Genomic DNA, 144179 nt, shown 5'->3' with positions numbered 1-144179 from the left:
CTTGTCTTTCTTTCCATCTGCCATGGGAGGCCATTGAGATTTGTGAGAATGGCCTTGCAAAGGTTCGACCAGTTCAAGCCCTAACTCCTTATATCCCGACCTCGTTGGGGACATGCAAAGAAAAACAGAGAAAGAGAAGACCGTTATGATTCCACTGATCCGGATTTAAATAGGAATGCAACAAATTATAGATATAAACATAAATATAGAGATGCAGCAGAAAGAATACTTCATTTCATTAATATAAAATACTGAATATGCTTACAAACAAAAATTGAAATAAACCAGCTAGGGCGATGGTAGCTTATCTCTGAGAAGAGATGTAGCAGCTACATGCCTCTAAATTGTTTTACAATGAGGCTCGAAGGCCTATTTATTGTTGAGAAACAATGGAAAAACCCTAAACATCCACAAACCTAACCCTAGGAAATGAAACGCCAAACTATGGGCCCTGTTTGGGTAAATTGGTACATCAAATTCCCGGGATTGTAACTTTGGCATATGATCTTTGTTTGATGCACACAATACCTTGTTAGAAAGATCTATCCAAGGAATACAACTTTGGGATGTGCAACATCAGTCCATGAACCCATGTTGCTCCTAGTTTTCCTAAAAAAACGTCGTTTAGGGCCTCGAAACGGCTCCGGAAATTCAAGCACCGAAAAACTGCTAAAAATAGTAAATTATGCTACAATTAAGGAAAATGAAAAAATGAAAGAGACAATTGTGGGGGTCCAAGTGGGATAATTGGGTGGCTAACAACATCCACCTCTATCATTTCATTAATGTAAAATACTAAAATATGCTTGAAAACAGAAATGGAAATAAACTAGCTAGGGCGATGGTAGCTTATCTATGAGAAGAGAAGTGTCGGCTACATGCCTCTGAACTGTCTTACAATGAGGCTCGAAGGCCTATTTATTGTTGAGAAACAAAGGAAAACCCTAAACATCCAAAAACCTAACCCTAGGAGATGAAACGCCAAACTATGGGCCCCGTTTTGGGCAAATTGGTACATCAACTTCCTAGGGTCGTAACTTTGGCATACGATCACCGTTTGACGTGCACAATACTTCGTTAGAAACATATATCAGAGGACTACAACTTTGGGATGAATATAGCTCATGGATTTCCCAAAAAACGTCATTTGGGGTCTCAAAACATCTTTGGAGGTTTAGGACCTGGAAAACTGCTAAAAATAGTAAATTGTGCTACAATTAAGGAAACTGAAAAACTAAAAGAGACAGTTGTGGGGGTCCAAGTGGGATAGGTGGGTGGCCACCAACATCCACCTGGATCATTCCTCCCCCCCTTAGGAAGTAATGGTCCCCATTGCATTGAGTTCCTCCATGAGATGAGGAAACTTCCGCTAAACTTGGTCCTTGGTGAGTTGTTCTCGAATCTCTAATGTGTCCAGTAATGGTGGGAAGCTTGGTCAAGGGCAGTCCACATTGAAAACTCAGTGCAAGCGAAGGAATGGGAGAATGTTGTGCTCCCAAGCATTGTTTCCCACAGACTTTGTAATGGTGTAAGGACCATATCGGAGTGGTTTGAGCTTCTGATGGGCTCTTGTAAGGCGTACTTTCTGCAGATGCAATCAGACTTTGTCGCCCACTTGAAACTTGTGTGGTACCTGATGTTAATCATGTTGTTGCTTGTACTTGGAATTTTTTAGAATGGATCGACGATATATCGGCCCGTTGGGTAGAGGTGCTCTAAGAGTCAAATCGAACGAATGCTTGACCTGACAATGCAACGGTACCCCTGTCGGTGAGGAGAAGATGTCCCTATATCCTTTCATGACCATATCCACCTGCTTATGCTACGTGGAGGAACCCTTCCTGGGGGCCATGGATGTGGCTACGATCTTCCCCTTACTTTGAGAGCAAACCAGAAAGAAAATAAATTTCCTAGTATGGGAGATGATCTTGCTGCCTTTCTTAGTAGAGATCAAATAAGTGACGGTAAGTGGGGCTACCTCTGGTATCCTGTATAATGTATTACACAAAGAAATAATAATAGCACGAGGCCTTAACTCATACACAGCATGTCGCTTCCACAAGTATGGTTGGCCTAATAATACATCACAAACATCAAGCGGTGCAACATCACACAATACCTCATCTGTGAAGGCTTGATGCTCTAGGGAAGGTAGCACTGCTGGCGGACTTGGAAATCTTGTCCTTGGTGAAGCCACCCGATGTTGTACGGTTGTGGGTGTGGTATGGTTGGTAGTCCCAGCCGCTTCACGACCTCTACTGAAATGAGGTTCTTTTGGCTGCCACTATCAACAATGAATTGCAGCGGCAAACCCTTCACCCACATATGTGGGTGGAAAAGATGCTCCCCCTCCTCTAGATCTTCGGGATCATTCTTATGGACCTTGGCAGTGGCATCAGTGGTGCTAGGCTCTACATCAATGATTTGCTTCCCTTTTTCCTTCCGCTTGTTGGGTTCTTACTCAGGGTCGAAACATGCATCTGATTCTAAAGCCTTCAACTCGGCCACCAACGACTGCTTAGTTCAACACTCACTTGTGTTATGAGTGGGGATCTTATGGAACTCACACCACTTTCCTATGTCCTTCTTTGACTTCGTGGTGTTGTTATTTTCTTGCAGCTTCAACGGGTTGTCTTGGGTCACCCTGCCTTGGCTTTGTCCTTTGTTCTTCGAATTCGCAGATCCAAAGTCTCACTTCTTTTGTTTAAACTTCTGCTCAATCTTGACAACGTATCTGTATGCCATGCCAAGAGAGGAGATGTTCAGGAACTACATTTCATCCTAGATGTACCTGTGTAGGTAGTTGCGGTATTTGAGTACCAAATGCAGCTCAGAATCCTTGATACCCAACATTGTGCGAAGGGTATGAAAAATATTTGTGAACTCCGGCACATCTTGGTCCCTTCCCTTTTGCAGCGTGGTCCGCTTTATGTATTTATCCTCATAGCTTTTTATAGGGTAGTATTACTCCTTGATGGCATTCAAGAATGAATTCCAAGTGGGTGCAGCTGAAAACAATGAGTTCGCACTTTCATCCTTTTGCTCGCAGTAGGTTTCCCACCAGTCTTTGACGTGGGGGGTTGCTTTGAGAAGTGCAAAAGTGATCTTTTCCCAGCTGGAAAAATCATGAACAGAAAAATAACCTTCTAACAAATTTAACCATTCATCTACGGTATCTGCATCTATCTAACCCTCGAATATGGGGATTTCAAAATTAACTTGTGACTTAAAGGGTGTGGCACTACTAGAGTAGCTGCTGGAAGTAGATGTGTCGCCCCTGGGTAGCCGCTGAAGGATCTGGGCAAAGTTGTCCATCATCGCATTCATTTGTCACTTGAGGGCCTCTTCAAGCAAGATTTTGATAGGATCGCCTACCCCCTCCTCTTTCTTTTCATCCGCCATGGGAGGCCGTCGATATTTGGGAGGTTAGTCTTGCAAGTGTTCGACCAATTCAAGCCCTAACTCCTTATATCCTGACCTCGTTGAGGACATGCAAAGAAAAACAGAGAAAGAGCAGAGAGGCGTCTATCTAATCATCAAATATGGGGATTTCAAAGTTAACTTGTACCTTAAAGGGTGTGGCGTTTCTAGCGTAGCTATTGGAAGCATATGCGTCACCCCTTGGTAGCCGCTGAAGGATCTAGGCAAAGTTTTCCATCATTGCATTCCTTTGTCGCTCAAGGACTTCTTCGAGTAAGATTTTGATAGGATCTCCTACCCCTTCATTTCTCTTTTCATCTGCCATGGGAGGCCGTCGGAATTTGCGAGGCTAGTCTTGCAAAGGTTCGACTAGTTCAAACCCTAACTCCTTATATCCCGACCTTGTTAGAGACATGCAAAGAAAAATAGAGAAAGTGCAGACTACTTTGATACCACTGATCCGGATTTAAACATGAACACAACAAATTACAGATATAACCATAAATATAGAGATGCAGTAGAAATAATACTTCATTTCATTAATGTAAAATACTGAAATATGCTTACAAACAGAAATGGAAATCCATTAGCTATGGCGATGGTACCTTATCTTTGAGAAGAGATGTGGTGTCTACATGCCTCTGAATTATCTTAAAATGAGGCTAGAAGGCCTATTTAATGTTGAGAAACAATGGAAAAACCCTAAACATCCAAAAACCTAACCCTAGGAGATGAAACGCCAAATTGTGGGCCCCATTTGGGTAAATTGGTACATCAACTTCCCCGAGTCGTAACTTTGGAATATGATCTCTATTTGATGCGCACAATACCTCGTTAGAAAGATCTATCTGAGGACCACAACTATGGGATGAGCAAAATCGGTCCATTGAACCATGTTGCTCCTATTTTTCCCCAAAAAAATATCATTTAGGGCCTCAAAACAGCTTCGGAAGTTCAGGACCTGAAAAACTGCTAAAAATAGTAAATTGTGCTACACTTAAGGAAACTAAAAAATTGAAAGAGACAGTTGTGGGGATCCAAGTGGGATAGGTGGGTGGCCACCAACATCCACCTGGATCATTCCTCCCCCTTAGGAAGCAACGGTCCCCATTGCGTTGAGTTCCTCCATGAGATTAGGAAACTTCTGCTGAACTTGGTCCCTAGTGAACTGTTCTGCAACCTCTGATGTGTCCAGTGATGGTGCGAAGCTTGTTCGAGGGCGGTCCACATTGAACAGTCAGTGCAAGCGAAGGAATGGGGGAATGTTGTGCTCCAAAGCATTATTTCCCACAGACTTGGTACTCGTGTAAGGACCATATCGAAGTGTTTTGAGCTTCTGATGGGCTCTTTTAAGGCATTCTTTCTGCAGATGCACCAGACTTTGTCGCCCACTTGAAACTTGTGTGGTACCTGATGCTGATCATGTCATTGCTTGTATTAGACAATTTCCAAAATGGAACGATGATATATCGACCTGTTCGGTATAGGTGCTCTAGGAGTCAGATCGAATGAATGCTTGTCCTAACAGCACAATGGTACCCTTGTGGGTGAGGAGAAGATGTTCTTGTCTTCTTTCATGATCGTATCCCTCTGTTATTGCTGCTGCGTTAAGGAACCCTTCTCGAGGGTCATGGATGTGGCGACGATCTTCCCCTTACTTTGGGAGCGAACCAGACAAAAAATGAATTTCCTAGTCTGGGAGATGAGCTTGTTGCATTTCTTGGCAGTGATCAAAGAGGTGGCTATGGGTGGGGCTACCTCCGGTATCCTATATAATGAATTACCCAAAGAAATAATAACATCGCGAGGCCTTGAGTCATACACAAAATGTCACCTCCATAAGTATGGTTGGCCTAATAGTACATCACAAACATCAAGAGGTGAAACATCACACAATACCTCATCTGTGAAGGGCTTGATGTTGTAGGGAAGGCAACACTGTTGGCGGACTCAGAGATCTCATCCTTGGTGAAGCCACCCGATATTGTACGGTTGCGGGTGTGGTGTAGTCGGTAGGCCCAACCACTTCATGACCTCTACTGAAATTAGGTTCTTTTGGCTACCACTATCGATAATGAATTGTAGTGGCGAACCCTTCACCCACAACTGTGAGTGGAAGAGAAACTCCCCCTCCTCTGGATCTGCGGGTTCATTCTTCTAGACCTTGGTAGTGGCAACAGTGGCACTGGGCGTCACATCAATGATTTGCTTCCCTTTGTCATTCCCCTTGCCGGGTTGTGACTCAGGGTCCGAACATGCATCTGATTTTGAAGCCTTCACTCGGCCACCAACGACTGCTTGGTCCGACACTCACTTGTGTTGTGAGTGGGGCTCTTATAGAACTAACACCACTTTCCTATGTCCTTCTTTAACTTCGTGGTGTTGTTCTTTTCTTGCGACTTCGACGGGTTGTCTTGGGTCACCCCGCCTTGGCTTTGTCCTTTGTTCTTCGGATTCGCACATCCAAAGTCTCACTTCTTTTGTTTAAACTTCTGCTCGATCTTGACAACATATCTATATGTTGTGCCAAGCGAGGAGATGTTAAGGGACTCCATCTCATCCTGGATGTATCTATGTAGGAAGTCGTAGTATTTGAGTACCAAATGCAGCTCAGAATCCTTGATACCCAACTTTATGCGAAGGGTATGAAAAATATTTGTGAACTGCGGCACATCTTGGTCCCTTCCCTGCCACAGCGTGGTCCACTTTATGTATTTATCCTGATAACTTTTGACAGGGTAGTACTGCTCCTTGATGGCATCCCAGAATGAATTCCAAGTGGGTGTGGCTAAAAACAGTGAGTTCGTACTTTCATCCTTTTGCTCGCAGTAGGTTTCCCACCAATCCTTGACATGGGGGCTGCTTTGAGAAGTGAAAAAGTGATATTTTCCCGACTGGAAAAAACTTGAACAGAAAAATAACCTTCTAGCAGATTTAACCATTTATCTACAGTATCTGCGTCTATCTGACCCTCGAATATGGGGATTTCAAAATTAACTTGTACCTTAAAGGGTGTGGTGCTTCCAGATTATCTATTGGAAGTAGATGTGTCGCCCTTGGGTCTTGAACTTCCGGAGCCGTTTTGAGGCCCTAAACGATGTTTTTAGGGAAAACTGGGCTCAACAAGGGCACATCGTCAAATGTTTTACACCCCAAAGTTGTAGTCCTTGGATAGATCTTTCTAACGAGGTATTGTGCGTGTCAAACAAAGATCGTATGCCAAAGTTACGACCCCGGGAAGTTGATGTACCACCCAAAATGGGGCCCATAGTTTGGTGCTTCATCTCCTAGGGTTAGGTTTGTGGATGTTTAGGGTTTTCCATTGTTTCTCAACAATAAATAGGCCTTCGAGCCACATTGTAAGATAGTTCAAAGGCATGTAGCCACCACATCTCTTCTCAGAGATAAGCTACCATCGCCCTAGCTGGTTTATTTCCATTTATGTTTGTAAGCATATTTCAGTATTTTACATTAATGAAATGAAGTATTCATTCCATTGCATGTATTTATGGTTATATCTGTAATTTGTTGTGTTCTTGTTTAAATCTGGATCAGTGGGATCAATAGTATCAAAGTGGTATGCTCTTTCTCTGTTTTTCTTTGCATGTCCCCAACGAGGTCAAGATATAAGGAGTTAGGGCTTGAACTGGTCGAACCTTTGAAAGACCAGCCTCACAAATTCCAACGGCCTCCCATGGCGGATGAAAAGAAAGACGAGGGGGTAGGAGATCATATCAAAATTTTGCTCGAAGAAGCCCTTGAGCGATAAAGGAACGCGATGATGGACAACTTTTCCTAGATCCTTCAGCGACTACGCAGGGGTGACATAGCTACTTCCAGTAGCTACTTTGGAAATGCCACACCCTTTAAGGTACAAGTTAACTTTGAAATCCCCATATTCGAGGGTAAAATAGATGTAGATTCCATAGATAAATGGTTAAATCTGTTAGATGGTTATTTTTCTGTTCATGATTTTTCCAGTCGGGAAAATATCACTTTTGCACTTCTCAAAGTAGCCCCCCACATCAAAGACTGGTGGGAAACCTACTGGCAGTAGAAGGATGAAAGTACGGGCTCACTAGTTTTATCCGCACCCACTTGGAATGCATTCCGGGATGCCATAAAGGAGCAGTGCTACCCTGTCAAGAGCTATGAGGACAAATACATCAAGTGGACCACACTGCGGTAGGGAAGGGACCATGATGTGTTGAAGTTCACAAATATTTTTTATACCCTTCGCACAAAGTTGAGTATCAAGGATTCTGAGCTGCATTTGGTACTCAAATACCGCAGGTGCCTACATAGGTACATCCAGGACGAGATGGAGTTCCTGAACATCTCCTCGCTTGGCACGACATACCGATACATTGTCAAAATCGAGTAGAAGTTTAAACAAAAGAAGTGAGAATTTGGATTTGCGAATTCGAAGAACAAAGGACAAAGCCAAGGCACGGTGACCCAAGACAAATCGTCGAAGCCATAAGAAAAGAACAACACCACGAATTCAAAGAAGGACACAGGAAAGTGGTGTGAACCCCACTCATAACACAAGTGAGTGTCGAACCAAGCAGTCTATAATGGCCAAGTTGAAGGCTTCAGAATCAGATGCATGTTCCGACCCTGAGTCAGAACCTGACAAGAGGAATGATAAAGGGAAGTAGATCATTGATGCGGAGCCCAGTGCCATTGTTTCCACTGCCAAGATCCAGAAGAATGAGCTCGAAAGTTGAGAGGAGGGGGAGCATCTTTTCCACTCACAGATGTGGGTGAAGGGTTCGCCACTACAATTCATTGTCGATAGTGGGAGCCAAAAGAACCTCATTTCAGTAGTGGTCGTGAAGCAACTGGGACTACCAGCCATACCACACCCACAACCGTACAACAGTGGGTGGCTTCATCGAGGATGAGATCTCCGAGTCTGCCAATAATGTCGCCTTCCCTACAGCATCAAACCCTTCACAGATGAGGTATTGTGTGATTTTGCACCACTTGATGTTTGTGATGTATTATTAGGCCAACCATACTTTTGGAAGCGACATGTTGTGATGTTTGTGATGTATTATTAGGCCAACCATACTTGTGGAAGCGACATGTTGTGTATGAGTCAAGGCCTCGCGCTGTTATTATTTCTTTGTGTAATACATTATAGAGGATATCGGAGGTAGCCCACTTACCACCACTTCTTTGATCTTTGCTAAGAAAGGTAGTAAGATCATCTCCCAAACTAGGGAATTTATTTTCTATCCGGTTTGCTCTCAAAGTAAGGGGAAGATCGTAGCCACATCCATGGTCCTTGGGGAGGGTTCCTCCACACAACAGAAGCAAGTGGATATGATCATGAAAGAAGATAGGGACATCTTCTCCTCACCCACAGGGGTATTGTTGCACTGTCAGGTCAAGCATTCATCCGATATGACTTCCGAAGCACCTCTACCCAACAGGCTAATCTATCTCCACTCGAGTCTGGATAATGCCAAGTACAAGCAGCGACATGATCAACATCAAGTACCACACAAGTTTCAGGTGGGAAATAAAGTCTAGTTGCATTTGAAAAAGGAACGCCTTAGCGGAGCCTATCGGAAACTCATACCACTCTAATATGGTCCTTACACCATTACCAAGGTCATGGGAGACAATGCATTTCAGCTTATCATTCCCCCATTCCCTGTCCTACACCCAGTGTTTAATGTTGATTTGATAATGAGATCTTAGACAGTTATTTAGGTATTACATACTCATGTGCATGGATTTGCCTATGTTACTTTGTGCAATGGATCGATAAGATTGCGAAATACATAGACAATGAAGAAGTTAAAGAACATAATAGACAAACACACATAAACACAACAAGTTTAATAAGGAGTTCACCCAAAACTCCTAGGCTACATCTCCTGGTCCATCCTTCAGTGGTGACCTCTCTATTATGTCTTTAAGAGAAGAGTTTTATGGAGTGTGAGCTCAATTTGAGCCTCACACAACAGATATAAAACAACAAGGTTGTACTTAGATCCCCCAAGTCTTTCTAAGTACACAGACTCTCCTCACTGACTCTCTGTCTCTGTTTGCTCTTTGTCTCAGCACTACTTGTCTCTGTTTCTATCAGTTTATGGCTTTAAAGCCAATCGGCACTATCTGTTCATTTCTTCTTCTCGGGCTCTCTGGCTTCCCAGCCTCTGTCTGCTCAGATCCCCCTCTTAGCGTTAGCAATCATTGCTAAACGCCTTCAGGGATGGTGGCCAATCCCCGAAATAGAATTTCTTTATTTACACAGAGAAATACATTCAAACATGGGAAAAATCTGCCAAAACATTGTTCATCGGACTTCAAATATCCATAAATCCGCCCTATACTTCTATCGGGTCTACCTTTTAATTGCCTATCGCATCTCCACCGTTGATCTGAGAGATCTTGATCCAACGACTAAGGTTCATTTCTGGCTGCTCATCTGTATGGGGGTTAACCACCCGAAAAGGGTGGTTTTTTCTCTTTGGGGCCTGGACACATGGCAACCAATGTATGGGCTTGGGAGGAGCCCGGCCAAAACCACTTACTGCCTTCGGACCGCCCGAAATCCTGCTTGTTTCGTGATTTCCATTTGTATTTGAAAAATACATTAAAACATTGAAAAACCCCATAAAATGGCTTTAGATGAACTTGAAATATTATATATTTGCATTCATAAACCCTTTCGGGTCCGGTTTCATCACATCGGCACATTTCCTTTGTATTTTGTTTATTTAACGAAAAATACAAATACAAAGGAAAATGTCATTTTCCAGATCTCAAAATATATGAAATATCACCTATATCTCCATCGGGTCCAGCTATTGCAAGTTATGTTTATATCGGCCCCGCTCCATTGTAATGCTTTGATGCGATGTTGCGATGCAATTGATCGCAATCGCATATCGCACATACCCCCGGGCCGTTTGTAAGCGCTCCTCTGTGGTTTGCCGACACGATATTGTGATTCAACTTGGGCCGTCGATCTGTGCGCTTGATCGACGGTCCTCGTTGACCTCGCTGATCGCTGTCGCATATTCCATGTGGTCTCCGTAGATAGCCTTTGCTCGCCACTGCCGATTGTGATTTACCGATCGGATTTGGACCATTGATCAGCCAGATCCGACGGCTCCTGTGCATTGCTCCGTTGACCTCCGATAGGCTTCATTTCACTATTTTCTTTATGTTTTTTCCTCCTGATAGTGTTATCCAACTTTTCTAAAGGTTTATTTATGCGATAGTTTTTAACTATGTGAAGACTTAGAGGTTTTTTAGGATCCATTTGGATCACGCCTTCCCACTGAAAATGATTTTGGACCACCAAAAGTTGGTTTTTAAGCAACAATCAAGTGAGAATACATCTTCCTCACTTGTCCAATCTCTATCCATCTTGCACTGCTTGGTTTTGAACCTTTGATTCTGATTCTGAGGTACTCAACATCCCCTCTGCACATATTTCTCACCTTCTTGTCCAAAACTGTATCTTCCTGCAACTCATTGAGATATTTAGGTAACAGATCATCAATAGAAGGCAACTGACTTTGCTCTTCGGGATCTTCAATCAATGAAGGTTCAAATAGTCTCAAGTTCTCTGCATTAATTACTGAATAGATGTGCATGTAAGCTGGCAAATCAAGGCAAAAAGCGTTCTCACCAATTTTCTCAAGTATCTTGAAAGGCCCATACCTTATTGGCTTCAGCTTCTTACCTTCACCTTGCATTCTGTCTTTGCTGATGTACAACCAGACTTGATCACCAACTTGGAAGCTATGCTCAATTCGATGCTTATCATGCCTTGCCTTGTACTTGGAATGGCTTCTTTCCAGCTGTTCCTATGGCCTTTCTATCATACATACAAAATCTGTTTGTGCGCAGCTAATTGGTTATAAAGTTAACTAATAGTCTAATTCCAGACTACCACCCCATTTTCGTCAACCTCCTACATCATTTTGGTATCAAAGCACAGAGATTAAGTTTTACTATAGTAAACATGCCATTGAGAAGAGAAGGAGGCATAGGTTGGGGAAGACCTGTAGCGAATGTAGTCCTGTTGGATGAGATATGAAATCTGCGTACAAGGATGCAGACAATGGGGACTGCTCAGAGGAAAGCACCTGATGAAGGAGATGCTAGTGCTGCAGAAGAGTCTCCTGAGGAAGAAGAAGAGGATGAAATTGACGCTGCCAAATTTCTCAAGATATTGGCCAAAGCAAGTGGAAGACCAAAGGTGGAAATACGTTTGTATGACAAGAATCTCAATGTAGAAGAATTGATGGACTGGATCAGTTCATTAGACAAGTATTTTGACTATGAGGATGTTGATGGTAAAAATAAGGTGAAATTTGCAGTTACCAGATTGAAGGGTCATGCAGCTATCTGGTGGGATGAATTACAAACATCCAGAGAAAGAAAGGGCAAGACCAAGATCAAACAATGGGATAAAATGGTGAGTAGATTGAAAGCTAAATTTATGCCAAAAGATTATCAGTTAAATCTTTTTAGACAATTACAAAACTTGAGGCAAAAAGGGATGATTGTCAAAGAATATAGAGAAGAGTTTTACAAGCTGAGCATTAGAGCAGGACATGCATAGGATGATGTAGAAAAGGTAGCTAGATACATAGATGGGTTGAGATATGACATACAGGATGAAATCATCTTGCTAAGTCTGAAGACAATTGAATATGCCCATCAAGCATCTTTGAAGGCAAAAGAGAAGATGTTGAGGAATCAAAATAAGAGGAATAAAGGAAAAAGTTCAGCAAGAGGTAGAGGAACTACCAGATCAAGATTTCAACACCCTTAGGGTGAAGTAGGAGGTTCAACTAGTAGACCACCACAGAGAGGAGAATTTAGTAGAGGAAGATTTGCACCTAGAGGAAGAGGCCAAGGAAGAGAAATTTGGTGTTACACATGTGGAGAATGGGGAGATGGATCATGGGATTGTCCTCATAATAAAGTAACAAATTAGATGAATGTGAATGTGGCTGAGGCAAGGGAAGAAAAATCTCAAATTGCAAACAAGGAAGAATCACCTGAAGTATGAGAATCCTTGTTTTTGAAAAGGGTATTGCTTAAGGCAAAGAAAGAGACAAAAGAACCAGCTCAGAGAAAGAGTTTATTTAGAACTACATGCAAGTCCAAAGGAAAATGTTGTAAAGTGATAATTGATAGTGGAAGCACTGATAACCTTGTTTCTACAGAAATGGTGGACAAGTTAGGACTAGTGAAAACAGTACACCCTACTCCTTACAAAGTATCATGGCTGCAAAAAGGACATCAACTTATTGTGACAGAACAATGCAAGGTAGAGATATATATTGGTACTTATAAGGATGTGATATTTTGTGATGTAATGCCAATGGATGTATGCCATGTGTTGTTGGGAAGACCTTGGCAGTTTGATTGGAAAGCTATTCATGATGGGAGAAGAAATACTTACACTCTGGAGAAGGATGGAAATAAACACACACTGCTACCCTTGAAGGATGAAGCATGCAATGAAGCGCCTGGGAATAGTGTTATGATAATGAGTGGGAAATAATTGTTGCAATAAGTCAAGAAGGATGAACAGATGCATTTTGTTGTCATAAGGAGACCTAAGGTAATTTTAACTTCCACAAACTTAGATGATTTATATGAAGAAATCAAAACTCTGTTGAATGATTTTGCTGATATTATTGTGGATGAGTTTCCAAATGCATTACCACCCATCAAGAGTATTAGTCATCATATTGATCTAATACCTGGAGCAAGTTTTCCAAACAAAGCAGCATATAGGTTAACTCCTCAAGAAAATGTAGAAGTTGGAAGACAAGTACATGAACTGATGGATAAGGGATTAATCAGAGAGAGTATTAGTCCATGTGTTGTACCAACACTACTCAGTGCAAAGAAAGGTGGTGAATGGCGTATGTGTATAGATTCCATAGCCATAAACAAGATTACTATCAGGTGTAGATTTCCTTTACCACGCATGGATGATTTGATGGATTGTTTAAGTGGGTCAAAGTATTTTTCTAAAATATATCTGAAGAGTGGATATCATCAAATAAGGATTAGAGAAGGAGATGAATGGAAGACTGCATTTAAAACAAATAGTGGGTTGTATGAATGGTTAGTGATGCCTTTTGGACTCACTAAAGCACCTAGCACATTCATGAGATTAATGAATTAATTCTTGAAGGAATATGCATGAAAGTCTGTCATTGTTTATCTTGATGATATTCTAGTTTTCAGTAGAAGCAAAGAAGAACATCTGGAGCGATGGTTTTAAGAACTCTGCAGAAAGAGAAACTGTTGATAAATCTGAAGAAATGTAGTTTCATGAAAGAAGAATTAATCTATTTGGGATTTGTAGTTTCTAAAGAAGGTTTGAACATGGACTCAAAGAAAGTCCAAGCAATTTGGAACTGGCCTACTCCAAGAAATATATTTGAGGTAAGAAGCTTTCATGGTCTTGCAAGTTTTTATAGAAAATTTATCAAAAGTTTTAGTCAGATTTGTGCACCAATTATTGAAACAATCAAAGAGACTAATCATCCATTCAAGTGTACAGAAGCAGCAGACCGAAATTTCATGTTGCTGAAGAAGAAAATTACAGAGAAACCAGTTTTAGCTTTACCTGATTTTGGGAAAGTTTTCCAAGTTGAAACTGATGCTAGTGGAGTTGCAATTGGAGTAGTTTTGAGTCAGGAACAGAGACCAATAGCCTACTTTAGTGAGAAATTAAATGAAGCTAAGAAGAAGTATTCTTCCTATGATAAAGAATTTTATGCTATTATGCAAACGTTAAAAAAATGGAGACATTATTTGCTACCAAAGGAGTTTGTATTATATTCTGACAATCATGCATTACAGTTCATAAACAACCAGCCAAAATTGAACCAGAAACATGCCAAGTGGGTAGATTTTTTACAGAGTTTTACTTTTGTGATAAAACACACAAGTGGTAAGTTGAACAAAGTCTCTGATGCTTTGAGCAAGGTAAATTTCATTGTACAAGAATTAAGAGTTGGTGTTGTAGGATTTGAAGAAATGGTTGATATGTATAAAGATGATGCAAAATTCAAAGATATTTATGCAGTTGTACAAAATCCAATAGTTCATAATAGAAGTCAGTGGTTAGATTATTTTATCCAAGGAGGTTTACTGTTTAAAGGTAACAAATTGTGCATTCCAAATGTTCTATGAGGGAAAACATAATCAAGGAGAAACACAGTGGAGGATTATTTGGTCACTTTGGACAAGGCAAAACCTTTGCTTAGGTAAATGCTTTTTACTATTGTCCAAAGATGCAAACTGATGTTAAGAAATTTGTTGAGAAGTGTAGAATATGTCAGCATGCTAAAGGGAGAAGCCAAAATACATGATTGTACCAACCATTGCCAGTACCAGACCAGCCATGGGATGCAGTTAGTATGGATTTTGTTTTGGGGTTACCTAGAACTCAAAGAGGGAATGATTCCATTTATGTTGTGGTAGATAGATTTTCCAAAATGGCACATTTCATTGCATGTAAAAATACTAGTGATGCAACACATATTGTTAATTTATTTTTTTTCAGAGGTTGTAAGGTTACATGGATTGCCTGTAAGTATTGTGTCTGATAGGGATACAAATTTTGTTGGGAATTTCTGGAGAAATCTTTGGAAGAAACTAGGTACCAAACTTAGTTTTAGTTATGCATATCACCCTCAAATAGATGGACAGACTGAAGTGGTAAACAAAAGCTTGGGAAACATATTGAGAAGTTTAGTGTATGACAATCCTAAGTAGCGGGATTTAGCACTTGCTCAAGCTGAGTTTGCTTATAATAACACTCCAAACCAAAGTATTGGGATGATTCCATTACAAATTGTTTTTGGAATGTGTATGAACTCAGAAATTTGGGTAAACAGGAGGCAAGAAGTGAAAAAGCTGAAGAGTTTTCAAAGCAGATGCAGAGACTACAAGAACATGTCAAAGACAAATTGCAGAAAAGCAGTGGCAAATACAAACAGAGAGCTAATATGAAGTGGAAGGAAAAAGAATTCCAAGTGGGAGATCTAGTGATGGTATACTTGAGAAAAGAAAGATTTGATGTTGGGAATTACAATAAACTAAAGAGGAAAAAGATAGGGCCATGTAGAATTGTGAGGAAGTTTTCAACTAACGCTTATGAAATTGAATGGCCATAAGGAATTGGAATATCACCTATCTTCAATGTTGCAGATTTGTATACATACAAGGAGACTGAGACTGAGATACATAAGGAACCTACAGAAGATGAAGTTCAAACTTTAAAATGGGAAGAACAAATGCCAAAGATAGTCAAGAAAGAAGTGGAAGTTATTTTGGAGAAAAGAGTATCCAAAAGAACCAAAGGACAGGTTTATTTTCAATATTTAGTCAAATGGAGGGGACAACCAATGAAGGATGCCAATTGGATAACAACGACAGAATTACAAAAGTATGGAGTCAATCCTGAAAGTTTAGCGAAGGATTCTTTTCTTCCTCGGGAGTCTGATGCAGGAGCATCTAGACTTAGCCAACAATGTGATTGTATGTTCACATGTTGTGGCTAAAAAGAGATGAATTTCATTGACCTGAGTGGTCAAAATCAATTCTTAGTAGAGAGGGTTGGATCTCTCAAAAATTATCTTTACTCCAATTATTGTAATAATTAGAATATTGTATTATTTTTAGAATAGGAGATAAGTTGTTAGTATAGGTGTGTATCAGAGCTTGAGAATAGGGATTTAATGGTTGAGCTGATAAAAATAGAGATTGAGTTGTCAATGCAGTTAGGATAGGATTTGATTCATTAAAGAGGAAAGAATGTAACGACAGAGAGATTAGATGATCAAGAACAGAGTGAGTAAGAGAGATTTTGAGTGAGAGATAGGGTTTGAGATTAAACAAAGGTTAGACAAACTGTTGTAATCGAGCCGGGAGGACCAAGACTTTGTAATCTCCATTTTGTTGAATAATTGATTGAAGCGTGGTGTGGACGCATTGTTTTGGTGCAAAATTCATTTGTAGCTGTGTATCAACTTTCTGGACCCTAATCAGGTATTTTTCTTTGTTCATACATTTTATTGAATATCACAGTCGATTAATATTAATGATTAATATTGAGCTTAAGCGTTAAACTTTCCTTAAGCGCCTTTATTAAAATTGTGAATTAAGCACATGGTAGTATTCGATAAGTGGGAAGTGGTATCTTGCGCGCCCTAAAGGTGGTAAGCGGTATTCCTAAATTTCACGTGATTAGCCTAAGTGGGTGACATTTAGCACGAGAAAACTACTTTTTTTTCACACTCCCAACCTGATATCGGTCGTGCAAGAATCTGCGTGAGATTGCGTGATAACCGTTCGATTGGATGGGTCACATCGACGATGGAGATCGTCCGGGTTAGTTGGTGAGTGGACGACGTGATATCCGTTGGATCAGGAGAAGTGAGATCAATGGCGTGGATTGAAGCGCCTGACAAAAGGGAAAGTCAAAGAAAGCATCGACAGTGATTGGTCAGGTAAGTGGGACCTCAAGGGGAAAATCCACGTATAGAATTTGTTTGTGCACAGCTGATTGGTTATAGAGTTAACCAGTAGTCTAATTCCATACCACCATCCCATTTTCATCAACCTCCTACATCATATAAGCTACCATCGCCCTAGTTGGTTTATTTCAATTTCTGTTTGTGAGCATATTTCAATATTTTACATTAATGAAATGAAGTATTTTTTCTGTTGTATCTCTATATTTATGGTTATATTTGTAGTTTGTTGTGTTCCTGTTTAAATCTGGATCAACCCGCTTCGTCGCTTCCTCCATGGTCGAATGAGGTCAGGATTAATGTAATCGTGGTGGGTGGAATTTACAAGAGAGCCCCTCTTTTCACTTCGGCTAGGGCACAACACTATAGGTGGGGAGGTCAAGGGTTCCAACCCCGTTGAACCCCCAACTTGGTAAATATTTTGAATGGTTATATTTGTGTATTCTTTAAGGTATTACAATGTGTGGAGGTGTCTGGGAGGCGGGTTGATTGAACCGGCCAGGCGGGTTCGAGCCCCACCACCTCTGTTGGTTTTATGACACATGGCACTAGGAGGAGGGGTGTGCGCGAACCGCCTGTTGGGGAAATTACATGTGTTATAATTCCAACATTAAATTATCAATCCGGGACTCGTAAGCTTCGAGGCGCAAGCGCAGGTAATGCAAGATCAGAGCATCTAATCTAAACTAGAAATGGAATTAATTTAATGTTTAAGTACATATTTGCTATTTCTAATTGAAACTAATCAATTAAGGAAAACACGCTCAAACAATACAAATAAGAAATTCTAATTAATGTCCAAACGAAACTAACCTAATTAATCATAAACCAAGCAATACAAATTATCATTCGAACGATTTCAATCTTAATCTAAGTAATGGAAATCTTAAATCAAACACTAATATCTATTTAATATAAATGCAAGAATCTTAAATCAAGCGAGGCTAACTCAAAAAGGCATCAAGATTATGCTAATTTCAATTCAAACAAAACTAATTATAATCCAAATTATTTAAGCTAAGGAAATAAACAATACAAACAATACTGCGACTAATCTAATTCCAAGGATCACACAAATATCTACTACTTTACTTAATCATCAAAAGACTAAATTACTGCAATGACCATTTCAATACTAAATTACTTCAATTGCAATGCCAATTCAAACCTAGACTACTCCTAATTGAAATCAAAATACTTTAGCTACAAGATTCAGATTGCATTTAATGGAAAACAAAATCATTCAAATCAAAATCAAAATGTTGAATTATAAGATTCAATTTGCATCTAATGGAAAACAAAATTACTCTAATCGAAATCGAAATACTAAACTATAAGATTCAGATCAAACTCATGAAAACATTCGTTAATGAAAATCACTCTGCAAATCTAATCCCTATGATTGGAATGAACTACAGAACTTGCTTCCAGGTGGTGGTGGGCCCTTTCCACTCCTGGAGCAAGTTAGATTAACTCAATGGAAATAAAATTCAAAACACAGTCATAATACTTACAAAGGATTTAGAGATGAAGCAAAATTCAATTAAGATGTAATTATTATTACAAAAGAGCTTCAATCCATCCTTTATTCCTTCCATGCTTCTCTTCCTTTTACAAAATTCAAAAGCTTCCAATACAAACCATGGCTGAGCCATTTATAAGATTTACAAGGTGAATTAGTCATTTTCCTCAATTATGGAAAATTGAACAATTTTAACAAACTGACCCCAAAGATATTGGCATATCTTCCTAACCATGGCGAATTTTGGAAAACAATTTGGAGGGAACATAAATTGTTATATTTTCAACAAAAAACTCTCTTGGATTTGTCTCATTCAAATCCAGATCCTCATAAATCGTGCCCAAAGTTGGTTGTCTGGCTCTTTTTGCAAGATTCTAGAACTCTGGAAAAACAATCATTTTTTATAAAACTGCCTCCAAGACCCACTTATAACTTTTAGAAAAAATCGAATCTGGAGAAACGGTTTTGGATATAGATAATTGGTTATATGGTTAAAAAACACATTTTCTCATATTTTTTGCAGATTCACCTCCAGCTACACGGAAATCGAGGTCAAACTTGGTCGTTTGGAATTTGTGCACATTTTGAGCAGATTTGTTAATTAGCTCCTAGGGACCCACATGTGCTACTTGGTTGCAAACAAACACATGGAAATGTATTAAAACATTATTTTGGACAATAACCTCTATCAGTTTTCCCCTGAAGCGTGCCGAAATGTAAAAACCCCAAATTGGATATTCTCATACTCTACTTGTACCGACTAGTTCAACTGACTTGTGAAGAATTTTGGCGATGGAACCCTGTGACAAATGAACTTAGAAAAACTGCCATTAGTAAATCATGACAAAATCATCTTTAATCATAGAAAATATAAGAAAACTAATGATAATCAACCATGAGGCGTAAGACATGAATTAGCGATAAGTGATGGAATTATGGTGTGAAATGAGTGTAATAGTACATGAAAATAGGTTATGAATGGTGGTATTGAATGATGAAAACATGGGCATATTTGAGGCCCAACATCCCCCTCATGCCTGAGGATTTGCATGTCCTCATGCAAACAAGTACTTTTCTCATTTATAGCTTTTATGGCATCATGGCTTTGGGCAGGGTTGATTCTTGTGGAGCAACACTACGTGAAGATTTGAGAGTGTTGCTTCTTGTGGAGCAACACCATTCTTATTTGACTGCAATATATTTGATTTTGAGAGCAATACAAATTGAGGATAAACAATAGATATGGTAGGAGGAAATGATAAATGAGATGATAAGTGGCAATGGAAATGGTGGATGAGATGAAATGGTGATGGAGATGGTAAAATAGGTACTTGCATACTCGGTTATGTGAGGCCAATGCTTATGGATGGTTCCTTTATGAAAGGCAACAATTACTTCATCCTCTATTGGATACATTCAACTTACAATATATGTGAATGTAGGAGGGGAAGCTACTATAGTTACTTCTTTGTTTACATGAACCAATATTCATGATTATGACCTTATTAGAGTAGCATGCATTCCACTATGTGTTATCTCAAAATCAGGCCCTGGAAGGCTGCAGACCAGGAAGACTTCAAGAAACTGTTTCAAACCAATCTTTTAACTAAGGCTTAGCCTCCTTAGTTTGAGAGGGCTCTCTCAAAGGATTAAAGTTTTTTGATTATGATCAAGATGGCTAACTCCTGTGAAACAAAGAAAAATGAAATGGTGGAAACACAACTAACATGTATCCATTGGGCTTATGGAGTCATATATGATTCAATATTAACAGTAGGGTTGGCTTTGCATAAAAGTCAAGGCATTTAGATTTCATATGTAGAACACACCAAACACAAAGAAGGCAGTTTATGAGTATATGAAGGAAATTAGAATATTGTAAGTGATTTCTAAGTAATCAAATACTCATAACACTGTAGATAACATGAAAAGACAGCAAAGAAACTCATACATTGAACTCTCTATGATTCTTGAGAAGCATAAGCCAGTACTGTATCACCAAAAAAAAGAGTCTTTACATAAGCCAAATATCAGAGCTTTTTTCATAAATTTCCAACCCTTATTACATTTCCCTTTCTCCTATACATAGAGTTCTTCTACCTGACTGAGATTCCTCCTTAAACGCTAGGGGAACTTGAAATCTACTTCTAATGACACTTGTTTAACTTTTAACTGCCTATTAAATGTAACAAACTGCAACTAGACTTTCTAGAGATCTAAATCAAGTAGGAGTCTAACTCCATATTATGCTAATAATAGCCTTGATTACAATCATTCTCGTTCTTTGACATCTGGTCCCTTTTTAGTTTGGTTGTGGTGGATGTTCAAAGCTCCATGCTGGTCTTCAATGTCACATCTTCTCCATTGCCCTGAAACATAGGAAACTACCCCTGTTTATCGGTCTTTGGTTTGCCTCAAAATGTTTGAATCCAAAGAACCATGCCCTTTATCTTTGATTATCCAAAATATAATAGATTGCCACGTCTTTGATGTGTTGTCAACCTCTTTTATGTGTGAAGGAAAAAGATCTTCCATGCTGTCTGACATATCTTGGACTGTAGTAAATATGCTCACTTTATGACAAAAAGTTTGGATTTGGATTCGAATACATGTTTCCTCCATCTGTCTTGATCTTGTTGAAAGTTGATAGCTTTAGTTGATCCCCTGAAGATATTCCCTTTTCAAAATTTCCTCTTGTATTTCAAAATCGGTTGACTAAGATTAGATTGTGTAGCTTCAGCAGTTTTGTAGCGCGCTACGAAACTGCTGTGTTATTCCAAAAAACACAGTTGCAACCAAAATTTTTCCATTTTGAGCCTTTTGTTATTTAAACATTCTTTCAACTGCTCCAAGGCCTTTCAAAATTGAATGGAAATGTATGATTCTTCAAGAAAGATTATACCAAGCAAAACCATCAAAATTTGAAACATAGCCTTACTTGAAGTGAGATTTCTTTAAGGAGATTCTTTCAGCTGGCTTAACTATATCTTTAAGTCTTCAATTTGTTTCTTCATGACCTTGATCCCAGATCTAAGGTTTGTATTGAATTTTCTGATAAATTGAGCTTCCTTTATTGCAGGAACAGTCTGGCTACGGAATTGAACACTAAAATCAACCACCTCGGGAATTTGAAATGTTTGGTCCTCCCACCGAGCTTGCATTTGGTTAAAATAAGCCTCCTTAACTGCAAATTTCCTGGCAGCTTTCTTCAATCTAGTAATTTCAAAGTTGGCAGATTCCAATCTCCTTTTCAAGTCTTCCACACTATCTTCTTCTTGAATGGCAACTGCTTTGCCTTTATCCTTTCTTTCATGATGTCGTGTCACCTCCCCTGTTTCATCTGCTCTTGGCAGTACCTCATGTACTTGTTTAAATGCATGCTCGACTTCTCTGTTCTTCAAGGTTATGTCTAAACCTTCAGGCTCGTTTCTCAAACATTTGCCTGATCTGTGGTCTTTCCTTTTTGCCGATCCCTCCATGAAGGTTTGAAACACTTTCGCTGCTCAAATTTTAGTCTCTGCCTTGTTTGAATGGCTGCCTCACTTGATAACAATGTATTCAAATTGAAAACTTGCAGACTTGTTCCTCATGCAACAAATACAATCATCATTAAGACTGTGAATACCTGTCTTTTATTGGAACTTGTAATCCGTGTGTACCAACATACTAGTGGTTGTAATTATGGAGATAAGTGGTTGGACATGATATGTGGAGTGCATAAACTGACAATGAATGACACAACCATAGATTAACTTGACAGGTTTGATAGTTGGGAAAGATTCGCTGCAGAATGCACGAATCTCCGATTTCGCAGCGCGGTCAGTGTAAATTTTGAATTATGCGCTACGAAATCACCTAAGACGTGTCGCGCTGCGAAATCACCTAAAACACATCGCGCTGTGAAATCACCTAAAGGACTTTTGCACTGCGATAACACTTCAAAATGGTTACATGCGCTACGAAATCACCTAAAAGGCTTTGTGGCACATAGTAATTTTTAAACCAAACTGACACATGGCTATGAGACCGATGATGAATGAGAATGACCAGTGATGAATGAGAATGCATATTTGACTCAAGACCCCCTAAGACTCAGACTCTAAGGAAAAACAAAATCAAACTTAGACTAGCACCGACCTTTATCATCAAACTAGTATGAGAAATTTTGGCATTAGAATTCTTAAGTGATAACAGTGGCTCCACTTGGGATAGTGTGCTCCTGTAGTACACTAAGAACTCGCAGGTCCAGTGCTTTGTCCATTTTATGAAAAACATAGATTTTCTTGACGAGCATTTCTTTCCAGCTTCTTGGGCCTTCACCTCGGGCTTGAGCTTTCTGTTCAGCTTGTCATTATTTGCAACAAAAGAAAAACTGATAAAACAGGTATATACAATGTTGTGAGAAACTGGCAGAATTTTGATCAATAATAATGCTTTAGGAACCTGCCATTGACAGGTCCTCCAGCATATGGTTTTCCATCAATCTCTTGCAGAATGTAAGTATTATTTCCATGAAAAGCAGAAATTTGATATGGCCCTTTCCACAAATTTTCAAATTTACCATGCTTACCTTTTTCTTCAATTCTAGCTTCCCATTTCAACACTCTATCATGGATCTGAAAGGTAACTTCTTTGATCTTTTTATCAAATGTTCTCTTGATTCTGTTCTGACTTTGTTGATGACTGTCAAACACCTCATTTCTTTTCTCCTGCAAGGCTATCAGCTGATTGATTCTTCTTTGTACAGCATTTGGTTCCTCCTCTAATCCTTGAATCAGCTTCATCACAAGCACTCCAAGAGATGTTGGAAATATGGCTTCAGCACCGTATACTAACTCATATGGCGATGTTCCAATGGATCTCTTTGTACAAATCCGGTCAACCCACAAAGCATACTTCAATTTCAAATGCCAAGCTTTCTTATTTTCCTGCAGCAGCTTCTTGATGATTCTTACAATGCTCTTGTTTGATGATTCAGCAAGGCCATTTCCTTGCGAATAATAAGCAGTAGTGTGTCCAAGAGAAATGCGATACTGATGGCAAAAATTAATCATCTTCTTGGACTTAAAAGCTTGAGCATTGTCAGTTATAATCTTCATTGGGCAACCAAATCTTGATAATATATTATTTTCTAAGAAAGTGATAATCATTGAATCATTTGCTTGCCTTGTTGGGATTGTTTCTATCCATTTGGAAAAGTAATCAGTGGATGTGAGAATCTAGCGATGCTGACCTGATGAAGGAGGATGGATTTCCCCTATAAAATCTAATCCCCATTGCTGGAAAGGCGCTTCAACATATATAGGAACCAAAGGCAATGGCACAAGCTTCCTCTTTCCTTCAAACACCTGACATTCATGACATGTAGCTATCCTTTTATAGATATCTCTGGACATAGTTGGCTAAAAATATCCAGCCCTCAAGATCTTGTTTGTAGTAGCTTTCCAATAGTGATGTCCTCCACAATCTCCTTATGGAATTCATCAATAACTTTATCAGTGTCTTCTTCAATAAGACAATTTAACAATATTCCTCCTGCATCCTTCCAAAACAAATTTTGGTCATACACAAAATATCTTAGAGATTTCAGCTTGACAAACCGGGCTTTGGATTTTGAAAGATTAGCAGGGGCTTTATTATGCTGCAAAACAAACGCTACATCCTTGTACCATTCTGAAACCAAGAATTTTTCATTTATTTGGACCAATTCCTCTTCATTTTCAGCAATTTCTGAGATCTCTGTACTCAAGTTAATATCAAGTCAGTCCAAATTTGATTGTGTCAGCAGCTTGGCTAAGCCAACTTAGTGAGTTTAATCTCAATGTCATACTCTAACAATTTTTCTATCCACTTGCCCCTTTTTCCATCTGGATCAGCCTGTGTTAGAATATCCTTTATAACAGCATTTGGAACATAGGCAACAATGTAAGAATGCAAAACATAGATCCTGAAATCCTTTATTGCTTTCACCAATGCATATGCTTGTTTCTCTAGGATATTATACTTCAGTTTAGCATTTTAAATAGGTTGCTCAGTACCTTGGCTTCCCTTTTGCAGTAGAACTCCAGCAATTGTATCTTCAGAATCAAATGCAAAAATAAGGAATTCTTTGGTAAAATCAGGGCTGATAAGTACAGGTGCTTGTGTGAGTGTCTTCTTTATCTCCTCAAATGATTTCTTTGCTTCAGCTGTCCACTTCAAGTCCACTCCCTTTTTCAACATCTTTGTTATGCCCTTTACAACTTCAACAAAGTTAGGAATGAATCGTCTAACAAAGTTAACTTTTCCAAGGAAGGATTGAATTTCTTTCCTACTTCTTAGCAAATCTAATTTTTGAATTGCACTAACTCTATTAGGATCAGTCCTAATTCCTTCTTCAGAAATAATACGACCAAGAAGTTTACCAGAGGTTAAAGCAAAAATACTTTTGGTTGGATTAAGAGAAATACCAAACCTTCTACATTTCAGCAGAACCCTTTCAAGGTGCTTCAAATGATCTTCTTCTCTCTTTGAAAAAACTGTGATGTCATCAAGATAAACCACCACTGATTTGTCCTTTTCTTTAGCAAAAGCAATATCCATTGCTCTCTGGAAAGTGGCTCCTGCATTCATGAGACCAAAAGGCATCTTCGCGTACATAAATGTTCCCCATGGCGTTGTGAAGGTTGTTTTCTCTTGATCATCTCGATGAACAAGAATCTGATTGTACCTTGAGAAACCATCAACAATAGACATCCTTTGTGAACCAACAATATTTTGTAGAATCAAATCCATCTTGGGAAGAGGATAATTATCTTTCAATGAAGCTTTATTCAGATTTATGAAGTCTATACAAATCTTGATCTCTCCATTCTTTTTCCTGACTGGGACCAAATTAGCAAGCCAATTTGAGAATCTGATTGGAACAATAATCTTAGCATCAAAAAGTTTTTTCACTTCCTTTTCAATCAATGGCATAAGAAGAGGATTAATTCTTCTTAACTTCTGCTTGAAAGGCTTTTCATTCTCCTTAATAGGAATGGTATGCTGTATAATTGAGGAATCATATTGTTTCAAGTCAGCATAGCTCCATGCAAAAACATCAATGAACCTTTTCATCATCTCAACATATTTAGTCTTCATATCAGCTAAAAGAAATTTTGAAATCTTGACCATCTTAGGCACAACTGAGTCTCCTAAATTGCAACTTTCCACCTCTTCTTCATCAGCTTGTAATTTTGGTGCTTTGAATACATCGTTTTGATCAAACAATTTCTCAAGGGGAATGAGACCTTTTGGAATCAAGTTGTTTTTTAATTGTAAGACTTCAGGCTTTTCCTTTGATTCCACAAACATATTTTGCTGATCCATTTGAGTGCTCTGAAATTCTTCCTTTAACTCAATGAAATTCCTCACCTGTTGATCATCCTCAAAGACCTGCCAATTAATGATGTTATCTGGTATAACTGGTCTGTGACGAACCTCCACCTCATATTTTTCAAAAGAGTGTGTAGGAATAATAAAAAGGTTGGCAGAAACAGCAAGAGAGTCTGCAATAGAGTTTTGGTCTCTGGTTTTGATACTAAAAGTATGAGCCTGAAACTTTTCCAACATATCCAACACTAAGTTTCTATATGCCCTCATCCTTACATCCTTGGTTTGGTAAGCACCTTCCACTTGTTTTATTACCAATTCAGAATCTCCACAAACAACAATGTTTCTAGCTTTCAATTTTAACAAAGCTTCTAAACCCAAAATCAGAGATTCATACTCGGCCATATTATTAGTGCAATCAAAATTCAACTTGTAGGAGAGAAACTTACTTTCTTTATCAGGACTTGTAATCCAAATCCCAGCTCCTGCCCCCTCTCTTCCTGCTGATCCATCAAAATATAATGACCACCAACCTGTTGTCTCATTTTCATCTCTTTGCTGATCTCCTTGGCACTGGTTTCCTGAAATTTTATCCTCTGATTCTTCTCCAACTGACTCATTGAAAAGGATGGCTGATCCAAGACCAGTGTCAAATGAATAAATGGGAAAGTTCTGAGGTTTATCTTTGCTGCTTACCATATAAGCCATTCTGGTCTCCCGATACAACCTCCTTTGCTCACCAAAAACAGGGATAGTAGCATAGGTAAGGTCCATCTGCATTGTGCCCTTGATTTTTGCTGCCCACGATCTTGAAAGAAGCATCCCAAACTTAGGTGGAATGTCAGCCACAACAATGTCCATGACAATTGTTTTTGCTGGAATTTGTGTGAGACCCACAACAACATCTTTAATCAAACCAATGCATTGAACTCTTTTTGAATCAAAGGAAAATAAATCCTTATATGGTCTAGTTACCTCTAATCCCAGTCTTTCCATGATCACCTTGGGCATAAGATTATGAGATGCCCCTGAATCTAACATAGCGTTATGTAAAGTCATGTCATAAATGCTAATGCTTATGTAGAAAGGAGGAAACTCTTCATTCTGTTCATCTTCAAGTCTTGGACCCAAGTAAATAATAGGATTATCTTCTTGTACATTTAGGATATCAGCTACTCCTGGTTGTGAATTGAGCATTTCAACAATCTTACTTCTGTATTTGTCTACCTTGAGGAGTTCACTAAAGGGGACTGATATCTTGATTTTTGCAATCTCATTCTCAAGGTTAAAAACAGAAACAATCTTCTCAATTTCTTTAGTAGGTGATGGAGCTTGAATATCCTTTTTGTCAGGTGGAGAATCATTCTTACCTTCAGCAACCTTTGAGTTGTCCTTCTTATCTTCAACTGCCTTTGAGGCATCCTTCTTGGGTTGTGCTTTGCTTGCTGTAATGGGCACGTTTCTATTCCTGAGATTGTACTGCTTTTGCATCTCAAAGATAGCATGCTGATAGCCCTTTAAATAGTCTGAAGGTTCTTCTCCTGATTTGGTCATACTGGACTCATCATGTTCTTCCTTAGTCAAGAAAATCCCTGACACTTCTTCATCAAGACAATGGATGGACTCCTCAGGAATTTCAGGTTCATCTTCTTCATCCACCAAATTTTGCTGGAAAGGAGGTCTTACTAGAGGATCTGGCTGTTGATTTCTGTTCTCTCTTGGCCTTTGTTGATTTTGAGGTCTTCTGAACTGAGGATTCCTAAATTGAGGTTCTTGCTGTGCTTGGGGAGCAGAGGTATTCCCAAGAGCCAACCGATCCATTAATTTTTCCATGGTCTTCATCATTGTTTCAAACTTATCTTCTGGAGCTGAAGTGGAAGGTTTCTCTTCTTCTTTCAGTTTAGCCTTTGCCATCTTTGATTTCTTAGCAGCAATCATGTTCACCTCCACTTTAATTGCATCGTTTTGCATGTCAGCAAGGGTAGCAGAATCCCTTTCTCTGAGTAACAGAGAGAAGTCAGAATCAAATGCTTTGGCATATCTCAGCTGTGCCAAGGCCCCAGGAGGTTTCAAATGGGCTGGAATAGAATTGTATATTTTATTAAACCTCTTTGAGAAGTTTTGGACAGTTTCATCAGGAGATCTTCTAAGATTGTTGTATTCAGTAAGAGCTTGGATAGGGTTAGTTCTATTTCCCCAGTTCCTTAGAAAACTATCTTCAAACTCTGCCCAACTGTGAATGCTTCCAGCTGTAAGAGCCTTAAACCATTTTCTAACCTCTCCAATGAAGGTTTGTGCAAACAATCTAAGCTTCACATCCTCATCATCAACTTCCTCTCTGTCCGCAAAATCATTGAATCTGTCTACATGTTCTTCTGCTGTGATATTTTCATCCCCACCCCATGTTGGAATTCTAGCAGCATATTTGCTGGGAAGGTCATGTAAAACAACAGGGAGGGCTAATGGAGCATACCTAGCAGGTACAACCATAATGAATGGAGGAGCAGTGATGACAGGTACTGTAGGGACAGTGGAACCAGAACTGGTATGAGGTGGATTTCCTAGTGTCTGAGAACTACTAGGACTAGCAGAGGCAGAGGATAAAGTGCTGATACGAAAAGGACTATTTGGACTTTGCAAACCACTGACAAATGTACTCCAATTTGGAAGGGGTAGACCAGTTTTAGATTTGAGTAAGACTTCAAAAGGATCAAGCTCTTTGAGTTTATTTAAATCTTCCTCTTCTAACAATAATTCTGAAGTAACAACCTCCCAAAATTCCTCCTTATCTTTTTGTGACACTAAGGACGAAGTATCAATACCTCTTTTTTGTAAATCTAAAATAATTCCAATAATTTCTTCTTCGTTTTCAGACCTCAACAACACCTCATGAATCTTATCATCAACAATTTTTTCCTCAGGACTTCTTGAAAATTCAGAGAGCAAAGATTTTGAAAAAGATGGAGTACCTGGTGTTTCAGTAAATCTTTGTCTGCTCCTTGAAATGGTGTTTGGATTGTCCACAGGAGTAGGTGGATCTGGGTCAGGATTTCTCTGTGTATATCTCCCTCTCGAAGCCACCTTTTAAACTTTGAAATTGTATGGAGTCACCAAGGTAGAATGCAGCCTCGAAAAGTCTTTTGAGCTCCTGCTACCTTCAGAAGTTCAGTCTCTTGTTTTCAGGAATGAATAATCTTCAGGCTCCCGGCAGACGCACCAAAATGTTATCTCAAAATCAGGCCCTGGAACGCTGCAGACCAAGAAGACTTCAAGTAACTGTTTCAAACCAATCTTTTAACTAAGGCTTAGCTTCCTAAGTTTGAGAGGGCTCTCTCAAAGGATTAAAGTTTTTTGATTATGATCAAGATGGCTAACTCTTGTGAAACAAAGAAAAATGAAAATGGTGGAAACACAACTAACAAGTATCCATTGGGCTTATGGAGTCATATATGATTCAGTATTAACAGTAGGGTTGGATTTGCATAAAAGTCAAGGCATTCATATTTCAACATATGTAGAACACACCAAACACATAGAAGGCAATTTATGAGTATATGAAGGAAATTAGAACATTGTAAGCGATTTCTAAGTAATAAAATACTCATAACACTGTAGATAACATGAAAAGATAGCAAAAGAAACTCATACATTGAACTCTCTATGATTCTTAAGAAGCATAAGCCAGTACTGTATTACCAAAAAAAACAGAGTCTTTACATAAGCCAAATATCAGGGATTTTTTCATAAATTTCCAACCCTTATTACATTTCCCTTTCTCCTATATATAGAGTTCTTCTACCTGACTGAGATTCCTCCTTAAACATTAGGGGAACTCAAAATCTACTTCTAATGACACCTGTTTAACTTTTAACTACCTATTAAATGTAACAAACTGCAACTAGACTTTCTAGAGATCTAAATCAAGTAGGATTCTAACTCCATATTATGCTAATAATAGCCTTGATTACAATCATTCTCATTCTTTGACATCTGGTCCCTTTTTAGTTTGGCTGTGGTGGATGTTCAAAGCTCCATGCTGGTCTTCAATGTCACATCTTCTCCATTGCCCTGAAACATAGGAAACTACCCCTGTTTATCGGCCTTTGGTTTGCCTCAAAATGTTTGAATCCAAAGAACCATGCCCTTTATCTTTGATTATCCAAAATATAACAGATTGCCACGTCTTTGATGTGCTGTCAACCTCTTTTATGTGTGAAGGAAAAAGCTCTTCCATGCTGTCTAACATATCTTGGACTGTAGTAAAGATGCTCACTTTATGACAAAAAGTTTGGATTTGGATTCAAATACATGTTTCCTCTAACTGTCTTGACCTTGTTGAAAGTTGATAGCTTTAGTTGATCCCTTGAAGATATTCCCTTTTCAAAATTTCTGCTTGTATTTCAAAATTGGTTGACTGAGATTAGATTGTGTAGCTTCAGCAGTTTCGTAGCGCGCTACGAAACTGCTGTGTTATTCCAAAAAACACAGTTTCAACCAAAATTTTGCCATTTTTAGCCTTTTGTTATTTAAACATTCTTTCAACTGCTCCAAGGCCTTTCAAAACTGAATGGAAATGTATGATTCTTCAAGAAAGATTATACCAAGCAAAACCATCAAAATTTGAAACATAGCCTTACTTGAAGTGAGATTTCTTTAAGGAGATTCTTTCAGCTGGCTTAACTGTATCTTTAAGTCTTCAATTTGTTTCTTCATGACCTTGATCCCAGATCTGAGGTTTGTATTGACTTTTCTGATAAATTGAGCTTCCTTTATTGCAGGAACAGTCCAGCTACGGAATTGAACACTAAAATCAACCACCTCGGGAATTTGAAATGTTTGGTCCTCCCACCGAGCTTGCATTTGGTTAAAATAAGCCTCCTTAACTACAAATTTCCTGGCAGCTTTCTTCAATCTAGTAATTTCAAAGTTGGCAGATTCCAATCTCCTTTTCAAGTCTTCCACACTATCTTCTTCTTGAATGGCAACTGCTTTGCCTTTATCCTTTCTTTCATGATTCCGTGTCACCTCCCCTGTTTCATTTGCTCTTGGCAGTACCTCATGTACTTGTTTAAATGCATGCTCGACTTCTCTGTTCTTCAAGGTTATGTCTAAACCTTCAGGCTCGTTTCTCAAACATTTGCTTGATCTGTGGTCTTTCCTTTCTATCGATCCCTCCATGAAGGTTTGAAACACTGTCACTGCTCAAATTTTAGTCTCTGCCTTGTTTGAATGGCTGCCTCGCTTGATAACAATGTATTCAAATTGAAAACTTGCAGACTTGTTCCTCATGCAACGAATACAATCATCATTAAGACTGTGAATACCTGGCTTTTCTTGGAACTTGTAATCCGTGTGTACCAACATACCTAATGGTTGTAATTATGGAGATAAGCGGTTGGACATGATATGTGGAGTGCATAAACTGACAATGAATGACGCAACCATAGATTAACTTGACAGATTTGACAGTTGGGAAAGATTCATTGCGGAATGCATGAATCTCTGATTTTGCAGCGCGGTCAGTGTAAATTTTGAATTATGCGCTACGAAATCACCTAAGACGTGTCGCGCTGTGAAATCACCTAAAACACATTGCGCTGCGAAATCACCTAAAGGAATTTTGCGCTGCGAAAACACTTCAAAATGGTTACATGCGCTACGAAATCACCTAAAAGGCTTTGTGGCACATAGTAATTTTTAAACCAAACTGACACATGGCTATTAGACCGGTGATGAATGAGAATGACCAGTGATGAATGAGAATGCATATTTGACTCAAGACCCCCTAAGACTCAGACTCTAAGTAAAAACAAAATCAAACTTAGACTAGCACCGACCGTTATCATCAAACTAGTATGAGAAGTTTTGGCATTAGAATTCTTAAGTGATAACACTATGAATGAGGATTTTGCAAATGGAGGGTATATGGAAAACACAATATATGGAATATGTGGTGGTTAATCATCAAAGCTTTCTTAAATCTCTAATGAATTAAAGAATCTTAAGCCAACTTTACCTCAAGTTTTACCTTTACTGTGATGATAGTTGTAGGCTGAAGTAGAGGATGGAATGGTTGGAGTTGATGTGACTGCTGATCTGACCTACTGAAGAAGGCAAAAGGCTGAACTAAAGAGCAGAAGGATGAATTGAAGGTCCCCTTCTTCCCCATGCTTGAGGAGTTGTATATCCCCAAACACTAAGGAAAGGTGACTGTTGTTGCAAATGACAACGGAAATGCTGATACAAAGAACCAAACTACTGCAAATATGTGTTGAGATCACAAAACCGTATAGTCTTCAACCACTACACACCCGTCTACAATCTTGCATATGTGAATAAATGGTGTCAATGTCGAACATAAGCAATAATCATTGGATTACCAACCATTGAGGAAGTTGTTAACCAATGCGAGATATCCCACCTTTGATGTCAATGGGAATCAAGGCACTAGATACATTCTACTAGCCATGAATAGATTTGTCGAAGTCGAATGGAATGCAGAATTCATCCACCAAGAAACAGTGATGAATTTCCTTAGTAGATGACAAGGATTCCTTCCATGAAGGCATGTAGCCTCCTAGGTACCTTATCTAACCCTAACCTTGATCCCAGATAGTTTACTGATGTCGATGGGACAAGGCTTGTTGGCAGGTGGGCCTTAAGGGATCTCACATCAACCAACTTGAGTACAAACATAATGACTTGAAAGATACATGATTTGAAGAACTCATACAAATTTACAAGATCTATTGGGAACTTTTCCCACCAGTATCCTGGTTTTCAAGCAAAGTCCTTGTCCAATTTGGCCAACCAAGCTGGTTTTCACAAAAGGACTTATTTTTCTCTTTACTATTTTCATTTATTTATTACAATACTTTCCTACTATATTGAAGAAAAGACGTCCTCCTTCAAGTGAAAGAGAACTTCCAATGAAGCCATGTGTGGATTAGGTACAAGGATATATTCATGCTTATATTTAACATATAAGAGTTAGAATGTGCAAGAGCATGAGAAATCAGCAGCTTTGAAAGACGTGATATAAAGAGTATTTGAAGATGAGAGTGGTACTTTGACTGGATTATCATTCAAATCGAAATCAAAATGTTGAACTATAAGATTCAAATTGCATCTAATGGAAAACAAAATTACTCTAATCAAAATCGAAATCCTGAACTATAAGATTCAGATTGAACTCATGAAAACATTCGTTAATGAAAATCACTCTGCAAATCTAATCCCTATGATTGGAATGAACTACAGAACTTGCTTCCAGGTGGTGGTGGGCCCTTTCCACTCCTAGAGCAAGTTAGATTAACTCAATGATAATAAATTCAAAACACAGTGATAATACTTGCAAAGGATTTAGAGATGAAGCAAAATTCAATTACAATGCAATTATTATTACAAAAGAGCTTCAATCCATCCTTTATTCCTTCCATGCTTCTCTTCCTTTTACAAACCTCAAAAGATTCCGATGCAAACCATGGCTGAGCCATTTATAAGATTTACAAGGCGAATTAGTCATTTTCCTAAATTATGGAAAATTGAACAATTTTAACAAATTGACCCCAAAGATATTGGCATATCTTCATAACCATGGCGCATTTTGGAAAACTGTTTGGAGGGAACCTAAATTGTTATATTTTAAACAAAAACCTCTCTTGGATTTGTCTCATTAAAATACAGCTTCTCGTAAATCATGCCCAAAGTTGGATGTTTGTCTCTTTTTGCAAAATTCTAGAACTCTGGAAAAACAACCTTTTTTTATAAAACTGCCTCCAAGACTCGCTTATAACTTTTATAAAAATTTGAAACTGGAGAAACAGTTTTGGATATATATAATTGGTTATATGGTTAAAAAACCCTTTTTCTCATATTTTCCATATTCACCTCCAACAGCACGGAAATCGAGGTCAAACTTGGCAGTTTGGAAACTATGCACATTTTGAGCAGATTTGTTAATTAGCTCCTAGGGACCCACATGTGCTACCTGGTTGCAATCCAACACATGGAAATGCATTAAAACATTATTTCAGACAATAACTTCCCTTGGTTTTCCCCGGAAGCGTGTCGAAATGTCGAAACCCCAAATTGGATATTCTCGTACTCTACTTGTACCAACTAGTTCAACTCACTTGTGAAGAATTTCAGCAATGGAACCCTGTGACAAATGAAGTTAGAAAAACCTCATTAGTAAATCATGACAAAATCATCTTTAATCATAGAAAATATAAGAAAACTAATGATAATCAACCATGAAGCGTAAGACATGAATTGGCGATAAGTGATGGAATTATGGTGTGAAATGAGTGTAATAGTACGTGAATATAGGTTAGAAATGGTGGTACTGAATGATGAAAACATGGGCATATTTGAGGCCCAACACCTGTTTTAAACATTTTGTTATATAGTCGTTGGGGGTGGCGGGGTTGGTGGCCCGCCACCCATTTTAATATATTTTTTTGTTTTACCATAACAACATGGTAATTTTTATTGATATTAGGGATATTAGACAAATTAATCATTCCACAAATTAGACCACTTGAGATTCGGATTCCAGGCGCTGTTCCAGTCCAATTTGTTGCCTCCTTAGTTTGCCACTTGTCCAAGTCAACCTTGAACTTTGACATGCTCTAACTTCTTCATACGAGCTTAGATTTGAGTGTCGTTCAAACCGTTGGAATCAGGGAAACGAGCACTTTGATTTGGTTCTAGTTTAATAGCAATTTGACCACTTTGAATTTTGACCATTTCTAAGACCTCTTGGACTTTTGCATGTGTCTGGAGCCACCGAGATCATCTTTGCTCTTGATTTTCTCTTAAATGTGTGTACTGGATGTTATTGATGTTGTTAATGTAGTGTCTAAATGTTTGTAGAGGTGCAACATCCCACCATTGTGCCTTCAATTCAAGCACATAAACAAATGTACCATCGATGAAGCTATCATACCATTCAAGGTGAATTGGATGGGATTCCTAATTCATGTAGTCCATATTATGATGTGTGTATTACTTTACATGTCATTATTTTCTTTGATGAAAATTGCATTGCTGTCTTACAGATGCAAGAGCTCCTCCTATGGATCATCTTCCATTGGAGCATGTTTCGTTGGTTGACAATGATCCAATTAGCGATTTGTCAGGTTTGTTGCTATATATTTTCTCTTAGATGTGTGTATTTGATATTATTGATGTTGTTAATGTAGTGTCTGAATGTTTTCAAGGGTGCGACATCCCACTAGTGTGCCTTCAATTCAAGCACATAGACAGATGCACCATCAATCTAGTTATCATATCATTCAAGGTGAATTTGATGGGATTCCTAATTCATGTAGTCAATCTTTTGATGGGTGTATTACTTCACATGTCATTATTTTCTCTAATGAAAATTGCATTGTTATCTTATAGATGCAAGAGCTTCTCCTATGGATCATCCTCCATTGGAACATGCTTGGCTATTTAACAACTCTCAAATTGGTGATTTTCTAGGTTTATTGTTATATCTTTCCTCTTAGTTTGCTCTTAATCTCACTAGCAATCAATTATGGAGATTTATCTCCCTCTCTTAATGAAGTAAAGCACAAGGGGTGTATGAGTAAAGAACAAGGGGTGTTAGCTAGTTATAATGGTTGGTTTCCGAAATTACAGTCAACACAACAGAATGGATGTCACTTGTTTATTTTGTTCATCAATTTTGGTTCATTGAAGCTCTAATCTAGCTATCAAGCCGACAATAGGTTTATGTTTCATGTGATTCCAAATTCTCATATTGGGAGCATTGTTTCTAGTATAATATTGACATGCATATATTGAAAACTTATGACGTGTCTCAAGACTTGGTTATGTTGTGTAGGTCATTTTCTCGACAGATAAACAACATGCCAAAAAGAAAAGTTTAGAAATCCAAAAAAATGACTTGGAGAAAACTTGTAAAAAAAACATTCATTTATTCTGATTCCCAGATCGAGAGCTTCACATGGAATACACATAATTTTATCAATAGGGATAGACTTTGTTTAATACATTTAATAACAAAAATATTGTAATATTTTATGGTTTCTTTCCCAGATATTACGGGTCTTAAAGTTTTGTACATTTTGCTATATAATCTATGAGAAAGGAAGACAAAGGTTCAAAACTTTTTGGGAAAAACTTGTGTGTATTGTATACTTTTCAAGATCAATATAGTTTGCTCTCTACAAAATTTTGAAAGGTTTCAGAGATTCATGTGTTACTAGTTTATTGTCAATCCTCCTTCTACGTGCTTATTCTCCTGTCTGCTACTCATATGTTCATATCTTCACTATTTGAATATAGTTGTAATGAACTAGAATTCATGTTTGATTGCTCAGTCTCATAATATTAAAATGATCTAAGCATTTTTTCCATCTAAAGGTTACAAAAATCATTGTGTGGTGCTCTGTTTTTTTTAGATCAATATGTTATTCTTCTATTACATCCTGATTTTTACAATTTGAACAAAAAATCCAATACTTATCTTTCCTCTGCTAGAGTTTTGAAGGATTTGCAGCTCTTACTCATTTTTGTAAGCATAAGCACACTAATGAGTATGGACATGTTATTGGAGAGGCTTAAACTCTAGTTGAAGGAAGCCCTCATTAAAATGTTTTTTATTTTAAACTTATATTTTAATTGAAGCCACCTTTTCCCATTAAAACAACTTACCATCCCAAAACCCTTAAAGCATGGTAACAAAAGTCATAACATTTAATGGAGTGCCTTATAATTGACCCCTCAATCATCTCGTGCCCTTTTTCCCTTGAAACTTTGTTGAATAAAGGCATGAGGAAGCATACAGTCCCATTTTTTTGGTTGATGTTTGATTAGAAATTGTGATACAATCAGTTCTGTTTGGGGGTGGCAGCAAGAATTCCCTGTGTGTCTAAATATATAATGTTAATAAATAAATAATTATGTAAATTCTTAAGTATGGTTCTAGATTTATTATGATATAGAGGGATCAAACAAGACCAGGTGCTTAATATAGTTGGGGGTCAAGATAGGTCTATACTAATGTGATTCCAATAACATTTTGATTTAATTCTCTCTGATGTGTAGAAATTGAGTGACTTGTTTTTGGGAGAAGCAGATATAACAGGGGTTTATTTGGTTGAAGCTTATGGTCGATTAAATTTTGTGCAGTACTATCAACTAGATTAATTGAGCCATAAGTTGCGACTTAAAGAGTTTGATTAATCTAGACCCAAAAACATAACAATTTTTAGGACCTTTTATGCCATTGCTAAAGTCTTGGAGAGATTAGTCAAACTTTGCATAAACCATTTAGAAGAAGCAATGAAGCTTCCATTATGGAACAAACCCATTAAAACAAGAGATAAAAATGTTTTAAGCCATCTTGCTTGCAATTTGAAAACGCCAAGGAAACAATGGAGTTTCCATTATGGAACAAACCCATTAAAAAGGAGATAAAAACATTTTAAGCCATCATGCCTAAAATTTGCAAATGCCAAGGAAACAAAACACACTACAATGTGCAAATTGAGAATAAACCTGGATTGTGAGGCTCAATATGTACTTCATAGATAAATTTCTAGATTGAAAACTTGAAGGTAAGGCTAACCCTATACTCTATGGATAAAATTATGGATTGTCAACTTGAAGGTGAGTATAAGCCTGTATTTCATAGATAAAATTATGGTTTGCAGAATGAAAATTTTGTGCACAATTTAAATAGAAGGTTGAAATGTATAACGTAATCCCCACATTCTGTTCATTTTTTATTTATCTAAAATTCATTGGATTTAATGTTTTTAATATTGTTTTCTTGCTTATAATTTAAGCATAATTTTCTAATTCGAATAAAAAACCTGACATAAGGCAATAGAGGCTGCCAATTAAAGATTTTATGTTGTGTTTTAACTCACAAAAATAGAACACCATGAGTATAACAAAAATCAAGGACTTTCTGTAATATGTAATAATTGTTGGGTTGTGTCATGTTCTTTCCACGACTAGCCCCATGCGTGAAGCTGGGGGCTTAGAGGGGGGGCGACCAGCGCCCCCTTCGTTGTGCCAGGGGGGGGGGTAGCCCCCCTCTACGTGGTCCGGGTTAGCGCCCCGAGAATTGTTTTTTTTGGACCCTATATTAGGTGGGTAGACCTACCTATGGTTTTGGGCATGGGTTTTGCACATGGTTTTGGGCATGATGCTTTTTTGCCCATGGTATCTTATAGATCCTATCAAGGGAACTACGATTATGTTCTAATCTAGGGTTAATGGATTGGGGTTTATGGATGCTTCGACATGTATATATATGTATTGTAACATTAAAAGGAATATAATGAAAAATCAATCTGGTAGTCCTAGTTTTGGGATCTAGGGGAAAACCTTTGTGTATATTTGTTTTATGTTTTATGCTCTCACCATTGTTTATTTTCGTTTGCAGGTAATTTTTGTACAGGGTTAAAACCTACAATAATAAGTGTCACCATCACCAACATATCTATCATAAGGTGATAATTTTGGCGAAAATTCATTATATTCCTATGTGAGAGTGACTCCTTTATTTTTAATGGTTGGAGGATTTGATATTGCCTTTAATTTATATTAACCTTTATGCCCACCTAGTATCATTATATATGCCAAAATAGGATGATAAGGTAGATGCTAATTAAAGATTTGGTAACAATCATATCTTGAAGAAATACCAAACAAGCTTATCATTGTTGTTATTGTTCCTTCGCAAGTATAAGATAACTTTATGCTGCAAATTTAGATATTTATGCTATATGCATAGCTTTTGTAATAGATTATTTTGAAGTTTCTGTGAATAACATGTATTTTGATGGGTTTGGAAATAAAATCTCACTATTAACCAACCTTTTTCAACGTTAATTTTTTTTGTTTTTTTAACCAATTAGAGGAACTAAACAAGCTTTGACCTATATATAAAGAATTCCATCTTATCCAACTAACTTCGTTAATAATGAAAGAAATTTTAGATTAGCCGGAGATATTAATACAAAATAAACTGGATGATTATACAATAAGGGAGGTGTTAGCATTCATTTCTATATTTTCAAAGGTAATGGAGAAACTCATGAACATTGCACATTTCCCACATCAAGAGATCTGAGAAGGCTTTGGCGATCTGAGAAGGCTTTGGGTAAAGTGATATGTTTTTACACTCTAATTATGCTTTGTATCAAGCAATTCCCTCCAAAGTATAACGCCAGTTTCACTTGTTGAATCATACAATTTCTTTGAAGGTCTTAAGGTATTGTACTGTGTTTGGGTTATCAATTGTAAATTTTCAAGGGTTAGGTCATATCCTACATTTCATGTTATTCAATCATCCATTTAATTGGTAATGTTAACCCAATCACAAATTTCTTTTCCAAATCTCCTTGAGAAAAGCGTTGGAATTTCATTTTCCACCGCCTGCATGAGCGTTGGAAAATAATTTTCTAGTGCCCACAGGAGCCTTGGAAAATGTGTTGGAAAGTGATTTTCCAATGCCTATAGGAGTGATGGTAAATGATGAAACCGAAGTATTTATCCTTGTACTTTTTTTCTCCACTACTAATTCATATATTAACAACTATTTTAGTGCAATGTTGTTGTATTGATTCAACTTTTTACATAATAGCTTGAGTTTCAAGACATTTTTCACTTTTGTAACATCATGCCTTCATGGATTTGTGCAAGTTATATTTGTGGTCTCTAGAAAGTTGTGATTATGGAATATCCAAGCCACTAAGTAGATAACTCTGCTCTTTTTCCTGTCTACTTGTGCACTGAGGCAAATATTTTTGTTTTATGAGGAAATTAAAAAAGTAACTCTCCATATATATCTACTTGATAAAGACTATTTACTAATGATTTTCAACTTGTCACATAACGCACACTCATTTTTATGCCATCACTAAGAATGGAGGGTACGCTCTTGCATCAAAGTTAGACCTGGATGGAAGGAGTTTGATTATATATTGTGCTTCTAGCTGTCTACTAATACGGCCTACTTTGACCTTCAATGATGCAAGTTTTGGTTTCTTGAGTTTTTGATAAAGGCACCGTTGAATTAAGATTTTCAGCTTTTTCTGATCTTGAGTAGAGTTTAGAGGACTTTGCCTTCATTAGCAGTACATGTATGGATCCATCCCATAACACAACTAAATTAACCTGAATGGATTTTTCTCTAATATTGTTGTCTTCCAAGGCATTACGTTTCCCAGTTAGCTCAAGTCATCTACAAACGTAGCAAGGGATTTTCAAATCCTATCAGCAATTTGAAAGGATATATGGTACGACCCTATATTGTCATTATGAATGCAATGCCCATGATGGCATAAAAAATAACGAGCAACTCTTGAAATTGACAACAAGCAATGATAAATTATTTGATCTAAATAGGATCATATAGGATGAAAATAGGCGATTATATTTGTATATAATAGGCCTTTTCACATTAATGATGTTAACTTTTTAGGCCCCTTGACAATTTAAACTTTAAATTTGGATGTAATTACCTCAATGGATTAGAAAAATCGAATCACTAACATGGTAAAATAACATAAAAGAAAATATGTATAACCTCAACAACATTCAATTATTTATTCACAAACCATGCAAATATTACTTTTCTCCATATACATGGAATATATCACATTTGTCCATATACTTATCACCCATACAACAAACCCTAATCATTGCAAGTTGGGGAAAAATAGTACATTAATGGGTTCTTCTTTAGTGAAAGAACCATGCCATGAGAGCCCCCACAAAAATGACAACAAAAACGCATTCCCATAATGGGAACCTATCTTGTTGCTGATCAATGACTTCTGGTGTAATAGATGATGATCCTATGTCATCATTGACAACTCCAGACACTAGATGAGTCGACATTCTTTGAATTTCTGCATGGTAATCTATGTTAAAATATTGAAATTGATAACTCCAGATTTTGGATTCTTTGTAAAGGGGTTTGATATTGTCCTTTCGAACATGATATATGCCTTTCATTTGGTTGCAAATTAACTCTGAATTTGTAAATACGGTAATATCATTGACTCCAATATTTTTTGCCCCTTTCAACCCTTCAACAAGGACAATATAATGTGCCTCGTTATTTGTAGTCCTTCCATGCACTTCTTTCTTTCTATGGAGCACATGATTTGTTGCACTATTATGAAAGACAAATTGAACAATTGATCATCCCTGAGTAGAATAACAGGACACTTCAATGCACAAAGTCCACTTTTGCACCATTCTTATGCTTACAAGAGCTGGAAAATAAGATAACAATAAAATCATATTAGAAATTGGGCATTTAAATTTTAACATTAAACAACCTATAGTGCCAATAATAAATGAGGATACAATGCATTTAAGCATATGCCTTGGCAAAAACCAAGAAATGCTCTATATTTCATAGTTTGCTTTTCCATTTTCAGAATTTTATTTGTATAGTCATATATGTTTATTGTAAGAGTTAATGAAGAACCTTACCCCACAAACAAATCTTGTGGAAAATTTCTAAATTGTTAAAGCTAAGAACACACTCCAAGAACACAACAAAAGGGTTAAAAAATAGAAATTGATGGATAATATAAAACCAAGAAATGCATATTACCAAAAAACACATGGGAGCATTACAAAAGCATAACTCCTTCAACCATTCACAGAGGACAATTTTCCAAATATTCATAAGCAAAAGCCAAAATCGTCTCAAATCAAATCATAAAGCTCTAGAAAATTTCATTAATGGTATTATGTGTAACTATCCTGCACTGAACTGATACGACTTTAAGCATGATTAGGCTTGATAGATTGTCACGATGAATCAAATTATATATTAAAGTCATGGAAATCTAACAAAGTTAGAAGACTATTTAAGTAGGATTAGTGGAATACTCCCTTCAAAATGAGGCAGACAACACAGTTTGATGAGCTCTAATGAAGACACAAGCCCAGAGAAGAAGAGAAACTAAAGAGAATTGGCTAGCACTATGATCTAGGTGTCTCACTAGATGGTGGTTTAATAAGATGTAATCTTCACATAAATAACTTTTGGTAGTCTTTTGATTCTTGTTTGTAACAATCTTGAGATGAAAAATTTTGAACTTTTGCATTGAGAAGGGTTTAAGGGGGGCGAAGGACCTGAGCAGGAATGAGCACACTCTTCTATAAAAAAAACCATCCTCATCAAAGTTAACAACTAGAATTTTTGCTGTGAACAGACAATACTGACATTTGACTATTGATCTTTACTCAGTTATTCATCGATAGACATTAGTAGGAATCATGGAAACAATGAAGAGATTAATGGAGGGCGAATTTCAAACCCTAAAACATATTCCTATATATGTTTTACAAGTCTTCCTATGACATGCTAGGAACAAACATTCATGTCTGTACTTGAAAGAGATGACTAACAAACATATAGTACTGCACTGCTACTACATATAACTAAGAGTGAAAATGGGCAAAGAAACATCCTTAGAAAAAATTGATGTTTGTAAATAGCAGAATTGACCATAGTAAAACACATTCATACATCAAAATCTATTCAACATTATTGTATTTTCCAAGCCCTAACTCTTTATTCACAGATATTTTTCAGCTCACCGAAATCCTCTACCAAAATACAGATTTATAATATATCTTTGACCGGTCACAATGCAAAGAGCCATTTCAAAATCATTAGGTCATACACTCTCAGAACTATACATGTTCCCAAATAGAGTTGTGGGTTAAAATATACTTTGTACATAAAGCCAAATCCCCCTGCCCCAATCTTGTTGCCTGGATGTAAATCCCTTGTTGCCAATTTCAGCTCCTTATAGGTGAAACGTTTAACACCTTGAATGATTGAGAAATCTTCTCCCAAACAGAATGATAAAGGGCACAATTATCAGTACGTACTTGGATGCATGGGTTTAGTAACATAGGAAAATTTGTGATAGGAATGTCCGCATTACAGAAATAAAAGTCTAGATAAATATTGGAATAGCAATGCTTTAATATGTAGCTACATTCAGTGGCAATAGAAAGTGAAACACTATGCCATTAATCGTGAATGCGAATGCAACAAAACATGTACCTTCTCCAGATTTTTAAACATGAATGTGAATGCTCTGCGCATTCAACTGTGGAACTCTCCGCAGCAACTATGGAACTCTTCGTAGCAACTATGGCATTCAACTTTGGTCGCAAGCTGGTGGATTGGTTTTGGAGTAAGGGGAGCAATTTTGAATGGAGTTTGAACCCGACTTGCTGTAATTAATGTAGGGTGGCAGAGGGTGTTAATGCGTGAGACAGGAGGAGGAGGGGCCACAATGCAGAGAGGCATTGGAGGAGACGAGGATCCTGACGGGAGGAGGAGAGGCCACAGATAGCCGGGGACAAAGTCGATCACCGAAGGCGAAGTCAAACGCTGGAGGGTGGGTCACATCAGCGAGTAAAGGCCAACCACCACTCCATTTTTTTTTGCAGATATAGACTACTCCCTACTCTATTGATAACTATTTATGCACACACCCTAATCCCCGAAGGATAACTTGATGAACGAAAAAGGATATTCGATGCTGGAAAAACACATCGTAGACCAAACAAAAAAAACAATATAGCTTGTCTTCCCAAGATATACTAACTACTTAAACATTATTATCCCTGCCGCCAAGCCAGGGATAACATATTGGTTTTCATGACTAGCCATTAATTCAGTCAAACAACTAAAATTATTTTGATTTTTTTTTGGTTGATAAGTGGGTGAATCCTGAAAATCACTCTTACCCTGTGGTTGAGAGGTCACGACTCAGGGGTGTCTAAGCCGTCAAAGTCACCCAAGGATCGCACCCGACTTGAGCCGCACCAGCGGAAACCATGCTAGATTTTTTGGTATCGGCAAGACCAGAACCAGTGACTTTTGCTTACAGAGCGCCTTAACAACACGCTCCTTCACCGACTGTTCTAAATCTCTTTGATAAAATTATTTTAAATTTAATAAAGTATAACTTTAAACATTATTTTTCTATTTTCTAGAAATTATCTTATTAATATTTATCTTTAATTCTATTGGCTTGCAAATTAAAGATGCTATTGCCCAGGTCTTTGTAACTCGTGACAACATTACTCGTACATGACCTCGCCTCCCTTAAAATATTTCGCACAGATTGTTAGGGGACTCTTTTACTTCTGACTCAATTGAACGTTATTGTTTACAATTATATCAACTTTATACGATCCTCGATCCCCACTCATTCAACAACCCTTATCCACCTAATTTATAAAAATATTATATTTTTTATTTATTTATTTTTATTTTTATTTTTTTATGAAGTCTCCATCCTAGTTGATCAATGGATAAATTATTTTATCAACCCTAAATATATCAATGGTGGAAAGCACTTCATATATATTCTTGAACTCAGGTTTTAGACAAGCCACACCCTTCTTTATATATATCCCCGAACTAAAACTTATAAGCGATGCTCAAAATCCTGCCATACATATATTTTTATAAGAAAGGAAAAGATTATATTATGTATTTTATTCGTGGTCAATTTAAAAACACAGAACTCCTCTTGATTGGAGACACAGATCATGTTCTCTATAACAATTTAAGTTAACCTATTACTAATATATTAATGCGAGTTATGACGTGTAAGTATACCTAGTATAAATATATTAATAATAAGCTATGACGTGTAGGTATAAATTTTTTAATTTTAAAATAAACTTTTGTTGGACAAATTTAATTTAAATTCCATAAAAAAAATTGTCATTCAATATAAAACTACCAACAAAAAAAATATAATTTATATTTAAAAAAATAAAAATTATTATTATTTTTTTATTTTTTAAATAATTTATTTTTTCAAAACTTTGATAAATTTAATAAAATATGTTTACGAATTTCAAAACCAATTAAACTAAAAAAATAAATAAATAATAAATATATATATATTTTTTTAACACAGGGTGAATCGGCAACTATCAAGTTTAATCCACGGGAGACCCAGGATCAAACCTCATAGCTGCCACTATAACACCAAGAGCATAACCAACCACCTGCAAGTCGGGTATACTAATAACCTATGATTTTAGCAAGAGCAGACCCGCTGGGGAGGGGGTCCCGCTCCTCTAGCCGCCACCACAGCAGGTCAATGTACTCAATGAGATTTGAACTTCGGTCTCCCCGGACTTCGCCCATGTGACTTACCGTCAAACCACACATCAAATCAAGTCCATAAAGTAGTTTCAAAGGCCATTTATCGATTTGGGATGGATAATTACCAATTTTAAAATGGTAAGGACAAGACTGCACTAGAACACAAACCCAGAGAGATAAAAAGTTTCCCTTCGTGAGATAATTGCAAATATCCCAGAATGAAACGATGGGCGCCCTTCCCTGTACCACATTTCAAAGTGTATCTGGCAACATAATCATTGATGGGTCTGAAAAAACGCAGGGCTTTCGCCATTTTTTCCTAGGGGGGCTTCGCTGCAATGACTTCTACAAATCGTCAAGCTGCGAGGTTAATTTTGCTCATCTATAACCGAAGTTTTTTTTGTGTTTTCTCAATATTTTGAAGCATATATTTTAGATTGAGCCGAGGTACTCTGCACAGTCTTGTCTCTGTGATTTTTTTTAATGTGAATCAATACTAATAACCCAAACCATAGAAAATAATGAGTTGGGCAACATCGCAGAATACTTTGATGAGGAGCACAGTAGTGAATTTTAGCTGTATTCCATGAAAGGAGTGAATATAAGCTCACACTAAAAGACCAACGCAGGTTTTGGCAAGGTAATCACATTCCAATCGACATTGGCATGTGTTCCAGTGGGGTTGCCAGCATTTTGGGCGCAAACGTGCCACATCAGGAGTTTGAACCTAGGTTTTTATAATTGTGAATATTACCTAAGACACCGCTGATTATATAGTGCATAGCAACAGCAGAAGTTCAAACTTGTAAGCGCATGAGAAATCAGAATGAACTGGAAATATGCCAGCGGATTACCAAGTACCTCAATTCATAGATTGGCTTTAACAGTGCATTAGATACTCATTAGCAACACTAGAAGTTGAATCTATAGAAATAGCAATCAGCCTATCACTCAAAGTACAAGGCTTAAAAATAGTGCGCCAATCCTTCAATAGAGAAAGAAATCCTAACAGTAGAGTCACAACTTTTCAACACAAACCTGCCCTTTAGAGAACTCTACTTTCCAAAATAAATAACAGTAATTAAAATTGAAAAAACAACATTGAGTAATTCTGCTTTTCTTTTGTTCTTTGAATAAAAATCCTCGGTAGGTCTTGAACTACCTGTATCTCAACATGTTTGTTCAAGGTAAGGGTGTAATCTTCACTTTTAACCATGATCGACCTTATATTGTATCATTATTATATTTGTAGGTTTGATCAAGGCTGACCTTGTACATGTAGGCTCAAAACCCTAGTGGGGAAGTGCCCTACCTCTGAGCTTGGTATTTATTTAAAAACCTTTGTGGGGGAACTCTTGGGCACTTCCCCACATTCGCAGATTCTACCTAATGCAAACTCATTAAATTTGATTATGGCCAGGCATAGAGATATCTAGTGAGATACAACAGAGACAACCAGCTTGAGGAATCGACTTCAAGACCTCTTGCATGAAGCTTAAAGTACTCAACCACTTGAGATAACTCATTGGCCTTTTTGAGTTGGGTATTTATACATCCACTCTTATTTGTGAGTTGGCATTTATACATCCACACTCATTTGCAGTTTTCATTTAAGTGATTCATTCATTCATTTGTTAAACTGTTACACTCTCTCTTGTATATGGGAACTTATCAAGTGTTGCACTCACTCTTGTGTTTATGATTCTTTCTCAATCTTGTGCACTTGTTCTTGGTTTTTCTTTCTTTGTAGGGTTACACTTCGTTTGTGTAATATTGCTCTAGGTGTTGTATTGCCTTAGTGGTTGTTACTTCTCACCTTTTTGTAGAATCAGGGTTTGTGTTGGTTTTATTTGATTCTTATTTTGTCTTGTGAAATTCAACATGGTATTAGATCGGGTGTGAATCTCACTTGCTCAATTTGGCAATTGATCCAAAAGATTTCTGGCTATTGGCATTGCTGAAGGTTTCTTTGTGACTCTGAAGTTTGTTTGCCTAGTTAAATATGGCTAATTATCATATTTGGGAAGATCAAATGCTTTCCCTTCTTAAGAGCAAGGGTTTGTTGTTATACTTGGGGAAACCCCTTCCTCTTGACACTACTGCCAACAATAACCTCAAAAACTGAATGAGGATGAAGCTCTTGAGCTAATCACTCTATATGTCAAGCCATAGTTGATTCATCTCATTAAGAACATTAAAAGTGCAAAGGAAATCCAGAATACCTTCAAGACACTCTTTGGAACAATAGATACCACTTTGGTAAACAAACTCGAACCTGAGATTTCTAATCTCAAAATGGGTGGCTTTGATATCATTGAGTATATTGTGAGGTTTAAGAACTTGAAGGTTGACATCATTACATCAAGAGGAAAGGCAAAATTAGATTCATAATATGTAACTATTGTTCTGAATAATCTTTCTCTAGTATTCAAATCCTTTGCCACCATTTCTTATAACATTTCCTTATTTATAAAGAATTTTAAGACTCCTCTTGGGTAGGTTTTCTTTAATCTTTTCCTACATTAATTCACATTGAGGAATATATTGCCCCCACCCCCAAGATCAAGCCCATCCAAAGTCTATCTTGACACCTTTTAAGCATCAACTAGTGTAGGTTAAGGGGGAAATTTGAAAATCCTCCAAGAAAAAGAAACTCATCTATGATTGTTGTCATAAGGAGGGACATGGCTTCAAATTTTGCATCTCTTGCTTTTAAAATATTGAAGAATTTGCAAAACAAACTAGTTGCCATAAGGGGACAGGGCTTTCTTGAAGATGATATTGCAAGATCCTCTCATAGCTCACATTTCATTGTGCACTTTGTGTATTGGTCCTCTTCTTCATAGAAATGGATTCTTAGTTTTGGAGCTCTTAGGCATATGATTAGGCATTAACACCTCCTCTTTGATTATTGACATCAACATAGTGAAGAGGAAGTGGTCTTTGGTAATAACTTAGCCTTACGGGTGTGAGGATGTTGTAATGTCATCATTGAGATTGCCAACTTTAGAGATGTTCTTCATGTTCTATGAATTGGATTGAATATTCTTTCTATTTACCGCATCACACACACCAACAAAAGGTGGAATTTTGGTGAGATTGATGGGTTGTAAAGGACATGAATGATGGTTTCAAATTGGTTGCCTCATAATGGAGAGCTATTTGGATTACAACATCACGCGACTAGGGTTTCCGTACCTGCCGAAGGTTTTTCTTGCAGAAGCCGATGAAGCACGAGCCTGTTTGGACGATTTAGACGCGTGGATTGCTGAGCTGGACGTGTCTTCAAACTTGTAGCTTCACTCGTTTTCATTGTCGTTCGTGTCTGCTCTTTTCTAGAGCGTTCTGTTCATAATGACAGGGAGGTGGAGGTAGCATTCAGAGCCCTGGTGTAGGCTCAAAAACCTCGGGGGACTTCTTCTCCCCCCCAAAAAATTTGTGAAGAAATTAGCTGAGATCCTTGCGGTGGATCTCTCTCCTTCAGATTCGTGCAAGAGAGCCTTAGCTCTCTTAAAAAAAGCATTGGTCGGCAAGTTTATGGGCTTGTGGTTGAATCCAAAAGTTGTTGAAACCTGGATCGCAGAACAATGGGCCCCAAGCTTCAAGGACAGGTAACTTTCTTTGCAGTTGGAAGGGGTTTCTATGTCTTTTTGTTTCTCAATAAAATGGAAAGAGATTTGATTTTTAGATTAGGTTCGTATTTCATGGGGTCTAAAGGCCTCTTTATCACTCCATGGACTCTTGATTTCAATCCAAATTCTGAGATCATTGTCATGCCAATGTGGGTTTGGCTGCCACACCTCCCTCTTCATCTTTGGGGGCTTGATGCACTAAAAGACATTGGAAACAAGTTGGGCCGTTATCTGGATAAAGCAGAACCAAAAGGAGGTCAATTTTCTTGTGCTTGCATCTGTGTTGAGGTAAACCTCAATGAAGGTTTACTAGAGGCCCTAAAGATAAATCTTGGAGAATGGAGCCATATCCAAGAATTGGACTATGAGCATATTCCTTTTAAATGCATTGTTTTTCATTCTCATGGGCACTTTGCCAAAAAATGCCCCTAGCGAAAAAAAAATGAGCAGACCCAAGCCCTGTTTCCAAAGAGATGAGCTTCCAGCTAGCACAAAAGCGGAGAAGGAATCAACAAAACAAGGTTATTGGCACAAAGAAATCTGCTGAAGTAGATCCAATCCTAGAACCTTTCTTCTGTAGAAATTTCTGTTTTGCCACCCTGGTTTTCAGTTTCTCCTTATTTCTCCCATATAGTTAAATGCCCTTTCCCATAACCATACATTTAACAAGCTGAAAAAAATAAATTTGCTGAAAACACAAATTCTGGAAATTTTACAGAATGCTGGAAATTGCAGAAATAAAAATCAGCAGTAATAAACAGCCATTAAAACACATTTAAACACTGAGATTTTTGGTCAATGTGACCCTGGAAAAACCCCTACAACTCTTGGGGAAAACCAGTTTGAGAGCTCTTCTTTATTTCTGAAAATTGCCTTTTACAGTGAGAAATTTTCAGCAAAAAATCAGCAAGCAAATTTACAACTTATCTCTTTTCCCATGCTTCACAGCAAACTGGAAATTACAGCAAACAGGACAGCAATAAATGTTGTACGGTCTCCTCGATTTTCGTGCCCACTTTCAGCATTAAATGCTGCTGTATGGCCCTCGTTTTGCGTGCAGAAAAACCAGCAAACTGCTCCTCGATTTTTGTGCAAACCTCTCCTTGAAAATCGTGCCAAAATCTGCCTTTCACTGTGTGCTGAATCAGCTGTACAAATCTGCTCAACTGCTGCCTTGGAATGTGTGCCAAGCTGCTGTCTCCTTCTCCTCCCTGCTCAGAAATCTCTCTTGCTCTCCTTCTCCCAATCTGCTCATGAAAGAATTGAATCGAATGTGATCTTTTCCTCCTTTTCCTCCCTTAATATAACTCCAAATGACTTTTGGGTGACCCAAGTGACTTTTGGGTGATCTCTAAATCCAATGGCTGAAATAGATTTAGATCAATGGCTGAGATTAAATGCTCAATTAAATCTCACTTTTTATTTTTTAATTCACCCCACTTTAATAAAGACCCACTTAGTCATTTATTTCCAAAGTCTCTTTTCCTTTCTAATTTTTCATTGACTTTATAAAAGTCACTTTAAAATTAGACTTAGTAACTTTATCACTTAAAGTCACTTTTAAATTAGATTTAACTTTATAAAATTATAAAGTCACTTTAGGAGAAAAATTAAATTCTTTTGGACACTTTTCCCTAGGCCAAAGATCAAAGCCTAAGGGAACCACCTGTCCTCCGGTACCAAATTTCAACACTCCCTCTTACCGAGGAAGGTGTTCCTCACCACACCCATCTTGTCTCTGAAGTAGACATGCTTGCCCTGTGGTAAGGCTTTGGTAAGGATATCTGCAACCTGCTTATCAGTGGAAATATACTCAAGCTTCACAACTCCCTTCTGAACATAGTCTCTGATGAAATGATATCTGATCCCGATATGCTTTGACCTGTCATGAAATACTGGATTCTCCGTGAGTTTAATGCAACTCTGATTATCACAGTAAATCACTGAAGGTCTCAACGGCTGACCAAATAAGCCAAACAACATCTTGCGAAGCCAGATAGCCTCACAACTAGCTAGACTGGCTGCCATATACTCTGCTTCTGCTGAACTCAGTGCTACTGAGTGTTGCTTCCTGCTGAACCATGACACTACTGCTGAACCCAACCCAAAACAGCGCCCTGAAGTGCTCTTCTTATCAGAAGCACAACCTGCCCAATCAGAATCAGTGTATCCTGCCAATCTCACTCCATCTCCCTGCCTGTAGTCCAGACCATAATCCACTGTCCCCTGCAAGTATCGCAAAATGTGTTTTGCAGCCACCCAGTGAACCTTCCTAGGCTCACACATAAACTGACTCATCGTGTTGACTGCAAAACAGAATATCTGGTCTAGTGTTGACCAAATACATCAAGGAACCAATTAGCTGCTTGTACAATGTGGGATCCACCAACTCGGAGTCCGAAGCATGAAGCTTCTTCCAGTTGGTGATCATTGGTGTCGACATGGGTCTACAATCCTCCATGTGGAATCTGCTAAGGATGTCCACAATATACTTCCCCTGCCCCAGGAAGAAATGCCCCTCCTCCTGCCACACCTCCAAACCCAAAAAGTAATGCATCAAGCCGATGTCCTTCATCTCAAACTCCGTCGCAAGATCTCTCTTGCAGTGCTCTATGAGTCTCTCTGCACCTGTAATGATCAAGTCATCCACATACAACACCAGAATGAGAGGCTCCTCACCAATCACAATAAAGTAAAGGTTCGGATCTGCCTCACTCTTTGTGAAACCCATCCCCTGCAAATATGTATCTATCCTGGAGTACCAAGCTCTGGGAGCTTGCTTCAGGCCATAAAGGGCCTTCTTCAGTCTGCACACATGGGACTCCTTCCCATGCACCTCAAAGCCCTGTGGCTGCTCAATGTACACCTCCTCCTGTATGAAGCCATTGAGAAATGCGGTCTTCACATCCATCTGGTGGATCTTCCAACCCATCTCTGCTGCTATCGATATAATGGAGCGGATCGAAGTATATCGAGCCACGGGAGCGAAGGTCTCCTCATAATCAACTCCCTCTACCTGGGAGAACCCTCTAGCCACAAACCTCGCTTTGAATTTCTCAATGCTGCCATCTGCAGCATGCTTTACCTTGTAAAGCCATCTGGAAGTAACCACGGATTTGCCCTCAGGCCTTGGCACCACATCCCAAACATCATTCTTCATGATAGAAGAATACTCCTCCTGCATGGCCTCTCTCCAGACCTGCTGGCTAGCTGCCTCCTCATAGCTAGAAGGCTCAGAGTCAAGGATGCTGGTAACCATCGCCATATAGCTACAAAACCTCTCAGGTGGTCTACTCTCTCTGACCGGCCTCTTCGGCTCAGCAACAGATGTGGCATCTCTCAAGGTGTCCTGAAGCCACTTGGGCTTTCTCTTCCCTGAGCATGCTTCTCCCATAGGAGAATGAAACTCCTCCTCATCACCATCAGTAGCCTGAACTCCTGACTGTCTGTCTGCTGTCCTCCTGCCTGCACCTGAACCTGTAGAAGCTGAGGCACCGTGTGAACTGTCCATCAATGGACTCCCTAGTGAACTGCTCTGCATGCTGCCCGGAGCACCACCCCTCTAGCTTGGCGAGCCACTGCTCACTGACGGACCCGACATCCTCATAGATGTACCTCCGGATCCTCCTGATCCCTGCCCACTAGATCCCTGCGACTGACTCAACTGCTGCTGAGGGTCTGGCTGATCCAGATACTCTAACTCCTGTGACCTCCTAAAGGCCCTGTCCTCCTCGAACTTCACATCCCGTCTGACAACAACTCTCCTCTGTGCAGGAATGTAAATCCGAAAGGCCTTTGAGGTCTCACTGTAGCCCACAAAGATACCCTTCTCTGCGGTGGGCTCTAGTTTGGTCCTCTTCTCCTTGGGTATATAGGAGTATGTAATGCATCCAAAGATATGAAGATGACCAATATCAGGCTTCTTCCCAGAGAAAGCCTCCTCCGGAGTCATGTGCCCCAAGGCACGATGCGGACTCCTGTTCTGCAAGTAAACAGCTGTGTTGCAGGCCTCTGCCCACAAGAACAATGGCAACCCCTGATCATGTAACATGGCTTTGGCAGCCCCTATGATGGATCTGTTCTTCCTCTCCGCAACCCCGTTCTGCTGGGGGTTGTAAGGAATAGTGAACTCCCTCCTAATGCCTGCCTCCGCACAATAGTCAACAAACTCTCCAAGGGTGTACTCTCCTCCATTGTCCGACCTCAAGGACTTGATCTTTCGACCTGTCTGAGTCTCCACAAGAGCTCTGAACTCCTGAAACCGCTTGAAGACCTCACTCTTGGTCTTCAAAAAATAAATCCAGGTCCTCCTGGAGTGATCATCAATGAATAAAACATAGTACTCATATCCACTCAAGGAAACATGAGACATCCGACCGCTCACATCGGAATGAATCAAATCAAGTATCCCCGTCGCTCTGCTGTCACTGCTGGGAAAAGGGGATTTGGCAAATTTGCCCATCGCGCAACCTCTGCAAGTATCAAAGTGATCAGTACTGAAATCTGGCACACCTGTAGTGATCTCCCGCAATGTCCTCAAGGCTCCATGATACATATGTCCCATCCTGCGGTGCGAAATCTCACACAGCTCAGAACTGCTAGCTCTGCTGTCGGTACTACTGCTCAATGCCAAAAGGGGCTGGAATGCAAACTTGTACACCTTTGCATGGCGTACACCTATCACTCTAGCTGAATCAGCTGGAGTGCCCCTGGGATACATCAACACCTGTTCTCCCCTGAACAGTACCTCATATCCTCTGTCCTCCAAAGCTGAGATGGATATGAGGTTCTTCCTCATCCCTGGCACATAAAGAACCTCTGACACCTTCAAGGGAGGTTTGGACTCCCTCTGAAATGTCAGTGTCCCCACCCCGACTGCTCTAACAACTCTGTCATCACCGAGTACTACCTCAATATCAGTACCACTCTCTGAAAGCTCTGAGAAGTACTCACGGACTCCTGTCATATGACGTGAAGCCCCACTGTCCACATACCAGATACCTGAAGATGCTCCGCTAATCGAGGGAAAAGCATGCTCCCTCTGAACCTGTGTGGCAGGTGATCCTGCACTAGAGGACTCACACGTAGTGAACGCAAACTCTCGGTCAAAACGACCAGCAAAGTCCTCAATCTCTGCTGAAGCTGCCACGTCTTGGTTCTTCCCCTTCTTCTTCTTCTTCTTCGGACACACAACTTCATAGTGTCCCATCTTTTGACAATTCCCACACTTCACCTTGGAATAGTCCTTCTATGTGTTCCCCTGTTTACCTTTACCTTTGCCTTTGCCCCCACCACTGCTTGTGGAAGCCTGCTTCTTCCCTTTGCCTTTCTTGCCTCCTGCCACTAGTGCTACATCCTCATCCTGCTCAACTGGCTTGGCTGCCCCAAGCTGACCTTTCCTGATCTCTGTCTGAATGCAATCATCCCAAAACCTCTCCCATGTGGGAAGGGTCTCACGTGCACAAACCCCATCAGCAAAGTTCAACCATGAACGGGGGAGGCCATTCACTGCAATCCGCACCAACTCAGTGGGTGGAATGGCCTCTCCAATCGCTGCCAACTCATCTCTCACATTAGTAATCTTTGTGAGATATCCAGCTGCACTATCATTACCCATCTTAATGTTCTTTAGCTTCTCCTTCAGGACCATCTTCCGGTTCTCATTGGTACTCTGGTAGAGATTGGACAATGCTGTCCACATCTCATGGGCATTGCTCTTTCCTCTCACATGAGGAATGCAATGGTCTTTGATTCCGTCTAGAATCAGCCTCTTACCCTTGTTGTTCTTTTTATTATAAGCTGTCAACTGAGTAGCATCAGTAGGCACAACAACAGGGTTCTGTGTGGTATGCACCATGATATCCTAGACTTCTGCCTCCTCAAAGATACTATGCATTCTCTCCTTCCAAACGCTGTAATTTATATGCCCATCCAACCTATCCTCCACCCTCAATCCCAATGACATCCTGCTGTCCTAAAACTGAAAAATAGCACTGCTGTAGTAAAGATAAAACTGCTGTTTATGAAAAAATCAGCTTCCTGGAATTTTCTGAGTGAAAAATCAGCAACTGTAATTTTTCCTTTTGCTGTCCCAAACTGCCCTTCAGCACTCAAGCTCTGATACCATGTGGAAATTTCTGTTTTCCCACCCCGGTTTTCAGTTTCTCCTTATTTCTCCCATATAGTTAAATGCCCTTTCCCATAACCATACATTTAACAAGCTGAAAAAAATAAATTTGCTGAAAACACAAGTTCTGGAAATTTTACAGAATGCTGGAAATTGCAGAAATAAAAATCAGCAGTAATAAACAGCCATTAAAACACATTTAAACACTGAGATTTTTGGTCAATGTGACCCTGGAAAAACCCCTACAACTCTTGGGGAAAACCAGTTTGAGAGCTCTTCTTTATTTCTGAAAATTGCCTTTTACAGTGAGAAATTTTCAGCAAAAAATCAGCAATCAAATTTACAACTTATCTATTTTCCCATGCTTCACAGCAAACTGGAACTTACAGCAAACAGGACAGCAATAAATGCTGTACGGTCTCCTCGATTTTCGTGCCCACTTTCAGCATTAAATGCTGTTGTATGGCCCTCGTTTTGCGTGCAGAAAAACCAGCAAACTGCTCCTCGATTGTTGTGCAAACCTCCTCGAAAATCGTGCCAAAATCTGCCTTTCACTGTGTGCTGAATCAGCTGTACAAATCTGCTCAACTGCTGCCTTGGAATGTGTGCCAAGCTGCTGTCTCCTTCTCCTCCCTGCTCAGAAATCTCTCTTGCTCTCTTGCTCTCCTTCTCCCAATCTGCTCATGAAAGAATTGAATCGAATGTGATCTTTTCCTCCTTTTCCTCCCTTAATATAACTCCAAATGACTTTTGGGTGACCCAAGTGACTTTTGGGTGATCTCTAAATCCAATGGCTGAAATAGATTTAGATCAATGGCTGAGATTAAATGCTCATTTAAATCTCACTTTTTATTTTTTAATTCACTCCACTTTAATAAAGACCCACTTAGTCATTTATTTCCAAAGTCTCTTTTCCTTTCTAATTTTTCATTGACTTTATAAAAGCCACTTTAAAATTAGACTTAGTAACTTTATCACTTAAAGTCACTTTTAAATTAGATTTAACTTTATAAAATTATAAAGTCACTTTAGGAGAAAAATTAAATTCTTTTGGACACTTTTCCCTAGGCCAAAGATCAAAGCCTAAGGGAACCACCTGTCCTCCAGTACCAAATTTCAACACTCTCTTTTACCGAGGAAGGTGTTCCTCACCACACCCATCTTGTCTCTGAAGTAGACATGCTTGCCCCGTGGTAAGGCTTTGGTAAGGATATCTGCAACCTGCTCATCAGTGGAAATATACTCAAGCTTCACAACTCCCTTCTGAACATAGTCTCTGATGAAATGATATCTGATCCCGATATGCTTTGACCTGTCATGAAATACTGGATTCTCCGTGAGTTTAATGCAACTCTGATTATCACAGTAAATCACTGAAGGTCTCAACGGCTGACCAAATAAGCCAAACAACATCTTGCGAAGCCAGATAGCCTCACAACTAGCTAGACTGGCTGCCATATACTCTGCTTCCGCTGAACTCAGTGCTACTGACTGCTGCTTCCGGCTGAACCATGACACTACTGCTGAACCCAACCCAAAACAGCGCCCTGAAGTGCTCTTCTTATCAGAAGCACAACCTGCCCAATCAGAATCAGTGTATCCTGCCAATCTCACTCCATCTCCCTGCCTGTAGTCCAGACCATAATCCACTGTCCCCTGCAAGTAGCGCAAAATGTGTTTTGCAGCCACCCAGTGAACCTTCCTAGGCTCACACATAAACTGACTCATCGTGTTGATTGCAAAACAGATATCTGGTCTAGTGTTGACCAAATACATCAAGGAACCAATCAGCTGCCTGTACAATGTGGGATCCACCAACTCGGAGTCCGAAGCATGAAGCTTCTTCCAGTTGGTGATCATTGGTGTCGACATGGGTCTACAATCCTCCATGTGGAATCTGCTAAGGATGTCCACAATATACTTCCCCTGCCCCAGGAAGAAATGCCCCTCCTCCTGCCACACCTCCAAACCCAAAAAGTAATGCATCAAGCCGATGTCCTTCATCTCAAACTCCGTCGCAAGATCTCTCTTGCAGTGCTCTATGAGTCTCTCTGCACCTGTAATGATCAAGTCATCCACATACAGCACCAGAATGAGAGGCTCCTCACCAATCACAATAAAGTAAAGGTTCGGATCTGCCTCACTCTTTGTGAAACCCATCCCCTGCAAATATGTATCTATCTTGGAGTACCAAGCTCTGGGAGCTTGCTTCAGGCCATAAAGGGCCTTCTTCAGTCTGCACACATGGGACTCCTTCCCATGCACCTCAAAGCCCTGTGGTTGCTCAATGTACACCTCCTCCTGTATGAAGCCATTGAGAAATGCGGTCTTCACATCCATCTGGTGGATCTTCCAACCCATCTCTGCTGCTATCGATATAATGGAGCGGATCGAAGTATATCGAGCCACGGGAGCGAAGGTCTCCTCATAATCAACTCCCTCTACCTGGGAGAACCCTCTAGCCACAAACCTCGCTTCGAATTTCTCAATGTTGCCATCTGCAGCATGCTTTACCTTGTAAAGCCATCTGGAAGTAACCACGGATTTGCCCTCAGGCCTCGGCACCACCTCCCAAACATCATTCTTCATGATAGAAGAATACTCCTCCTGCATGGCCTCTCTCCAGACCTGCTGGCTAGCTGCCTCCTCATAGCTAGAAGGCTCAGAGTCAAGGATGCTGGTAACCATCGCCATATAGCTACAAAACCTCTCAGGTGGTCTACTCTCTCTGACGGGCCTCTTCGGCTCAGCAACAGATGTGGCATCTCTCAAGGTGTCCTGAAGCCACTTGGGCTTTCTCTTCCCTGAGCATGCTTCTCCCATAGGAGAATGAAACTCCTCCTCATCACCATCAGTAGCCTGAACTCCTGACTGTCTGTCTGCTGTCCTCTTGCCTGCACCTGAACCTGTAGAAGCTGAGGCACCGTGTGAACTGTCCATCAATGGACTCCCTAGTGAACTGCTCTGCATGCTGCCCGGAGCACCACCCCTCTGGCTTGGCGAGCCACTGCTCACTGACGGACCTGGCATCCTCATAGATGTACCTCCGGATCCTCCTGATCCCTGCCCACTGGATCCCTGCGACTGACTCAACTGCTGCTGAGGGTCTGGCTGATCCAGATACTCTAACTCCCGTGACCTCCTAAAGGCCCTGTCCTCCTCGAACTTCACATCCCGTCTGACAACAACTCTCCTCTGTGCAGGAATGTAAATCCGAAAGGCCTTTGAGGTCTCACTGTAGCCCACAAAGATACCCTTCTCTGCGGTGGGCTCTAGTTTGGTCCTCTTCTCCTTGGGTATATAGGAGTATGTAATGCATCCAAAGATATGAAGATGACCAATATCAGGCTTCTTCCCAGAGAAAGCCTCCTCCGGAGTCATGTGCCCCAAGGCACGATGCGGACTCCTGTTCTGCAAGTAAACAGCTGTGTTGCAGGCCTCTGCCCACAAGAACAATGGCAACCCCTGATCATGTAGCATGGCTTTGGCAGCCCCTATGATGGATCTGTTCTTCCTCTCGGCAACCCCGTTCTGCTGGGGGTTGTAAGGAATAGTGAACTCCCTCCTAATGCCTGTCTCCGCACAATAGTCAACAAACTCTCCAAGGGTGTACTCTCCTCCATTGTCCGACCTTAAGGACTTGATCTTTCGACCTGTCTGAGTCTCCACAAGAGCTCTGAACTCCTGAAACCGCTTGAAGACCTCACTCTTGGTCTTCAAAAAATAAATCCAGGTCCTTCTGGAGTGATCATCAATGAATAAAACATAGTACTCATATCCACTCAAGGAAACATGAGACATCCGACCGCTCACATCGGAATGAATCAAATCAAGTATCCCCGTCGCTCTGCTGTCACTGCTGGGAAAAGGGGATTTGGCAAATTTGCCCATCGCGCAACCTCTTTAAGTATCAAAGTGATCAGTACTGAAATCTGGCACACCTGTAGTGATCTCCCGCAATGTCCTCAAGGCTCCATGATACATATGTCCCATCCTGCGGTGCGAAATCTCACACAGCTCAGAACTGCTAGCTCTGCTGTCGGTACTACTGCTCAATGCCAAAAGGGGCTGGAATGCAAACTTGTACACCTTTGCATGGCGTACACCTATCACTCTAGCTGAATCAGCTGGAGTGCCCCTGGGATACATCAACACCTGTTCTCCCCTGAACAGTACCTCATATCCTCTGTCTTCCAAAGCTGAGACGGATATGAGGTTCTTCCTCATCCCTGGCACATAAAGAACCTCTGACACCTTCAAGGGAGGTTTGGACTCCCTCTGAAATGTCAGTGTCCCCACCCCGACTGCTCTAACAACTCTGTCATCACCGAGTACTACCTCAATATCAGTACCACTCTCTGAAAGCTCTGAGAAGTACTCACGGACTCCTGTCATATGACGTGAAGCCCCACTGTCCACATACCAGATACCTGAAGATGCTCCGCTAATCGAGGGAAAAGCATGCTCCCTCTGAACCTGTGTGGCAGGTGATCCTGCACTAGAGGACTCACACGTAGTGAACGCAAACTCTCGGTCAAAACGACCAGCAAAGTCCTCAATCTCTGCTGAAGATGCCACGTCCTGGTTCTTTCCCTTCTTCTTCTTCTTCTCCGGACACACAATTGCATAGTGTCCCATCTTTTGACAATTCCCACACTTCACCTTGGAATAGTCCTTCTGTGTGTTCCCCTGTTTACCTTTACCTTTGCCTTTGCCCCCACCACTGCTTGTGGAAGCCTGCTTCTTCCCTTTGCCTTTCTTGCCTCCTGCCACCAGTGCTACATCCTCATCCTGCTCAACTGGCTTGGCTGCCCCAAGCTGACCTTTCCTGATCTCTGTCTGAACGCAATCATCCCAAAACCTCTCCCATGTGGGAAGGGTCTCACGTGCACAAACCCCATCAGCAAAGTTCAACCATGAACGGGGGAGGCCATTCACTGCAATCCGCACCAACTCAGTGGGTGGAATGGCCTCTCCAATCGCTGCCAACTCATCTCTCACATTAGTAATCTTTGTGAGATATCCAGCTGCACTATCATTACCCATCTTAATGTTCTTCAGCTTCTCCTTCAGGACCATCTTCCGGTTCTCATTGGTACTCTGGTAGAGATTGGACAATGCTGTCCACATCTCATGGGCATTGCTCTTTCCTCTCACATGAGGAATGCAATGGTCTTTGATTCCGTCTAGAATCAGCCTCTTACCCTTGTTGTTCTTTTTATTATAAGCTGTCAACTGAGTAGCATCAGTAGGCACAACAAAGGGTTCTGTGTGGTATGCACCATGATATCCCAGACTTCTGCCTCCTAAAGATACTTTGCATTCTCTCCTTCCAAACCCTGTAATTTATATGCCTATCCAGCCTATCCTCCACCCTCAATCCCAATGACATCCTGCTGTCCTAAAACTGAAAAATAGCACTGCTGTAGTAAAGATAAAACTGCTGTTTATGAAAAAATCAGTTTGCTGGAATTTTCTGAGTGAAAAATCAGCAACTGTAATTTTTCCTTTTACTGTCCCAAACTGCCCTTCAGCACTCAAGCTCTGATACCATGTAGAAATTTCTGTTTTCCCACCCCGGTTTCCAGTTTCTCCTTATTTCTCCCATATAGTTAAATGCCCTTTCCCATAACCATACATTTAACAAGCTGAAAAAAATAAATTTGCTGAAAACACAAGTTCTGGAAATTTTACAGAATGCTGGAAATTGCAGAAATAAAAATCAGCAGTAATAAACAGCCATTAAAACACATTTAAACACTGAGATTTTTGGTCAATGTGACCCTGGAAAAACCCCCTACAACTCTTGGGGAAAACCAGTTTGAGAGCTCTTCTTTATTTCTGAAAATTGCCTTTTACAGTGAGAAATTTTCAGCAAAAAATCAGCAAGCAAATTTACAACTTATCTCTTTTCCCATGCTTCACAGCAAACTGGAAATTACAGCAAACAGGACAGCAATAAATGTTGTACGGTCTTCCGATTTTCGTGCCCACTTTCAGCATTAAATGCTGTTGTATGGCCCTCGTTTTGCGTGCAGAAAAACCAGCAAACTGCTCCTCGATTTTTGTGCAAACCTTTCCTCGAAAATCGTGCCAAAATCTGCCTTTCACTGTGTGCTGAATCAGCTGTACAAATCTGCTCAACTGCTGCCTTGGAATGTGTGCCAAGCTGCTGTCTCCTTCTCCTCCCTGCTCAGAAATCTCTCTTGCTCTCTTGCTCTCCTTCTCCCAATCTGCTCATGAAAGAATTGAATCGAATGTGATCTTTTCCTCCTTTTCCTCCCTTAATATAACTCCAAATGACTTTTGGGTGACCCAAGTGACTTTTGGGTGATCTCTAAATCCAATGACTGAAATAGATTTAGATCAATGGCTGAGATTAAATGCTCATTTAAATCTCACTTTTTATTTTTTAATGCACCCCACTTTAATAAAGACCCACTTAGTCATTTATTTCCAAAGTCACTTTTCCTTTCTAATTTTTCATTGACTTTATAAAAGTCACTTTAAAATTAGACTTAGTAACTTTATCACTTAAAGTCACTTTTAAATTAGATTTAACTTTATAAAATTATAAAGTCACTTTAGGAGAAAAATTAAATTCTTTTGGACACTTTTCCCTAGGGCAAAGATCAAAGCCTAAGGGAACCACCTGTCCTCCGGTACCAAATTTCAACACCTTCAGCAAAAACTCTTTTGAGGCTCTTAAACATCTAGAACAAGAAGAAGATATCCCTATGGAGGAATCTCCAAATGAAGAGCAGGGATATACAAAAGTGTCAGTGGAAAATGAAGAGCAAGCCACTTCACAGGTCAACCCCCCTGTTCTAGACCCATATTTTGAGAGAAGAGCATTGGAATTGACACCCTTTGTTCTTGCGGCAGTGAAGCAGTCTACCCCAAAGTTCTACAAGGAAGCTATGTGTAACAACCCCTGGTTGATTTTCCATGTAAATAAAATAAGACCAAGGTCATGGGACACATATTCCAAGTTGAATGTTGGGCAAAACACTATAGTGGGCATCACTTGTGGATTAATAATGACTATGGAAATTGGCAAAGGCAAAGAGGCAATAATTGACATTTTAATTATGAAAATAAAGGAAAATAGGAGAAAAGGAAGGTGAAGCGACACAACTTTGCATGTAAGGGAAATTAGAGGAAAAATGAAGGAAAACGAAGAAAAAATGAGACTTCAATAATAAAAAGGCATCAGAGGATTAATTCATAGCTTTTGTTTGTTGAGCTTTTGCCAGTTCAGTTTTCGGCTTTCTTATTTCATTCTCTCATTCTCTGATACTCTTGAACACTTAGAGCATTTTTGGAGCACTCTAGTATCCACTTGGATTGGAGGAAGAAAGCAAAGGAAAGCAGGGAAGTGCAAGGAGATTGTTGGATCAACGGCTACAACTGGATTGCTTTGCAGGTAACAAGTTGCATGTGTGATTTCCTTGCTGATTTTTGGATGCATGGTATATGCATGTGATTCCTTGGTTATGTGATGTCATTGGCATAGAGATTTGCTAGGACTGATAGTGGTTTTACCCTTGCCTTGCCATTTCTTGGATAGCCATGGTGTTGTGGGTTTCCCACTTGTTTTTTGATTGGTGCTCAGGTTCCCTATGGCTATAGGTTGGAACAACTTGGGTTGAGTTACTATTTCTTGGAGCCGTAGGTTGGGACAAATGCTTTGGAGTCCTTGGTGGGTTGAGTTACTAGTTCCCGGAGCCACGGTTGGAACAAACACTTTAGAGCCCTGGAAGGCTGTGGGTTGAGTTACTAGTTCCTGGAGCCCTGGACAACTTGGGTAGAGATCGATCTGGTTGATGTTAGTGATTTCCAGACCGTAGAGGTGGAATCACTATGGTTGAGGGTTGAGGTGGTTTGGCCTCTGGAAGCCCTGTTTTGGTTTATCCCATGAGATCCCACATTCATGTTTGGAATATGGCGCAGGGGTGATTGGCTGAAAGAGAGATTTGGTTCAGCCCAATCTATGGTTAGGTGGTACATGGAAGTCCCTGACTTGGTTGGCATTTTCATATGTTAATAAGAGTTATTTTCCTATTGGTTATCATGATTGACATTATGGCTGATTTGCCATGGTTTCTATTCTAGTTAATTGTTGTTTACATGATGTATTCTATCTATGGCTCTTGACATGTTTTGATAAGTTATTGAATGGTTGATGAATGCAAGGGCTAACAAGTGTTATTGTAGCTTGATAGAGAGGGCATAGAGCCTTCTTGGTGATTCTTAGATGAAGTTCAGATCCCTATGATCAGATATGCGTTCATGACCTATACCTTACATGTTTGTCATATGTTTTATGAAATGTCTATCATGGATTAGGCATGTCTAAGTCAAGTTGTTCAAGTTTTGATGGTTAGCATTGTTAGCATCTTGTTTATGCTTCTGGAAAGTAACAAGCAGTTTTGGCCAGTGGCCTAGAGGCTAGCTTGAAAAAGTGGCTTAGATATTAGAACCACATGCACAAAACTGAAGGATTTGGGTCATAACCACATGGAGGCAAGCTTGCGAGTGTGGTTATAGGCTTCCAACCGCATGGATGTAGTGTCAAGGGTCCGGTTATGGAGCTAGGTTAGAGAAAAAGGGTTCTAGCTCAGTGATTGATCATCTGGGGTGGCGTTGAAGCCTCGAAATTCGCTGCGACAACATGGGGGATAACCACCCGGTCCGGACCTTAAAAGCAACTCCTTTTTCGTTTGGTGTAGTGGCTCCGACTGGGGATAATGGGACCAGTTTCCCAGTGAGGATTGATTTGATAATGTTGTTGGGATGATATAAGATATAACGAAGAATGATTCAACTAATAATGATCTAATCTAAACAATAAACATATGCATCTATTTTATTCTAACATTACCTTACTATAGATATACCTAGGAATAAACTAAGATATGCGATCTACAGAGATGTCTCAAAGCAACTGGTAATGAAGATTATTCAACTGCTAAAAGAAATGAAATCGTGAATGATAATTGTTTTGGCTAAATAGTTAGACAAAACAATTGAGAAAACTTTATCGCATATAGTAATTGTTCATGTATTCAATAAGGAATCAGAGCTGAAACATCATACCATACACAAGGCAATCAAAGAAAGAGTATTGCTAATTCATAAATAAAACACGATCATAAGATAAAAGTACCATATATGAAAGGTCTTGCTCATGGGCTCAACAATATTGATCTACTTTCATCCAATCAAATATACTCTAAGAGTACAAAAGTGCAATTTTAGTAGAGTATGCTTCGATATTAAAAAAAAATAGATCATGTTCCAATAATTTCATCAAAACCTTCACAAAAATACAAAAGTGTAATGTCTTGTAAAGTGTTTTTGATAAAATCTTGGACCCCTCTCTAAATGCATGAGAGGGGTTTAAATACTATAATACATGCCTCAAAAATAGATTATTACATAAAAAGCTGAGGAGGTTTCAAACAACCTTCCTCAGAATAAGTGAAACAAAAACTAAAAATAAAAATAAATGATGACAAGCTTTTGCAAATTGAATGGTCCTATTTGGCCATTCAGTCCTTGAGCTCGCAAATGTCTATCATTGGCTTAACCTGGGGAGGTTGGCCAATTTTGGATCTCAGTTGCCCCGTGAATACAACATCAGTGAGAGGTGGCACCATCTTTTGAGCAGAATTAGTTAAACAGCGTAAAGTCATCCAATGACTATGTGGTTTTACCAGAAACCGCCAATATGTTTCCCAATCAAGCTTAGATAGTTGCTTGATTGCTTCTGCATTTGTTTGGGCAGTTTCTTTCCACCGTTCTTCCAACTATTTAACATCCAGGAGAGCTTCTGGACTGCATTCTCTGATAAGATTGGCAGTGTGGAGATTTTCATTGACAACCTCAATGATGTTGTTTGTAGTACTGGCTGCTCTTGCTGTTGCCCTCTCTGTTTGTTTTAACTGTACATCCCAATCAATAAATAAGATGTCTTTGTGGGACTCCTTGATCTTTGGTAGATCGACCTTCCTACCTTCTTCAGATTCTTGCCAAGAAATGAATTATGTTATTCTTTTGTTTAGCTCTTCATATTCTAATCTTTGATCAATCACTTGATTGTTTAATTTGTCACTTGATTCACAATAAGGTTTGATCATTGAAATTCTTTGACAGAATACTTCCTGCTGTTGTACCAAAAGAGAATTTAACTCAAGTGCCTCTTTGATAAATTCATCTACTTGAGGACTGCCTTTGAATTTGTCCAATATAGCTTGCATTTGGTGAATTTGTGTGTTCTTCACTGCCATGTCTGTCTAATGTTGTATTGTCATTTGCTCAAAATTTTGTTGAAGCTGTGCCAGTTGTATTTCCGCTTGCTTATGTTGGAAATACTGAGAGGGGGGGTGAATCAGTATTTCTTATTATTATTTTTAATTGTTCTAGTGATTGCCAAAAACATATATAGATATGTATATGTATACACAGAACACATAAATCAACAGCTGGAATTAATGTGTTTATTAAAACTCAAGACAGTGCAATGAAATAAATACAATATAAGTATAAATCTGATTGTGAATAGTTGCCAAGCTCCAACTTGGACTTCAGTGAGGCTCCAACCTCCAGAGCACCAACTCTGTTTTGCAGTGGTTCTGCACTTAGGAGCACCTACCCCCAATGACTTCAGTCTTGTTCAGTTCTGAGGCTCCAACCTCTTGGGCTCCAACCCAATCTTGGTATACACTAGTATGCTGCTGCACTCTATTCAGCTGAGGTTCTCTCACTCCTACTCTCCTGCCTCTACTGCTTCTGCTGCCTCTACAGCCTCCGTTGCTTCTGCTGCCTCTACAGCCTCCGCTGCTTTTGCTGCCTCTTTTGCCTCTGCTACTTCTACTACCTCACCCTCTGGGTTTTCACCACAACAACCGCTGCATAAAGACAATTCTCTGTTATATAAGCCTGATATGCCGACCTTTGGCTTCCTCCTTGCTCGCTTGAGCTTCGGCTTCCTCAACACTCGCTCGACCTTCTGGCTTCCCTCCTCCATTCGCTTTAGCTTCCTCTGCGCTCGAATTAACCAATGCTTCACGGGACACGTTCAAGAGGAAGAGGGGCCGAATTACAATAGAAATGATGCTTATTAAAAATATTAGAGAGGTCCCTTTTTTTTCTTTCCAAGTTCACGAGTCGTGAACTGTTATTTGTTCGTAATATAGATGCCCGAGATCAATTCCAGAAATGAAGCGTTTCAACATATATATATATATATATATATATATATATATATGACTTCTTCCTATCACCAAGGGACATGTTCATAGGGAGGAGAGGCTGACTTGTATATGAAAAATATATATGTTGGAGAATATTTTATTCACAGACTTATTACTTCACGGAAACCATATAAACGAGGCTATAGCCATATAGAGGTCCCACATGCCACGTCATCCTTTTATCGCAATCGCCGCTTCCAGAGGTTCGCACATAACATAGTCGATTGCTGATGGCCGATTCCCCTGCTGGACGCGATATTATATAAACTGTTTTTGATGAGTCCATCGGGTCCATACCTCTATCGCAATCGGCAGATTATAGTGCCATCCCTTTAGGACTTGCGATCGCTGCGGATGCGATATGATATTAAGCAGTAGTTGATATACCCTTCGGGTCTATGTGTATATATCGCAATCAGCGCTCGGGAGAGTGTAATTCCTTTGTGTATTGTTGCGATGGGCGGATGCGATAAAGCATTCAACCATAACACAATTCCGCAGCGGATCCGCACTTGCAATTGCAATCGACGTTCGCAAAGGGGCCACTTACCACTGTATGACTTCGCTCCGAATACCCGATGCGATAATCGCTATCGGTGATCGCAACATATCGGCAGTGGCAGTCGCAGCATATCGGCAGTCGCAGTTTCGCGTCCACTCTTGCAATCGCAATCAGAGGTTTCGGGTGTGACACTTAATAGAACCCGCCGATATAATATACTGCTCTGCCTCCGATAGTGTATTTGTAATATGTACTCAGTCTTTCTGCCTTTTGCGCTTCCCGATAGTGTAAAAGCATGCATATATATGATTTTGTCGCCAATACATAAGGTTGTGGCATATGTATGATATGTGCTCCCGATAGTGTATTCCTTTAGCATATATGACCCCCGAATGATAGTGTTTAAATGCATGCATATATATATATATCTCCGAGTTCAGCTCCCGATGGTGTAGTCCACCTGCTACATATATATAATTATGCTTTGATACCATATACACTATAATCCTCCCGATGGCTCTGTTTGCTCTGTTAGTTCCTTTCGCTCCGTTCCCTCTGCTCCTCTTGGCTCCTCTTGGCTCCGTTCTGTCTGCTCCTCTTGGCTCCTCTTGGCTTCGTCTGCTCCTCTTGGCTCCGTTTGCTCCTCGAATATTGCCATATTGACATCAATGACAATCTGTGTCCAACAATCTCCCCCTTTGTTATTGATGGCAATATTCTTCTGCTCTCTCCCCCTTTGACATCAATGGCAAAGGAATGCATACAGACTCCCCTTGTCAAACTGCTCCCCCTGTCCTGCTACATCTTTATGAATGAACTTGAGTGATGATAAAGAAATAAATCCCATCTTTTGACGCAAATGTTCGAATGCTTCTCGAGGAAGAGGTTTTGTGAAAATATCAGCTATCTGCTCCTTAGTACTGATATATTTCAGGACGATGTTTCGTTCAGCTACTTGCTCACGGAGGAAATGATACTTGATTGGTATGTGTTTGGTTCTTGAGTGCATCACAGGATTTTTGCTGAGACTGATAGCACTTGTGTTGTCACAATAGACGGAAATTGGTTGATCTGTACATATGTCGAGATCTTTTAGAGCTTCCTTCATCCATAGTATCTGAGAACAATAGTCTGTTGCAGCAATATACTCGGCTTCGGCTGTGGATAATGATATGGATGACTGTTTTTTGCTGAGCCAGGATACCAAACAGTCTCCTAGGAAGAATGCATTTCCACTAGTACTTTTCCGATCATCTATACTTCCAACCCAATCAGCATCAGTGTATGCAGTTACAGTCAGTGTTGAGTTCTTTGGGTACCAAAGACCGAAATCAGAAGTTCCCTTCAGATATCTGAGAATTCTTTTTACAGCTAATAAATGGGATTGTTTGGGAGCAGATTGAAATCTTCCCACCATTCCTACTGCCTGCATTATGTCTGGTCTTGTAGCTGTTAAGTATAGAAGGGCTCCAATCATTGACCTGTAATGAGTTGCATCTACTAGAGGGGAGTCATCATCTTTGCTCAGTTTGCAGTTTGTGGTCATAGGTGTGCTCATGGGTGCACAGTCCTCCATTCCATATTTTTTGAGCATGTCTTTTAGATATTTGGTTTGAGATATACACAATCCTGCTCTGGTTTGAGATACTTGAAGTCCAAGGAAGTGGGATAGCTCTCCTATCATTGACATCTCAAACTCTTTTGACATGCTTTGAGAAAATTCATGGCTCATTTCATCATTATTACTAGCAAAAATCAGATCATCGACATAAACAAGAGCAACTAGTAACTTACCTTCATCTGTCTTTATGTATAGATTACTTCCAGCCACTCCCTTTTTGAAGCCTTGTTGTTGTAGGTAGTGATCCAATCTTGCATACCAAGCTCTAGGAGCTTGTTTCAACCCATATAAAGCCTTTTTCAACTTACAGACTAAGTCCTTTCCTGCTGTTAGATCAAAACCTTCTGGCTGCTCCATGTAGACTTCCTCCTTGAGTTCCCCATTTAGAAATGCTGATTTCACGTCCATTTGATAGATTTTGAATCCTTTTGAGCAAGCAAATGCCAAGAACATCCTGATAGCTTCCATACGGGCCACTGGTGCAAATGTCTCTTCAAAGTCAATTCCTTCAATTTGTGAATAGCCTTTGCAGACAAGTCTTGCCTTGTTTCTGATAACCTGTCCTTCCTCATTCATTTTATTTTTGAACACCCATTTGGTTCCTATTATGTTTTTGTCCTTTGGACGAGGTACCAGCTCCCATGTCTTGTTCTTCTCAATTTGGGTCATTTCTTCTTCCATGGCTTTTACCCAATGAGGATCCTTACTTGCTTCTGCAAATGTTTCTGGTTCTATCATAGATAGGAGGGCAATGACTTTTCTCTTGGGTGTGATTGTTATCCTTCTTCGGGTCTGCACACCTTCATCTTTATCGCCAATGATCTGCTCTTCTGGATGATGTCTTTGGACATACTTCATCTTTGAAGGGGTATTAGGTGGTTCTCTTTCCTCTTCTTCTTCTTCATCTATTACTTCTTCTTTAGGTTCTTCTTCTTCAATGAGAGAGTCATCTTCTTGTTTTTCAATTTCCCTTTTTGGAAGATCTTCATCAACCTTTACATCAATGCTTTCCACTATTTTCTTCAGTCGATAATTGTAGCACTTGTAAGCCTTGCTCCGTGTAGAGTATCCAAGAAATATCCCTTCATCAACCCGAGAATCAAACTTTCTGGGTGAGCCATCATTTATTTTTATGAAGCACTTGCTTCCAAAGATCTTGAAGTACTTCACCGAAGCAGGTCTTCCTTTCCATAGCTCATAAGGAGTTTTTTCACAATTTGGTCTTAATTGAGTTTGATTCAGTGTATAGACAGCTGTCCCTACTGCTTCTCTCCAGAATTTAGGTTGTAAGTCTGCTGCTAATAGCATAGTTCTTGCCATTTCTTGGACTGTTCGGTTTCTTCTTTCAACTACCCCATTTTGCTGAGGTGTTCTGGCAGCCGAGAATTCCCTTTTAATTCCATGAATATTACAGAACTCACTAAACTCGTTTGATGTGAATTCTCCTCCTCTGTCTGTTCTGAGGCACTTAATTTTTGAATCTTTTTCATTTTCTACAAGGGCTTTTAGATTCTTAAAACACTCAAAAGTTTCAGATTTATACTTTATGAAATATATCCACATCATTCTAGTATAATCATCAACAAATAACACAAAGTACCTTTCTCCTTGGAGTGCTTGATTTCTAGTTGGCCCACACACATCAGCATGGATGATCTCCAAGGGCTTCGATGTAGAGAGCTCCTTTGTCTTGTGGTTGGTTCTGGTCTGCTTTCCATGTTGACATGGACCACATACTGCTTGATTTGGTTTGAACAGCCTTGGGATGTCTCGTACAACTTTGATCTTGCTGATATTGATCAGATTTTCGAAGCTTGTATGTCCAAGTCGCTTGTGCCATAGCCAACTCTCATCTGTCTGACTCAAGTAGCATTTATTTTCTTGAATCTTGTTCAGAATGTAAATGTTGTCTGATGTTCTCACCCCTTTTGCCACAAGTTTCCCTGAGGCAGAGTTCCTTATTTCACAGTCTTTGGTGCTGAAAACAACTTTATGTCCTTGATCACAGATTTGGCTGACACTCAGGAGGTTGTGTTTGAGTCTGTCAACCAGCAGAGCATCTTGAGCTTTTCCTTTTCCATTGATTAGAGTAACTGTTCCTTTTCCTGCAATTCTGCCAGATCCGCTTCCAAAGGACACATTCCCTTCCTTTTTGCTCAGTGAGACAAACTTCCTTCTGTCTCCTGTCATGTGTCTAGAGCACCCACTATCTACAAACCACTGGTTTCCATTATTTTGAGCATATAGAGCCAGGCCGCATTTGTCCATGCTGGAGTTCTTGCTACTCGTCTTTCTTCCTTTGAGTGGGTAGTCTTGTTCATAGTGTCCATTATTGTAGTAGAAAGAGCAAATCAGATCAAATTTGGTCAAGGGATCAAATGAATTGAAGGTTTTGATTTGTCCCTGCCTTTTGGGGGCATATGAGTTGATTATTCGGTCCTTTAGCTTTGTCTTTTCACTTCTGCGAGCCATACAATATCTAGCTTGATGACCGAAGTTTTTACAGTGAAAGCAATGTCCAAGAAAGATGGTTTTGTACTTGTTGAAGCAACCACGGTTTGAGTCGATTTCCATCCTAGGAATTACTCCTCCCTCGTTCTTTGGATTTGCGATGGGCCCTTGGTGGAGTACAGGTTTGTATTTGCTGTAGTGTCCATGATTCGACTCCACATTCTTCTTTGGAGTAATTCTCTCTTCATTCTTGGGATCTGGGATGCACTTTTGATAACATACTTTTTCATCTTTTGGATTGCAGGAAAGTGCATCGGCATAGCTTTTCGCACTATTCTTAGTGCTTGAGGATTCTCCTTTGAAACCTATTCTAGACTTGTCATGTTGAGGTTTTTGATTTTTCAGAATAGTCTCAAGTATTTGAGAGCTTTTACAGCCCTTTTTAATTTGCTCCAACTCCTTTCTCAGAGACACTATTTCGGCCTCACGTTCTTCACAAGTCTCTTCTTTTTCTTTAAGCTTTGCTTCCAAGAGATCTTCTCTCCTTCTTGTTTCCTCGTTTTCCACCTTGCGAGAAATGATTTTGTTCCGTAGTTTCTCATTTTCTTCAATGGCGCTTATTAACAGTTCATCTACATTTCCTTCCAGCCCCGAGTCATCATCATCTGCGAGTGCCGTGAATAATGTTTCTTGGCTTTCATCATGATCACTTTCCTCATCTTATTTCTTTTTGATGACCATAAACTCATCCTCATCAGACTCATCTTGCTTGGAGAAGAAGTTTTTCTTATTGAACCCTTTCTTTTTGTGTGCCATTCTTTTAGAATTTCCTTCATCATCACTGTCATGTTTATGAGGACATTTTGCTGCATAATGACCTATTTTACCACATTTAAAACAGATAAGAGGATACTTGCCTTTAAGCTTAGATCCTCTCTTCAGCTTTCGTACAAATTGAGCCAATTCGGGTTCCACATCTAACTCATCACTACAGTCATTCCTTTCTTTCCCCTTCCTTGACTTTGAGGCCTTGAATGCTGCATCTTTGGAGCTTGGGCCACCTTTTCTCATTTCATAAGCAGTGAGAATTCCATGGAGTTCATCCATTTTGAGGGTATCTAGATCCTTTGCTTCTTCTATAACGCTTATTTTGGAATCAAATCTGTCTGGAAGAGACCTTAATACCTTTTGAACAATGGTACTTTCTTCAACTTTTTCGTCCAATCCTTTCAGGGAATTTACCACTTCAGCTACTCGGAGGAGGTATGCTGCAATATCTTCTTCATCTTCCATCCTCAAACTTTCAAATTGTCTTCTGTGAGTTTGAAGCTTTGCCTTTTTTACTTTTGAGTCTCCATCATACAAGCCAACTAGCTTCTCCCACATTTCTTTGGCAGAGGTACAGTGCATGATTTTTGTAAACTCGGAATCAATGATTCCACTAGTGATGGAGTTCATGGCCTTTGCATTTGCGATGTAGGCTTTCCTCTCGTCTGGGTCTGTTGGAAGAGTGGAAGTCGTTTTGTATTCATTTTGAACAAAATGCCAGACTTCAGGTCCAAGGGACATTAAGTAGTAGGTCATTCTTTTCTTCCAGAAACCAAAGTTAGTGCCATCGAACAAAGGAGGTCTTCCTGATGCTTTGTGATTTCTCATCATGGCTGCGGATCCTTCTTCAAGCTGTTAGGCTAGTATGAAGAAGCCTGCTCTGATACCAATTGTTGGAAATACTGAGGGGGGGGGTGAATCAATATTTCTTATTTTTTTTTTTAATTGTTCTAGTGATTGCCAAAAACATATATAGATATGTATATGTATACACAGAACACAGAAATCAACAACTGGAATTAATGCTTTTATTAAAACTCAAGACAGTGCAACGAAATAAATACAATATAAGTATAAATCTGATTGTGAATAGTTGCCAGGCTCCAACTTGGACTTCAATGAGGCTCCAACCTCCAGAGCACCAACTCTGTTTTGCAGTGTTTCTGCACTTAGGAGCACCTACCCCCAATGACTTCAGTCCTATTCAGTTCTGAGGCTCCAACCTCTTGGGCTCCAACCCAATCTTGGTATACACTAGTATGCTGCTGCACTCTATTCAGCTGAGGTTCTCTCACTCCTACTCTCCTGCCTCTACTGCTTCTGCTGCCTCTACAACCTCCGCTGCTTTTGTTGCCTCTTTTGCCTCTGTTGCTTCTACTACCTCACCCTCTGGTTTTTCACCACAACAACCGCTGCATAAAGACAATTCTCTGTTATATAAGCCTGAACAAAATGCCAGACTTCAGGTCCAAGGGACATTAAGTAGTAGGTCATTCTTTTCTTCCAGAAACCAAAGTTAGTGCCATCGAACAAAGGAGGTCTTCCTGATGCTTCGTGATTTCTCATCATGGCTGCGGATCCTTCTTCAAGCTGTTAGGCTAGTATGAAGAAGCCTGCTCTGATACCAATTGTTGGAAATACTGAGGGGGGGGGGGTGAATCAGTATTTCTTATTATTTTTTTTAATTGTTCTAGTGATTGCCAAAAACATATATAGATATGTATATGTATACACAGAACACAGAAATCAACAACTGGAATTAATGCTTTTATTAAAACTCAAGACAATGCAATGAAATAAATACAATATAAGTATAAATCTGATTGTGAATAGTTGCCAAGCTCCAACTTGGACTTCAATGAGGCTCCAACCTCCAGAGCACCAACTCTGTTTTGCAGTGGTTCTGCACTTAGGAGCACCTACCCCCAATGACTTCAGTCCTATTCAGTTCTGAGGCTCCAACCTCTTGGGCTCCAACCCAATCTTGGTATACACTAGTATGCTGCTGCACTCTATTCAGCTGAGGTTCTCTCACTCCTACTCTCCTGCCTCTACTGCTTCTGCTGCCTCTACAGCCTCCGCTGCTTTTGTTGCCTCTTTTGCCTCTGCTGCTTCTACTACCTCACCCTCTGGTTCTTCACCACAACAACCGCTGCATAAAGACAATTCTCTGTTATATAAGCCTGATATGCTGACCTTTGGCTTCCTCCTTGCTCGCTTGAGCTTCGGCTTCCTCAACACTCGCTCGACCTTCTGGCTTCCCTCCTCCATTCGCTTTAGCTTCCTCTGCGCTCGAATTAACCAATGCTTCACGGGACACGTTCAAGAGGAAGAGGGGCCGAATTACAATAGAAATGATGCTTATTAAAAATATCAGAGAGGTCCCTTTTTTTCTTTTCTTTTCAAGTTCACGAGTCGTGAACTGTTATTTGTTCGTAATATAGATGCCCGAGATCAATTCCAAAAATGAAGCGTTTCAACATATATATATATATATATATAATATATATATATATATATATATATATATATATATATATGACTTCTTCCTATCACCAAGGGACATGTTCATAGGGAGGAGAGGCCGACTTGTATATGAAAAATATATATGTCGGAGAATCTTTTATTCACAGACTTATTACTTCACGGAAACCATATAAACGAGGCTATAGCCATATAGAGGTCCCACATGCCACGTCATCCTTTTATCGCAATCGCCGCTTCCGGAGGTTCGCACATAACATAGTCGATTGCCGATGGCTAATTCCCCTGCTGGACGCGATATTATATAAACTGTTTTTGATGAGTCCATTGGGTCCATACCTCTATCGCAATCGGTAGATTATAGCGCCATCCCTTTAGGACTTGCGATCGCTGCGGATGCGATATGATATTAAGCAGTAGTTGATATACCCTTCGGGTCCATGTGTATATATCGCAATCGGCGCTCGGGAGAGTGTAATTCCTTTGTGTATTGTTGCGATGGGCGGATGCGATAAGGCATTCAACCATAACACAATTCCGCAGCGGGTCCACACTTGCAATCGCAATCGGCGTTCACAAAGGGGCCGCTTACCACTGTATGACTTCGCTCCGAATACCCGATGCGATAATCGCTATCGGCGATCGCAACATATCGGCAGTCGCAACATATCGACAGTCACAGTTTCGGGTCCACTCTTGCAATCGCAATCGGAGGTTTCGGGTGTGACACTTAATAGAACCCGCCGATATAATATACTGCTCCACCTCCGATAGTGTATTTGTAATATGTACTCAGTGTTTCTGCCTTTTGCGCTTCCCGATAGTGTAAAAGCATGCATATATATGATTTTGTCGCCGATACATAAGGTTGTGGCATATGTATGATATGTGCTCCCGATAGTGTATTCCTTTAGCATATATGACCCCCGAATGATAGTGTTTAAATGCATATATATATATATATATATATATATATATATATATATATATATATATATATATTTGAGTTCAGCTCCTAATGGTGTATTCCGCCTGCTACATATATATAATTATGCTTTGATACCATATACATTATAATCCTCTCGATGGCTCTGTTTGCTCTGTTAGTTCCTTTGGCTCCGTTCCGTCTGCTCCTCTTGGCTTTGTTTGCTCCTCTTGGCTCCGTCTACTCCTCGAATATTGCTATATTGACATCAATGACAATCTGTGTCCAACAAATTATTGGTGCTTTGTCTTTCTTGCTCGAGTTGCTGTTCAAGTAATTGAACTCTTTCTTCCTTTTCCTTCAGTAACAGTTGAACCTCTGTTGCCTTATCAATTGTTGCAGTTGCATAAGCTCCTGCATACTGTGATAGCTTTGTAAGGTTGTCTGATGGATCCATGGGGGTGTCTCTCCACACTATCTCCATTGGCTCACTTTCAAGACTTGCTGTTGCCGATACATCTAATTTTCTTTTCTTTCTCTGCCTTTTTACTACAGCCTTATGTGTAGGATTGTAGAATATATCTAAGGGCAGTATTTCTTCAATTTTCAAAACAATTTCAGAAGTTGGATGTGCCGGGATGACTTCAATGTCTTGAGTGGTTACAATTTCTTGTATTGTGGCTTCTGGATTTACAACTTGTTGAGTGTGTTGTGGAGTCTGGAATCTAGACGTTCCTTCAAGAACAATCTCTGTTTGGAGCTTTTTATTAAATTGCTCCCACTCCTGTTCTAGATTGATGACTGGGGTCTTTTCTGTTTCAACTTGCAGGGGACTAGTCTCCATGTCTTGTTTAGTTGAGACCTTCTCGGTCATTTCTTCACGATTTTCTTCTGTATCTTGTTTCAGGTCTGCCTCGGGGCTTCCTTCTTTATTCTCAGATTCATGTTCAGAGTCTTCAGAACCTTGAGCTGACTTCTCTTGTGATTCTTCATCAGAATTGTGCTTGGAACTCTCCTCTAGGCTTACGCTGGGAGTAGGTTCTCTTATTTCTTCAATTTGTAATAGGTTCGAGCCTTTTATTTCTGTACATGTGGAATTCTTTAAGGTCTTCTAGGTCTAGCTTTAGTGACGCTAAGTGCAAAACTTGTGAAAATCTCTCGGCTTGTTCAAATAAATCATCAAACGGATCTTCCTCATGACTGAATTGCCTGACTTTGACCATGGCAGTAAAATTCTTAGCAACCTGGTTGGGGTCATATTGTCTACCTGGCACGGTAGCTAGGTTTAGGGCCGTGATGTTCTGTATTTCTTTAGATGCATGCCCGAGATCATGCAACGCAAAAGCACCACATTGTAATGGGAAGGTTGGCCAAATGGCTTTCTTCTGCTCCTTAAGGGTTTTGGTGATTCCATCACCCACTGTCTGATAAGCTATTTCTCGTGCCAATAGTTTATCCGGAACATAGTATGGGAGAACATGGGGAGTAGTAATACTCCCGAAAACTCTGATATAAGTAAACCATTCCTCACCAAACCATCTCGCCATCGACAAGATGTCAATCTTTGCTTCCTTTGAAAGCCTGGGGGCTTTCTTATAAAAAATGGTCTGATAAATAGGTAACATGACGCCATGACAAATCTTATAAAAATGGGAGCCAAACTGTGATTCCCACCTTGTAGGATCTTTTAAAGTCCATTTCCAGCCCATGTTTGGAAAATGCGAGCAAAAACATATAGCATCCATGACATAAGCACTCATGAAAAAGGGAGGGATAACCCGAGTGGAGACAATTCTATGATGCCTGTATTCTCTAATGGCCATGGCTAGGTTATCCGACAAAATAGCACTCCAGTTCAAAATGGTAGCATTTACAATTGCATCAATCAAGGGAACCCATTCAATGGAAAATTTGGTGGTATCAGCTTTTCCGAATAGCCTACACAACATTGCAGCTGCAAAATTGTATGGGGCTGACAGAGGTGCGATGGGGTACATACCAGTTTTCTCCCGTCTAAACTTGTTGGAGCTAGACCTCCAAGCTTGCATAACGTCCATTGGATCTTCATTCTCTTTGGCAAAATGCTTGATAAAAGCTTTGTCATAGATCTTTTGTGGCTGTGGCAGATGGTACATTTGGCTCAAATTGTCTAATTTGAATGATCCCATAACGTCTTGCCTGGAGTTTCTAAACGTTCTATCCGAAACATCTACTTCATCAATAATCCATCTTACCATATCTGTGTATGGTAAGATTTTTGGTCTTGCAATGATCCTGTGTAGAAAAGAGCATGCTGCTTCAAAGTAAGAAGCATCGGATGAAGTCGTGGCATCTGTTGTTGCCTTAATTTCTAGGGGCCTTGGGTTTTCTCCCTCTAGTAAATTGTACATCGCCTCCCAAGTCATAGTTCCGCCATCTTTGTTACAAGTGGTATCAGAGAATAGCAGTAGCATTTCTGACTGCTCAGGGGCAGTATCCTCTGTGGTCTTTTTCCCTTTCTTAACCATCTCTGTAAGTGATGTGTTCTTTGAAAACTTCCTGTAATTCAGGCAAATGGAGAAAACAGGATAAAAACGCAGAGCGGTAAATGCAAGCGAAAGCACGATTAGCATAGTAAATTCTGAAAGCATGTAAGGATGGAGCTTTTATTTCAAACACGAATAAGAAAGATATCTATCATCTCGAGCCATTAAACGAATAAATGCCTTTAAATCTCATTAACTATACATTAAGGCTCACACAAGATTTTCTTTATGTCTTATCAAAATGCCACATCGCATATTTCAAATTGATATTTCCGATTGGTTTGAATGTTCGTGTAATACTGATTTTGCGATTGTGATGAATCGCAATTCTCACAAATCGCAAATCGCAATTCTTGCAAATCGCAAATTGCAATTTTGAGTTTATGAATAGAGCAATTCAAAGTTGCTTTAATATTTTGCGATATGCGATGAGCAGCATTACGATATGTTGGACTCGAATGTAGTTCTATAATAGTTTTAATATTCCGTCAGGTCCAGATTACATCGCATTTCGCGTTTTCTTGTGGTTTGTATGTTTGCGTTCTTTTAAGAAATGCGATGTGATTGCAATAAAGACCTTTGAAGAATAGTTCAAGCCTTAAGTATTATATAAGCTAAGTGCTATTTATGGGTTTTTTACGGGGATTTCGCTTATCGCATCTCACGGATTCTGCCTCATGACTAACCCTTGTTATTATCAGATCCTGCGATTTGCGATAAAGCGGGAATGTGTTATTATGAAACGACTTGGTTTGATATCTTAGTTTATCCAAAGTTTTATTCCAAATGCTTTACAAAAGGCAAGCTCTTATTCGCTAAATTTTTTTTTTTGGAGAATTTTTAAAAGGGTCCCCATTTATTAATATAATATTAATTATTAAATCAATAAATGGGGGGGTTGTTGAACAGTACAACAGGTGGTTGTCCAACTCCTGAGTGATCTGTAGCCCCCGTGGAATGTCAATAAGTGTCCAGTTTGTAGGCTCCACTTCCTTAATTGGAACTTGGAGGTTGGGTCATGTCATAGTGACACTTATCTCATGTTTACCCTGGCGAACTTGTGAATTTGGGTAAATGTGGGAGGAAGCGTTACACTACAGCAATTAGAGCCTCATGCAAATCATGCATGGGAGACAACGTTGAAAAATCCTTCTCCTCGAATGCAGTGGAACCACCTCTCACAAGAGGCAGGAAATCCAATAAAGAAAAGCAAGAACACGAAACAGATTCTAACTTGGCTTCAGGTTCCCAACTCCGTGTGGATTCTTTGCTCCAAAAGCCTCCCAAATAGCTCAATGTATTGTTTTTGCATTCTCTTATGCTCACAATATGTAAGAATCTACTCTTGTAAACATGTAGAAGGACTCAGTTGTAGTACCTATGGAAAATATTGGGATTTGTCTCCCATGAATTTAGTCATTATCTCAATGGAAGATCCCATAGAAAAATGGCAATGTATTGAATTCCCCAGGTATTTGCTGTGATTGGGCGCAAATTTAATAAAATCACTACTCATTTGTGTAAAAAAAAAGGAAAAGAAAAAGTGGTTGCCTCATGACATGTGATGAATCCAATCATATGTACAAGCCAGGGAAGACTCGTTCATCCTCATAATGGAAATGATTTGTTGCTATGGTAGCCAATGCCAATTACACCAACATGTTATGGTGTCAACATTTGGGACATATAAACTTTGGGTTTTTGCGACATATAAGTTTGCACATGGATGATGATCTTTGGCAAATTGAACCACCTAGTGGTGTTTATGAAGGGTGTGTGTTGTGGAAACACCACCAAGAGCCCTTCCTTTACGATAAAGTGAGGCGAGCTTCTCAATGCTTGTTTGTTTACAACTGTATAGTGGTATTTGTGGGCTTGTAGCCACTCATTCTCTTGGGGGAGCTAAATTCTTCCTCCTTGGATGATTTTTCTCTCTTCTGTTGGATATACACCATTCAATCCAAGGATAAAGTTTTTGGGAAATTTAAAGAATCTAAAACATTAGTGGAAAATCAAAGCAAGAAAATGATTAATTATATCGAAACGTCGGATGAACCACATTAGTTGGTTTGAAACATCGACCAAATCCTAACTATGTGATTAATCCGAAAGACTTTCTTCTACATTATGGATCACAAAAGTCTTAGATCTAAGATTAATTATATCGTTATCATAACAAAGACGAATACACTAAGTGATGGTTTGAAACATTTCCTTTTTATCACAGCGTTTCTTGGTAGAGGATTGCTCCCTACGCTCCAAAACATAATGTAGTAGTTGAATGGAAGAATAGAGTCATTATGGAGATATGCTTCTCTCCGAACAAATGGAACTTAATTACCAGAGAACTAGGTGTTTGTGTAGCCTGAATCATCAATTGGACACCTACTTATGTTGCTCAAGGTATGATCTCTTATCTGTTGAAAATAATAGCGAGAAAGGGTTCCTTGATTTGTGCCTTAATCAAAGGAACCACATTGAGTTTCTCCTTGAGAATGCATGAGTTCCAAAAATTTAGGAAGTATTCATGAAGTAGTTTACTAATGTGTCAAAGTGGAAGGCCGAGTTATCAGTGTTCTAGTGTGAGTTAATTGAGGAAAATAACTTGTGGTTGAGTCTTAAGAGATAGGATGAGTTGCATGAGCAGTTAACTCATGCTAATTCAATCAATCATAAAAATCATTCCTTAATTAGAAACTCACTAAACTTAGCCATTTGAATTACCCTTAAAAGGAGGAGTGAAGGCACATTGTTACTCATTGTTTTGTGAGCACGGGCTGGTGAGACAAAGCAATAGGAGTATGCACAAGGTTGTGTGTGAGCTTGTGAGGAAGAGTGTGCAAGAGAAACTTGTGCACAAAATTATTGTGAGGAAGAGTTCCCTTGGGTAGTGTGCATAGAAATAGGAGGAAACTCCTATTTAATAGGAGCACCTATTGCGTAGGGATTTAGGGAGCATATCAGGCTACGACAAGCGTGTTTTTCAAGCCTAGGCAAGGCAGGGAAAAGGGTGTATTCTCTATTGAAAATAAAGTTGTATTATAAGAGATCATTCCTCAATTTCTGTCAATAATATTCTCAACAAGTAGAGGGTTTTCCCAGTTGGGTTCCCTAGAAAAAATATTGTCTTTAATTGTGTGTGAATGTGTCTTTAATTCTATTCTATTCCGTTGCAAATTTGAAGTAGAGAAATTCTGTGTTTCAGTGAAAAGAAACCAGTTTTCAGTTTTTAGATTGATCACTATAGCAGTTGCAAAATTTCAAGGAAATTCTACATGGTATTGGAGCTCTTGGTACAAATTTAAGAACAACACCAGTTCAAATTTCCAAGAAGAAGGACGTCTGAGTTAGGAAAGCCACAACCTCTATAGGAATCTATCCAAAGGGAGAAAGACAAGTTTTCTTGAGGGTTCTTTCTGTGTTGGAGTAGGCCTAGTTAGAGTCACTCGTTGGCAGATTTAATGGCAGTTCTGTGCATGTTCTAAGAGTGGTAATTCTTTGTGGAAGAGGCCACAGTATCTTTGTTTTGTACAGAAAGGGCCAAGCCCTTTTAGGAGTAGAACTGTGCATGGTTTTTGTCTTGGAGCATATCTAAGTCAAGGGAAAAAACACCTAAAGGAATAGCACAAGAGGCAGGGTCTCTAAGAAGGGAATTGCGCAGGGATAGAAGGGAAATTCGGCCAAGTAGGAGCATGCTTGTAGTGCCACAAGGTGCCCTAACCTGAGGACCAAAATTCATAAGGAAGTGCACAGACCGAAGAGGTTTAGACAATAGAAAGAAGGATGCTTTCTGAGGTATGTGTGTCCTTATGTAGTTGATGACTTTGCTAGGTGTTTGAGTCCGGATTTGGGGCAGTTTTGGTGGCATCTTAAGTACAGGTGGAGGGCTATTAGTAGGTGCTTAATTGTGGCTAGAGAGCAGACCTTGTGAAGGACATCAAGAGTGCTAGCAATGGCAGAAATATTAAAGCCCAAAAGTTTGCAGACTTTGAAGCACTAAAGGAGCAATGAAGTGGGCAACCTCCAAGAACTAAGCACAATCTTTTGTGAAGGATTACAGGCTGTTAGTGGGCAAGTTTTAGAAAGCTCTCAGAGGAAGCAGGATGGCTTACCAAGGGTTGAGAGCAGATCGCTGTTTAGAGGGAGCATCGAACTTTGTTCCATGGAAAGGGAGGATCATGATAGTGCTAGAAGATAGTGGGGTAGTAGAGTACATCAAGCAGGCGATAACACCACCTCAAGACCCCCAACAATTGGCACAACACAATAAGAATGATATTAAGGCAAGGAGGATCATTCTAGAAGGGGTCAAAGATCATATAGTGCCTCATATCCATGAGAAGAAGCCAACTTTTGAGATGTACGATACAATCTTGAAGTTGTATCAGAGTACCAGTGATACCAGGAAGCTTGCTCTTAAGGAGAAGTTGAGGAGTATCCAGATGAGCCCATCGTCTCATATTTGACAAGGTTCACTCAAGCACGAGATGAACTAGGTGGGGTGGGTGTGGTTGTATCTGGTCATGATCTTGTGAGTTTTGCCTTACTTGGACTACACAAGTCGTGGAAAGGATTCCAGGATGCTGTTAGCGAGAGAGAGAACTTCCCAAATTGCGAAAGGTTTTGGACTGACTGCATATAAGAAGAGATCCAAAGAGGAACCTGTTGGAAAATTCAAAGTGGCAACTTATTAAATCCGTTTTTCTTTCACTTAATATTTGCTTGTGAACTTAGTTAGTCTTCTTGTGTTCTTTATTTAGATCTTTTCATCATACAAATATCAAGAACAAAAATAACAACAATGGAGGACACAGAAATTAGGCTCTTAGCCGGGGCAAAACCCCTCCAAGGGGAAAACCCAATAAACTCCTCTTCTTATAGAATATGCTTCCAATTAGACAACAAAGACCCAATTCTATACCAAGTCCTTCTCCAAGTACCAAGTCAACCCTTCCAACAAGTCATTTCTTGATCTAGCATCAACCAACTTCAAACTGCAACTTCTACTTCCCAACTTCAATATTGCACTTTGACCCTACAGCAGCTATAGAAACCGTAATCCGACTTCCTCTTGAGACCTTCCTTGAGCAAGACAACTCCTCCCAAGGTCAACGAGGTCAAGACAGAGTATTCGTTTTTCTTGCAACCTGATGCTACACGTGCAACTGGGATCTGAAATTTCGGTCCTTCTTAGTAGCTGCAAAAGCCCTTGACCTTCGCACATGTGAGAGAGATAGCCCAAAAACAATTCTTCTTCTTCTAGACCTTCGCTCTTCTTGTCTTCTTCTTGCTCTTCTTGTCTTCTTGCTTTCCATCTATAGGTCGAACTTTTTCCTTGAGATTGAACTTCTTGGTGAGTAGATACGAAATGAGGTCGAATTGCTCCTTTATATAGCCTTTCCAAGGGGTCAAATTCCCTCCTTTAGGCCGACTTGAAGCTGCTAGGGCCAACTTGTACTTTTGGAGTTTCCAGGACTTTCTAGACTAAAAAATAATTCTTTTTCCAATTACATTTTGCCTGGAAGGGTCTTATAAACATGATGTTGACTCCTTTGACTCATGACAATAAATCCTAAGACCTAACAAACCCTAGAAGCATGAAGAACATGCTTTTACCTAGAATACCATCAATAAGAAGCATGAAACCCATGCTTTAATAATAATAACTTTTTCTTTTCTTCTTTTGTTTGTTACATAGGATACATATTGAAATGAGTACAACAATTATAAAGACCGAAACTAGTTACTTTTTCAACACTCCCTCTTAACTAGGGATGTATTCATAATTGTACAACCAATACAACATCATTCTCAAATGGAAGAGTTAGTTTGATAAGCCAACTATAAGCATCAACAATATAACCAACATTATCAATGAGGCCTAACTTGACAAGGTTAACTTTATTCGAGAGCATTATGCTGGGAGGCTTTATGCGTGATACTGCACTACCTCTACAAGGCACATACTCCATCTGGATGTTCACATGGTATATCCTTTTAGGACTATTCTTATCTTGGATCTCCAATCTTGAGTCCTCAAAGAATATTGGTCCTCTTCGACCACTCTTCTCTTAAATACCTGTCCTATCCTCAAAGAGTGTCAGTACCTTTCCTTTCTTGGATTCTATATCCTCAAGGAAACCACAAATGCTTATCCAATCCTTCATCATTCTCTTTTCATCACCTGAAGAAGAGAATGCACATGTGATGTCCAACATCACTCCCTCTCAACTAGAGAGGATATCCCTATTCTTTTTTTAATTAGAGAATAGATCCTTGCTCCTATTCAAGGAGACTTCTTTATTCCCTCTCAAATCTAGAGGAGATTCTTGACTTCCTTTCTAATTGGGAAGTCATACCCACAAGCTTTCTATCTTGTCTTCATAAGAGTATCAACTACCAGTTCTTCATAGCTGCCTAACTCCCTCTTTTCTCCGCATCTCATCGTATCGAGCCTGCTTCCTTTCGAGGTATCATGGAGCCATCTTCACTCTTCAATATTGTGACAGGATCTAGGTCATTATTCTTGCTCATCACTTTTATCTTTGACATCATAAATGAAGGCATTGCATTGAGCCTTTCCAAATATCAAGCTAATCATAACTTCCTCATGAAAGTGATTTCCTTTGAACTTCAAGTTATCTTCTCGCATTGCTTCCTTTCAATTCCAAGATAGGTATATATTGACTTCACAGTTGCCAGATATTGAGCTTCCCTCAATATTCATCATACATTTCTACCCATACAGTTGAACTTTGCCTCAACTGTCATTATGTATTCTTGCAACATTCTTCCAGGGAGCAAAGTAATATGTTAACTAGATAACCAACAAAAAATCAGGCTTACCTCATCCAGATGACCACATCATCCAATCAACATCCTCATGGTCCATCTCCATGTGAATCTTCCTTTATGCATTAGAGTGCCCTAGGATTGAACTTGATTACCAAGTTACAACTTTTTCTCCAGGAGATTATACTGGATGTTAATCATTATTTTACATATACTCTAGAGAAAGTCCTAATCCTTGAGTAAGCCAAATTCTTTTCTTTAAAACATCACATAATCATACAAAGCATGTTACAAGATTCTTTCCACATGAATCTTATCCAAGAGTCACTTTCAATGTGTATTCCTATGCTTCTTCATCATCTAACTATATATATATATATATATATATATATATATATATATCTCACAATGAGCTTGCAACCTAACCCATTGCATTCCTTCATCCCTTCAAAAGTATTGTTTCCACATTACATGGAATGTATACTAACCTTGTCATAATGCTTCTCTCAAGAACCTCCAAAATGATGGTTCTTACAAGATCATAATGATCCACCTTAGCAAGGTGACTATCTCTATCATAATGTTAGATAATGCTTGGATAAACAATATGCAAAACGATCTATTTTTCTATTCTTAAAGACTAGATGATTTTACAAAGCAACTTAACCAAGTAGACTCTAAGTATGCTACTACCTCATGCTTCTCTCTATGAGGTCATGCAAAATCAAGATTCCTTTTAAAAATAAACAACAATGCATGTTATCCTAAAGGAAAGTTTATTCCTCATAAAGAACCTGACAAACAATGTGCCTTCTTCAATAGTAAAGATTTTTCACTTCTTTCTTCGTCTTCTTTTCAGGTTCTTCGTTTCTTTCTCTTGTTGTTCTGTAAGCTAGGACAATCCCTCTTATAATGTCCATACTCATTGCACTTAAAGAATTGAACCTTGGACATATCTTTCTTCTTGGACTTTCCAAACCTTCCCTTCTTCAACTTCTTGACTCTAGCTAGAAAGGCTTGAGACTGCTCATCTGATCCAATGTCATCTTTTACCTTGATCCTTGATTCTTCCAAAATGCATTGTGCCCACAACTCATCAAAGGGAGTTGAATCTTTCTTAGAGTAGATGCTTGTTGCAAAGTTGCTCCATTCTGGTGGTAATGCATTTAATACACAAATGGTCATTTCCGAATAAGAAATTGTCTCTCCAAGTCCCTGCAAGTGATCTCTTAATTGAGAGATCTTCATCAGAAAGGATGCCATGTCCTCATCCTTTGATTTCTTCATCTTATATAGCTTATTCTGCAAAGACATCTTTTGTCCTGATGTACTCACAGAGTACAAATTCACTAGCTTGTCATACATAGCCTTAGAAGTTTTCAAATTTGCAACAAATGGAACAAGAGGATCCTTAATGGATTCAACTATGATCCTTTGTGCCCTTACTTCTCCTTTCTTGTATTTTGCTTGATCTTGAATCCTTTCTTTGCTAGGTTCAATGATTTCACTAGTAACATACTCCATTACTATTGTTTTTCCACGATACTGGTGTCTAGGATAGAATCTTAAATCACTGACGCTACCAAACCAAGTATCACAACATATTATAGTGGAATATAAACAACAGTAAATCACACGTGCACAAATATAGACAACTTTTTACAAATTTTCAACCCAACTTCGTTATATTAATCCAACTGAATAATACAATAGTCTAGGGCTCCCGTACCAGGGATAATGACCCTCATACATCCACTAGTACAAGATACAGTGACTAGGGGCTCGGTGTCAGTCCATCGACAACCAATTTGCCCATACAAGATACACTGACCATTTGGCTAGTGTCGGGCACTCTCTTAGTGCCTCTTGGTCATATCCTATACCTGCCCGGTCCTTCGACTCCAGATCTGTAGCTCCTGCTTCTACCAATGATCCAAGTCCATTTGGCCATTGAACCTCGGCTATCCAATCTTCTCACTAGTTGTGCCTTAGTCCATCAAGGGCACAACACATCGAGATTGTTAAAATTGGCAACTAGGGCCAAAATCCATGTGGATCACCTTATTTATGGCGTCTAATATTTTTCCTAGATTCCTCTCCTCGAGAGGTGTAGGATTGATCTAAATATCATCCAATTCCGATATATATTATGGATATATGAATTTATTTTGATTATGGACAAATTGTCAAGGTCGACCAACAAACTTATGTAGGCTCAGAAGCCCAACAATCACGTTATTCACACTCAAACGTTTGCATATAAATACAAGGAGCCTCCTCCTCATTTGGACAATTCATTCACTCATCTTCTCTCTCTCCTATGCATAAAAGGAGCCTCTCTCTCTCTCACACGTCTCGCTGAAAGGAAGACATCCTAGGGCAAGGAAGACGCAGAAAGGAGGACGCTAGGACAGCAGGTCATCTCTTTGACCAGTGTTGACCAAGCGTTGACCATCCAGAAGTGCGGATTGGGTGTGGTTTCCTCTCCTAGGCAGGTCACAATCTTTGGCACTAAAATCGAGGTGATCTGACCTCTGGTTTGACTGCCCTAGTTTAGGGCTGCAAGTTGACTTCAGAAATCTACAAATTGACTGAACTTTTGGGGCTGTTCAAGGGCTGTTTCTTCAGGTTGTTCGAGGACAAGTTGACCGGAAATTGACCAAGTATTTTAGAGGTCAATTTCAACTAGTTTGACCAAGTTTGACTTTGCTGATCTAGGGTTTGCTGTTGCTGATATAAAATTACAGAATTTAGATTTTGTACTATTTCTCTCTGCTGAACTATTGAAGATAAAATAAGATTTGATCAAAGGGTTTCCCCGCATTGGGGTTTGTCCCTAGCTAGCTGCCACATCTTGTGTCTCTTGTCTTGGCTTGTTTTTTGTTGATCATTTAATGTTCTATCTGCACTTTACTTAATGTATATGTGATTGCTAATCTGTGGATACTAAGAAGAAAAATAAGTAAACTGCTCTAAGCATAGAACATACCATAATTTAACAAAGACTCATGTTGAGTTCACAACTCTGTTTGTCAACAACTCACAACTGCCCATTGCTGCTCCTCAACTACTTAGGGACTTCAACCCACTATAGTCTTCCTGCACTGCTCTAATGAAGACTAACATAGGGCATAAAGGGCTGCCAGCTATCACTGCAAGATGTCCATCTCCCACAATGAACATGAGCTAGGAGGATTGCCCATCTTTTGCTGATGTCTAGGGCTGCTCAAACTGCTCCTGGTTGATTAGACCCTTGAGCCTCTCATTTTCCACTCTAGAAACCACCTAAGTCCATGAAGATGGTGCACATCGGGCTCCAACTTGGGCACTTTCACCCTGTCCTCCCACAGACCATAAATGTCCAATCCACTGTCCACACTTGGTTCACTCACGCGCTACCCTCCAACAGAGCACGAGTGACCAATCCTTGCTGTAGCATCTGCACTTGGGTTAGGGCATCCAACCACCTAGGAAACCCTTCCTCTTGGCTGCCCACAAACTTCACCAACTATCCTCTCCTAGGACACTACATCACCTAGCATCCATCCATCACCAAGAGACATCTGCAACTCCCTGCTGCTGCTTGTGCTTCTAGAAGACAGGTTAGGGCACACCACTAGCCCTAACCCACTGCTCCAACTCATTGTATTTCTTGTCCCACTAGGCTGCTCCCTTCGCTACTACTTCAACCTTCTTCTTCATGCACTGTTTTAGGCCTTGGGGACCTCCACAAAGCTTTCTACAACCCACGGTCTGCTACAACAAGGAGAGACCTGCCAAAAACACAAGTAAATACCCTTGGGTTGTATCCTTGATCTCCCGTGTTGGCTTCTTAGAGAATGCGGCTGGGTGAGAGAGCCCTCACTAGGCCTCTCGACCCTCACAACAGTCCCCAAATATGCTGTTGTAGCAACACTTCCCTGTGGCCGACTGAACAAAGATAACAATCCACAAAACAAGCACAAAAATACATCCAAACTCACCTCTGCTCCTGCGCCCTGATCTGGCTAGAAGTCCACTGCCCTAAATGGTCTTCAATCAACCCCAAAACACCTTTTGCTAGTTGCTTCTAGCTTAGACATCTACGACCTCTCTCTGCAAGATATCCACACCTTAGAAGGAGACAACCTTCTCCCCAAACTCGTGCTAGATTCCTTCTTACCCTAGCCTCATATCCACTTCTTCATTTCAGAGGGATTCTATTTAGATGCCCATTGGATGATTAATGAACTCACACAAGCCCTCTATTTATATCTTCTTCTAGGGCAACGTCTAGCCCAACAAAGGGTCACCTCATGTCAAGGCTGACTTGACTTCTTTAGACAATTTGCCCACACTTAACTTCAAAAATTAATATCTTGACTTCTACACCTCAGATTTGGATGATTTTTGTTGCGTTCGGTTTGTCTTGGCGTCCTCTATCATCTCCATCCATCACATGTAGAAATATCCTCATGGATTCACATTTGGGTTTCACGCCCACAGGCCACATTTGTGTGCCAACTCCTCCACAACGCTCAAGCCTAGGATTTGGAGTACCTCCCAAACTACACATCTCAACAATTATCTTAGGTTCTGTAAGTGCCAGGTCAATCCTTTTCTTTCAAGCTCGGTAATTTGATGCTTCAACGAGCTTATTGCTCTCCTTGCAAAAGGAACCCATATGACCTGCAAATTCAGAGATAGAGTAATAATATGATACTTACTCTTACTTGATAACAAATATTCTTCTCTTCCTTGATGATGTCTTCAAGACCTTTGAAGAAACTTCAATAATGTCCTTGAAAGGTGTTTCCTAGGATTCCTCCAACAACAACTTCCAAGATTCTTTGATGCTTTCTTCAAAGATGCCTTCCAAATAGATCTCCTTTCAAGAGAGATCAACAATCTTCTTGTAATCTTTCTTTCAAGCCTTCCTTTGATGACACCTTGATGTAGTCTTGATCTTCTACAATGTAGAAACCCTCCTTCTAGATCAATAGGTTTTCTACTTTCTTTCTTTCACATATGATTCCCCTTGACAAACAAACCCTTCTTTGTGTCCACAAGATAATCCTTTTAGCTGCCTTTTTGTTCACCTTAGCTCTGAAACCATGTTGGAAAATTTAAAGTGGTAGCTTATTAAATCAATTTTCCTTTCACTTAATATTTACTTGTAAACTTAGTCTTCTTGTATTCTTTATTTAGATCTTTTCATCAAACAAATATCAAGTACAAAAATAGAAACAACAGAGGACACATAAATTAGGCTCTCAGCCAGGGCAAAACCCTTCCAAGGGGAAAACCCTGTAAACTCTTCTCTTCTTATAGAATCTGCTTCCAATGAGACAACAAAGGCCTAATCTTATACCAAGTCCTTTTGCAAGTACCAAGTTAGCCCTTCCAACAAATCTTTTCTTGATCTAGCATCAACCAACTTCAAACTGCAACTTCTACTTCCAAGCTTCAATACTGCAACTTCTACTTCCAAGCTTCAATACTGCAACTCTTCAGCAACTTCGACCCTAAGCAGTTGCAAAAACCCTAATCCAACGTCCTCTTGAGACCTTCCTTGAGCAAGGCAACTCCTCCCAAGGTCAATGAGGTCAAGACAGAGTATTCGCTTTTCTTGCAACCTGATGTTGCACTTGCAAATCGAATTTGCAATTTCGGTCCTTCTTAGTAGTTGCAGAAACCCTAGACTTTCGCACATGTAAGAGAGATAGCCCAAAAACAAATCTTCTTCTTCTTCTAAACCTTCGCTCTTCTTGTCTTTTGCTTTCCAGCTATAAGTTGAACTTTTTCCTTGAGATCAAATTTCTTGGTTAGTGGATACCAAATGAGGTCGAATTGCTCCTTTATATAGACTTTCCAAGGGGTCGAATTCCCTCCTTTAGGCCGACTTGAAGCTACCAGGGCTGACTTGTACTTTTGGAGTTTCCAAAACTTTCTAGACTAAAAAATAATTCTTTTTCCAATTACATTTTTGCCCATAATGGTCTTATAAACATGATGTTGACTCCTTTGACTCATGACAATAAATCCTAAGACCTAACAAACCCTAGAAGCATGAAGAACTTGCTTTTACTTAGAAGACCATCAATAAGAAGCATGAAACCCATGCTTTAATAATAATAAAATGTTCTTTTCTTCTTTTGTTTGTTACGTAGGATACATATTGAAATGAGTACAACAATTATGAAGACTTAAACTAGTTATATTTTCAACATAACCATAGAAGGGAGATTAGTTATGATAGAGGACGAGGAGAACTGTGCCCTGGCAGGCAAGAGTAGCAAGGTTAATGGCAAGAAGGGCCAAGGAGAGGCTGAGTATAGTTAGAAGGGCAAGAAGAAGATCTAAGTAAGTTCAAGTGCTTCCATTGCCACGTTTTTGGACATTATGCTTCTAAGTGTTCTAATCAGAAGAATAAGGGGTTGAATAAGGATCATGTTGCTGCATCAGCAAAGCTAGATCCCTTTTTTGCTCAATTCGAGAAAGATTTCTCATTGATTACTTGCATGGCAAGCTCAACAAATAGTAGTATAGCATCCTTCCACATGACCGGGAACAAGAAGAGTTTCAACCACCTAAAGGAGAAGGACATGTAGTTTCAGATCGAGCTAGGAGATGATGGCATGTATGCAGCTAGAGGAGTTGGTACTGTCAGTTTTTAGAGGGATTAAGGTAATCCTCTTCATCTCAGAGATGTTCTCTATGTTCCAAGATTGAGGTAGAATCTTGTTTCGATAGCTACCCTTGAGGACAAGGGATATGATATCATCTTCAGTAGAGGTAAGGTGTACCTCCAACACTTAGCTTCTGGATGTAAGAAGCAGATAGGTGTGAGGGTGAAGAATCTCTACAAGTTGTAGGTAGAGACAGGTGCAACCTTGAGCAATAGGGCAGGGAATGCACAAAGTAGAGAAGCGGTAGTTGAGTGAGAGCAGGATAGAGCTCTCAAGATGGAGACTCAACCAATATCTCAGTTTCAGTCTAAGCTAGTTGGTAGTTGGGCTGACCAACAGGATTATGGTGAGGACCATAGCCCAGGGCGAGTGGAGGCAGCCACTCAGTCAAAGACTCCCAGTATAGGGAGAGTTCGAGCCAAGTGGGTAGAGGATTTGGTTAAAGGAGATCAAAAGAGATTCCAGTCTCTCGACATCAAGAAGCAGACACACAGGTACACAGGGTACATGGCACTTATGACTAAAGAGGTCGACTTGCAGAGTATTGTGGGAAAGAACAGGTCTTCAAAGCAGGTTCCGTAGAAGAGAACAGAGAAGCCTTCTAGTTCAGAGGGAGCAGTTGCAACAATGAAGAACATGGTAGTGTTGGAGACAGGTCCAAGTGGACAAGGTTCTTCTAGGGACATCTTCCTCACTAAGAGGGAGCATTGAAAATAATAGTGAGAAAGGGTTCCTAGATTGTGCCTTAATCAAAGGAACCACAACAAGTTTCTCCTTAAGCATGCACGAGTTCCTATGAGTTAGGAGCTAATTCCTAAAAAGTAGAACGTGTTCCTAAAATTTATGGCGAATTACTGAAATTTAGGAAGTGTTCATGAAGTAGTTAATTGATGTGTCAAAGTGGAAGGCCGAGTTATTAGTCTTCTAGTGTGAGTCAACTGTCGAAAAGAACTTGTGATCGAGTGTTAAGAGATAGGACGAGTTGCATGAGCGATTAACTCATGCTAACTCAATCAATCACAAAAATCATTCCTTAATTAGAAACTCACTAAACTTAGCCATTCAAATTGCCTTTAAAAGGAGGAGCGAAGGCACATTGTTACTCATTGATTTGGTGAGACAAAGCAATAGTAGTACACACAAGGTTGTTTGTGAGTTTGTGAGGAAGAGTGTGCAAGAGAAACTTGTGCACAAAATTATTGCGAGGAACAGTGCCCTTGGGTAGTGCGCGTAGAAATAAGAGGAAACTCCTATTTACTAGGAGCACCTATTGCGTAGGGATTTAGGTGTTGAGAAATCTAGGGCAACTAGATTAGGTGATTTCTCTTACTTTGATAACTGCTTGTGATGTCTTTTTACTTGATTAGCTTCTTCTTTAACTTGATTATTATTGTGTTTTCTATCATCAAACAACTACCAAACAATGAAGATCAAAGAGACAAGAGGACACAAAATGTAGGCTGCTAGCCAGGGCCAAAACCTCTCCTCTTGAGAGGAAAACCCACAAGAATTCTTCTCTTCTTATAGAATCTTCAAATGACGAATTCCAAGACCTAAGACCCTTGACAAAGACCCCTCCAAGACCAAGTCAACCTTCCTTCTTGATGAGATTCTTTACACAACTTACAACAACAACCTTCTAGCAAAAATTTCAACCCCAACAACTTTTCCAGCAACTTTGACCCCAACAACTTTCCAACAAGTTCAACCTCCAACAACTTTCCGACAACTTTTGCAATTTCGACTTTCCCAACAACTCTTTTTGCAATTTCGACTTGCCCAACAACTTCTGCAATTTAGACTCCCCCCCATTAATTTCTTCTATAGTTTTGACTTGCCCAACAACTTTAGAAGCCCTAACACAAGAGAGAGAGAGAGGTCCAAAACTTTGATCTTGCTCTTCTTCTTCTTATCCTTGATTTTCATCCTTTTTTCCAACTTTCTTGAGGATATCAAACTTGCTTGTCTTGTGTCCAAATGAGGTCGAGTTCCTTCTTATATATAGGCTTTCTAGGGGTACGAATTGCCTCCATGAGGCCGACTTGATCTTTCATGTAGGCCAACTTGTTGCAACTCGTTGACAAGGTCTTGGAGGGTCTTTTATGACTCAAATAAATTTCTTTTACATAATACAAAATGCCCAAAGTGGTCTTACATGTATGACAATGACTCTTTTGACTTCATAATTCTATGACAAACCTAGAAGCACTCAATGGGTGCTTGACCTACAAATAAATTTATCTTAAGCATGAAACCCATGCATCAATAATGACAATAATAAATTTCTTTTCTCTTTAATATCATATATCTAAAATCATGATTACAATAGACATTATGAGGAGCGAACCTAGTTACACATTTCAACATTGGGGAGCAGATCAAGCTACAACAAGCGTGTTTTCCAAGCCTAGACAAGGCAGGGAGAAGGGTGTATTCTCTATTGAAAACAAAGTTGTATTGGAAGAGATCATTCCTCAGTTTCTATCAATAATATTCTCAACAAGCAGAGGGTTTTCCCAGTTAGGTTCCATAGAAAAAATATTGTGTTTAATTGTGTGTGAATGTCTTTAATTATGTTCTATTCCGCTGCAAATTTGAAGTAGAGAAACTTGATGTTTTAGTGAAAAGAAATTAGTTTTCAATTCTCAGATTGTTCACTATAGCAGGTTGCAGAATTTCAAGAAAATTCTACACTATCAAAAATTAATTTTTAGATCTAATGCATGGGCCCTTATTCCTATAGAAAAACGAAACAAATCGGAACCAAAAAAGCGCTACTACATTTTGGTGGGCTACAATGAAGTTCCCTAACCATATCATCTATATTATTGTTCCACTCACAAGGTGATTGATCATAGAGATGTTATCTCTAATGAAGTTCCTACTCATGATTTTGAGGATCTTTCTCATTGCTTCTTATAGATGTTTCTCGCCATGTTTCAATGTATCTTTGTCATTCACATTATGGTGTTGGTCCTCTACGTAACCCTATGAGAGTTTCCTTAAGAACTCTTCCTATGTTGTTTTGGTCAAGGCTGCTTGGGAGCGGGAGCGGGGAGCGACATTTTCAAAAGCTCCTGGGTCGGGAGCGAATTGAGAGCAAATTTTTATATAATATATATTTTTATATATTTTGATGCATATATGTCAACAAAAGCATGTAGAATGATGAATTAGATATAAAAAGCATAAAAACATGGATTGAACCATATAACATCAATCATCTAGAAGTTATAATCTTCATCAACCATGTCCACAAGTTAGTAACATACAACATATCGAGTCTCATGATTCATCAATCTTAAAGTTTCAAGCTTTCAAAATTCAATATATAACATTTATCATCATTGATCACTAAAGTTGTACTTTTAACCATTACCATTACCATTACCATTACCAAGTAAGCAAAATATAACAAAGAATATTTAACATGAAATGAAATGTTTCAACTTTCAACTTTCAACTTTCACGAAGCATCATATTCATAATTCATTACCAATGAGTTATAATTGCCAACTTCAAACTTCAAACTTAAATTGTCATATATTGTTTACAAAAAATATCATAATAAATATGAAAGAGTCAACAATTATAAAAACTACTAGAAACTAGAAAAGACAAGTAAATCTATTATCTACTGCTTCCTTTGGCCCTTGCCACGAGAAATGTCTAATTTCTGAGAAGCTCGTGGTGGTCTATTGGGAGTCTCCTCCTGCATAGTCGGACGACCATGTCCAAAACCAGAATTAGAAAGCACATGACCTCCACGTGAGGATGTAGATGGAGGTGGCGACAACAAAGGCAAAGCTTGTGGAACTTTAGCACTGCTACTGGATGATGGGAGTGGCATGGCTACTGCTGTTGCTTCATCATCATCTTTCAAAAGTTCTGTTTCCAATTCTTCTAAATGTAGAGCTCCATCCTCCAAATTATCTTCCTTTTGGTTGTTGTCCCAAGTCATATATGATGTATCATCACGAGCCTAGTCACAATAATGTGTCAACAACCTCAATTTGTAGTGCACAAAAACCAATATTTTTGCTCGGTTTTCATTGACGCTGTTTCTTCTCACGTTATGGATGAAAGCTAGGACAACACCTCTCTGTAGAAGAAGTATTTACAACTTGTGAACGCATTTTCTTTTGCCAATTTCGCCAAAAGTCCCTGACCGCCATACATGTCCCATCATGTGACAACATCCAATCTGTCCTTATCTTCCATTGCATGCAAAGAACCAAACACTCCAGTGCTAGTGAAGTGTTTCCTAATTCAAGATGCAATCTAGCACACTCCTCCTTATCAAGGACCAACTTGTCTGATGTTGTCATATACCCATTTTGTACCTTTGGATCTGTATTAGGTTTGGTCCTAACCCCACCTCGGGGGTAGGTTTGCCCAACCAAGATGGAGAGTAGTATTTGGGCATAAGGATATACACTAAGACATGTAATGGAACATTAAGTTTATCCCACCGTGCACACAAAATTGTAAATAATATCATACATGTTGGGATCTTTTCACTGTTTAATATCTTTTGTTTTCCCAACATGTTATCCATCTGCTCATACACCTCTCCAATCATTAGTGCATCTGTATCTACAAAACAAATCATGTTATAAATGGGCTTGGTGTATTGCAAAACATCCCTCACACGTGCCCAAAATAGACCATCAAGAGTGGTCTCCTCCACCTCTTGAAAACCTTCCCTTTCAAGTGTGGTTGGAGCCCTGGTCCTTTGTTACCTGCCAGTGTTAACTTGATACCATGCAAGCCAATGACTATATTACCTTCAAAAGACGCTTGAAGGTGAGGTAATACCTAGCAAATCTATTCTTCGCAATCTTCAACAACTCCAACTTTGAGTGATTGCTATGATTGGTAATAAATTTTATCATTCTCTTGCCTCTCTTGTACAAATCACCAATCCATCTGTATTGAGGTTGTTTGTTCTTAATAATATCATGCATCAAAAGGTTCATTGTGTGAACCGAACACCCAAACCAAAATATGTTGGGGTATTTATCCTCAATGATTGCTCCTACTACCTTACAATTAGAAGCATTATCAGTGATGACTTGGATGACATTGTATGGCCCAATACTTTCAATTGTTTGAAGTAATGGTTTTGCAATGTTGATGGTGGTATTGAACTTTTCTAAGTAATCATATGCTGAAAGGAAGACTGCACCACTAGTAGACACACTAAGGACACTTATCAATGGCTTGCCATTTACATTTGTCCGAACATCAGATACAATGCATACCCCATAGTCATTCAAAAAATTTGTCAATTGACCCAAAGCATGTGTTATTTTGGCTTTTTCATGATCAAGTCCCATGGTTCTAGCCCTGTCATACCCAGGGCTCTTGTATCCTTTAGGGGCATCATTGATGGCGCCAACCATTTCATGCCAATAAGGTGAGCGAAGAACATTGAATGGTATCCCACATGCATAGAGAAACCGGAATTTGCATCCACATCATCCCTACACCCTTGATCAAGGAAATCTAATATGGTTCTACGCCTTAAAGGGATGTCTGTGACTCTGTGCCTGCGACTCCATATCCACTACCATGGGTGGGATGTTGATGGAGTTCTTAGTCTATGTGATTGTGGGCTAGTGGTGTCATGTTCAAAATCACCCTTTGATATTTTAGATTTGTATTGGGCTTCCTCCTCTTCCCTTACGTATTTGGCTCTTTTTTGTTGTGACACACTTCCACAAGTTTTGAATCCTATTTGTTTCTTTCCATCCCATGCCATTTTCTGGCATGGTTATGAACCTATGTAAGTGATTGTACAATCGGGGCATGTAAATTTAGTGGTTCCACCCCCTTTCCCTCCTGAAGGCCTAGTAACATATTTCCATAAAGGTGGTTTGCTCTACTTTGGTTTTTTTGCCCCCATCATCTCCACTCTCATTTTCATCCTCCTCCTCTCTAGGGTTTTTGTTAAAATTGGCAACTAGGGCCAAACTCCACATGGGTCATCTTATTTATGACAACTGATATTTTTCTTGGATTCCTCTCTCTGAGAGGTGTAGGATTGATCTAAATATCATCCGATTCTGACATGTACAAATGAAGTTATGAATTTATTTTGATTATGGTCAAATTGTCAAGGTCGACCAACAAACTTATGTAGGCTTAGAAGCCCAACAGTCACGTCTATTCATCCTCAACGTTGCATATAAATAGAAGGTGACTTAGCCTCATTTGGACACACTCATCTTCACACTTCTCTCTCTCTCTCTCCTCATTGATTGGGTACGAATTTCTGGGCCTCTCTCTCTCCACACGTCTGAAATTTCAGGAGAGCGAAATTTCAGGAGGCCGAAATTCTGGACAGTTTGACCATGCGTTGACCTCCTTTGACTGTGTTTTTGTGAGGGCTATCTTTGTTTGGGCAGGCCACATTTCTGGGCACAGAAATCGAGGCTAAACGTTGACTGTTGACCAACGTTGATTGCAGCTAGGGCTGACCGTAGGTGGGCTATTTGACCAGACTTTGACTGGGTTGAATTTGACTGTTTTGAGGGTTGTTTTATCTTGCTGTTTGGAGGTCGAAGTTGACCGATTCGCTGAGGGTCAAATCTGCCCTGTTGACCAACGTTGACTTTTCTGGTTAGGGCTCTTTTGCTGCTGCCATAAATAATCATATTTGTAAATTGAACTATCTCTCTCTGCGGAACTATTGAAGACTATAAGAAGATTTGATCAAGGGTTTCTCCACATTGGGGTTTGTCCCTGGCTAGTGCCACATCTTGTGTCCTCTTGTCTTGGTTTGTCTTCTACTGTTTATGTTTATGTTCTATTTGCATTTTACTATCATGTTGATGTGATTGCTAAACTGGATATTGATATTGGGCTAATTAAGAAATTGAAGTAAAATTGCTCTAAAGCATAGAACATACCATTGTTGCCTAAAATTAACATGGTATCAGAGTTGAGGTGAAGACAAAGCCCAAGCAAGAGTGAAAGAGCAATCACCAAAGATAGTTGGACAAAGACAAAAGGCTCAATGGGTTCCTCATCCTACTTCCCAGCTGAAGACAAGCTCCATGATAAATTTGACTATCATGGATGGAAGATGTCTCTTGATTTGACCTTGGAAGAAAAAGAAGTGATGGATTATGTGCAGGGTAAAATCCCCGAGCCTCCTTCAAATGCACCGGTTGCTGCGAAGACCAAGTACAATAGGGTTGAAGTGAAAGCGAAGAAGATTATCAGGGATTCCATTGACAAGCATCTGGTGGCCTATATCTCCGAATTGAAGACCTCCAAGGTGATCTACGACAGGGTCGTCGGCATGTTCAAGGTTAGTAATGCTAACCAAATTCTATTTCTCAAGAATAAGTTGAAGGATATTAAGAAGGACAAGGACAAGGACATTCAATCCTATTTTTTGAGGATTACTGAGATCAAGAATGATCTACTCTCGATTGGAGAATTCATTCCTGACAGGGAACTTACTCTCACCACCCTTGGAGGACTCCCCCCTGAGTGGTATGTATTTAGAACCACTATACTCAACAATGATCGAATTCCAGAGTTTGAAGAATTGATGTCGAGATGAATTCCAGAAGAAACAAGAATGGTGGAGCAAGAAATGCCTTCTAATAGAAGCAACCCCACTGCGTTCTCCGCTCATGCCACGAGGAAGAACAATGCAAGTTCAAAGAAGCAAAGTCAAGGAAGACGAGATTCAAAAATGGAAGGAAGGGAAGATGCTTTGTTTTCAATAAGTTTGGTCACTATGCAAGGGAGTGTCCAAATAGAAGGGACACATCGCATGATGATGATGATCACAATCATTCCAGGGGCAACCTCAACAACAACGATCAAAGGAATGGCAGGTCCAATGGCAAAGGAAAAAGGAATGCGGGACATCAAGGAAATGGTTGACCCTCCAAAAAATCAAGGAACTCTAGGTATGAAGAATCCAATGTTGTTAACAATAAGAAAAAAGAGTACTATCTTATATCGACCCTCTCCATTGTCTTTCCTCCGAACACTTTGGGAAATTGGATGATTGATAGTGGTGCCTCAAGGCACTTCACTGGATACAAGGAAGCCCTCTCTAATCTGATAGAAAAGGATACAAACTTGGAGATCATCCTTGGATATGATGCCACCTATCTTGTGAAGGGAGTAGGGAATGCTACCCTTCAATTGAATCAAGGTAACGCTATTCATTTGCAAGAAGTACTATATGTACCTGATCTCAAGAAGAACCTGGTGTCCATTTTAGCCATGGAGGACAAAGGATTCAATGTGTCATTCATTGATGGAAAGGTACATGTTTGGAAATTTTTTTTTAAACATGCTTTTACTCTTGGGTTTAGGGTTGACACTTTGTATCAAGTTGGAGGAAGTCCATTGGGAGCCATGTCTTATGACACATCTCTACAATTTGAACTATGGCACTAGAGGTTTGCCTATCTTCATTACAAGGCCCTATCCGATGTGAGATAGATGGTCACAGGTATTCTCGAGTTCAAAGTAGAGCATGGAGGTGTATGTCCGGGATGTGCCGAAGGAAAACTTACAAGGGGACCATTCCCCTCAAGTAATAGCAAGACCACAAATATATTGCAATTGATCCACTCCAACATATCTGGTATGATGCCTGTAAACTCTTTGGGAGGATACTTATATTATCTCACCTTTACAAATGATTATTCTCGCAAGACCTGGATCTACTTCTTGAAGAAGAAGGATGAAGTGTTCACCTGGTTCTGACATTTCAAAGCCTTGATCGAAAACCAATTCGAGAAGAAAATCAAGATATTGAGGACTGATAATGGGACCGAGTATGAATCCAATGAATTCCAAGATTATTGCAGAGAAGCTGGCATTAAGAGGGAGACTACAACACCATACACCCTCGAGCAGAATGGTGTGGCTGAAAGGAAGAATCGCTCTATTGTAGAAGCTGTTCGTGCCATGCTTCATGATCAAGGCCTTCCGAAGTTTCTATGGGCTGAAGCTGCAAATATTGCTATGTATGTTCAAAACCGATGCCCTCATCAAGCATTGGACTCCAAGACTCCCGAAGAAATGTTCACTGGTAAGAAACCTGATGTCTCTCATTTTAGAATTTTTGGAAGTCCCGTATATTTTCATGTGCCGAAAGAGAAAAGAAGCAAATTGGGTGCATTTGGGAAGAAAGGAATCTTTGTGGGCTATAGTGAAAATTCCAAGGGATATAGAATTTATGTGGCTGGTCAAAAAGAAGTTGAGATAAGTCATGATGTCACCTTTGATGAAGATATGGCCCTCAGGAAGATCAACAACCTTCCTATCCTAAGGAAGGACAAAGAAGCTGACACCAGAAATCAGGGTGAAAAAGAGGATGAAACAATGCCTGATGTTGATGAACCTATGGATCCTATAGATCCTCCTCCTCATGAGCCTTCCTCCTCCAAAAGGAGACCCTCATGGCTTAGGGAGACTCTCAAAGATGCCGAGAGATACATTGCACCAAGGGGGACTTTCCGTGAAAGCAATAAGTCGAACAGGTATCAAGGATATTTGATTGCCATGAGCACTATCATTCAAAATGAGCCTTCATCATTCGAAGAAGCCGTGAAGCATCAAGTATGGAAGGATGCTATGAATGAAGAATACGAGTCAATTATGAAGAATGATGTCTGGGATGTGGTCCCTAGACCCTAGGACAAATCGGTTGTCACCTCTAAGTGGCTCTACAAAATCAAGCATGGAGCTGATGGAAGTGCAGACCCTCTCATTCACAAATGTAAGAGGGAGTTGGCTTCTGAATTTGAGATGAAGGACCTAGGACCGATGCACTATTTCCTAGGGTTGGAGGTCTAGCAAAAGCCAGGTGAAATTTTCCTCTCAAGGAAAATATGTTGTGAAGATATTGGAAAGATTTGGGATGGTGGACTGCAAGCCTGTGACTACTTCGATGGAACTTAACTTTAAGAAGTTATGTGGTAGTGCTGCTGGACCTGAATTGGGAAATGCTTCTGAGTATCGTCAACTCATAGGAGCACTGATGTTCTTGGTGAACTCCCGTCTGGACATATGTTTTTCAGTTAACACATTGATCCAATATATGGTTGAGCCTCATCATATACATTGGATTGGTGCCAAAAATCTTTTGAGATATCCTTGGGGCACAATCACTCATGGACTGAGATACACTGCCGGAGATGTGAGGCTGCATGGTTATTTTGATGCTGATTGGGTTGGCAGTGTGGTGGATTGCAAGAGCACTCTCAGATGTTGTTTTTCTTTGGGTTCTGCTTCGATATCCTGGATGAGCAGGAAGCAAAAATCGGTTGCCTTGAGCACTATCGAGGCCTAATACATAGCTGCTAGTATGGCCTCCTGTGAAGCTATTTGGTTGAGGATGCTCTTCAGTGAGTTGTTTGGACATGTGCTGGATACCACCGTGATCCTCTGCGACAACCATAGTGGGATTTGATTATCAGAGAATCTCGTGTTTCATGATCGTTCCAAGCATATAGATGTCGTGTACCACTTTATCCAGGATATGGTACAACGAGGAGCAATAAGGCTCCATCACATTGGGATTGATGAGCAGGTCGCCGATATTCTGACAAAGCCCCTGGGGAAGGTCAAGTTCTTGGCCTTTCGTGAACGACTTAGAGTCATGGAGAGACCCTCTTATAAGGGTCCTGAATGAGATGGACATTGAGCTCGAGGAGCTCTGGGGGGCTTGGGGTACTTCTTGGAGTGATGAGCAGCCATAGGGTGAGTGGTTCAACTTTCCCCTGCGATACCCCTTGGCGACATGTAGGCAGGATGAGTGGTTCATCCTTCTCCTGCTGAGACATCCTACCTATGCAGTGTGGGACTCATGGGAAGTACCTCTCATTTGGCCAATGAGTAGGGAAATGAGGATAGGGACCATAGTACTACCAATGAACGCATCATGTATTACCATACTCCCTATGCTAGGATGACCGATATTGATCTGGGATCAATGGGAACTGACTTTGGGCCAGTTAGAGTGGTATGAGACACTCTCTTTTGATTGGAATTGACTTCGGGTCAGTAAGAGTGGTATGAGACACTCTCTTTTGATTGGAACTGACTTCGAGTCAGTGAGAGTGGTACGAGACACTCTCTTTTATTTGGGACTGACTTCGGGTCAGTAGAGAATGGTATGATTCATTCTCGATCACTTCTTCTTCTTCATAGTCATACCACTCTCTTTTATTTGGGACTGACTTCGGGTCAGTAGAGAATGGTATGATTCATTCTCGATCACTTCTTCTTCTTCGTAGTTCAGCAAAGGAGAGCAGTGCATTGATGGCAGAGATAGTACAAATTAGCAAATGGATTAGTAGATGGAGTTCTCCCTAGTTGAGAGGGAGTGTTAAAATTGGCAACTAGGGCTCCACATGGGTAATCTTATTTATGACAATTGATATCTTTCTTGGATTCCTCTCTCCGAGAGGTGTAGAATTGATCTAGAGATCATACGATTTTGACATGTACAAATGAAGTTATGAATTTATTTTGATTATAGTCAAATTGTCAAGGTTGACCAGCAAACTTATGTTGGCTCAGAAGCCCAATAGTCATGTCTATTCATCCTCAACGTTGCATATAAATAGAAGGTGACTTAGCCTCATTTGGACACACTCATCTTCACACTTCTCTCTCTCTCTTCTCATTGATTGGGTACGGATTTTTGGGCCTCTCTCTCTCCACACGTCTGAAATTTCAGGAGAGCGAAATTTCAGGAGACCGAATTTCTGGATAGTTTGACCATGCGTTGACCTCCTTTGATTGTGTTTTTGTGAGGGCTATCTTTGTTTGGGCAGGTTGCATTTCTGGGCACAAAAATCGAGGCTAAATGTTGATTGTTGACCAACGTTGACTGCAGCTAGGGCTGACCGCAGGTGGGCTATTTGACCAGACTTTGATTGGGCTGAATTTCACTGTTTTGAGGGCTGTTTTATCTTGCTGTTTGGAGGTCGCAGTTGACTGATTTGCTAAGGGTCAAATCTGCCTTGTTGACCAGCGTTGACTTTTCTGGTTAGGGCTTTTTTGCTGCTGTCATAAATTATCAGATTTGTAAATTGTACTATCTCTCTCTGCTGAACTATTGAAGACTATAAGAAGAATTGATCAAGGGTTTCCCCACATTAGGGTTTGTCCCTGGCTGGTGCCACATCTTGTGTCCTCTTGTCTTGGCTTGTCTTCCACTGTTTATGTTTATGTTCTATCTGCATTTTACTATCATGTTGATGTGATTGCTAAATTGGATATTGATATTGGGCTAATTAAGAAATTGAAGTAAAATTGCTCTAAAGCATAGAACATACCATTGTTGCCTAAAATTAACAGTTTTCAAATCCACCACTACCCACTTCTTCATCCTCTTCATCACTCCTTTTTCTGCTCCCCAACACCATAATAACAAAAAAAGGAACCAACATCAAGAGAATGCCAAGCCATATAGCCATGATGTTTGAAGTTTTGAACTTTGGTGGAGTTATAGTTTCTTGCCTGCAATAAAATGGAGGAATGGGAATGGGAAAGAGAGAAGAGAACATCTTTCATTTAACAATGAACATATAAAAAACACAAATGCTAGATTAGAGTCTAGACCCTACCTCTTTGGCTCTCCAATGGTGCCTTCAATCCCAAGCTCCAATCTCCCTTGCAAGCTCCTCAAGCTCCAATTCCAAAAGCCCTCTCTTGCACTCTCAATATGCAAATGGTGCATTGTGGGAGGGGAGGAGGCATTTTATTTTTTTGGCCCCTCCCCCCCCCTCCATAAACTGGTCGTGTGATTTTCGCCAACAAGGAGCAATTTTTTTAAGTTGGGAGTGGTAGGGAGCGATCATTCCCGACTTAAAAAAATTGCTCTGGGCATTTGCTCCCGAAAAACCAGGGAGCATACATTTTCTTAGGGAGCGAATTCTGGGAGCGCACTCTCGAGGTCGCTCCCGAGTGGAGCACGCTTAGAGAGCAAATTTAGGGGGGGCGCTCCCCCACAACCCTTGTTTTGGACCTTGGTAGATGATGATGATGATTATAAGGATCTTATTTGTGACTTTTTCGACTCTAATATTGTGGAAGTATCTTCTATACTTTGCTCCTTCCAATACTCTTGTACCTAAACAATTTAGTGATGAGGAAGAGAGCTTCTTGACTGATATATTTGATCTAGCTCCTCTTCCTTTGGCTAGTCAAGACTTATGTGCAAGTGGGCCATATCCACAATTGTGGAAGTTGATTTTTGATGATGTTTGTAGCTTGGGTAGGTACTTCTGCACAAGCCTAAGTGTCTGGGCATGTAGAAGTTGCCTAATGGACCCTTGAACCTTAGTAATTACTTTAATAATTAAAGTAATTTCTTTTATAAAGAAAAAGTGAGTTTAATCTAATTTAATGCAAAGGTTATTTGCATTAGTGAATTAGATGAATCTCAACCATTGATCTCAAGTGAGGCAAGATCTAATCTCAACCATCAATCACTTTGGAGATTAGGGTTGTGGATTTGGTCATAACTCAAGCTTATAAAAGAAGGGCTAGGCCAAGGGAGAAGACACAACAACACACAGGGGCATAAGGCATTGAGAGAGGCATCTTAGTGGTGGGTGGAGAAGGAATTATACTCAAGTGTGTTGGGTCTAAGGAAGGTGCAAAGGGGGCAACAAGGAGATCCAGATCAACCAAGTCTAGGGCTTGATCAATTGGATCAGATCTAGATTGTTGTATGTATTTTCTTCAGTTTGGGCCATTTTCCTAATAAGGGAGCCCAAGTAAGTTCTGATTAATAAAATGAAGAGCTGTGATTGGGCAGAAATTTGTATGTGTGTGTGTCTATGTGAGATTGGTTAATTTAATGTGCTTCTGTTGAATAATTGTTATTACTTGTTTATGTTAAGAACTCAATTGTGCTTTTATTCAATAGACATATATCTGCTAGGAATTAATTGCCAAGTGTTGGGTTTATAAATTAACATGGTACTTGATCCATCCTTCTTTCCCTTCTAACCCTTCCCATGTCTTCCTTTCTTACCTTCTTTTCTCGCCTTCCTCATGAGGGATAGGTTTGGAATCCCCTTCATTGTTGCTGCCACTATCTCTCCCCTTGTCTCCTCTTGGATGAAATCATCCCAAAGCTTCTCCAAGATGGGTAGCTTCTCACAAGCATAGACACTTGCACAAAGGATTCTGAATGTATTAAGAACCTATTTAGTGCTATGGACACTAGCTCCACATTCTCGATCTTTTCTCTGATAGCTAAAAGTTGATCTCAAAGCTGGGAGATTTGCATCAAATAGCTAGCCACCTTCACTATGTCAGTGATGTGGGTACTGCTTGTTACCCCTCTTTTCGCAGGGGTACTCTAGAACTTTTCGCTGTGCCATATAAGTCCAAAGGATGTGCCTTATAGCCTTGTAAAGCCATGTGGATTTGTGTTATTTTTTGAAAGTGACTCTTAGATTCCTGTTAGTGTGGACAACTATGGCTACTCCCAGTCTTTTTTATTTCATGGTATGTTTGCCTTTGTGGCATTCTTGACTTCCCCCTGTTGGGCCATAACTCCTTGCTTTGATGGGTATCCTTATACCTTGGGATGGTGTTGCGGGTATCATGGATTAGGCATTACTAGGACTCATGGTTTAAGGGAGCACTTCTGTCAATAAAGCCTTGTAAGGGTGATCACCATATGTACTTTTCCCTAACGTTATCCTTTCTGATCCCGGTGCATCCCCTAACCGCACATGTGCCATGTGTCTTATGTATTTTGCACTTTCCTTTGGCCTTGGTTATGTATCCTAATAGTTTCACAGTGCCTAATGTATTTGCGTCTCTTGAGGCATCATGCTACATCTTTTGAGGCAAAGAGGGTGTCCATTTGATTTTCTATGCCAAGATGAAACACTTGTCTTTCGAAGTAGTCATAATGCCCTCACAGATCTCTAGTTACAACAGTGGACCCACTTTTTGGGCAAGAGGGCTTTCCATGTGGCATTAAAAGCAACAAGATTTGAGGGCAAATAATGAAGTGAACGAAAAAGATAGGACATCCAACAAACAAGTATCATCTACAAGCCAAATCAGCTCAATGCTCAAGCAAAGTGACATCAAGCCAAGCTCTTCAAGCATTTATTCCACACGTGGGGCATGACGTCATCATCTTTGGGGCTATTGGATGGAGTAAAGATGAAAGATAAGGGCTAATATTGGAACATTGAAGCCTATTTGTGGATTTTGGAGCCCATGAGGTCTAATTATCCAAGTATGAACTTCAAATTACTTGAAGAAAAGGTGAAAGAGCTCCAAATTAGCCTAGCCTATAGCATTCCAAGGAAGAAAGGGAGGCTGAGTCCTCCAAGCAAGCAAAAGAAGCATCTCCAAGTAAGATATAGAAGGAAGAAGTCAAGAAGTTAGCCTCCACAGGCTAAATTAAGCAAAGAAATGTCAATTTAAAGTCAAAGCCAGACATTTTCTCTCAAATAAGGTAGTTTTTGGGAAGATTGAGGACCAAGAAAGGAGAATGAGCCCTCATTGAGCAAGATTAAGCCTCTCTCAAGCAAACTTAAGGAGACTTATTGATGAAGGAGAGCCCCCAAGGGCTATTTCAAGTATTTTTAATACAAATCAAGAGAGAATCCAAGGGAATGTTGCATCCTCAAGGAAAATTTATTTCTTCGATGTTTGACGTCACTTTATTTATTGAGGGTTTTATGACCAATTTTTGAGCTTGGAAAGTCATTCCCATGCCTCATGGAAGTACCTTGACTTATAGTATAGGCATGGGCCTTCATTTAAGGCATATCTTGAAGGATAATAAGCATTATTTGAGCCTTTATTGGGGCTATTTTTTGAGGAGTCGTCCACCTTCCTCCTAGTCGTTTGAGCCTTCTACATGGTCAAATCAAGTTGTTGGAGCACCAAATGATGGAGAAAAATTCAAGGAACATTGCATGCAATCACAAATGGAACATTTTGTCATATAGGGTCAAGTGGCCCCTTGTGGCCACATCAATATAGCATTTTTGCTTCTATTGGGGTTTTACCCGATGTAATTTTGAAAATTATATTATTCTTAACTTAGCCTTGAAGCATTTTCTGAATGGCAAGTCCTATTTTTTGGGAGACCAAGGAAATAACTTTTGAAGAGCCTTATCTATAAATATAGGCCTTCTCCTCTTTGGCAAATCATTGTGAACTTGTTGAACTATCTAATACAATGTGATTTTTTTCATGAAACGAAAGGGTTTACACATGAATTTTCTTCTCTTGTTTGGTTGATCAAATTTATTTCAAAAGCTATTTTTGGAGCAGCACAAAGTTACTACAAGACGAAGGAAATTGATCCAAGAAGGTGATCCAGGCGGATATTGGTGGCCACCCACCTATTCCACGTGGACCCCCACCATTGTTTCTTTCAGTTTCCTTAATTGTAACACAATTTACTATTTTTAACAGTTTTTCGGGTCTTGAACTTCCGGCGCTGTTTTGAGGCCCTAAATGATGTTTTTTTGCAAAACAGGAAACTTGAAGCCTACAATAAGGGTTTGCAGTCGAAAGTTATAGTCCTTGGATAGATCTTTCTAATGATGTATCGTACATGTCAAACGAAGATCGTATGCCAAAGTTATGACCTCGGGAAGTTGATGTACCAATTTATCCCAACGGGGCCCACAAGCTTTTGGTGCTTCATCTCCTAGGGTTAGGTTTTTGAATGTTTAGGGTTTTCCATTATTTCTCAATAATAAAAAGGACTTCGAGCCTCATTGTAACGTAGTCCAGAGGCATTTAGCCGCCACATTTCTTCTCAAAGATAAGCTATCATCACCTGAGCTAGTTTATTTCCATTTTGCATGTAAATAGTTTCCAATATTTTGTTATCAATGAATTGAAGTTCAGTTTTTGTTGTAGCTCCATGTTTCTGTTTAAATCTGTATTTCATTTCGTTCCTGCGTAAATCTGGATCAGTGGTATCAGAGCGGTTTTCTCTTTCTTTGTTTTTCTGTGCATGTCCCCAACGAGGTCGGGGTATAAGGAATTAGGGCTTGAATTGGTTGAACCTTTGCAAGACAGGCCTCGCAGACCCTGACGACCTCCCATGGCGGAAGAAAAGAAAGACGAGGGAGCATGAGATCCTTTCAAAATATTGCTCGAAGAAGCCCTCGAGCAGCAAAAGAACGAGATGATGGACAACTTTGCCTAGACTCTTCGATGGATGCTCACAAGCGACGCATCTTCATCTAACAACCACTCTGGAGGCGCCAGTCTCTTTAAGGTACAAGTCAACTTGGACATTCCCATATTTGAAGGCTAAATAGATGCAAATGTTGTAGATAAATGGTTAAATCTGTTGGAAATATATTTTTCGGTGCATGATTTTTCTAATAGGGAAAATATTACTTTTGCACTCCTCAAAGTCACCCCCATCAAGGACTAGTGGGAAACCTACAGTGTACAGAGGGATGAGAGGGAACCCTCACTATTTTCAGCTACACCCACTTGGAATTCTTTCCGAGACGCCATCAAGGAACAATATTACCCTGTTGGGAGCTATGAAGATAATAACATAAAGTGGACCACACTGCATCAGGGAAGGGACCAAGACGTGCAGAAGTTCACAAATATTTTTCATACCCTTGCACGAAGTTGGGTATCAAGGACTTTGAGTGGCATCTGGTACTCAAGTATGCGACTGTCTACACAAATACATTCAGGACAAGATGGAGTTCCTGAACATCTCCTCTCTTGGTGCTGCCTATCGATACACTGCGAAGATTGAGTAGAAATTTAAATAGAAGAAACGAGACTTTGGATCTGCGAATTCGAAGCAAGGGAAAGATGCCCCCAAACTGCAAAACAAAGGACAACCAAGGTGGGGTGACCCATTACAACCCATCGAAGCCACATGCAAAGAACACCACGAAGTCAAAGGACACAGGAAAGTGGTGCGAGTTCCATAAGAGCCCCATTCACAACACAATTGAGTGTTGAGGAGCCAAGCAATCACTGGTGGCCAAGCTGAAGGCTTCAGAGTCAGATGCATGTTCTGACTCTAAGCCAGAACCCGACGAGGGGAACGACAAAAGGAAGCAGATTATTGGTGCAGAACCCAACGCCGCTATTGCCACCACCAAGATCCAGAAGATTGAGCCCGAAGATCAAAGCGTCTCTTCCACTCACAGATGTGTGTGAAGGGGTCTCCGCTACAGTTCATTGTCGACAACGGGAGTCAAAAGAACCTCATCTCAACAGAGGTCATTAAGCAGCCTGGGCCTACCAACCACACCACACCCACAACCATACACCATCGGGTGGCTCCAACAAGGACAAGATCTTCGCGTCAGCCAATAGTGCCATCTTCCCTACAACATCAAACCCTTCATGGATGAAGTACTGTGTGACGTTGCTCCTCTTGAAGTTTGTGATGTATTATTAGGTCAACCATACTTGTGGAAGCGTCATGATGTGTATGAGTCGACATCTCGCACTATTATTATTACTTTGGGTAGTAAGTTATACAAAATATTGGAGTAGCCTTGCCTATTGCCATCTCTTTGATATCTGTTAAGCAATGCCGTAAGATCATCTCCCAGACCGGGAAATTTGTTTTCTGTTTGATTTGTTCCCAAAGCAAGAGAAAGATTGTGGCCACATCCATGGCCCCCGCGAAGAGTTCCATCGCGCAACAGAAGCAAGTGGATAAGGTTGTGGAAGAATACAGGGACATTCTCCTCGCCCACAGGGGTACCTTTGCACTGTCAGGTCAAGCATTCAATCAATCTAATGCCCAGAGCACCTCTACCCAATGGGCCGATATACCGCCCCTCTATTATGGAAAATGAAGAAATCAAGCGACAGATCTAGGATTTGTTACAAAAAGGGTACATTCGACCAAGTTCTTCACCTTGTGTGAGTCAGATTGTACTTGTACAAAAGAAAGATGGGACCTGGAGACTCTGCATTGATTATCGAGCACTAAATAAAATCACTATCAGGAACAGGTATCCAATCCCACAGATTGATGACCTTCTTGACCAACTCAAAGGGGCCAAGTATTTCAGCAAGATCGATTTAAAGTCTGGTTATCACCAGGTTCCAATAGAATCCACAAATGTATGGAAGACCGCCTTCAAATCTAAGGAGGGCCTTTTTGAGTGGTTGGTCATGCCTTTCGGGTTGACAAATGCCCCTACAACTTTTATGAGGTTGATGGATGACATCTTGTGACCCTTTACCAACTCATTCGTGGTTGTATATCTGGATGACATCCTCATCTTCAACAAGAGTTGGGAAGAGCACTTGCAACACATTCAGTAGGTCCTTCAAACCTTGCGGCAACACAAACTATGTGCCAACTTGGAGAAATGCACCTTTGGCATGAATCAGGTCCAATATTTGGGTTACATCATTGATGAGCAAGGCGTGCATGTGGATCTAGCTAAGATCTAAGTCATTTGGGATTTGTCCAGCCTCGACCACTCTAACAGAGATTCACAGCTTTTTGGGCCTTGCCAATTTTTATCGGAGGTTCATGTTGGGATTCTCTCATATCACTTGGCCTTTGAGTCAAGTTACCAAGGGCGGAGCAAAAACAAATTTTTTCTGGTCCGAGTCCCAACATAAGGCGTTTGTTGAGCTGAAGCACCGCCTCTGCTCTGCACCAGTGCTCACATTGCCAAACCTGCAATAACCATTTGAAATTGAGACATACGCCTCTGACTATGCTATTGGTGCAGTTCTCACCTAGCAAGGGCATCCGGTGGCCTATCACAGTGAGACACTTTCCGACATAATTTGGAAATACCCCACCTATGATAAGGAGATGTATTCCATTGTGCAAGCTTGTCGACAATGGAAACATTACATTCTGGGGAAGGAGAGTCATCCACACAGATCATTGACCCCTGTAATTTATATAGACCCAAGGGAAGTTGCAGAACGATTGCCATTAGAAGTGGTCCACATATCTGCAACAATTTCATTTGAATATCAAATACAAGAAGGGCAACACCAATCATGTTGCAGATTGCCTCAATCGGTCACCGGTTGCAGCATTGACCACTGTTCTCAACTCTTGTGGCCACAAGACCTCTGGATGGCCGCAACTATATAAAAATGATCCAGAGTTCGCCGCCACATATTAGATGCTAGTTGATGGCAAGCAAGCTCCAGATTCCCACCTCCAGGATGCATGATTATGCTACCCGGGCCACCTTTGTGTTCCTTCAAGCGAGCGTGCCAAGCTGATTTGGGAGGCGCACTACAGTCGGGTCGGAAGACACTTTAGTGTGGAGCTACAGTCGGGTCACAAGACAATTTAGTGTGGATAAAACTGTGGCCGTACTACAGAAGTATTTTTATTGGCCAAATCTCCGACAGGATGTTGGAAAATACATCAGATCCTGCATTGCCTGTGCCATCGCCAAGCCAACTATTAAGAAGCAAGACTTGTATACTCCTCTGCCTACTCCTAGTCGGCCCTGGGAATCCATCTCCATGGACTATATGTCTGGCCTTCCTTCTACCAAGCATGACAACGACTGTGTATTTGTGGTCGTCGACAAATTTCTAAGATGGCCATATTGGCTGCTTGCAAGAAGAGTATCACAATAGAGGCCACTGCCAGACTCTTCTTTGAACAAGTGTGGGTACATTTTGGGATCTCGCAGACCATTATATCAGATCGGGATAGCAGGTTCCTAAGCGCGTTTTGGTCGAGCCTTTGGTCATTGTTGGACACCAAGCTCACCAAGTCGACTGCATTCCACCCCCAGACTGATGGCCAGATAGAGGTCGTCAACATGATGATTGTGCACATACTACACATGTACAACTCTAAGCATCCACAGACATGGGATGAGAGTCTTCCCTATGTGCAACACAACTATAACAGAGCTCTCCATAGCTCGACTGGCCATAGGCCCTTTGAAGTGGGCCCGGGATTTCAACCATTATGTCCCCTTGATGTTGCATTGCCTTTTGCAACTACATAGGAAGAATTTGCCCATGTTCAGTTTGAAGCTGATAAAGCCACCAGGTTTATTGAGCACATTCAACACATTTGCCAGCAGGTTCACGACATCCTGGAGAAATCCAATGCCAAATACAAACAACATGATCAACATTGGGTGCCCCATAAGTTTTAGGTGGGCGACAAAGTTTGGTTACATCTGCAGAAAGAGCGCCTTGCTGGAGCCCATCGTAAGCTTTGACCACTCTGATACGGGCCTTACACCATCACCAAGGTTGTGGGAGACAACGCTTTCGAGCTCAGTATCCCCCCATTCCTTGGTTTGCACCCCATATTCAATGTGGACTGCCTTCGACCATACTTTCCACCATTGTTGGACACATCAGACATTGCTGAGCAGTTGAAACCAACAGAGCTCAACCTGGACTGCATTGAACATGCCACAACTAATCAGATCATGGACACACAGATCAAGAACACTCGCAAATAGAGGATCCAACTGTATCGAGTTGTCAAAGTTGGCCAACTCCTACACCAAGGGAAGTGGCTCACCGGGGATCAAGTTCAATAGAAATTTCCCCATTTCATGGAGGCAATCAACATAATGGGGACCATTGCTTTCTAGGGGGGAGGACTGATCCAGACGAATATTGGTGGCCACCCGCCTATTTCACTTGGATCCCACCATTGTTGTTGTTGTTGTTTTTTATTTATTTATTTGTTTGTTTAGTTTCTGTAATTGTAGCACAACTTACTATTTGTGGTAGTTTTTCGGATCTTAAACTTTCAGAGCCATTTGAGGCCCTAAACGATGTTTTTTTGGAAAACGGGCAAACCTGTGGTCTATGGTAGGGGTTTGTAGTCGAAAGTTTTAGTCCTCAGATAGATATTTCTAACGAGATATCGTACGTGTCAAACGAAGATTGTATGCCAAAGTTATGACCCTGAGAAGTTGATGTACCAATTTACCCCAACATGGCCCACAAAATTTTGGCGCTTCATCTCCTAGGGTTAGGTTTTTGGATGTTTAGGGTTTTCCATTATTTCTCAATAATAAATAGGCCTTCAAGTCTCATTGTAACACAATTCAGAGGCATGTATCTGCCACATTTCTTCTCAAAGATAAGCTACCATTGCTCGAGCTAGTTTATTTCCATTTTGCATGTAAACAATTTTCAATATTTTGTTATCAATGAATTGAAGTCCAATTTTCACTATAGCTTCGTGTTTATGTTTAAATCTGTATTTCATTTCGTTCCTGCATAAATTTGGATCAAAAGGCTTGGAAGAGGAGGTCTAGGGTTTATCTCACACGTATCTCTTAAAAGTTAATTCATACAAGGTACTATTGTTCTCTGTTGGGACATGTTTCGCACTCCCTTTTAGGGTAAATAACCTTATCTTCTATATTGTTCATTTCTTGGTTGGAGGATTTGTTCCATGAGAAGCCCTTCTAGTAGGATTTTGGTTCTATTTCTTGTCTTGTTTTGATGCTAGTGTCGTATTCTTGGTGTTCCACCTAGTAATCAAAACCTCAAGCATTGAGATACCAAATCAAAGAGTGGAGATAGTTCCCTATCCTTGACTCTTGCTTAAAAGGGATCATATCCTTGTTCCAACAATTTACAGTCAATTTCACCGAAAAATTATTTCTCAAAATTTATTGTATTTTTTTGTAAATTTGTATTTAGCATTAAATATAAAACCCCTAAAAAATTCATATACCTCAAAAATATCCAAATTACATATTATATAAAATCCCAAAAATATTTCAATAGTGAATTTCTTCACTAAGTTAAATTTAAATTGCATTTATTGATTATTTCATTAGACAAGTCACCACAAAATCGCATTTTGGGGAAGCCCTAGAGCCCTAAGGCTATACAGATCCCTTTATTTTGCTCTATATTGCTGTGCTAAAATTGTTTACAAGTCTTTTAATGCTGATTACAGGTTCTGAAAATCATCTACAACAATTAGAAGTAGTTGGAGGCAAACCCTTGTCTTGGGATATGTGAAATTCAAGATAAATTCTCTTGAATCCATTCTAATTGATCTAATGAAGTTCTCCATTGATTATTCATTACTTTTGGATCATATATTGGTGGTCCAAAATGGTTTGTAGGTCTGGTCAGTCATTTGGGCCAAGTCAATTTTCAGCCCTCGTGGTTGTGGGCTATTTTCTGGGTAGTTGATTTGTAGATTGAATATCTTTCTAAATATTCACCTAAATTTGGTGTTCTTGTGCTTCTTGGAAAGGGTTTTAACAGTACTAACATTTCCAATTAAGTTCCTTGAGTTTTAGGTCCATTGAGAGTTAATTCTGAGCCCCTAAAGTAGCCTTTTGCTTGTTTTCCTAGTGCAATCTTCAGAATCACAAAAGTTACTGGTTTGAACAAGAAGTTTATTTTCTTCTTACAGCCACATAGAACAGGTATAACATTTCCAATTCATTTCCTCTTGTGATAAGAAGTCTTAATACTCAATTTGTGGCATTTTCCAAGCTTATTCCATTAATCCATTGACTATTTTCTAAGTTCTTTGCTGCTCTTCAGTATAATTCTGCTGTTACATCTTCATTAGATCAGATTTCCTCATTAAATCAATTCTTACCTCTTCAAATATTTTCACTTCGGCACTGGTATACTTAGTCTTTGGTTGAGTTGTTGTGTGTATGGATACCATCTGTGGTGTTTTGTAGGAATTGGCCTAAAGCGAGAGGAATACGTTGAGGTGACAGTGAGTGTATTCCTAATAGTGTTTACTGCACTGTTGATAATATTGGCGATATTCGAAAAGCGATATTTTCGGCAAAATGATATATCGCCAAGAAAATATCGGCAAAATATCGGCTATGTTTAAAAATTTGAAAATTTTATTTTTTATGCTTGCTGATATTTGCCGATATTTTGCCGATATTGCCGGTAAGATGTTTTCTGGACCCTCGCCGATATTTTTCCGATACCAATATTTTCAACACTGGTTTACTGTATAGCAGACTCGGTTGAACCATGCCAACCCTACTAGTTTGAGTGGTAACGTTGGTGAACTTGTTCGTTAGGGGTATCTTGCATGAGACATTGACACTCTAATATAGAGTTTGATTCTTCGTACATCTATTGTGTTAATTGACCTGCAATATGAGGGATCAAGTGGTCCTTCATGAGATCTAGTATGATCCTTTTCACCTTAGCAACCTTCTTGTTATGCTCAACAAGCTGTTGAGGATCAGCAACAACGGTCCATAGATCAACCTCCTCCAATAATATTGGAAACTTACATTTCCAAGGACTGAAGTTAGAGGCTCCCTCTCGCTGATTACTATCTAAGACCAAATAGATTCACTATCCCAAAAACTCCTTGAACACCTCAAACAAACAGATCAGTGACCTGTCACAGTGATAAACTAACACTTGCAGTCTCTAGTTTCACAGGCATCTCAACCACACACCCGTCTCAGGTTGAAGTGCCTATCTCAGGCATGGATCACTTCAATCTGTGGTGTTTTCTGGGAATCACAACTGTTGCAATCCTTCAACAGCAGCTCCCTTTCACAAGCAGCAACCCTTTCCATACATGGATCGGATGATTTCAGCTGTACTACTCTGATTTCTATAGCCAATGTTTGAGACAGCCCCCTAAGCCAGAAACTTGCCTCAAAAGATCAAGTATTTTCCTGAGGACAACTGGAAGTGAGTTTGGATTATATTGCTAAACCTCAAGGATTAAAATGTTTGGAAACATTTCATCCTACCCTCCGGCACTTGAGCAAGAGCAAGGTTACTGGTATCTTGCCAGACCTTATCTACCCACAATGGGCAAACATGTCACAAGTTGGATTTCAACTTGGGTGGGGAGGGTAACAACCTCTCCTCTTAACTACCCAAGCTAGATCCAATTGAGAATTGTTAATTATATATTAAATAATTAGTATCTATTAATTATCGAACTGGAGTATATTACATTGGAGTAATAATGAAGAGCAAGCTGACAGTTCTTGAAGTTCTTTTAATTGACATTTTATTTCAGATTAGTTCAAGTTGTCCACAAAAATGGAGACATTATATTAAGGAAAATGCTTAAACCTTAACTCTACAATTAAATGCTATGAAACGTTAGTCAATGTGCCATAGGTATTGTTTGGGTTTTGCAAACTTTAGCTTTGAAGCCCTATTTATGAACATTCTGTTAATAGATGAAGAAAAATGCTTATTTTTAAGTGTCACAGACGGGTGATATACTGAGTAAAGGTCAACGTGTTCCCTTACTGAAGCAACTGAGTTCAAGTAGTCATCAGCGCCATCAAAAAGTTGTAATTGCAGGGAAGTACCCTCAAAATGTGGACCTTCCAGCGGATTTGCCTCAGACTAAAAAGAAGCCATTTCCCATACCTGTGAAGGAACTAAGACGTGCTGCAAGGGAAAAACAGAAGAATAAGAAAGGACGACCGAGAAGACCTATTGGACCTCCAAGAAATGGCTTACTGGTTCCAGAGCTGATCCCTGTTGCACACAAGGTTTTCGAAGCAAGAACACAGCTAGTGAATGGTGTTGCGGAACTGCTTAAAGTGGTACCTGTTCATGCCTGCAGGTGAAAATGTCTTCTGAGTGTTCTCAAGTTACGTTTCTCACACTTTTCATATTGTTGCTATTTTTTAAACTGCATGTGCTGAGTGGAACTAAATTTTTGAATGAATGAACAGTGTTACTTTTCTTTATTGCTCTTGTTTTGTTTCTCTGCAGATAATTGAAGTTTCTGATTGTAGTGCAGACATTGCTCAGAAGTGCATGTTGGACCCATTGGTCATCCGTTTAAAACTTGTCTGGGTTACAATCATGGAGCTCGGAACTCACTTCACGAATGGGCCAACTGTTTTCTTGAGGACATTATTGTTCCTGTTGAATCATTTCACCTTTTTGACCGCCTTGGAAGCCGTTTGACCCATATAGAGAGGTTCTCAGTAGAGAGGATACCGTCAGTGGTGGAACTTTGCATTCAAGCAGGCTTAGATTTGCCTCAGTTTGCAACAAGGAGGAGGGTTGAGCCTGTTTATTATTTTGGAAAGCAGATGTTTGATCCTAATGAAGATGAAGCAATCTACGATATGAAGAAAACAGAATCAAACGAGTTATTAAAATTTTATGAGCCATCCCAACAGAGCAACAAGCTTCTATCTTCTGAGGAAATCCAGAATTTAGGAGAACAAACTTATCAGGCATGGAATACCATGAGGCAGGGAGCTAGGAAACTGATGAGAAAATATGCTGTAAAAGTTTGTGGCTATTGTCCAGAAGTGCATGTTGGTCCCTTTGGGCACAGGGCTCGACTTTGCGTGGCATACAAACATCAACAACGTGATGGACGGCATGGCTGGCAAACAGCAACCATTGATGACCTTATACCTCCAAAATATGTTTGGCACGTTCCTGATCCACATGGTTCTCCTTTGAGGAATGAGCTGAGGCGGTTCTATGGTCAGGCCCCTGCTGTAGTGGAGCTTTGTGTACAGGCAGGGGCAGCAACACCTGAAGAATATAAACCCATGATGAGGCTAGACACTGCAATTCCAGATTCCTTTCAGGAGGCAGGTAAGGTTGCATGATAATTTTAAGCAAAAGCCTGGCAACCAAATTATCCCGAAGGATTGGTAATAGTTCAACAACCTATTGCGAGAGTTGAAAGCATGGAAAGTGGTTCTAAAATTTAAATATAACTGTAACCATGAGACTTCATCGTTGTTTTTTCTTCAATTTGGGTTTTAATTGGAAGAGTTGCAAGTCAACTTGAGCTTTGAGATGGAAATGCTAAAATTCCTACATGGTGGCTGAGTTTTGACATTTAAGGGTATCATGAAAGGAGTTTGTATTGTTAATTCATTTTATTCCTCGTGATACCACATAAAGCTTTTCACATCATTATAAATCCTAATGGTATTTCTTGTCTGCATTGAGACTTAGATGATTTCTTCATTTGTCTATCAACTTTGGGAGTGGTAATGTATTAAGGATGGTTGCTGTTAGAAATGCAAATCTGTAAAATACAATATCATGAAGGAAGTTCTATGAAATATTTCTTTAGACTTCAAAGAAACTTTTGCGAGCATTTTTTTGTTCGTGGCAGATTAATGTTATTTTTGTTTTCTCACATGGTGGAAAGATTAAAACTATTTATATTCCCCAACTAGAAGTTTATTTATCTTTCAGTGAGAGGCAGGATATTTAAAATATAAAAGCAAAGCATAGATGTTGAAGGGTGTGTTTATGTAGTTGTCAGAGATTACAAGTATTTCAGAATGGATACATTCAAGACCATTAACTTGGTAATTGACTGCACTGAGGGTGGTTCTCATACCTCTTGTGACTTGGGGTGGAAGAGATAGTGCGATGTCACATCTGTAATGCTAACGAACTGGAAAACTATTAATGTGTGGCATCTAATGTCGGAAAAAGACAAAGAAAGAAATAACATATGTAATAACAAAATAATGAAAATAAAAACTAGCATAGATCCATTTCAACCTTGGATCTTTTAAGCTGCAACAGGTCTGCACTTGCTTTTTTATGTACCTTCATGATGCTTAATAGACATATGGGGTTAAGATGGATATGGGCTTACCCTCATGATGCTTAATAGACATATGGGGTTAAGATGGATATGGGCTTACCCTCATGATGCTTAATAGACATATGGGGTTAAGATGGATATGGGTATCTTGAAACAGAGGTGGCCAATGCACCAGTAACCATGGAAATTTTATTTTTATGGAAGTATTAGCAGCAGAAAAAACAGGTAATCTCATTTTTTAATTACTAGTGCTGAAAGATATTAAAGTGTCTCTGAACATCAGTTGAGTCTCTCTCAATCAATAAATAACAAATTCGGTAGAACATGAAGACCATGATAGGCTCGAAAGGTAAACATGCGAAATATGTATATAAATATATAAATGAGTAGTTGATATGATATGATTACTGTTTAAATAAAGTCAGACCATTCACCTTGAAAGGTTGTCAATATAAGTAACTATTTAATCGATATAATTATATTTGTTTAGGCATATCACGAGTCCTCCCTTCTTGAAATTCTTTGCCACCTCAAGTAGAATTTACCATATTCTACATCTATTGGGGATGCCAACATCTTGCATGGGATCAATTCGCTGAAGCCATGAACTTTTCCTTTTGAATTCATTGTCTGAAACGTGCAAAAATATTTGACTGGATGCTAACTGTCCAACATAAGAAGAAAGCTGAATTTTTTTGCTCAAGAAATAATGATTGTGGTGTGAAAATTAAAGGAATCCACATGTATAATAAATATAAATGGAATAAATCAACAAGCTCACCTTGTAAGGTTCACTGTAAGTAACTATTAGATTTATATAAATATGTTTGTTGAGGTGTATCACACCTCCTTGAAATCTTTGCCCTCGAAGAATGGCTGAAATTTCCACATCCTCTAGCATTTACCATAGTATCATTGCTATTGGCGGTGCCAACATGTTGAATAGGTGCAATTTGCAGAAGCCGTGAACTTTCCCTTTGAATTCATGGTCTAAAACTTTTAACAAGATTGATTGGATTCTAACTATTTAACATAAAAAAGAAAACTGATATTTGTTGTTTCAAGAAATATTTATTGTGTTGTGCTTGGATGTTAAACATGGATGACTTGAGACATCGTATGACAGGAAACGACCTTTTCCTGTGTTATTTTCTCTCTGATCTCGATGCCAAGTTTAATGGGTTCAATGCCTTGCTACACAAAAGCCATCACCTAAATTTTAGCCCTGTAATCCACTGAAATAGGCGATGCCAAGTTTAATGGGTTCAATGCCTTGCTACACAAAAGCCATCACCTAAATTTTAGCCCTGTAATCCACTGAAATAGGCAATTATTATGTCATTTGTAATATATTTCATGATGGCTTATTGAATGAGAATTCAACTTGCCAAAATGGAAATCAGTGAATATGTGTCAATGATAGATAGAGCTAACCCTAGTCATGTGGTGAAGCTGAAAAGCTGAAGGAAGTAATTACTTGAGGAGAAATAGATAAGTAGAAACCGAGTATGATTTCTTTATTGTAGATTATATTTTCTTTGAGAGGCATTGTCAATGACCACAATTTAGAATTTAATTGTGCCAAGAGAAGTTAGGTGCTTTGCAGCTTGGGTGGGGCAGGTCTTCAACATTACATGCACACACACATTTGTGTATGACACTACATAAATGAAAACCAGAATGGTTTCATTTCTCTGAATCACTGTAATGTAAAGAAAAAAACAAAGAAATAACTGACATAGTATTTATCTTACCATACTTGAACAACTATAAATAAACTAGCACAGTTCCATTTCGAACTTGGATCTATTATGCATATAGAGGGATCTACCTACATCTCATTTTTTGATCACTCTTCACAGTTAATTTTTTGATCACTCTTCACAGTTAATAGATGTAGGGCTGACATGAATAAACATGACAATTCAATATAACATTTTTAAGGACAAAAGGCAATTCCTCTACTGTTATTCTTTAGGATCAAATATTTTAAAACAAATTTATGTTGCAACCTCATGCGACCCTTTTTACGTGTTATTATGTTATCTTTACATGTTATTATGCGGAACTAGAGGGCTAGAATGTTATGAATTCTACTATTAAGAGTTATATCTGTTCCTCTAAGAATTTAGTCTCAACTTCTTAGGTTGTTGGGTTGCAAAGGATTCCTAGCATAGGAGATTCAGTTTTGTCATCACTTCACATTAATGTTGTTAAAACATGTCATTTATTATGTTAGCATATTCCAAGCAAGATTTATCTTTGAGGTGAGGGTGCACATACTAATGTCACTATTTTAAAATTGAGTGCATCAGGTAAGTCATATACATAAGCAATCACGGTGCATGTGTGCAAGTCTCGTCATATACATACATAAGTAGCCATGGAACATGTGTGTAGGTCTCCCATGCAAATGATACTTCCCCATGTGTTGTGAGTTTAATACAAGCTAGGCAAGGTCTCTTTTTTAAGTAAATTAAATTAACAAGCAAAAAAATATAAAAATTACCAGATGTTGATGAAATAATAAATACTTAAAACCATACTATAGAAAATATACTAAGGAATACAATGGCATGATATAATATGATCTTCCCCATGTGTTGTGAGTTTAATACAAGCTAGGCAAGGTCTCTTTTTTAAGTAAATTAAATTAACAAGCAAAAAAATATAAAAATTACCAGATGTTGATGAAATAATAAATACTTAAAACCATACTATAGAAAATATACTAAGGAATACAATGGCATGATATAATATGATTTTTATAGTTAACAAATCAATATATCTATTCCAAAACTTATCTGCATGTCATAAAATGAAATTCCACAAGGAAACAAGCTAGCTACTAAGTTTTACATTTCTAAAGGTTAGAGAAAATGATTAAAACGAACACGTTCTTCATAGATACGATCTAAGGTCCCAATCTTTAATTACTTTGCTCGACTTATTTAATTTGATTGTAATAGATACGATCTAAGGTCCCAATCTTTAATTACTTTGCTCGACTTATTTAATTTGATTGTAGGCAATGACAATCACTGCTTTAGAAGAATTCTAAACAATTATATATATATATATATATATATATATATATATATATATATATATATATATATATATGATATAAAAAATTTAACACTTGCACATAATAATACTTTAGGTAGGTGGATTTATATTTGTTGACAAGGAATCTTCGTAAACAGAAAAAGAGTGGAAACAAAAGTTACAATCATTGATTCTCACCATCTACTTGATCTAAATATTGAGTTCATGCTTGTCATTTGAGTGCCAATGGATACTTGAGATTAGACACTAAGTATCATTTTCTATAAGTATGAATTAGGTACCAAGTATTGAGTCAATAGGGAATGTAGGCTAGATTCCAGTATCGATGTATTGAGCGTGTTTACAAGTGAAGAAATAATATACACTAGTTTTTTTTCTTCTTATTTTGCTTCATATAAGCTGAAAAGCGTATTACAAGTTTCATAGAGATATCAATGAGCTTAAGCAACCCCCTTGCATGAGTGAAGCAACCCTTGTTAACTTTTAATATTAGATCTGATTTATATTTTTTAACAATTATTTTATACCTAGAAATTATTTTTCTCAATAAAATTTTGAAAACCGCTAGAAATAAATACATTGGTATTTTAACTTCACACATGAAAATATTTGCATTGGAAATAAATAGAAAATAATCCACAAAAAATAATAAAAAATTCTGTCTAACAAATTTTCCTTCACTTTATTAACTTAGGAAAATTAGGGCCTCAACCCACAAATAATACATGGAACATGCAACACTAATTGGAACCTGGATTTCAACCCCCTTTGAATTATGGCCTCTAGAGAATTTGACCTACTAAAATTTTAATACACTCAAATATCGGTCCTAGAAAACTCGGTTCCTCAACCTATAAGTTGGTCTCTTTTTCTTCACCTGTGCGGCCTCCTTGCACACTGAGTAATTCAACCTTCCTCTTGCAAACCCTTTGATGGAAAACTCGAATTCTCACTAGTTTCAACCTCCTCCAATATCCTGTCCTCCTCCAAAAGCTTAGCCTCCTTGAATTCCTCTCCCAAAATTATGCCGCTGCACACCTTACCCATCTCTTTAGTCTTTGATTCTCTCACTCCTTGAGAAAATCACTTTCTCAATTACAATGTGTCTTTTACCTCTCCCTTAAGTTTATTTTATAATTTCATTAAGCCAAATCCCTAACCCTAATATCCTCAGTGATGAATGGCTAGGATCAAATCCTAGGTATCACTTAAGATCGGCAATAGAGATTAGATTTAAGTCACTTCAGCAATTAAATTATTTATCCTCAAAACTTGACTCAATAGTCAACATTAATTAATAAATTAATGTATTTTTTTAAAATTAAGCTTAAAAAAATCATAATAATCACTTACTTCCCAAACAATCACCTAAAAAGGCAATTTCACATATTCTGCCTGACACCATCATATGAAAAAGCCCCTTTTCAAGCTAATAAAATCAACAACTATTGAGAGAAACCATTAAACACAAACACTTTCATTTAATTACGCTGTTGAGAGAGGGAATTACACACGGATCCAATTGCTTTATTAATGCATTTGGGGGAATTTGAATGTTGGCGGGTGCCTTGCAACTTTCATCATGGCCTTATCGGTAAGGGGATTCAATTTGGATTGCAAATGTTATCAATATAATTATGAAGGATGATGAAATTTGTTGACATCTAATCATCAGGATTGGGTGAACATAATGTAAATAAATAAATAAGTAATGTGAACAGTCATCGGGAGATGAACTGAACAGTCTCTCCCTCATGTATATAATAAGGCCACCCTGAAGGAATAAACATACGAATCATTTTTGCCTTGAGGAGTTACTGCCTGGCCTGACATGGTATCAGAGCCAACTCCTTTTTTAGCTTTTATGCCCTTTGTAACTCCCTATTCTGCTCCTCTGCTCTCCATTTAAAAGCCTGCTCCATACAATGCGCTGCTCCATTCAAAAGCGCTGTCCATACAATGCACTACTCCATTCAAAAGCGCTGTCCATACTGCCATTTCCCCTGTCTAATGTCTATCCCAATTGCTATTTGTGTAGTCTCTTCTCGTTGTAGTATAGCTGATACACAATCTTTGTGCTTGCATTGAATGGTGCGTTCAGACCTACGTTGAACGATGCGTTCATCTTTGTGCATCCATACCTGCGTTGAACAATGCGTTCATCTCTGTGGTTGATTGAAGTCCATGCGTTAGCTCTTTGTTACCTTGTGTTAATCTTGGTGTTGTTCACATATGCATTGATAGCTTGAAGACTGTGCGCGAAATGATCCTTTCAATGGTATAAAACGGCCTGACATTCCTTTAGCGAATACCTCGGCGGCAGTAAGCTGGGCGAAGCGGTGAGGGACATTAAGGATGGAAAGCCATCCCTCAAGGCATGCAACGATATGGTTGAATGTTTTTTTTTAAATAAAAAAAAAGTTTTGTATGTGCGCTGCTATCCTAAGTTTGAACTCTTGATACGCTGCCTGATTTTGTGATACGCTGCTGGTATCTTGAACTATTTTAGTACGCTGCCTATACAATGACTGTTTTGGTACGCTGACAAGATTTCTTCCAGTTTTTGGTACGCTGCCTGATTTTGTGCATGTTTTAAAATCGCAGCTGTGTGTTAAATTTTTTTGAAGGGCGACATTGGTTAATCAATGTAAAAAGAAGAAGAAGAAGAAGAAACCCATATATATTTTGAATAGTGCGTATTACCAAAAAAAGGCCGATATATATCTCTGGGGTATTGACATTTGCTGTCAATTTGAGTTTGCTGTCCAGTCACATCAGAACTATATTTTTTTCCATTAAGAGTAAAAGTTTTGTAGCAGAAGTTTTTTTGTTACAGTATGCATTCAATCATATCCATGGTGGGAATAGTTCTCACTGGCAAAGAGAACTATCCTGAATGGTCCCGGATGATAAAACACACCCTCATTTTCAATGAGTTATGGAAAGGAGTGTGTGTCGGAGACGGAGACAATGAACTAATACAACCTACCTCAGACAAAGAGCTCGTCATTTGGGAAAACAAGAACTGCAAAGCTTATGCATTAATCGCAACATCTGTAAATGAAGAGGTGAGTCACCATATTTCGTCATATTCAACTGCCTTTGAAGCCTTACAAAAGTTGAAAGAACTCTATGACTCATATTCTGCACTTGAAGTTGTTCAACTCATGATTAAACTCTTCACTCTTGAACTGCAAAATAATGATCCTCTTGCCCTTGCATTTGAAGTAAAGTCTATAATGCATGATATCAAATCCACTAAGGTTGAATTGGATATTCCTCTTATCGCTTTTCTCAAGGCACTTTATCCTACTTACTCCAATTATCTTGAGTCATTGCAAGAAAATGGAAATCTTAAAGATATCCACCTTTGACTCTCTTGTGAAAAAGTTTGCTGAAAGAGAGAAAGATTTTGGAAAGAAGACAGCCCTTGAATCTTTTGAAGAGGCTGTGTGCCTTGCTCATAAAGAAAAGCATCCTACGCAAGATTCTTCAAGAGGAAGAGGTGGTCGAAGAGGAAGAGGAAGATATTTCAGAGGCAGGGGGGGGCAGACATTCTCAAGGAGAAAAGGCATATTTGCACTGCATTCGCTGCAAAAGAAATGGATCACATGATGCCTCTACATGCAAGCTACCATGGGACAAAATTGAGCAGCAAAGAAACCAATAGAAAGGTAAAACTGATGATACAGACAAAGGTAAAGCACCTGAATCTGCTCACTATGTTGTGGCACAATGTAACATTGGAGTAAATGAAGATTTGTTTAATGCTTCACTTGCTTCTTGGAAAAATGATTGGTTGCTTGATTCAGAAGTAACCCGCCACATGACTCATAGAAAAGAATTTTTTGAATATTTCACTGACAATGTTGATGGAACAATATACTTTGCAGACCAATCAAAAATCAAGCCATCAGGGCTTGGCACAATCAGACTTAAACTGCCTGGTCTTCCAGACTTTCTTCTGCATCATGTTCTATATCTCCCATAGCTCAAGAGAAACTTGCTGTCCTTGGTCCACATCTGCCAGCGAGGTCACTCCATTCATATGTTTGATGGCAAGCTTGAGGTAAGAAAAGCATCTGACCACTCACTTGTCATGAGGGGAATAGAAGAAGAAAGGCTTCTCAAGCTGTAAGGAATCTCTGCTCATGCACAACATTTCTCATACAATTCTCATCATGAAGAAGGTACACTTCCATCAAGTTTATTATGGTATGCTAGATTTGGACATTTGAACTATGACAGTCTTCACTTGTTGAAGAAAAATGGTGTTGCTGGTTTGCCTACAATTCCTAGGAAATTTAAGCAATGTGATGCTTGTATTCTAGGAAAGCATAGCAAACAGTCTTTTCATGATTCACATTCAAGAGCACATAGAAAACTTGAACTCATTCATTCAGATTTATGTGGTCCAATGCCTGTTCCTTCTGCAAATGGAAATAAATATATGATGACATTTATTGATGACTACACCAGAATGTGCTGGGTTTATTTATTGAAGAACAAATCTGATACTTTTCAAACATTCAAGAATTTTCATAAATGGATTAAAAATGATGCACAATCTCATATTGGGTCTATTCGCACTGATAATGGAAAAGAATACACATCAAATGAATTTGAAAACTATCTTCGCCAACATGGGATCAAACATCAAACAACTGTGCCTTATAAGCCCCAACAGAATGTTGTAGCTGAAAGAATGAATAGGACAATCTTAAATATGGTACGATCCATGCTCTTCTTAAAAAATGTAAAGCTAATGTTTTGGGCTGATGCTGTTCTATGTGCTGCATATATAAAGAATAGATGTCCATCTAATGCTATTAGAAACAAGACTCCATATGAAATGTGGTATGGACATGTTCCTTTGGTAAAGCACCTCAGGGTCTTTGGTTCCACCTGTTATGCTTTGATACCAAAGATACATAGAAACAAACTTGGTGCAAGAAGTCGTAAGTGTATTTTTCTGGGGTATTCAAACACCTCCAAAGCATACCGTCTCTATGATGAAGTAAATAAGAAGTTTGTTGTATCTAGAGATGTAATTTTTCTTGAATCATCCAAAACTGACAATGTTGTTGAGCGGCAACTTGATCGCTTGGATAGATTCGCAAAAGAAAAATCATTTCAAGAATGTGATAATCAGATTCCACATATTGAAGGGGGGATTCTATACTAGATCAACACGTAGAATCTTCTTCTGAAGGACACTCTCCCCCTCATGAAACTCCAACAACGGATGATGCTTTAAGTGATGTGATTGATAGAATTGGGAGTCTCAATCTTGATTCAGTCCCAACTCGATCAATGGAGCACTTGGACCATCTGAGAAATGTCCCCCAAAGTGGCTGACAAAGACACTTGAAAGTGTTCATCCTGATGAGGTTGGAAAGACAGGAACTAGAAATTCAAACCGGCAAAATGGAGGTGATGTGGATGACTCTAATTCACCTTTTGATATGGATGTTTCTTATGATTGTGAATTGAACTTGTCTACAGATTTTGAACCAACTTCCTTCAAAGAAGCTGCTTCTCATGATGAATGGAAAGAAGCGATGCAAAAGGAGTATGATGCCCTCATAAAGAATGACACTTGGAAGCTGGTTGATCCTCCATTAGGAACCAAATCAATTGGCTGCAAGTGGGTCTACAAGAACAAGTATAAAGTTGATGGCTCACTTGACAAGCACAAAGCTAGGCTTGTGGCAAAAGGTTTTGCACAGAAGGAAGGGGTCGATTATGAGGAGACTTTTGCTCCCATAGCAAAATGGGCTACCATCCAGACACTCTTTGCACTAGCAGCTCATAATGGTTGGAAAGTCCATCAAATGGATGTAAAAACTGCTTTCTTGAATGAAGATCTAAAAGAGAATGTTTTTATGTCCCAGCCTGAAGGATTTGCTATGAAAGGACATGAACATAAAGTATGCAAACTGGTAAAGTCCTTGTATGGCCTCAAACAAGCACCGCGAGCCTGGTATGAAAAACTAACTGAGCATCTTCTGAAACTCAATTTCAAACATTATGATCTTGATGATGCAACTTTATTTGTCAAGAAAGTTGGAAAAATAGTTGTATGTCTTGTGGTATATGTAGATGATCTTTTGATGACAGGGAACAATGAAAGCTACATTGCATCCATAAAGAAGGAATTGGGGAAAAGTTTTGCAATGACTGATTTGGGCTATGTTCATTACTATCTTGGCATTGAAGTAACCCAACATCCGAAGTCCATATTTCTTTCTCAAAAGAAATACATTGGAGATCTGTTGAACAGGTTTGGCATCACAGGATGCAATCCTCTTACTACTCCAATGGAACAAAACTTAAAGCTCACATCTATTGAAGGAAAAGAATTTGAGGATGCAACAAAGTATAGACAGCTTGTAGGAAGTCTCAACTACCTAACTACTACCAGACCAGACATTTCGTTTGCTATTGGAATCCTCTCCAAGTTTATGCAAAAGCCTTGTGAGGGACATTGGTCTGCTGCAAAAAGAGTTCTAATTTACTTGAAGGGAACTCAAGACTTTGGAATCAAATATACACAGGTGGACGACTTCAGCCTGATTGGATACTCTGATTTAGACTTCGATGGAGACAAAGAAATTGGGTTATCTACTTCAGGGTATGCTATGATTCTTGGATCAGCAGTTGTCTCCTGGAGATCACGCAAACAATCAGTTCCAGCAGATTCCACAACAGAAGCAGAATACGTGGCAGCAGCTGAAGCAACAAAAGAAATTGTGTGGCTCAGGAAAATTCTTGAAGATTTGCAGGTAAAACAAGTACAATCAACTCCACTCATGATTGACAATACCTCTGCAATAAAGTTGGCCAAGAACCCAAAGTTCCATGATCGAACGAAGCACATCAATACTAAATATCATCTGATTCGAAATCATGTTGAGGCCAAAACAATCCATCTCCGTCATTGTTCCACTAATGAGCAAATTGCAGACATCTTCACCAAAGCGCTTGGAAGAGAAAAGCTTGAACGATTCAGAATGATGCTTGGACTCACCAACATCCCTTCAGATTAAGGGGGGGAATGTTGACACCTAATCATCAGGATTGGGTGAACATAATGTAAATAAATAAATAAGTAATGTGAACAGTCATGGAGAGATGAACTGAACAATATCTCTCTTATGTATATAATAAGTGTAGAAATTTTGAATAATTTAATACATATTCAACAGAGATTATCCTGATCATGTACTATTGCGGAATACATACACAATACATAAGATCTTCTACGTTGATCATCAATATAGCAGCATCAATAACAATAAAACATCAAGAGCATTCACACATTAACACAGTATGTAACCCGGGGAAAGCATCTCGCTAAAAACCCCACACTATATGTATATTAATGATTGAGACCATGTAACATTACAAATTATAATGCTTATCACAAGCAATCCAGTACCAGCTCCACCTGTTACACACAATACAGCTAAGATCTGATCTCCAAATCTATTCCACTGCTTGCCTGCCTCCACTGCTCAATACCTGCTCAAGAATGAATGAGAATGGTCTACCAAACTCGTATTTCACCTCCAAAGAATCACTCACAATGTGTAAGACGTGAGCAGAAGCTACAAACTGGGCAAAATACATGAGTAAACTCATTGGCATACTCAATCCTTTGATTGTGCAAGATCTGATGCACAACTATAGTCACAACTGATAGCAATCTGATTCTCTAACACCTGTCCCTGCTGAACTGAACATGCACTGACATGCAACTGAGTTAACTGATGTATTCTATAGTTGTATTATGAGTTAATAATTAGTTTAACAACTCATCATTAGTCTATTTGCAGTTAGACTAACTACAACTAGTTTAACCAAGTCAAACTGAACACAACTCCATCAACTCCACCAAACTCAACTGATTGAGTTCTAACTGAAGTCATGCATGCAACAACTCAACTGACTCATAAGAAAAGCGTACTTCCTTCTGACAGCTGCATGGGCCACATCTGTAGCTCAAACTGAAGTGCTCCAAGAGAATAAGATCAAGTTTATAGTCCAAATATTATTATGAGACAATAATATTTGACTTTTCTATTTTTGACAGCCAGTCTAAAAATAGACTTTGATCACCCACATTGTGGTCACTCACACTTTGGTCACCCACATTGTGATCACTCACACTGTGGTCACCCACACTGTGATCATCCACACTGTGATCAAAAATAGAACTTGCGCCATAATTTGCCTGCGGGCCCACTTAGTGAAGGCGACTCTTTTCACTAAGCTCCATCATCTTGTTGCAATCTCAACACTCCCTCTCGACAAGATATGGATTATCAGCGACCCCTATCCTGCCTCGGTGGTACTCGAATTTGCTCCTAGTGAGAGCCTTTGTCAGAATATCAGCATCCTGATCCTCCGTTGGAATGTATGAAAGCAACATGATCCTCCGCTGCACACAATCTTTGATATGATGGTACCTGATGTCAATATGCTTAGATCTATCATGAAATACAGGATTAGCCGAGAGTTTAATGCAACTCTGGTTATCACAGTAAATCACAGTAGGATCCAAATGAGAACTGAACAAACCAACCAGGATCTTCCTCATCCATATAGCCTCGCATGCAGCAAAACTTGTTGCCATATACTCGGCCTCCGCTGAACTGAGTGCCACGGATCTCTGCTTCTTGCTGTACCAAGAAACTGCTGTCGATCCAATACTGAAGACCCCTCCTGATGTGCTCTTTCTGTCCGTTGGGCTCCCTGCCCAATCTGCATCCGTGAAGCCACATAGCTTCACCTCATCCTCCTGTCTGTACCACAAACCATATCCCGATGTGCCTCTCAAGTAGCGCAATACATGCTTGCCCGCCTTCCAGAAGAGCTTGGTAGGCTTAACCATAGCTTGTGAAAGCTGGTTAACTGCATAACATATATCAGGTCGTTTATTGACCAAATACATCAGCGACTCCACCAACTGTTGATAAACAGTGGCATTCACTTCTTCTCCCGAAGTGGCATCCTCCTTCCTCCAACCTCCAGGAAGAGGAGTATCAACAGGCTTGCAGCCATGCATGTTGAACTTCTCCAGTATCTCCCGAGCATACTTGCCCTGAGAAACAAACAGTCCACCACTGCGCTGCCATATTTCCAATCCTAGGAAATAGTGAAGGAGGCCCAAGTCCTTCATCTCAAACTCTGTAGCAAGATCCTTCTTGCATGACAGTATCAACAGCTCATCACCCGTTAGAATCAAATCAACATACAGTACAATGATAAGCAACTTACCCTCCACCACAATCTGGTATAGGTTATGATCTGCCTCGCCATTGGAGAATCCAAGTCCTGTGAAATAGCTGTCTATCCGTGTGTACCAAGCACGTGGTGCTTGCTTCAACCCATACAACGCTCTCTTGAGCCTGCACACATGCGACTCGCTGCTGAAGACCTCAAAGCCTTCGCGCTGCTCAATGTACACCTCCTCCTCAATGACTCCATTGAGGAACGCAGTCTTCACATCCATCTGATGAATGTGCCATCCCATCTGCGCTGAGAGAGCAAGAATCATCCGTATGGAAGAATACCTTGCGACAGGTGCAAAGGTCTCCTCATAATCGATCCCCTCTATCTGTGAAAAGCCTCGGGCAACAAATCTTGCCTTGTACTTCTCCACACTCCCATCAGCTGCCTGCTTGACTTTGTAGATCCATCTCAAACCCACCACTGATTTCCATTCTAGTCTAGGAACAATCTCCCATGCACTGTTTCTGACAATAGAATCATACTCTTCCACCATGGTGTCTACCCATGCGGGATCATCCACAGCTTCCTCGAAAGAGGATGGCTCAGTCACAACACACTTGCTCATCAGAGCCATGTATCCAGTGTACCGATCAGGTGACTGTCTCTGCCTGCGTTGGGCTGTAGGTGGTCCTACAATTTTCTCTGCATCTTGAGCCAGTCGCTCAGCTTCTGTCAAGCGCTTTCGCCCTCTGATGGTTGGCGCTGCATGAGTGGTTTCTTCCACTCCATGAACCTCGTCCTATGGCTGATCCACGTCCTGAAGCTCATCCTTAGGAACTAATAGCTCCTCATCTGCATGCAAGTGTAGCTCCCTCTCAAGCGAACACTTCATGGCTTTCTCCTCCTGAAATTTTATATCCCGTCGCACAACAGTTTTACCACTGTCTGGCAAATACACACGATAGTTGTGGGGTGTATCAGTGTACCCCACAAATATCCCAACCTTTGCGGTCGGCTCCAACTTCTTCCTGGCATCCTTCGTCACATGCATGTAAACGTTAGCACCAAAAATCCTCAAATGAGAAAGATCAGGCTTCTTACTAGAATAAGTCTCCTCAGGTGTACTCATGCCAAGTATCCTATGAGGACAACGGTTCTGCACATAAACTGCTGTATTGCATGCTTCCGCCCACAAGTGAAGGGGTAGGCCCTGATCATGCAACATTACTCGTGCAGCACCCACAATCGTTTTGTTCTTCCGCTCAGCTACCCCGTTCTGCTGTGGGTTATTGGGAGCTATGAGCTCTCTACGAATCCCGTCTGCCTTGCAGAAATCCTTAAACTCGTCCGAGATGTATTCACCACCATTATCGCTCCTAAGAGCCTTCACCTTCTTCCCCGACTCCTTCTCGACCAGTGCTTTGAATTCACAGAACTTTGAATATGTCTCGCTCTTCTTCTGCATGAAGAAGATCCAGCACTTATGAGAGAAATCATCAACAAAAATCACATAATACCTGTGTTTTGCTGTCGAAGCGATTGAGAAAGGTCCACACACGTCTGTGTGAATTCTCTCAAGGATCGTTGTGGCGCGACTATCCTTCTCGTGAAAGGTGGCTTTCACAAACTTCCCCAAAGTACACCCCTTGCACTGATCTGACTGCGCAAGTGTGCCTTTAGGAAGCCCTGTAGTGATCTGCTGCAGTATCTTCAAGGCTCCATGGTGAAGGTGACCCAATCTCCTGTGTCACAAATCGCCATCATCCCGGCTCACCAATCCTTCTGCCTTGCCCGCCATTGCTGCGCATCCATCTACATGCAACTGATAAAGGTTCCTCACTCGAACTCCTATCTTCCGGGTCTCACCAGTTGTCTTGCTGTGCAGGAAAGCCTTTCCCTCGTTGAAAACAACATCATACCCCTTGTCTTCTAACATCGCCACTGAGATGAGATTCTTCGTCAATCCTGGAACTTGCATGACTTCCTTCAATACGAAGGGTTTACCAGACTCCCTCTCAAAGGAAATGGTACCGATACCGATCGCACTGTATCTACCATCATCGCCCATCTCGATGTGCACTCCAAGATCTTTGTCCTCCAGATCAGAGAACAAATCTCTATCTCCCGTCATGTGAAAAGACGCACCACTGTCCAAGAACCACACTGATCCCATCACACTTGAAACCAAGCATGCGATCAATGAAAAAACAAGCTCAAACTGTGAGGCTAGAGCCTCTCCTGCTGAAGATCCAGCAGCCTGCTTGTTCTTCTTCTTCTGCGCACAATTAGTGGCATAGTGTCCGTGCTGGTGACAGTGAAAACACTTCACGTTGGACATATCCTGCTTCTTGCCTTTCGCACCGGAATGAAAAACTTTCTTGTTCTTCCCCTTCTTTGCTTTGGCAGCCAAAGCGCAATTCTCTTCATCAGATACCTTTGATGAAGATCCATTCTCACCTTTATTGTTTCTGAGTTTATCCTTGAGCGCCAGGTCGCTCTTGCTTTGGAATAACATTTGCAATCCGTTGAAAGACATTTTCAACAACACTGCTGCAAATTCGAATTTCCACCAGCTCCAACTCAACCGCTTCCGATCTAGAATTCGTGAGAACACAATATTTCTCGTACAGAGATTGACTGTATGGGCATTCACCGGATATCTCACCTTCCAAAAGAAGGATGAATCCAGAGGCTACCTGGCCCGATTACAGACTCTGCCTGAAGAAATAGAATGTAAACACTTTCTGAATAGTAGATCTGATGATCAACCCTCGCTTGATATCATGTAAAAATCTCTTCTACAAATCAAGCTGCTCCGATACCATGTAGAAATTTTGAATAATTTAACACATATTCAACAAAGATTATCCTGATCATGTACTATTGCGGAATACATACACAATACATAAGCTCCTCTACGTTGATCATCAATATAGCAGCATCAATAACAATAAAACATCAAGAGCATTCACACATTAACATAGTATGTAACCCGGGGAAAGCATCTCGCTAAAAACCCCACACTATCTGTATATTAATGATTGAGACCATGTAACATTACAAAGTACAATGCTTATCACAAGCAATCCAGTACTAGCTCCACCTGTTACACATAATACAACTAAGATCTGATCTCCAAATCTATTCCACTGCTTGCCTGCCTCCACTGCTCAATACCTGCTCAAGAATGAATGAGAATGGTCTACCAAACTCGTATTTCACCTCCAAAAAATCACTCACAATGTGTAAGACGTGAGCAGAAGCTACAAACTGGGCAAAATACATGAGCAAACTCATTGGCATACTCAATCCCTTGATTGTGCAAGATCTGATGCACAACTATAGTCACAATTGATAGCAATCTGATTCTCTAACACCTGTCCCTGCCGAACTGAACATGCACTGACATGCAACTGAGTTAACTGATGTATTCTATAGTTGTATTATGAGTTAATAATTAGTTTAACAACTCATCATTAGTCTATTTTCAGTTAGACTAACTACAACTAGTTTAACCAAGTCAAATTGAACACAACTCCATCAACTCCACAATCAACTCCACCAAACTCAACTGATTGAGTTCTAACTGAAGTCATGCATGCAACAACTCAACTGACTCATAAGAAAAGCGTACTTCCTTCTGACAGCTGGATGGGCCACATTTGTAGCTCAAACTGAAGTGCTCCAAGAGAATAAGATCAAGTTTATAGTCCAAATATTATTATGAGACAATAATATTTGACTTTTCTATTTTTGACAGCCAGTCTAAAAATAGACTTTGATCACCCACACTGTGGTCACTCACACATTGGTCACCCACATTGTGATCACTCACACTGTGGTCACCCACACTGTGATCATCCACACTGTGATAAAAAATAGAACTTGCGCCATAATTTGCCTGCGGGCCCACTTAGTGAAGGCGACTCTTTTCACTAAGCTCCATCATCTTGTTGCAATCTCAACAATAAGGCCACCCTAAAAGAATAAACATACGAATCGTTTTTGCCTTGAGGAGTTACTGCCTGGCATGACAAAATTAATTCCACAATGTAACACTTTTGTTTTATGTTACTTTGGTTTTGAATTAATCAGTAAACCCATATTTTTGTTTCATATTTTGGTTTCCTAGCTTTAAGTGTTCTGATTGGATAAGCAACATAGACCGTTGATCTTATCTACCTTCAACTTTGTTGCCCTGCCAATCATCCATTTGTAAATCAAGCAACCATTTCTTGGTTCACATACCTTTCCCCTACTCTCAGATGAACACTCAAATTCCTAATTCTCGGGCGCACTGCTAGTCATCCACATGTATGGTTAGAGATGTTTCCTCTGTTGGACCTCTCCTGAAATTCATGTCGTTCCACTGTGACTTATTTCGCCAACTCGTTTCGTTGTATAGGCTGAGTTTTTTGGACAGAAGAATGACTTAACTGAAGGGCTAATAGACCAGGTTTGACCAAAATTATGTTAATGGTAAGTTTCACCCAGTGTTTGACTTAGATGTGTTTCTTGTCACAGGTTTTTCCCTGGTGGGTTGGTTTTTTCACTGTAAAATGTTTTGTGTTTTTTTGTGTGATTGTTTTTTATGATTTTACTGTCATTCTTGTTATGTTGTTGATAATCTTTTGTGTAATTGTTTAATGATTAATATGAATGTAAATAAATTTTAAATAAGTATCATTAGAAGTAATTACCAATAAGAAGTTATATATTATTAGAATTTCGCACAACCTTATTTGAGGAGAAAGAAGCTCTAGTCCAAGTAGTGCACCAGGTGGATACACTAGAGAGACTCTGCTAGGTATGTCGTTTACAGGAAGTGGAGACCGAGGTGCACTTCATCTTTGGATGCCATGTCTACTACGAGATTAGAGGAAGGTTTCATTGCTTGTTCAGAGATTCTCGGACCTTCGCCGACTTTTTCAGGTACCCCAATCAGAGATATTTGGCCCTATATATGCAGGAGGCTCTTAGGTTCCGAGCGCATATTCTTCAGCCTCCCATCAGACCAGACCTGACACAGAGGATCACGACATTTTTCAGGGTACTACATTCAGACAGGGGCACCAAGAGATCGATTGATACTAGTACGTATCCAGACTCCAGATCAGTGAGGATCTGTGGGACCTCACCCTGCCACACAAGATCTCAACAGCGGTTCCGTCTCAGATCCGTTCCTAGGAGACAAACTAGGTCCTCCAGCATTCAGTAGCGTGTGAACCCCCTAGGATACGATTTAGTGGACACTCTGCACTTGCCATCAACTCTTCATCGGGCCAACAGACTTTGTTGAGTTTCTTCAGTGTTATTCATTCAGCCGCAGATGTTAGGAGAGATGGGTCTGATCCTCAGAGTTATTAGCTCCTAGATCTTCTCCGCTAGGGCCAGATGTTGATTTACTTCATGCATTGTATTTTTTATAGTAGACCATTTGGTTCTCCCACTTTGTATATACATCAGTGTACTCAACAGTCCCTTTGAGCTACTTTGTGGTCATTAGTTAGACATAAATATAATTATCTTATCTTATCTACCAAAAAAATCTGCAACTTATTTAAAGAAGACCTAAATACAATAGGCCAAAAATCTGAAAATTTGTTATGGAGAGTGCCCTAGTTGCCCTAGTTTCTCTGCTAGAAGAAAACCATATTTTGCTAAAGGCTTCAAGCCGAGAATAAACCCCATTATGTTTCGAATCTCCAAATGCCCTCTGAACTTGTCGGCCGAGATGCCTCAGTCCGCATATTAAAGGATCGAAATAGCCTCATACACCATTGCAGTGGGCCGAAGTTATTTCAGGTCTCTGTCCGAAAAACCCTAGGAGAAACCTCAGATTGAGGGCCTTGAGAAACCAAGTTATTTTCCAGATTATGGATTATTCCTAATAAAGCCAAAATCTGCTTTGATGTCTATAAAAGAAGGCAGAATCCCCAAGATTCTGACCTCACTTCATTAATTTTGAGGACTGAAGACTTCAATTCTTGAATAGGTCGAAATAAGGAGGATACAAAGGCATATTCTCAGAAGGAGATCCAAGTAGTCCGAGATGATCAAATAAAAGGCAAGAAAAGGTGTCATCAAAAGTCTATCAGAATCTACTTACATTGCTATCGTGTTAAGAAGACTTGCATTATTATATGAAGGCCGTAAAGAGGATCAAGAGCCTCAGGAAATAGACAAGTAATCTCAGTCCTAGTTTGACAAATCAGAGACCGAGGATATCTCAGTCAGGTTGCAGAAGGTCGAAAGGCCTCATGACAATCTTCGGAAGGCCGAGAAGATCTCAGGTCCAATTGTCTCAGAAAAATCACAATCAATTTTGATGTGTATCGACTATGCGATTGGATCAAAGTTGTATAAACCTGGAGCATACCTTGTTTTCAAAGAAAAATCTAAGCACTAACTTGTGATGCTTTGTTCTAACATAATCATAAATATACTATGGTCGAGAAGCCTCAGCCAGCAAGGTCTTATAAGCTAACAACTAAGTCAATTAGAAGGAGTCTTCATGTTTGGATTTCATGTTTGAAGAAGTCGTAAACAATACTTTATTGGGAAGCCGAGCTTGTGTCACTTTGAAAGAAGCAGTCGAAAGGAGTTCGAAAACATCTGTCTGCTAAGCCAACAATGCCATGAGATTATTGAAGGATCTGTACATGACTAATGGAAAATTTAAATTTGAATTATTTAAAAGCACATCGCAGTGATGGTTTGTTCCAAGAAGAGTATGAGGCTGGAAACGCAAACCTATAGAGAGATTAGCGAAGGCAGAAGTCTGTGGTTAATAATTGGAACAAGAGGCATGTGTCATTAAAATTTTCATTTGAAGTGCTCGTAGATGATCTCTTGTCATCATAAAGAAGCTTTGTCAGTCAAGACCGAGTTATCGGTCTGAAAGGTCCATATTGATTAATCTCTGAAGGATGAAAGATGAAAAAGTTGTGGAATGCTATATCTATGGTCAAGTGTGTTCAGGTTATTATAATGATCGAAATCAATAACCCTTGATTTTAGCATTACCCTGAATTTACAATACCTCAGTGACATATCCTGCATTGCACCATAAAGATCTTTAGTAACATGATTTAGTCTCTGAAATTCTTCTTTGGACCAAATAAAGTCAAGAAAGGTTATTGATCATAGGACTACCTGAAGGTCAAATTATTGAATTTGAGAAGCTTGGCAAAATCTGAAGTTGATCCTCTTAAGGTCACTTATTGAATTTAGTTGGCTCAAATATCTTGAGTTTTGTTGTTAGAAGGTGAGGTTGAGTCCCTCTTCAAGCTCAGAAATCAAAGGCTCTCTTGATAAATTCATTTGCAGACCTAGTACTATGGCAAACCAAGGACATAAATGATTGAAGACATCGAAGATTTGTTGAGTTCCTAGGCCCAAACAACATTTTTTTTTTTCTCATGATCAATCACTCCAACGATAGCTATCCACTTGTACGAATGGAGATGTTATTAGAGAAATTTTGAGGTCTAAAATGGGTCTCAAAACAAAAATGTACAACCGAAATCAACTTTATCAGAACCAATAGGATTCAAGATGAGGGATGATTCACCATTTTTGGAGTAAAAAAGTGAAAAGATCAAAAAACAAAAAAATTAAAAACTATTTTTTCAACTTATCCCCCTACAGTTTTACTCAAATTCTTCATCCAAAGAGCACTCATGTTGCATACTTTCGATGGACCAAGCTACATGTATTTATTATTTTTCATGTAGTAGGGTCCATCGAAAGTATGCAACATGGGTACTCCTTGGATGAAGAATGAGTATCCATGTTGCATGTTACTTAGATTACTCAAGGATCCTATCGGTAAGGGGATTCATTTTGGATTGCAAATGTTATCAATACCATCATAAAGGATGATGAAATTAATTCCATAAACTACTTTGAAATTCAACAGATATAAACTCATTATATGACTTTGTTGAAGTCTCAACAAACCTAAGTAAAGTATCTGTGTTTTTATCTTTTTCTTGGGTACCATTTTTGTTTTATGTTACTTTGGTTTCAAATTAATCAGTGAGCCCCTACTTATTCATATTTTTGTTTCCCATCTTTAAGTGCTCCAATTTCCGAAACAACACATAGTATTGGAATTATCTACATTCAACTTTTTTTTCCCTGCCACTCATCCATATGTCAATCAAGTGGCCATTTCTTGGTCCATGTACCTTTCCCCTAGTCTCGAATGAGCACTCCAATTCTCAATTCTTGGACACATTGCCAGCCATCCACGTGTATGGCTAGAGATGTTTCCTCTATTGGACCTCTCCTCAAATTCACATAGTTCCCAAGTGACTTATTTCGACAACTCCCCACTAGTCATCCATATGTATGCTCAACGCTGCTCTTGTTATTACTCATTCATTACTGATCGACCAATGGGCCTTACCTCTGATTCTTTCCTAGGCATCAGCACATATGGTTGGTGGAGCCTTTGTTGGAGCATGCACTTCACACATATTTCTTATTCTTCTATAGGGATTTCCTCTAATTACCAATTGGCCATCAATGTGTACATTTGGCTACGATTTTTCTATTGTGTGGTTCCTTTCCAATTTACATGATAACCTTTAATGCTTTAGCTCCAATTCACTACGAGATGTCCACATGTACAACTTGCCGGCTTCCTAGGCCCAAAAATCTATTTTTGCTTATGATTAATCACTCCAACCATATATATCCATGTGTACAACTAATAATGCCCTCACTGAGTGAAGCGCTCGAAGTAGCATTCCCACCCTCCCACCAACGAAGCTCTATGTTCTGAGACTCATAATGTGTAAATCATCTTCCACCCTTATCCTTGGTCCCTATGCCTAGATTCCAAGGTACGTTCCTTTCCCTAAGCGGATGACCCTATCATTGCATTCCCGGATTGATGACAATCTAACACTCATTGCCCACTGACTTTGATCTCATGTGTCATGTCTTGATCTCATATCCCTAGTGACAAATCTCTTCATTCTCCTCACTATATGAACAAGTAATGCGAGCCTTGCATTAATCATATGATTTGGAAATTTAAAGGCTTGTTAGTAGTAAGACATGACTTATCTCGCATTAAACCAAGTTTCCTCCCACATATTATTCTTTCTTTCTGGGGTAAGGTCACTTCAACTATGTTCCCTAAGAGTGAACAAGCACATCTAGGAAGTGATCAATCACAACAATTAAATATGTTTGCCTAGGATAGGGTAGAATCAAGAAATTAATAAGTATCTAAAGGAAGATGTGCTTCTGAGTGAAAGATGTATGTAAGAAAGATCAAGATAAGGATTGTAGAACATGTTCAATCCTAGAAGCTTGATCTTTAGTTTATAAATTTCTCGTTTATAAATTTCTTGTTGATCAAATTCTATTTATCTCTTGGAGTATTTTGGTAATACTATGTGTTTCTTCTACAATCATAGATTAGTTCAATTTATTTCCTTTCTGTACTATTGATGCACGAGCATCTTACCTCCAAATCAAAATAACTTTTGACTAGAATAGTCATTTTCATTTACCAAGGGAGTTGGTTCCCTAATTGAGTGTAATTATTTATTTAATTGTGTTTTCGTATGTTTTCTTAAGAAATGTACACAAGTGATGAAAATGAGGAGTATTGTAACTAGATCTCTCTTTTAGAATATATATATCGAGAATATTTGAGAGAGTTAGAGAGAAATGAGGGAAGTTAGATTGTTGAAATATTTATGGACCTAGGAATCCTAGAATAGGGGTTTTAGGTGAGGATTTTATGGATCTAAACCATAATATAGTTTAGAATCCTTATGTATAAATATGTAGCTAAAATAAGATCATGTGTGTGTGGGGAAAGAGAGAGAACGAAGAGGCTTGAGGAGTCAAGTATTGCTTCAAAGCCAAGAAAGGGCCATGCAATGTAAATATGGCTACAAGGGCCTATGTAAAGTATTTATGTACATATATTAATAGAAGAAACACTTTGATGCAAATGTTTGACCTGCGTGTTGAGATTCTGGCCATTCTCAAAGTCTTTTTACAATACGAAGTTGATTCTGTGTATTATGTTGAATTCAATATATACATGTTAATTGCAAGTGAATCGAAGATCAGGTGGAATTGCACTAAGAGAAAGTGCCGTCAAAAGTACACAAAGGCCACAGTGTCATTGTTTAAAGATCATGAGGGATAATGCCTCAGAATGCAATTCAAATACAGAGGAATTGAATGCACAGAGGTAGATTGAAGAACCAGGCTGGATCAACGTGTATAAGTTGAATAAGACCAGAGGATTAGAGAAGAATCGAAGGACGAGTTGGTAGCAGAAGCCAGACACGAAGAGGAGCACAATACTTAGTTTTTTTCTAAAGTCTTGACGGAAGTCCATCTCTTGACAACATCGGGAGATAGAACTAGACATCACCAGGAGACAGAACTTGACAACGTCGAGAGACGAAACTTGACAACGCTGGGCCGGAGGCTTTATCCCAGAAAGATAAGAGAACATTTTTTTGACAACGCTAGGCCAGAGGTTTTATCCCAGAAGGATAGGAGAACAATTTCTTAACAACCTCGGGCAGAAGGACAGGAGGAGTGATTAACAAGAATGAGTGGGTTGATTGTCCCGAGCTTAAGTCGATTGCAAATTTCTTGAATATTCAGGAATCTGATGGACATGGTCAAAAAATTGACTGCACCCATATTATCCAATTTCCGAATATTCAGGGAATCTGCGATCAACTTAAAGATGCCCGGTTGATTGGTTGATTGTGACCGAGTTGACATGCGAAGCCAACCAATCAACAGGAGGTATAGAATCAATCCGTCTTTAAAAAAAATTATTTACATTGCTCCTGGGATCTCACGAAGGACTATTTCAAACTTAGGATTCTAATGGACCCATGTGATAAGAACCTTTGCGCTGATGGATTATTCTATACATGTACATTTTCCTTCACATGTTATATTAGCTACATTTTCCTTTCCTAGCTTAACATAACTTTGTTGTTTAGAATATATTTATTCCTTTTTCTTTTAATTAATTTCAAATTCTAAGGTGTTATTTTGTAAATATGGACTAATCTTGTTTGTTGAATTACAACTTCCTCTTACCGTATCTTTTACTCTATTCTTTTTTTCTTTTTTATAGATAAGTTATTGAATTGTGATTTACAAAATATGGACTAATCCTATTTGTTGAAATGCAATTCTTCTACAGTAGTTCATAGAATAATGTTCTTAGGGTTTTCTTTAAGCATTCTAAGTTCTTTCTCTATAGTTAGATCCCATCAAAATTGGTCGCTAGGCCACATAATCGAGAGGACCCAACTATCACAAATAGAGGAGAGTCTAATTGGGCCTCTCTTGTGTTGAGTTCCTTGAGTTGCTTGGTGGTACATTTCAACCCTTCAACAACTCTTATGAGGAAAGAAAGAGGGCTTGATGTATCAATTTTTTTATCAAAATTTTTGGCAATGACAGTGTTAAGCCCAAACATAAGAAATCGAAGCAGAGTATGAAGTCCCAATTCCCCAAGAAAATATTTTCGAATGAGCCACATGCTATTGGGCCAGGACTCTTGACATCTTACCGTCACTCCTCTCCTTCCTCGATAGACCAAGAGAAGAGTTCCCTAGAGAATGAAAATAAGTTAGATCCTAGTTCATAATATTGATGATTTCATAGATTTGACTTTTTGTGACATGCATTACCCTCTAAATTAGTCTTCCATCCCCTATAGGCCTATCTAAAAAGGAATGATCTAGAGAGGAAGAAAATTATAGATATTATCTATTTGATAATGAGGACGTAGGATTGAATCCTAGGGCCTTTGAAGGTAGTTTTTATTCTAAGGATAATATGGGATATTTTAATTAGCTTTGGTTCACTAGGGACACAATCATGATCCTTGTCACAAATCACAATTTTCCTAAACATTACAATAGGTTGTTGCCAAAATTTGACCCATACATCTTAAGGAAGCTTGAAGATCACATAAAAACACGTATCCTAGACATGGGTTTGATGAATGTCTAGCATGAGGACATCATATGCCAATTATTCCCATACAATTATGAAATTAAGGTGCCCACATGGTACTTTAGCCTCCCTGTTGGAAGCATCACTAGTTGGTATATTTTCCAATCTCTTTTTCTAGAGAAGTTTGGAGCTAATCATGGTTATTGCCTCATGGAAGAATTTATTTCCTTGACCATGGATCCCATAAAAAAGGTTAAGGACTTGGATTCAAATATTTTTTTTCTACGTTAAACAAGTTCAAGGAAGGAAATCAACCTTCACTTGATTTGCAGAGAGATTTTTTCCAACGCACTGCTTGTACCCATGCCCATGTGGCTAAAGTGATCAACCAAGGAAACCTTGCCAAATCTAGAAAGATCAAATAGAAATGATGTTGTAAGGAAAGACACTTTAAGTGAGATCTACCTAGAAAGGGAGCCAACATGAATAGAGTCCCACCTAAAGCTAAAGAATAAAATGGGGAGTCCCCAAAAATAGGATACCTCCAAAGAATGATAAATAAATTGACCAACAAAGTTATCAATATCAAAACAAATACAAGGGAAATTTCATTAAATCCTAGGCCTTATATACCTTTTGTTAGAATACCAAATCCACCTCCCCAAGTAATCGAGCCACCTCTTACCTATCTCAACCTAGATGTGGATGATGTTTCTATGGATGATTTCTACCACTACCAATAAGATAATCATTTGGAGAAGGCTTTCCCACAAGAAGCCATGAATGTAGTATCCAATTGGTTCATAAATGAATATTTTCTCGAAGAACGACACTCATCCCTTCATGAAGAAAACCCTTCTGAAACTTATTGTGATGAAAACATCAGGGAATCTAAGGTAATGTTTAAAAGTATTTTTTTGGGATCAATATCAAAGAAAAGGAACTAGAAGTACCCATCCTAGGATGATATTATTTGAAAAGTAAAGGGCATGCTTTAATCCTGATAAACCCAAAAAATACAAGACTTGTGGCTGCAAATAAATGTTTCCCATTATTACACGTCATTTTGTCACACTGAGGCAAAAAACCCTAAATCTGGATCTCTCATTATCCTATGAACCCTTTTTAACATTCCCCTACAAATATGGAAGAAGAGCCATTCTAAGAAATACAAGAATCCCAGATTACATTGATAAAAACCCTAATTTTAGCCCTCATTGTACGTTTCCTATAGTCAAAGTGCGATGTCACACTTGTAACCATTGAAAACATGCAATGTTCAACACGTTTAGCTAGAACAAAAAGTGTGATGACAATTGTACATGGGTAAAAAATAAAAAGTAAATTCTAGAAGCATTGTTCAAGGATCTTCTTCAAATTGAATGAGCTTGAGCCCCTCCCTATCTGGGCTTCATCCTAAAGTTGATGGATTCAATCCCACTCATTATGGAACCTACTCCCCTCTTTGTGGATCTCACCCTTTTAGAAATGGATCTACAACCTCTACTCTTCTCCTATAAATGCAAAGTAGACCAAAGAGGAGGGGGTTGGATTTTGAAGTACCTGGCTTAT

General features: G+C 39.5%; 1 protein-coding gene across 2 annotated transcripts; it reads left to right on the top strand.

The window, feature by feature from the left end:
* Window positions 1-45095: 45095 nt before the first annotated feature.
* On the top strand, window positions 45096-117716 carry LOC149214314 (APO protein 2, chloroplastic-like). Of its 2 annotated transcripts, none has more exons than XM_089392272.1 (3): window positions 45096-45359; window positions 116044-116360; window positions 116541-117716. In XM_089392272.1, exons 1-3 carry the CDS (start codon window positions 45219-45221, stop codon window positions 117370-117372), a joined length of 1290 nt encoding a protein of 429 aa, XP_089248398.1. In that variant the 5' UTR covers window positions 45096-45218; the 3' UTR covers window positions 117373-117716. The 2 variants fall into 2 exon arrangements, with proteins under 2 accessions (XP_089248398.1, XP_089248397.1); XM_089392271.1 differs by having other exon boundaries at window positions 45097-45359; window positions 115999-116360.
* Window positions 117717-144179: the final 26463 nt, after the last annotated feature.

Source organism: Pinus tabuliformis, chromosome 1_1, assembly GCF_031772625.1.
Source record: "Pinus tabuliformis cultivar Carrire ecotype Pingquan chromosome 1_1, CPIR1, whole genome shotgun sequence".
Taxonomy (NCBI): Eukaryota; Viridiplantae; Streptophyta; class Pinopsida; order Pinales; family Pinaceae; genus Pinus; species Pinus tabuliformis.
Note: the sequence above shows the minus strand (reverse complement) of the source record. Positions and strands in the feature narration are given on the sequence as shown.

What these genes read in the sequence shown, in the direction of transcription:
- LOC149214314 (XM_089392271.1), top strand. Translation starts at nt 45,219, where the DNA reads ATGGGCGCCCTTCCCTGTACCACATTTCAAAGTGTATCTGGCAACATA. An exon ending in ACAAATCGTCAAGCTGCGAG is followed by an intron (nt 45,360 to 115,998) that starts GTTAATTTTGCT and finishes TAAGTGTCACAG; the next exon opens with ACGGGTGATATACTGAGTAA. An exon ending in GTACCTGTTCATGCCTGCAG is followed by an intron (nt 116,361 to 116,540) that starts GTGAAAATGTCT and finishes ATTGTAGTGCAG; the next exon opens with ACATTGCTCAGAAGTGCATG.